The sequence below is a fragment of the Pezoporus flaviventris genome, unplaced genomic scaffold (genome assembly GCF_033815535.1).
Source record: "Pezoporus flaviventris isolate CSIRO_AGI_PZ_B2104156 unplaced genomic scaffold, CSIRO_AGI_Pfla_v1 ptg000002l, whole genome shotgun sequence".
Lineage (NCBI taxonomy): Eukaryota > Metazoa > Chordata > Aves > Psittaciformes > Psittacidae > Pezoporus > Pezoporus flaviventris.
Genome location: NW_026892550.1, coordinates 74,726,365 through 74,868,136, shown reverse-complemented (window position 1 = coordinate 74,868,136; position 141,772 = coordinate 74,726,365). Strand labels below are relative to the sequence as shown.

General features: G+C 44.8%; 5 protein-coding genes across 13 annotated transcripts in view; all 5 read left to right on the top strand.

Annotated features, from left to right (window-relative positions):
- Window positions 1-14,778: 14,778 nt before the first annotated feature.
- Window positions 14,779-17,950, top strand: LOC133274508 (interleukin-8-like). The gene is made up of 4 exons (XM_061463810.1): window positions 14,779-15,304; window positions 15,646-15,781; window positions 16,570-16,653; window positions 17,222-17,950. Exons 1-4 carry the CDS (start codon window positions 15,241-15,243, stop codon window positions 17,250-17,252), a joined length of 315 nt encoding a protein of 104 aa, XP_061319794.1. The 5' UTR covers window positions 14,779-15,240; the 3' UTR covers window positions 17,253-17,950.
- A 21,723-nt stretch (window positions 17,951-39,673) lies between these two features.
- Window positions 39,674-105,426, top strand: MTHFD2L (methylenetetrahydrofolate dehydrogenase (NADP+ dependent) 2 like). 8 transcript variants are annotated; one of them, XM_061463531.1, is made up of 9 exons: window positions 39,674-39,884; window positions 47,684-47,868; window positions 49,126-49,248; window positions 53,521-53,673; window positions 54,595-54,702; window positions 58,382-58,474; window positions 63,806-63,931; window positions 103,811-103,901; window positions 105,393-105,426. In XM_061463531.1, exons 1-9 carry the CDS (start codon window positions 39,745-39,747, stop codon window positions 105,409-105,411), a joined length of 1,038 nt encoding a protein of 345 aa, XP_061319515.1. In that variant the 5' UTR covers window positions 39,674-39,744; the 3' UTR covers window positions 105,412-105,426. The 8 variants fall into 8 exon arrangements, 7 of the variants coding, with proteins under 7 accessions (XP_061319515.1, XP_061319500.1, XP_061319534.1 ...); XM_061463516.1 differs by lacking the exon at window positions 105,393-105,426 and adding an exon at window positions 104,564-105,137; XR_009745136.1 differs by lacking the exons at window positions 103,811-103,901; window positions 105,393-105,426 and adding exons at window positions 65,967-66,047; window positions 71,627-73,083 and having other exon boundaries at window positions 39,676-39,884.
- Window positions 74,279-84,233, top strand: EPGN (epithelial mitogen). 2 transcript variants are annotated; one of them, XM_061463775.1, is made up of 5 exons: window positions 74,279-75,554; window positions 76,017-76,130; window positions 81,286-81,406; window positions 82,148-82,300; window positions 82,600-84,233. In XM_061463775.1, the coding sequence occupies exons 1-5, from the start codon at window positions 75,518-75,520 to the stop codon at window positions 82,652-82,654; spliced, it is 480 nt and encodes a 159-aa protein (XP_061319759.1). In that variant the 5' UTR covers window positions 74,279-75,517; the 3' UTR covers window positions 82,655-84,233. The 2 variants fall into 2 exon arrangements, with proteins under 2 accessions (XP_061319759.1, XP_061319766.1); XM_061463782.1 differs by having other exon boundaries at window positions 75,167-75,554; window positions 76,041-76,130.
- A 1,516-nt stretch (window positions 105,427-106,942) lies between the features above and the next one.
- EREG (epiregulin) lies at window positions 106,943-116,209 on the top strand. Its single transcript, XM_061463796.1, has 5 exons — window positions 106,943-107,209; window positions 113,462-113,545; window positions 113,983-114,106; window positions 114,689-114,835; window positions 115,800-116,209. Exons 1-5 carry the CDS (start codon window positions 107,164-107,166, stop codon window positions 115,858-115,860), a joined length of 462 nt encoding a protein of 153 aa, XP_061319780.1. The 5' UTR covers window positions 106,943-107,163; the 3' UTR covers window positions 115,861-116,209.
- An 18,146-nt stretch (window positions 116,210-134,355) lies between these two features.
- AREG (amphiregulin) overlaps window positions 134,356-141,772 on the top strand; it is a 7,856-nt gene continuing 439 nt past the window's right edge. Inside the window, 7 exon segments of the mRNA XM_061443959.1 lie at window positions 134,356-134,470; window positions 134,473-134,529; window positions 134,660-134,842; window positions 137,374-137,557; window positions 138,008-138,166; window positions 139,946-140,048; window positions 140,970-141,772. The exon segment at window positions 140,970-141,772 is cut by the window's right edge and continues 439 nt beyond it. Of these exon segments, the coding sequence (XP_061299943.1) occupies window positions 134,371-134,470; window positions 134,473-134,529; window positions 134,660-134,842; window positions 137,374-137,557; window positions 138,008-138,166; window positions 139,946-140,033 (771 nt within the window). The 5' untranslated portion in view covers window positions 134,356-134,370 and the 3' untranslated portion in view covers window positions 140,034-140,048; window positions 140,970-141,772.

Here is a 141,772-nt window from a genome sequence, read left to right as displayed (position 1 = left end):
GAATCCTTAGTTGGACTGAAATTGGCTTAAACCAGTTTGGGGTGGAGGTGTTGGTTTTGGGGGTTGGAGTTTTTAATTGGAGGAGTAGTTCATTTTGTAATAGACTCATATTTGCTTTATTTCCATCTATTTGAAAATGTAAGATATCTATGTCTTATTTTGAAACAATTCCTACTTGAAGAAAATCTTTTTATTAGGCTTAAAGTCCAGCCAGCTCTAAACAGTGACTATAACGTGCTTGGTTTCAAGTTATTCTAATAATGATTCATGAGCAGATCTCTTCACAGACCAGAAATACTTCACTGAAATCTGTCTGGGTTTTATCTGATTTTGCTTAAAGTTTCAGATGTATAGTCTATAGCAATGAAATACGTAAGTGAATAGGGATTAGAAAGTTGCAGGGAGAGACAGAAGTAGGCACGCACTTGCAAATCTTAAATTCCTGAGTATTTCTAAACATGTCACAAACCAAAGAAATGTGGTACAAATCCTAAAACTTGACCTAGAGGCTTTTAGGGATACAGAAGGCAGTGGAGTTTTGGGGGCAGGACACACGGCAGCAATAGAACTTGATGAACTCTACTCATGTTCACAAATACCTGTGGAAGAGAGAAACAGTACTGGCTGCAAAAAAAAAATGAAGTGCAAAAGGACTTTTCATACCAAAACTCATTACAAATCATAGAATCACAGAATGGTTTGGGTAGGAAAGGACCTTAAGATCATCCAGTTTCAACCCCTGCCATGGGCAGGGACACCTCCCACTAGACCATGCTGCCCAAGGCTCTGTCCAGCCTGGCCTTGAACACTGCCAGGGATGGAGCATTCACCACTTCTTTGGGCAACCTGTGCCAGTGCCTCCCTGCCCTTACAGTAAAGAACTTCTTCCCTGTATCTAGCCTGAACTTCCCCTGTTTCAGTTTAAACCCATCACCCCTTGTCCTATCACTGCAATCCCTAATGAAGAGCCCCTCTCCAGCATCTCAAGAATAGCATTTCAACAATGAAAGTGCGTTGACCATAGTTGAACTAAGTTTAGGTGTAAATCAAGCTCAGAAATATGGCATCTGATTTTCTTTAAGAGTGCCCAGACAATGTCTTTTTTTTTCTGCTTTAGAACGAAAAGTAGCAAAATGCCTCCACAGTCACGATGAGGAAAAGGGTGAGTTGTCTCTGCAGAGGCGTGGAACAGGAGACTGGTGTTATGGGCTTCACCTACGGAAATTTGAGTGTCTCCTTCTTACAGGAAAATCAGGAATGGGGTGCTTGGGGGAGCAACCCCCGGTGGATGAGAACGTGGAGTCCCATGGAGCTAGCTAGTAAAGCAAGCTCCAGGACCCAAACCTCCTGCATGAGAACGGAACGACTGTCCTCGGCGTCCCACGCAGACGCCGAGCGATCCTGGGGACTGTGCAGTGCCATGGTTCTCCCTACCCCGGGCATAAAGGAGCCGCTGCTGTTTAGCAGCCCTCTTCTCTCCCTGCGCCTTCCTTCCGCACCCAGAACCGGCTCTGGAATGGGGCAACGCGTCTCCCGGGATGGTCAGCGCAACCGAGCGCAGCCCCTGCTCCGCTCTGCTCCGATAAATTCCCTGTCAGCCTCCGGTGGGGGCATAAAAGCACGGGCGAGCGATAGGGCAGCACAGCCAGCTCCCATAGCGCCTCCGCCGCCAGCACCGACCACGGACCCGCTACTCCGCCTCCTCCTCCTTCCTTCCCCTTGCCGCCGCTCCCTGCTGGGGTAAGCCGCAGCGGTGAACGGGGGGCTAGGGACAGGCGGGGGCTCGGGCTCGGGGCAGGAGGAGGTTGGTCCTGAGGCAGGGGCTGAGTAGCGCTCTCCCGCCGCCGGAGCGCCGCTGGCAGAAGAGCTGCGCTGCTGCTGTTCTCGTTCCGTGACCCGCGTGATCCCGCCACTGCGCCTGGCCCGCCTGGGGCGCACAGCGGAAGGGCCTCACGGCGCTGTGCCCGAGGTCATGTGAATGCCCGGACCCGGTTCTCCACCCAGTCTCGATGCCGGTCCCGATCCCGGCCGCGGCCTCGTGGCTTCCTCGCCCGACGGAGCCAAGACGAACCGGAGACAGACGGTGTGCCTGAGCCCCGCCGCCGCATGGGTAACGCGCATACTCGCTGGGATCCTCGCCCCGCAGGTATCGGGCAGCGCCGACCCCGCTGGGGAGGTTGGTCCCAGGAAGGAGCCCCCCTTAAAGCGGAGAGAGCGTTTTCCTGCTGCCGAGCCGGGGCCAGGCCCCGCTCACCTACGGCTCCTTGGCTTTTTGCTTTCAGCTCAGCACGGGAATTTTATTTAATGTGATGATGTCTGATTGTATTTACTGAAGTATGTCAAGTACTAGGAAAGATGCATCTTTAATTTGGACCCCGTCTGAAAAGCACAACTTCTAAGTGATGTTCTAATTCACTGCCTTTAAAATCTTGCTTTTGAGGTGTTCTGCAGGAGAGAAAATACAGGGACTATCCTGAATTCTTTCACAAGAAAAACATCTGCCTGGGCTGCAGCATTAGCAACCCACTGATGAGGCTTTAGTATCAACATGGAGTCCGATTCCGTTCTACACGCCTTTTTAAAGGCTTGAGTAACTCACAAAGAAACATTCTACATAGCAGCTCAGAGCAGAGAAGGGAGCTGGTGCTTCCTAAAACATGTCTTTGCACATGATACAGCTGGGTGCCTGGAGAAGCTTTCCCAGGGGCTCTGCTGAGTCAACACAAGTCGACCCACTGACACCTTCTAGTTGCCCTCTCCAGCCAGAGCATCTGGTACACTACCAGCACCTGCCTTCTAAGGGAGCTGCTGGGTTTGCTCCTTGCAGCATTAGACATGCGGTGTCTCTTCATGTATGGCACAGTGCCGTAACTTATGTAAAATTATATTTGAGTAGACATGCTCTTGTGCAGGTTCACTCACATTATTTATTCATTCCACTCCAAACTTCTTTTGGAATTGTGTACATGCAGTTTCCTCTGCTCTGCATACTTCTGTCCAGGAGAAAATGGAAAGAATAGGGACCTCAAGCACTTTTAAATAACAGAATTGTAGAATCACAGAATCATTTAGGTTGGAAAAGCAACCTTTAAAATCATTGTCTCCAACTGTAAACCTAACACTGCCAAGTTCACCACCAAACCGTGTCTGTAGGTGCCATCTTAATGTACTTCGAATAGGCAAACAGGGTAAGAATTAAATGTAGTGGATGTAAATGTCATTGTGGTGAGATCAGATTATTTCTGTTCATTTTCCAAGCTGCTGAAGAAACCTTCATAGTTACATATTGTGTAGAGGCATCCTGCATCTGGAATAACTGTACTAAGTTCCTGTAAATGAAAGAGAAGACATTTTTTTCGTAATGTTTTTATTGCTACATAAGTTTCCTCATCAAGAAATTTTCCCTTGTTACTTAAAGAGTTTTGCGTTTTAAAGAGTAAAACATTTGGATACACTTGCCTGTTGTCTGCTTCCATGCATTAACATAAAAGTCAGATCCTACACCATCAAACCTTGCCATTCTAGTGAACAGCTTCTATACATCACTACAGTTTCACCGTTCCAAAACCCCAATCATCAGCATTTCTTTGCCTTAATAAGAGTTCTGGACTGAAAGCAGCAGGACTAAGCCTCATTTATTTGGTCCCATTTGCAGAGAAAGGGAATTATTTTGGAAGCTGAATTGATAATTCCACTGCAGTCACCTCGGAGCTGTACTTGAGAGGGTTTGGAGCAATGAAACAACCTTTTCTCGTCAGACATCCCTCTAAATATTTATGCCTGTTTCTGGTTCCTTTTGAAATGAGGAAAAGGAGAGGTTTCATATGGCCAGACATCTTAGGCCTTTTTCTAGCAAGGTTAGGAGAGAACATTTTCCCTTGCAGCATCTTGCTAGGCTTGGAAGGATCTGTGCTGCCACTTGAGAGACTGAGATGAACCCCTGACCTTTTGCAGACCCCTGGGCACACACCTGAGCTGGTTTAGCTTGAATGTGGCCAGCGAAGTGCAGTTTGGGTGGCACGAGGTCAGACAGACTGATATTAGTTGAAAGATGAACCTATGTGATTGCCTTGGGTCTCTCAAGCCTAAGAGGCTCTTCTTTCTGCCTTGCTGACATGTTTCTCTCATTCCACCTCCTGCAAAGGAGCAACACTACTTTCACAGTGCCTTTTTCTAGCACCTTCTCCATAAAAATGCAGGAGGAGGCTGTGGGTAAAGCAAGGGCAGTTTCAGTCCTGCTGCCAATCTGTGCCTCCAGCAAACCCTCCCCTAAGTAAATACTGGTCATGGCAACATTTGTGATGACTTCTTCAAGTGAGTTCCCAGCCTTTGTGAAAAGCATGACCAGGCTGGATGTTCTCCTCAGTACCAGGGAAATTGTTAGGAAGGTGGCATTCAGAGTGTCTGTAAAACCTGCTTTGCAAACTGCCTGGCTGTTCCAGTAACAAACCCACCCTGTGCATGTGCAAGCAGGGTCATGATGATTCGCTGCAGTATCTGCTGTCTGCAACACCTGACATGACCTTTCCCAGTTCACGTGATGTTTGTGACTCAGCTGTGAAAGCCATATTTGGGGAAGAATGATCCCCTTGGTCCACACTTGCAGCATGCTTAGGACTGAGGCTCCTGGCCTTACTGGGGACACACGTACACTGCCTTAACACAAATGTGGTGGCAAGGCCATTGCTCCAAGCAAATTGTGCTGCCACAACGGGGAAGGAAAGCCCTGTCCTCCCTTCCTCGTACTTATCTTGGTCAAAGAAGGCTGGAGATAAGAAAGTTCACAACACCAAAGCAAAGGGGGGTGATTTGCAAAGCTGTTCAGTGGAGAAAAGAGATGTGGCTGCCTCAGCATCCCCTTTGGAATCCCCTGGTAACTGGGCACCTCTAGGTGGCCAAGGGAGACTGTGAAGGACAAACTGAGGAGAGCACAAGGCTGACAGTCATCCTCAACTCACTTTGAGAGTGGTACCAGGTTAGCAGCACTTTTGTCCTTATCTGTGTATCTTTCCTTCCACATCCATGCCCCTCCACCTCCTCAGTTCATGCATGAATAGGTCTGGAATGGCTGGATGTCCATATCACACTGCTCCTGCTACATGTCTGTAGCTGCTACAGAAAACACAGGGATTTTTTGTCTGTGCAGCTACTTTGCAAGGATGATATCTTTATTTGGATGACCACCTGGGAGTGGAACAGTACTGAAACCCAGTTCCACATCTTTTTGGCAGCATCTAACCCAGTTTCCTTTGCAGATAATATCTATCATGAGGTGAAGCTGCCTTGATTGTTCTGATTCCTCCTTCCCTGGATGATTTTGAATGATGGCTATTTTTTAAAGTATTAGGACCAAAGATACTCGCTTCTAGATGTTTTCTGACAGTCTATAGGTAGCTGTAGAAATTGGCATTGTGCTCACACTGAGGACAAGGCTGCAGCATAAGCACATAACACGCTTTCATAACATATTAGAGAATCCAGAGAAGATGGAGAAAGTGAAGCTAGAAGTGCTTTAATCAGGGGAAGTTCCTTGGTTGAACTGTGCACATAATTAGACATCAGAGAATCCAATTGCAAAACTCAAGTCCATGGAAAATCAGTTTCATCAGTTCGGCTACTTCTTTGCTCATAGCACCTTAATCATCCACTGCACTAATCCTCACCTGGTGTGAGCAAGGTCAGGTCTACCATGTCAGTGTCAAGGAGAGGTTACTGTGACCCACTGTCCCTGCAGAGCAGTGGGATGAGCTGTGAACGTTGCGTATTTTCCTTATGTTACAACACATTCTTGTTCTCCTTGTGTCATCTTCTAGACCTTTTGGCACACTAACCTCGTCACACATAGATGCTTTTAAAGTTACTCTTTCTTCTTGGGATTCCTGATTCATACTCAATGGCATGAGAAGTTTCTCTGATCAGCCTCCCTTTCTTAGCCCAACATCCAGGAGGCACCAATGCAAGAGGAGAGCATACCTAGGGTCTTCTATCACGCTAACTGGCAGTGGATCACTCAGTCTCTCCTACCTCTCACCAGTAACTAATGACCAAGTGTGACCGACTGGCTGTGTCACTTACAAAAGGCATTTCCCCATAACTGGAAAAGTCTCTCCAGGAGGCTGGGCTCCCTCCATTGGCACAACTCAGCTAATTGCCCCGGGCATAATCCTTGAGGGAGTTCATTCCTTTGGGATGATCCTGAATTATTTGCCTCTCTGTTGAGAGGCAAATATCTATCTAATAGTGACAGTGTGGATCACACACTTCATTTCAGCTGTCTCCAACTCAGCCTTGAGTAAAGATTATCACCCTGGCTCCCGCACAAAGGAATCGTGCTGGAATACTCTGAGCACCAGTGCAAAGAGCACACGTGTTCTTCTTTCACAGGGACAGACAGAACAAATGATGCTTATCTGTCTTTTGCTTGTCTTTTTTGCTGAACCATGGTGCTGGTAATACTGCTGGCGAAACCAGACGTGTAGGGTTGGCCAAGCAGAGCTTAAAGGGAAGTGACTGAGCAATGCCTCTGGGCACAGAAGGCATTTTTTGGTGTCTTTGCACATCTTGAGTCTCTTCTTGCCCTGTTGGTCTGGTGGGTGTTTGCACAAGCCTTTACAAAATTCCAGCCCAGGGTAAAGGTCAGGCCAACTCCTGAGGAGTTTTACATGTCAGAGAATGAAGACATTCTAGGCCATCAACAAATGTTCTTGTGAACGTTAAACAAAATGGTTAATTACCTCACAGGGAAATGACTGGGCAAATAAAGCTTCTTCACAAGCACTGCAGATGTTACACAGCTGTCAACAAGCCACATTTGCCGACTGAAGAGCATTTCCTTTTTGGCATGTGAAGCAATCTCAAAGCTTCTTCACCTCTTTCTGCAGTGAGTTTCTGCTTGCCTGACACATCCTTCTTTCACTGTTGTGAGGCACTCTGTGCTCAGATCCTTCTTTAAAAGCAATGTACCTTAGCAGCTTATCATCTGCTGCATTAATGCTGAATCACATTGTACATCACAGCAAGGCCAGTCAGAGGCAAAGGAATGCATGGGGATGAATTTGTCCTAGTTGGAGACGCATGAGAAAGACAGCTTTGAAAAGCTGTATCAGCATGGAAGAACACATGATTTTATGAGCCCTGCACAGAATACTTTCCAAATCCCACACACCCGTCCTTCAGATTTTTGCCGTGCCTGTTCTACCCGAAAGATGGAATTTCCAGTTCACAAGAGGTACAGCTTTACTTGAAGGTAGCTTGTTGGTTTTTTTAAGGCACTCTCAATTATTTGTTGTGAAATCTCCCACAGGAGAAAAGAAGATTACAAAGTGGCTTTCCAGATGTCAGAGAAGGCAGAGGAAAGCAATGCAATGTAAGATCCTGCTGCTAGAGCTGATAGTTTGAAACCCACAAGACAGAAATGCCACTAGGGAGTTTCTCACTGAATGGGGCTTTTGCCACTGCTGTTTATCACTTGCAGGTTAAACTTCCAATCTAAGATACTCATTGCTATTGGTAGCTGTTTCATTCACCTCAGCCTATTGCTGCACGTAAGGTAAGAGATTTGGAGAATGCTGCAGGAGTTCCCTCTAGTGAAATATGCTCTGTTAATGCAGATTTCTCTGTGAACAAAGCATTTGCCACTCTCTAACAGAGAAAGCCTTTTTCTCCATGAGAGAGGCCCTTGATGTCCCATCTGCAGCAATTTTCTAAGAGCTCAACCACTGGTGCCCTTCATGAATTGCCCAGAAAAGGGGCAAAATGCAGGTCAGCCCCAAGTGTCCTTCTATACCTGTTCTACTTATAGTGACAGCTGAAGTCAGCAGTGAAAAGCTGGCTTTACCTAAGCTGCTATTGATGTTGGAGCGATCAGGACTTCATGTAGCAAGACTTCACCCTGAAATCCAAGGCAATTGTGTTCAGTGAGCTGGCACTTTCCAAAACAGAAAGCCTGTTTGCACAAAAAATTGCCACAAAAAGAAACACAAACTGAGAGCAAGACAAGATTTTCCCAAATAAACAAATGCCAGAACACAATGGCATAGCTTATAAACAGCCACAAGCCAGGAAATGTTAGTTTATGCAGGGGCAAGGAAGCGGAGGGAAAATACGGGAAGAAAAAAGTCAGCAAACAGTTCACGGAAACTATTTCCTTACATTTTAAAGCTAGTCTATGTCTTTATAATCCCTTTGCCTCTGGCACACATAGCATATCACTTTAGGTTGTACTTTGAATATTTCTGTGTTGGTGAAACAGGAAATGTAATTTCTCCATGGCACCTTATAAGGAAATTTCACAGTAATAGGCATTTCAGAGTTGTGCAGCAAGTACTAAAAGCTAACTCAGCGATTAATAGCTTGTGTTTACCTATTGAATTAGAGCCTGGAGTTCTTTGAGACAACTCATGAGCAAGGCAGAAAGCATTACAGACAGGTAGGAAATGGGTATTTGATCCCTACTCTTTGACAGACTGAACACGATGAGAGGCGAGCACTTTGGAGAGCAATACAAACCTCAGCTGCTTTGAGATCTTCCCCTCCTGGTTACTTTAGAGATTCTGTAACTTCCTGTAGGGTGGCAAAAATGAGCATTACTCAAGTGCCTCAACACATCTGATGGACATAGAGCCACTGGCAATGCAGTGAGTTCACTCCCAGCTATAAGAGGAGAAAAGTCAGCTCCCAACGGGAAGCTTAAGCTCAGGATGGGTGTGCGGAACCCAAGTAAGCCCCCTGCAGTCTACAGGAGCCTGTATTCTGCTTTAACTTCAAGTGGGCTGTGCTTAAAGGGAAACATGTTTGGCTGGGTGGAAAGAAGCACAGCATCTGCTGCAGTACGAAACCAGTACATTTTATAACAACACATTTGTCTCCAGATGAATTTGCCTCATCCTTATAACCTAGCCTTGTTTTCTATGATAGGAATAGTAGGAAAGCGAATCAATGTGAACAAGGATTGTCCTTGCTCTTTATTGCTTCCTCTTTACCTGTCAAGTAATTGAATGCAACAATATGACAACTAAATATGTATGGATGTACACACACACCTCCTTAGGTCAATGGCATAATATGAAGTCACAGAGTGATGCAAACAACCAATATTCTTTTCCCAACTGGCTATTCCCCCACGTCATCACATGAAGGTATTTAAATGACTGCTGTTACTGGTTCAGGCATAGGGGGAAATCAGGCCATAAGGAAAACCAGCAGCTTCCAAATGACTGTGGTACTGTTTGTCAGACAGAAATATTCAGAGTTCCCTCCCCTCCCCCACCCCGTTGCTAAGTGCGGTCTCCACGGTTTAGCATGACCAGAAGGTCAAAGGAGGTGATCCTGCCCCTCTGCTCTTGTAAGACCCCACTTGGAGCACTGTGTAGAGTTCTGGTGTCAGCATAAGAAGGACTTGGAACTGTTGGAGCAAGTCCAGAGGAGGCCACGAGGACGATCAGGGTCTGGAGCACCTTCTGTTGGAAGACAGGCTGAGAACACTGGGGCGTTCAGTCTGCATGACTCACAACTTCTGTATATGTAAGTGCTTGCCCCATGGATGAATTCACTGGTATTTACTATGAGCAGCTCACTGGACTATGGAAAATACAGTTCTCTCTACTTCTGTGCCATAGAAATTTTTCATTTCAGGATTTTTCCAAAGACGCATCCTATTGCCTGGTCATTATCTCTTAACTATTAGCAATATTTTCCTATCATAGCACATGAATAACAGTACACAGCAATGGTAGGAAAGGCATCATATACTTTAAACTCACTACTGGGTAGTAACTGTGCAGCATGTTATGACCAAGCTTGACTGTCACCTCTCCTTAGATTCTCCTTTTCTGTGTGAGTGCTCTTAGAGAAATCACTTTTGAGATTAAATTGTCCCCGTGCTTATTCTGGAAGATTTTTGTTTCTGGAAAGTTTTAGTCACCTCTTTTCAAAGAGGGATGAGTTGCTTCAGGCGAGAGAACGAGTACAGTACATATCCCTTGGTAATGCTGTGGTTAGATGAAAAATGAGAAGGATTGAAATGAGCAATATTATTGATGACACATCTTAGAAATGTGTTAAGAAAAAAAACCAACCTAGTGAGGAGCTGGATTCAGGAATGAGGAGGAAAAATAATGGTGATTATTAATGGTGATAAAAGGTTCCAAATATTCTCAGACATTTCCTAGAGTAAAAGTCATGTTCAGAAGCATGTAAATGCATTAGCCGAACTCAAAGCCAGTAGAATGTTCATAAGAGAGTTCATAGGTTATGAATTAAAGATGAATAGTATTTGAAGGTAAAACTTGCTGAGGGCACTTATTCTGAAACATGAATGATCTGTTCCAGTTCATTCTTACCACTTTGCAAGTAAGCAAAGACCAGTGTTCTCATCTAATGTGATACCAATACAAATATTAATCTTACAGATGTACCATTCATGTTTGGCTTCACGTTTCCCCATTCAGACCATTCAGGCAAGCCAAGCATCACTTGAAAAAAGTCATGTTTTTACAACAATATTAGATGCAGACATTAAAGCTTAGCATCTTTTTGGGAACTTAAGGAGATTTACTAACTACACCATGAAAATCCTAGGCTGGCTCAGCATTGGAGAGTGCTGCTGTTAGAAGCTTTAAATGATACTCTTGAAGGGTAACAATTCAAAGAGGACAAGAGTCATTCAAATTCTGCATGACGGCTAACAGGACAGAAGAGGAGTTATCATCTTCTGCCTGACCACCTACAAGAATATTGAAAACCTGTAATTATATTTTTAGAACTCAAGTTTAAACAGTAAATGAAAATAATATTTTTTTTTATTCCCTCCCAGAGGTGACCAGGGCACCACATGCACTAAAGACAGGGCCAGGAACAACACTAGGGAGATGACCCGGTCTAGTGAAACGTGTCCCTGCCCATGGCAGGGGGGTGGAACTGTATCAGCTTAAGGTCCTTTCCAACACAAACCAGTCTGTGATCCTATGATTCTCTGATATATGAGAAGGAGGTGATCCTGCCCCTCCACTCTGCTCTCATGAGACCCAATTTGGAGCACTGTGTGCAATTCTGGTGTCCTCAACAGAAGGACATGGAGTTGTTGGAACAAGTCCAGAGGAGGCCATGAGGATGATCAGGGGCTGGTTCACCTGCCATATGAATACAGGCTGAGAAAACTGGGGCTGTGCAGCTTACAGAAGAGAAGCTGCATGGAGACCTCATAGCAGCCTTCCAGTATCTGAAGGGGGCCTACAAGGATGCTGGAGAGGGACTCTTGACATCAGGGACTGTAGTGATAGGACAAGGGGTGATGGGTTCAAACTGAGACAGGGAAGTTCAGGTTAGGCATAAGGAAGAAGTTCTTTACTGTGAGGGTGGTGAGGCACTGGCACAGGATGCCCAAAGAAGTGGTGAATGCTCCATCCCTGTCATTGTTCATGGCCAGGCAGGACACAGCCTTGGGCAATATGGTCTAGTGTGAGGTGTCCCTGCCCATGGCAGGGGTTGGAACTGGATGATCTTAAGGTCCTTTCCAACCCAAACCATTCTGTGATTCTATGATTCTATGATGCCCAAGCCTGCTGTATAGACACAGCACATATGCTTCAAATTCAGGAAGAAAATACAATGTTGTAAATATCTCATGCTTCAGACACTAAAAGGTATTTCCTTTCTGACAAAGTTCATATAGAGCAGAAGTATTCTTATCTTTACAGCTGCCTAAACCCCTTTGCCTGCCAACTGCAGACATAATAAAGCAGAACAGGTCCCATTACTTTACCTGAACTGAGCCAGCTGCATCGTTACTAAATCCACTGAATCCCGATGTGTTCATGTATGGTGTTATGTGGTTATGACAAATACAGCAATACAAAACCAATTATGACATAAAATATATGCTCCTACTCTCTGTGTATCCTGCTATTCACTTCTCATTTGGTTCGCCTTTGAGCAGTTTTCTTGAAAGTATGTTTGGGGTGTAATACAGCTAGATTTACTGCTGTAGGGACTCCACAGAGCATACCAGAGGGTTGAAAATACTCTTGGTTTATTTTCTAAGGTGCAGAAAGGCCTAAATCCAGCACTTGAGATTAGAGTGACAGGTAAGGCTCTCCTGGAAAAGTATCATGACACTCCTGAGACTGGAAAAGTGCTTCCAACCTATTTAGAGGAATGCTACATGAAGATACTTATACTTGCTTCAGATACAAGTTAATCTACTAAAACCACAATGGAAATACCATCTTGTGCAACTCTGGATTTTTGCCTCCCACCCCATTTTCAGCGTGGAAGTACATTGCCCAACAAGTAATGCTACTAAAACAAAACACATCAAAAGCCTCTTTTTGTTTTAAAGCCCTCATGGGACTAAGGACTTTTTGTCATTAGTCCTTTCAAATTCACAAATCCTAGGCATGAATAATGTTAAACTTGACAGTCCCCTAAGAGCTTCAGATAAATCCCTATAGATAGCCCAATGTACAGAGCCATATTAAGCCTATTGCTGCAACTTAAAACTGGATGTAACCCTTGCAGCTATTTTTCTTGGGGTCAAAAGTGGAACAGAAAAGGTTTCCATGTAAAGTTCCAGCTTTGAATGATAAGCATAATAGCCTTTGTGCTGTATTGTAAATAAACCTGATGAACTGAAAACATACATAAGATACTTAGAGGAATGGCTTAGGAAATTGCTTTGTCTCCCCAGCTGCAGACTGTGGAAGCAGAATGCTTTCATGGAGAGGTTAGAAATTGCTTACTCTGCAAGGGTGCTCAGAGATGATATCACCATCTGAATAACATGTCAGTTGTTTGCAATAACCTTCGTGGGAAGCCAGGAAAATATCTTGAAAATTATACTTCCTTCAGCATTAAAAAAGAGGAACACTTACTTCAGCAAAGACATAGCCAAGCATCTTTCTTGGCTGGATACAAGTCCACTACCTTTTCCATGCAGAAAGCACACTGAGAAACTCCCTTGCTAAGCTAGCAACAAGCATTATAGGGGTTGGGGCTTTTTTTGCCAGTACTGTTTGCCAGCTACTGAACAAAGCAGCTGAAGACATTGTCAGTGAAGGTACTGTATTTCAAGGTGTTTCCACAGTCAGCCTACGTAAAAAGCAGGTTCTTATGCCCTGTGCAGAAATGACTTTGCAAAGGAACAGCATACAGGTTTTTGATATGAAACATCTGGTATCATAAATAAAGCTCACCTACTGACTTAACAGAATTATCCTAAATTTGTCCCTCTCATTAATGACTTGTCAGCACGAATGTGACTTCTCACCTCAGCCAAGAATCTCCTTCCTAATCTTAGCTGCCAGCAGCATAGCTTCACTTCTGATACACACACCAAATACATGATCTCAGTTAAGATGCCATACTTGCTAAACTGATGCTTCTTTTCAGTGGATCCTTGATATTTCCAATACCTATTTTTTTGATGTGTTGCATATATACTTCCTTTATTTTTATGATATTAGTGACCTCTCAATAAAGTGCTGATTTCCTGTCTAAGCCTTCCTATTTCCCAAGTGATTTTTACAAAAAATCTCCTCAGGCATAGCAGTGCATACTTCCCTATTGTCCTTGTTCACAGGCCAGAAGGCATTTCCATTGATAGGCTAGTTTGCATTTCTGTGAACAGTTGGCTGTACATGGAAATAGTGTGCCAAGGGGAAAGAAAAGTCCGGAGACAGGAATGAACAACCTGGCTACGTTCAGGCAACATGACATTCTGTAAAATGATATCAGCCTGGAGATGCGATGAAGGTCTACAGAATTCTGAAGGAGGTGGAACTCAGTGATAAGGATCGATATCTGCTTCTTGATTACCTGTAAAAGAATCAGGAGGCATCAAATGAAACCAGGCTTGGAGTGGGACACTATGGGTAAGTCTCAAAGACACTTGATCTTTCCCCATACATCTGCTGGTGGTCATGACTGAAGAGAAGATACTCAGTGGTCAGACCTCTGCCTTGACACAGGAGGACTGTAATTAAGGGCTTATCTGCTCACATTTGCTGCTCCAGCTGTGTTTACCGCAAGTCCTCCAAGACTATTTATAAACCTAATTGTGTAAAACTCCAGACACTCATCTGTACGGTAACGTTGTGGGGGATTCAGCCTGGCACACAGAGCCCCCTGTGCCCTTCATGATAAACCTACATTCATTTTTTTTGTTCCTTTGGCTGTCTCCATTACCGGGTGGAATGACAGTAATGGATTGCCTTGTGTTTTAGTTTCATTTTCTGTTGTTAATAAAAATGGCTGTACATCTCTGACTTGATGCGAATAAACCTTCTTCATGATCCCATCTTCACTTTGCCTTTAATTTGATCAAAATCAGAAGAAATCTCTTTAGAGGATCAAATTTCAATTTGTAAACGTGCCCCAATTTATTGCAGAAGCAGAAACCTCCAGCAGCTTTTACAATTTCCCTCTGCCCAAATTGAAAGCAGCAAACAGCCAAGAAGCTTTGGCTTCAGAAGAAGCAGTCATCCTCAAAAAACCTCCATCTGATTAGGCAAAGCAATTTATCATACCATAATAATAGTTCTCAATATGTGTCAGTCTGGATTCTGTGGCTTGTTTCAGTGATGCTAGGTTTAATGTATCCAAAAATACTGTTTCTGCAGAAGTTATCTTAGCATATAAGAAAGGGTTGAGTTTTTTTTTTTTGAATGTAATTGCATATAAGGACAAGGAGAGGCCATTAAAATCCAGTTCTAGTACCTATCATTTCCACAAAGTGCTAGCTCCTACTTCTGTCGTGTCTTAAAATGAAATCAAAGCCCAAGGACACAGATGGAAAGTCACAGAATGAATGCCTTCTACTAGAAGTGGAAGGTCACAAGGAATAAGGTAATAATAACATCAAAAGGACAAAGATACAGAAGAAAATAATGACAAGAAATAAGGGTATTACAGACCCCCCTATAGATTCCAGAGAGCTAAGTCCAGGGCAACTGTGTACAGAGTCTGTGTTTTTCTATTTATTTCATTGATTAAGGAAGTGTTTTCCGTTAACGAAAAGCAGTTTCATGGTCATCTGGGGCAAGGGGCTTGCCCACTCACCCGTGACTCATGGCACAGCAGCATGTTACAGGTTTGGAGTTTCCATTGGCACGACCCATGTGTGCCAGGGAGGCCGAGGCAGTATAAAACCCAGCAGGTCCCAAGACACCAGCACTGGCCACCTTTGGGGCTCACCTCATCACAGCACCAGGCCTGTGGAACACGAGGGAGAAACACTCTTGCATCATGACAGGCAAGGCTGTGGCTGTGGTCCTGATCCTTCTCTTCATGTCAGCAGTGGGAACAGAAGGTACAGAAATCCTTTCTAAAGCTCTCCTCATTGCAAGCGCAAATGCTGATGGCAGAGGTACTGTGCTGTGCAGCAAGAAACTCCTCGAATACTGCAAGCAAAAGAACACGCCCTGACAGAGGCTGCCCAAAGAAGTGGTGAACGTTCCCTGGCAGTGTTCAAGGCCAGGTTGGACAGAGCCTTGGGTGACATGGTCTAATGTGAGGCGTCCCTGCCCATGGCGGGGGTTGGAACTGGGTGATCTTAAGGTCCCTTCCAACCCAAACCATTCTGTGATTCCAGGTTTCTCTGCTGTGGAAAGAGGAAAAGAGTGCACCTTATTTTTCCTTCTTGTTTTGCAGGTAAGGCCCTGCCACGCTCAGCAATGGAGCTCCGGTGCCAGTGCATAGGCACTCATTCCAAGTTCATCCATCCCAAGTTCATTCACAACGTGAACCTCATCCCCAGCGGACCTCACTGCAAGAACGTCGAAGTCATGTAAGTGCTTTTGCAATATCCTCCCAGTTACTTAACAAGAAGGAAACCGATTTTGCACTCAGGGTGATGTAAGAGTTCACTGACAGATGGAGTGAGCCTGCGGCAGCTGCTCAGAATGCAGACCAGCAACGCTGTTGCTGTGACAGACAGCACGCTATGTGATAGAAAGCCTGTCTTGTCTTGACTGCTCCACTTTTCAAGCACCCCATGCAAACATTGCAACCCAAGCTCATATCAGACAGCAAAGAACCTTCTAAAACTCTGAATTCCACCAGCAGATGAGAAATTAATTTCATGCATGAGCCGTGCTGACTGATCAAAACATGAATGTGATGGCCAGCTCAAATCAAGTGATCACAGTTCTACTCGTCAGTGAAAAAACTCCCTTAGCACACAGATCATATTATCCAGTCACAATTCCAGAAATTGTGTTGTAGCAAAATTCCTGTGGACTGGGCAGTGCAGTTTGTGAATGAGGATGGAAAGATTTCACCCTTGTAGTTTAGTACCATCACAAGCCGGAGAAAGGGGACAGGGGGAAAGAATCGGTTTTGGAAAGCATGAGAGTCCTGAAATGGTTTAATGCATTCAAAGAGGTACGAGAAGATATGAAACCTTTAAAAAAAAACCCCAAAACCTTTATGTTAGGCTACAGCCTCAGCTGATGCAGCTTGAAGTAAAGAAAATGTCAGTGTACACCTAGAATGATGTCGGGAGGGAAAAGGGAAATTGCCTTGGACTTCCCTAAACAGACCTGACCTTTTCCCTTCCTCCTTTCTCTGTTGCAGAGCTACCCTGACGGATGGCCGGGAAGTCTGCCTGGAGCCCACCGCTCCCTGGGTGAAGCTCATCGTCAAGGCAATCCTAGACAAGTGAGTTGCCTGTTCTCAGTGAGCGTGGCTTATCCAAAAGCTGAGTTTTAGTTGAGCCAGCGAACGTGCAGTGTAAAGTTCTCACAGACTCAGTCTCCTCAGGCAGCTACTGATGTTTCCGTTCGCTAATGGGATAAACTCGGATTGTTTCGCTCTTTAATCATCAGCAGGAGGTTGGATCCCTTATACCACCCCCATGTGAATGGTAGCTACACCTCTTGTAAGGCGCAAGCGCGTTGAAAATCTGCAGCTTGAGTGCTCAGGAAAACCAGGCATTAACTGAGGGGTTTTCTCTTGCTTGCTATGGTAGAAAGCAAGGAACAGCGTTTAGATGAGTGGGGGAAGGTGGGCCCACAAGGTCCCGAGAGAAGCCGTGGAAGCCCCCAGTCACTGAGGACTTGTGGAAAGGTCACAACGTACCAGCAGCCGTTAGGTTCAGTTACAGCTTTTAAGGGGCTTGGACACAGAAGCACAAACCCTTAGTGGTGGATCTCATCTTACTCCAGGGGGTGATACCTGTTCCACAGGCAAGTTCTAATTGTCTCCTTTTCCATTTTCTTTCTTCTAGGGCAAACGCCAAACCTGAGACAGTGTCCTAAGACAAAGAAGACAAAACGTCCTAACTCACTCCTGCAGCAAGGCAAACAAGAGATGGAGATGCCCATCCAGCTTCTGGCAGCTCACCTCCTCCTGCTGCCTGTATTCACACTTCTAACAGCACCAAGAGCATTTGGATTCCCTGGATTTAGAATCACAAAATCACAGAATGGTTTGGGTTGGAAGGGACCTTCAAAGGTCGTCTAGTTCCAACCCCTCTGCAATAAGCAGGGACCTCTTGAACTAGGCCAGGTTTCGCAGTTAGTTCACAACAGTACTTTAAGTATATTACAGAGGTCACATTATGTAGGAGAGGAATCACTGACACCGGAAAAAGCAGGCAGAAGAAATGGCTTGTGAAAGGATATGGAGAGATCCTGGAATAAGTTTTGGTAAATACAGCTGGATCAGCGCAGAGCTTTCGCTAAATGACACCTTCCCTTTCTGCTGTTTAGGAAAAGAACAGCACCTAACTCCTTCTCTCCAGGAAAGCATCGATAGGGGAGCGTCAAGTTTAGGTCACTGCTACTCAGCCTTTTTGCTCAGAGCAGACTAGTGACCGAAAAGGGGAGCCTGCAGAGTTAGGACATCAAAATTCTGAGACACTGGGGCTTGTGTCACCATAGTCAAGATACTGTTTATTGTGAATTACTGTTGTGAAGGTCTAAAGATACATTTTAATGCCATCTTTTGGTTAGAAGGAGGCACATTATTTATTTATTTATATATTTATTTTTACTTTTGCATAAGGATGTTATTATTTATGCATGCAGAACATATTTGATATGCGCCCAATAAATGTTTGTGGAGATGTTTTCACTTCAGTATTGTGTGTTACTAGTTTCTGTATTAAAATACAGAACGGAAAAAAAGGATGTATTTTTTTTCATCCACCATGGGATGGGTTCACCAAAGGGCAAGGGGTGGTTTATTGCAACAGTAAATTACGGCCTCTGGTGTATTCAGATGGTTTCCAGTAGGAGGAATTATAAAAATTATCTACTTTCTTCCTCTTTTCTTGTCAGACTTGGTGTTTTCAGGGCTCCGGGTGATCAAATTCACAGATAGAAAGTAATGAATGACTAATGGTTAGTCACAGAAGCTCCAAGGCCATAGAGGTGGAGGTGCTCCGACAGCTCATCAGCTGAGAACCTGGCACTGAACAAGGTTTTTCCTTCACCTGAATAAGCACGGAAATCTGATAACATGATGGAGGTCACTGAGCATCCTCCTGAATTGCAGTGAGGAGGGAGGACTGCATCAGGAGGAAGCCTGATTGTATGGACACACATTTGCCTGTGACACAGAGACTTCCAAGGGACAGACTGGAGCAGAAGCAGTGAACACTTGAGAAAATGGGAAAGTTGAGCAAATGTTTTGATAGTTGTTTTGCTTCAGCCTTTTCCACTAAGGATCCACTCCATGTTCTGCACAAACAGCTCATGTTTGCTAACAGTGCAAGGTAAAAAGGGAGGCTCTGGTTTTTGTTTGAGCAAGACCTTGTGCAGGATGGTAACTGATAACTCTTCAAACCCCACTTTGACCCCTGTCCCTATCGCTGCCACTGTCCCACAGAACTGCTCTACAGCCTGATAGACCTCATCCTCAGCATGGAAAGGAGAGAAAGGTTCTCAGGGGGAGAGGGTTTGTCCAGACTTGTCTTACCTGTCTAAGCCTTCCTATTTTCCAAGTGATTTTTACAAGCTGGCGTCTTTCAGAAACTTAGTTTGGAGGCAAGCATGTCAGAAATATCAGCCAGGAATGGGGAGAGGTGGGAAGATGTGTGCCAATAAAAGTATATGTGCATCCTAAGGGACTGGCACCTACTTTACTGCTGTACAGGCACGGTAAGCGTATTGCCTTTATCACCAGCAAAATCTCAGTGAAGAGGTGGGAGCTGAATCATGGCTACAGGAGGGCTCTTCTCCCATAGGTGAGACATGATTCAGAGGCTGGCTAGAAATGATGAAGTATCGCGTTTTGGTCCTGTGTGCCCTCACAGCATGCCTTTCTTAGGAACACAAGAACCCTCATGCTCCCAAGCCCTGCTTTGGTGCTCTCAGAGACTGCTGAGAGAAGCACTGCAGCTCTTTGGACGATGACTACCTGATCTTCCATGCTGTTTCTGCTTTGCTGATACTCTCCCTTCGAAGCTGAAGTCAGACTCCATGAAATTCCCAGTTCTTCTGGAAAACTATTTTTACACTGAACAATGAAAGCAGATCTAGTTAATTCCGTGTGCCAACGTACCCAAAACATTGTCCCACTCCCTGCCGAGCAAAAGCCAGACACTGTTTATGGCCACCATCTCCTCTCCATACAATACCAAGGCTCTCCTTTGGCAGGCTCCTTCTTTTCAAAACCCAATTGCTTTCTTAATTTTAGTACTGAAATTCATATGGGCAACATACTTTAGCGGCTCACAATCTGGGCCAGTTTCTTTCCTTGAGATCACCTTTTTCCACCTCACAAAAATCAGACTATCCAGTATCCCAATGAGTGAACAATACAAATGATTTCACTTAGGACATGTGTTTATCTTCTGTCACAAACACCTGTGATTACTCTGAACGCATATGATTAGAAAACAGTAAGTTCCCAAGTGCTTATTTTAACCAGGTGCTATTGCAACTCCTGTTGTCAGACACTTCCCAGATAAAACCTACTGTGAAAGCAAGCAGAGCCGGACGCTGGTCAACCAGACTTCTGTACAGCAACGGATGGCAGATCTGCTGCTGCTGCTTTGGTTCGCTACTTGGTCTTCATGGTGGGGTCAGGAGGTAAGAAAATGATTACTTAGCACTCACATAGCCAACGGATACATATACCCAAGAGGGCTTGTGCTGTGTTAATGGTGACTTTTTGCCAGAGATGGGCATCTTCAATATCCTGTCATTCAGAAGTTACAAGTATCATTCGTATTTGCATCTGTTAGGATGCCGTGGCTGCTTCCAAGGGTAAAATATGTTTCCATCAGAAAATTACTTTAGTCCTATGCCGTAATAGATGTCTCAGCCTAGATTTTAAGGAACGTTTGAATTCAAAGAGGACCTTTTTTCTCAACGTGTTCATACAACTCCTCTTTTCCAAATGACAACTTTCTCCTCATTGTACTTCTACTCCTGGTAAGCCGGTTGATGATAGCACTTCCTCAAAGGAAGGGCCATGGAATTTGCAGAAAAGAATAAAGACTATGAGCAGACGATCATGGCAGAAACTTGTCAACAATACGTGGACATGTGATGTTAGGCTATTTTAGTCAAGGGATGCAGTTTAGGTGTAAAATTTGGCCAGCCACAAATGCACTGTGAAAACATCTGAGTATTCTCACTTAGGAATAAGTTTAATTTCACATGCTTTTGCACGCCAACAGCGAAAATGTAACTTAATTTTATCTCGAAGTTCTCAGCACATCATAGGAGCTGAGTAACAAGAATAACGCTGACAGAAGGGAACAAATACTCTTTACTTCACAGGAGCAAGAGATGATGTTCATTTTCCTCCCATAACTTGCTTTTTTTCTACAGGTAAGGCCCTGGCAATGACAGAGGGGAAAAGCTTCCAGTGCCTGTGTGACAGCACTCATTCCAAGTTCATCCCCCTCAAGGCTATCCGGAATGTGAGATTAAACCAAAGAGGACCTCGCTGCCAAAACGTGGAAATCATGTGAGCACTCTTGCAAAACACAGTCTTGCTCTCAACTGGAGGAAGCCACTTGGTGCTTCCCAACCTGGGTACTTATTTACTTTGGGTGGAATAATAATTCTTTTTAGTGGATCATTGATATCTTCAATACCTAAATTTAGGATGTTTTGCATATATACTTCCTTTATTTTTATGATATTGCTGACCTTCCAATAAAATGCTAATTTCCTGTCAGTTTTCAGAATGACACTGCTTCTGAAATATACAGACAATAAATATAATACACCCCATAGCAATTATTTTTATTTCAACAAGCTTGCTAGCCCTCTCTTTCTCATTCAATATTAGTGTTAAATTCCATCTATAGTTAAATCCAAATTAAAGTCTCAAAGCATCCAGTTTGCCCAGCGAAGAAAATAGAATTATGTTAACAAAGTGTTTTAAGACTACAGGGAAAGCATACAAATTCAGATCCAGAGAAATGCATTGAGTATGGGCTTACTTTTAAAAGTCCTATTCTATTCTTTTTCAAACTGTGTTCATGTAACATACCAGATTTTTCCAAATCGTATTTGCACTTTCATTTTGGCCTGCATCTTTTGCTTTCCAGGAATGCTACATTACACATTGTAAGGGTATTAACCTATGTTTTTACCACTACACCAGCATGGAAAATGGACCCTTTTTCTTTCTACACTTGAAACAAACTAGAACATTTTGAGACATTTCTTAAGTTTTCTCCCATGGCCTCCTCTCCAAGAGACAACACCTAAGATCAACTACACATTTTCATAGATTCATTTAAGATTTGACAGATTCAGAGAGCTACCAGTACACAGGCTCTCCAATAGTGCTACACCCAACTCCCTTACACCCTTGATACCCTCATCAGCACCTAAAGATGTCTTCCAAAAAGAAAAGTGCTCAGAGCAACCTAACACAAGCCTGCCTCTGTCCTTCCCCAGTTCCAGACCACCATGGCATTTGTAGCTTTTCCCAGGTAATTTTCAGCCCTTTACAGCCCTGTTCATAATGTTCAACCAGCTGCTCACCTCAGGATGCCAACGTACAATCATTCACTCTGAAGGAAACAGCTCTTCAGTACCCAGCATGAAAACGTGGGTAGGAACCATCCGTCCTTGTGTGAAAGAAAAAACTCAGAACATAAAGTCAGAGGTGGAAAGGTAGAGAATTTCAGCTCCTGATCGGACAGAAACTTTGTGCCATGAAAAAAGGGAAACCAGAAAAGAAGAGATGGGACCTTTGCACCAGTGGCACATTATTGCTGCTATGTCTCTAATTCCTGCAAGGAAGGATGGTGAAATTTTGAAGATACAGAAGGGAATAGGAACTCTAACATGTAGATGACAGCTATTTTGGAGTTTACATAACCTTTGGGAGAATTTGGGACAGTACACATGTTTTCAATAAAGAAAACACCATGAGCTTATAGTCTCATACAGATAACAATAGTAGCACATCTTTTTGAATCTTTAACATGAAGACCGTATTGAAAATTGTGACCTGATTTCATGTAATTTCCAGGTTTTTTCTTAGTTAAGTGAATGAACTAGAAAAGTTACATGCTGGGATTGCTTGCAAATGAGTCTGTCACCAACGATTTTAGTGAGCAGATCTTTCACAAGCAGACACCTGAAGAATGGTTTGGGACGTGACAAGAATCTAAATTACTAGTATGAGTTTGATGGGAACTTCTATGTGGATTTACTTTCACTCAGCCTCATAAAGACTGACATCTGCTTCTGGCTTCAGTAGTACTGCTAAATGTACCTACTTATCAAAGTAACAGCAACATAAAGTGCTGGCCTTATATCTTGCTGATGTATGTTATCAGAAAAATCATTTTCATTTGTGGGGTTTTTTTTTAATAGCGTAAACTTTAGCACAAGATTATCAGACGTGTATTGTGTGATTAAAATACATGTTAGAAGTTTTAGCAATATTTAGAATTATCAATGATTATTTTAAAATAACCTAAGACATAATATAAATGCAGTTAAGATATGTCAAGAAAGCTTAAGAGAAGCTGAAATAAACATGCTTCCTGCCATTTTACTCACAGGGAGGTGCTCAAGCTCCAACTAGGTACATCATTTTCCTCCTGCAGAGTTCTATAACGAGTCACAGTGTTCCAAAAGCATCATAGTAAAGCAAATGTACCTGACTATTACAAATTCAGCTGATTGAAACTCGACTGGGAAGTGATGCTGTTTGAATGGAATCTGTTTTAACTGACAGCATGTTTTACATCCCTTGCAATACCAATAGACTACTTGGTCCGTTTGCCTAATAATGAAAAGCAACAGAAAACTAAAAATACTACATCCTTAGGAAAATATAATACAGAATTTGGCACCTGTTACTATTTAGGAATAGCTGTTACTATTAATAATAGCAATAGTCAGTACTGTCTAACAATGATTTTGTAATAACACATAGTGCTATTTCATTTAAAAACAAATCTAAACAATTTCCTTTTTTCTCCATGAAAACATGCATTTAAATGATCCAATAATACTTGTGAAAGGCTTTATAAATGTTTATCACTGGGGCTAATGATTCCTATTTTATTTATTTTTTAAAAGTAATACCAGAACTTTTGCTCCAAATTCCATCACACACCAAATGCTAGCTTTTCACTTTTCACATGAAAAGGTACTTTCTGTTGTTTCCACTGTAAGGTTCTTTAGAGTTTAACAGTAAGGCAAGGTGCAGAGCAAAAGAAAACCTTGATTTGTTTTAATTGTGGCGGAGAAAGCTGAGGAAAAAACACATTCACTATTTAGGATCTCTGTAGCAATACAGTGTGCTCTCACCTAACCTGCACCAGCACTTCCAGCGCTGCACTCACTTCAGAAGTATTTTCAGAGTCAGACCATGCCAGACAATAAGTGTTAGTGATTAATCCAAAAGGCATCCAAATCCATCTAGCATTCTGAAATAATTTACTGCTTTTACATCTTTAGAAAGGGATGCCAAAATAACTCAGATTAAAAGCTCTTACTAAAACAAGCTTGGCTGGGTGTTTATTTCTCCAGCTTGTGCCTTAAAACTGTGTTATTTCTGCCAAGATTTTTCTCAACATACAGCCTGAGGACTCCTAATAGCAGCATGAAAAGCATAGGAATGCATTTTTTAAAGGACTGCCTGTGCTTTGATGTTGGTATTTCTCTCCAAGATCCTAAATGTTAATTTGCATCTTGAATCTAGATCTGTTCCATTTCCTACAGAACAACTCCATATGTGTTTTCCATTTCTATTTCAGCTGACAGCTACGTTGAACAGAACTTGTGCTCCTGTTTGTTTCCTTACCACCCCCACCTGGGAGTAGGCCCTAAGGGAAAATAAAAGACAAAAATAAATGAGGTGACAGGAGGCTCTTATTTTACGTTTCAGAATAATGACTACACAGTGATAGGTGTAGTTTTGGCCATCACGATCGCCACGACATCTAAAGCGGCCTCCGCTACCCAAGCTGCGTAGTTCAGTGCGGCAGGAGGAATGGATGAGGGATGAGTGCCTCCCGGTGGCTGGCTTCCCAAAAGGCCCCACAAGCCAGGGAGGTCAAATGCTTCTCTTCCGGATGACTCCAGCAGGGTCACAGACTATAAACATAAGGTAAAAGCATAGTCCGGCTTACTGATGCGCACATTAAGTCAGTATTTTCTTACAGTGCTTCACAAGGGTAACAAGTTTTGGTTTTTTTTTTAAACTATATTTTTATTAAACTTTTTTTTTTTTTAATTTCGTAAACTATGATTCATTTTTCCCTTAAACGAAGACTGCATAATACAAGGCAGTCTAGCTCCCTTCTCAGCCTCTTCAATGTACACCTTCCAGCAGCTGTTAAGGCAAAACAGAGCAGAAAAAAAAAGGGAGAAGTGGACAGAAAGGCAGAATATTCTCTCAGGATGTAAAAAAGAAATTACTCACACAATTTTTTGTAAAGCAGCATTTCCTGATAGAGGTTTTCATCTGATGAGAGAGTTTCTTACCAAACCAGCATGTTTGGCTTCCTTTTCACACACAAATGATTATTAAGTGAGAATTTTAAGATGATGGGATTGGTAATGCCCAAACCAGTATTTTATAACTATAACCCTTTATCACATACACATAAAAATATTCCAAGTATAGGGGACTCTGAAACAACCTTTGAGAACATTCACCTTCTTCACAGCTGTCAGCATCTAACTCTGCTTTAACTGTTGGAAAACAAATTGCCTATTTTCAGCTTTACACCTTGGACCAATTTCATCAGTGTATTTTTGTGCATCATATGCATACTGTTATTTATTTAAGTTCTCTATACATTTTTTTCAGCAGATCTTGAGTAAAAGTAATGTCACGTTTTTTATGCTGTGCTCTGCAAACAATTATAAATATTGTTATTTCAGCAGTGGTGAGCTTCCAGATTATTGTTTTTTTTTTCAGGAATGATCTGAAAAGACATTACTCTGGTGTGACTGACTGCTACCGGTAGCATTTCTTTATACACGCATTACCACATGCTGCTTCAAGGGCAAACCTGAGGTTGCCAGTATGGTGCAACTGGATTGGTGTGCAAGTTAATTTAAAATGTTGTGGTGTTTCACTTTCTTTAAAGTTGTGATATTTAAATTCCAAACTCTAAATGTGATCTAAAACCTAAGCAGTTAACTAAGGTCAAGAACAAAGGCTGCATCCTTGTATCACTGTAACACTTTATTTGTCTGTAAGGGTCAGTATGAACAGCAGGAATCCAACTGGTACAAAAGGTAAGGGGTAACTTTGTTGTGTTCAGCATCACTGTAAGGATATGTCATTTGTCAAACATTTTGTAACTAACCGATGTACTTTGGAAGTAAAGCAATTCTTCAAGTCACAGTTTGCACAGCAAATTTTCTCAAAAGCATTTATACTACAACCGCCTTTTCCTAGAGTGCTAATTTGGTAGAAAAAAAAATCTGTGGTGGATGTTCTGTTTGTGGCAAATTTTAACAGCAGCAAATCCAGGTTCTGTAGCCAAATTATACAAACCTTGCATAAAAGAAATGAAAGGACAACCTTTTTCATCCTACAGAAAAAGAAACTCTTGACAGAATTCTCTTCTCTGTAATACCAATTTTTAGGATTACTGGTATTGCTTTCATTTCCCATCATGTTTTCTGTTATCCTCTTCTACTTTTCTTTAATACCTTGACTGTTCTTTGAGATATATATACACATGCACACACCTCCTTCAAGTAACATTAATACTTTTTTAGGATTACTTGTAATTCCTTTTCCCAGCACTCAGTCTGTCAGTATTTAAACATCTCTTTTTATGGAACCATCCATTTAACAGTCCTAAAAAAAAAAAAAAAACTAGCCCTCAAAGTGGGGAGATTTTGTGTAAGTACTAAGTATTAAATATTTAAGTATTAAATACTAAGTTCACATTCATAATCTTCAGTACTTTAGAAACTGGATAGGATCAAATAGCATCTGAAGATCTTTATCTATCTCGAACCACTACTGTGTGTGACCATATTTTTTTACAGGGCTTCCCATATCTTCACGTTCATTTTTATCCAAAAAGGATAGTAAAAAGGAATAAATATGGGAGTAAGGGACAATGTCTATAACTGTGTCAATGAATGAATCTCAGGTAAGTGTCCTTTTATAAAACAATCTTTATAATTTATTCCGTACATACAAGTTAGTTGGTGAGCAAAGTCTGGTATTGCTACTATATCAGACAACACTAAGAAGTTATTCCCTGTGCGGCTGGTGAGGCACTGGTTGCCCAGAGAAGCTGTGGCTGCCCCATCCCTGGCAGAGTTCAAGGCCAGGCTGGACAGAGTAAAAAGCATTGAAGTCTTGTTTTTGCAGTCAGCCACAAGATGGCGGCGGAGGCGGGAAAACGGGGGCAGGAGCAGGGTTAGCGGTGACCATGTCCAGAGGCCGCGCCGCCGAAGGAGGTTGGCAGGTGGCGGGAGCGAGCTCTGCAGCGGGGTAACGCGCTCTGTGAGCAGGGCCGGCCTTGGCGCCGAAACTGAGGCGCTTCGGGTAGGCTGCAAACCTGGGAGTTCCGAGCCGACAGGGAAATGAGGGAGCGGCTTTGCCGTCGGAGCTCGGTGGTAACGGGGAGAAGCCTCGTAGCCAGGGCGTGCTGACTTACTAGGGCAGCTGCTGTGGCGAAGGCGTTCCATAAATCACTGCTTCATTGTTTTGTCTAACCTGAGCCCTTACAGGAAAAGCCTTCAAGTTTCTAACATTGTCTCATCAGGAAAGTGTTACTCTTGGCTACAGAAATTCTCATTTTGTTAAGTGTGGACAGTCTTACGACAGGACAGTTAAAAAAAGCTCAGCTCTGTGGTTTAACGCATAGTCAGGATTGCTGCAGAACAAGACATCAGTCTTTTTCTGAGCTGCCCTGCTCTTAGACTTGGGCTGCCCCAAGGATGAGTGCACACCCAAGTAACTCTTAAAAAAGTGCATTTTTGAAAGTTTCTCTTTCCCAGCCTAGGGACACAGCTGTAATACAGCAGGATACAACCCCTGATGCAGAGAAAAAAAGGACAGTGCTGACCCCCAAGGAAAGGCTCAGCATTCCCTAGGATCCTATGGGAGAGCTGTGCCTGTCTGGAGGCAGTGCGCAAGCCCAGCAGGACGGGCAGAGCAGTCAGCCAGGAAACTGAAGAGGAGATGTTCTAGAGACAGCTCCTTGCGCAGCAGAGCACGGCCAGCAGACACCTCCAGTGAGAGGCCACAAGAGAGCTGCCTGAAAGCACCCACCGCTCTGCCTGGTTTGCAGTTTACCCCCACTCACTCCCTGCCCGTGTCTTTGCTGCCTGGAGCTGTCCCTGCCAGGAGCTGTTTCTCCGTGCCCAGGTCTCCTCCCTGTCAGTGCTCCTAGAGCCCATCCCGTGGCCTGTGTGCTCAGCTCTGCCCTGCAGACCCCTGCCAGCAGCCGGGACTGCTCAGGGGCACCTCTGGCTGTGCAGGGACTCAGGAACCCCAAAGGACTCGGGAACCAGTGTTAACGAGCACCAGGCTCTCAGTGCCTTCCCCAAAGCAGAAAAAGAAATTCCCAGCTCTTGCTCTCCACCCAGCCAACCAAAAGTGAAAAAAAAGCAAAGCCCTGAATCCTCCCTTCTGAAGGTGAATACTGCCTCAGTATCTTTCATAAGGACCCTCTGCAAACATTGACAGAATGATGTGGAGCTCTGCACAGCCCTGACACATGCATTACCCTCAGCCCTGTATTTGGCATGAAATAGAAAAATTGCCCTCGTCTTGGTTAGGTAATGGGGGCATGTTCCTGACACCGTTAGAGTCAATGGAGCTCTACTCAACCTAGCCAATAGAAAAGGCAGGAACTTGGTTCTCCCTTTGGTACCTGACTCCATTTAATCAGAGGAATCCACTCATGGGCTGCCCAGAACATAACAGAGACAGGTTCTGTCATCTTCATGAACACTCATCTGATTTCCATTGGCCTGAGAGAGTCTTCACCTGCCCCCAAGAAAATCCCCCAGATGCTGCCATCGCAGAGCTCTCTTCACGCCACTGTGACACCCTCGGGTGTCTCCCTCTTTGTCCCACTACTTCTAGGGACTGTGGTTTCCCTGCCTGGAACATCTCCACTCTTGACACAACTTGTGCTGGGGCTCAGCACTCAGTGGAGTTTCCTTCCCTCTGATGGGGAGGGCGTAGGTGGCAGAAGGGGGGTGGAGAAAAGCAGCCCCCAAGTGTGAGAAAAATACAGGATTTTTGTTACGAGCGAGCTATAGGAGGAGCAGAAAGTCTGTAAGGCATGGGGTTCCAAGGTGTGGGCCCCAGCCAAGGGAGTCTGTGGTCGGTGATAGGAACATCTGTATACAGATAAGAAATTTATGTAACTGCAAGGTGATAGGAACATCTGTATACAGATAAGGAGTTTTATGTAACTGCAAAGCTTGAACGCATGTGCCAGAAGCAAAGTTCAGAAGTTCATTCATGAGGAAGACTCAGAGCCTTCCTCCCCACGACCACCAGAGACCCTCCGAGAGCCGTCAGAGGGGAGTGGTTTGGGTTCACGGAAAATGTTTCTCAGAGGAAGGCTGGCACAGTCAGGAGGCGAAATCTAGAAAGGTATATAAACTGTAAATATCTGCTGAGCAGGGGTGCTCATCTGCCTGTGAATAGTGCAGCCAGCATGCTGCTATTAAAGGGCTCTTTGCTTCACAATTTCCATCTATAAAATTTTGATTGCTGAGCAGGTTTCTCATACAAGCCTCTGAAGTTGGGCAGAGAAGGGCTTCCAGTGCTTTGCCCCATAGGGGAGAAGCAGCAGTCTGTGCCACCATCTTTGCTCAATGGTTGCAGTGCTGGAAGAGGGACAATGGATAATGCTGAACCTGCCTTCTGCATGATGGGCCGTCTGCTCCCTGTAGAATGGGGCAGGGGGATACCACAGCTTCTCCAGCTCAGAGCAGTCCAACTTGGTGGCTTTCAAGTGAGCTACCTTCTTCTTTAGAACATAAAAGAGGCTGTGAAGAATCTCGGACTCAGCCTCCTGTGAATCCATGGAGGAGCTGGAAGAACTGCTGGAGCTTGAGGATTCCAAGGACCTGTACAGCTCTTGCAGCTGGTTGATAGCCTTGGAATCAATGCTGAAGCTCGGAGCTAGTAGTTGAGTCCCTGCTCTCTGGAAGTCCGCCCAGACAACCTTTTTTCTTGGCTGCATCCCTGGGCTGGTGGTCTGGGTGCCAGCAGCTCTGGGTGACAGACAGACAGACATCTGGGGGTCTGGTGGGAGGTGGGGACACACACATCTGCAGGATGGGGAATGGGGATACTCAGCACCCAGCACTGTGGTATGCCAGGGTGGGGGACAGGGTGTCTGTGAGAGCCACCTAAGCCCACCCACGGAAGAGCTCTCCCGGGCCGGGGCAGGGCCACCCTGCACCCCAGGGATGGAATGGGTCCCACATTCCCTGCCTCTTGCTTTCTCCTATTCTTGAGGACACAATGGGTGTTCTCAGTGTCATGGGGGGTCGGTGGCAGCAGTGGTGGGATGGGCCTGATGACCCTGGGGAGGCCAAGAGCCATTGATGGGATACAGGGGACAAACGATCTGTGAGAAATGGTATCTAGATAAAAACTTATGCTCAGGGTAGACACAGCAGTGAAGCAGCTTTTTAACATCTTTGCAAAAATGGGTGTCCTAGCAAGTAGGCACACGTAGCAAAGGCAGAACTTTGATTTATATTTCCTATTCCATCTGCAAATTCCCTCCCTTGTTTTCCCATTGGTTGGGTACTCCAAGGTTTACAGCCTATCCGATGCGTAAAATCTACATGCTAACTGTCCTGCCTCTGTTTACACCTCCCCTTACTCAATTTCATACACACACACCCCCCCCCTTAGTTACTTATCTTAGTTACTTAGTAACTTAGTTACTTTCTTTTATGTTTTTATTTCATAACTCTTTGGCCCTGTCTAACTGTCCTGCCTCTGTTTACACCTCCCCTTACTCAATTTCGTACCCCCCCCCCCCCCTTATTTACTTATCTTCTTTTATGTTTTGATTTCATAACTCTTTGGCAGACTTGTGGTACCCCAACTTACTTGTTGGGGTAACACAACTAACTTGTGTTACCCCAACTTGTTTAATCAGCCTGCCCCTGCTTAGTTTCATAGCTTGTACAAAGATAGTATTCTTTTTAACTTCAGAGTGTGTCTTTTGTCCAAAACATGATACTGTCTTTAAGCATAGAGTCTTTCTAAGTTATGGTATCTCAAACCCTTTATTTCATTCCCTTAGCAACTTAACCCCAGCCCCAGTATTGCAAAATCTTAATATTGCAAAGACTTGATATTGATCTTAAAACTCTAATATTGTAAAGCCCTAATATTACAAAGCCCCATCCCCAATTATGCAAAAACAACACTGTTTCTCTCACAATTCCATCTTTCTCTTATTTATACTATTGTTGTTTTTCGCACTTATTTAAAGAATTGTCCCATATGTCACTTCTAGTCTGGATAACATAATTTCACATTTTTGTCCTGAAGGTATGTCATCTGAATAATCTTCATCTTTCTTTTCTTTTATCTAAAGCATTTTATCAGAGTAGGGTGGTGGTTCCATGAGCATTTGTTTTGACAAAGTTGTTTCAATAAGACATTGTACAAGCCTTCCTATGCACAGAATTATGCAGCATCCTATAGCTATTAATATTACTGCTACTATAATTAGAGAAGTAAAAATTTATATCACTATTCCTCTCCATTTTCCAAACCAGGATTCTAACCATCCTGTTAATGAACTATCCTCACATTTTCAGCCAATTCTTCTACCAAGATAGTGAGGCCTTGTAAGACTCTGGTTATGGTTCTATTTGGTGCTGTAGTATTTGGAATAAATGTGTAACACCTATTCCCTAGCATTATGCATACTCCTCCTTTTTCAGCTAATATATCTAAAACTATTCTATTTTTCCATGCCATCCTGCTGGTAGCATCTAATTGTTTTGCAATTCTTCTTATTGCATCCTTGGCATAGTTTATAAACTTCTGTTTATTATAATAAATATAATTTATCCAATAACACACACACACAAAAAGATTGAAACCCTGTTGCTACTTGGTTCCTAGCTTTGTGTTCAGTCAGGAATTCCTCAAAGGACTCCAACTGAATCAATATAGATTCTTTCATCAAAGGCTGTTCCTAAAACATTTCTCTTTACTCTATGCCCCGAGGAGTTCGTTTCCCTCTCAAATTCCAGGGTAAATGGAATTGCCAATTGAACAATTGCTCAGGATCCCTTCCAGTTTGGAGGAACTGTAGATCTTAGGATTTTTTTTTCCCACAGTACCACCATAAGTCTGCTCTGGGAATTTTTATAGCTGAGTAGTTTCCTGCATTGTCCTCAGTCACATTTAGTAGATCTGCATGTGTTTTTAATTCTCCTAGATACCTGGTAGCATTCACATCCTGTCGTGAGAGACAAACTGTATTGGTTACCAGATGCTGCAGAGAAAGTAGCAGGCATCCTAATGTCCTTGTCCTGCAGAGCAGGGAATAAGAGTGAGATGGATTTACAAGTTCTGTTTCCCCAGTTAAATTTTACAGTGCAGTTATGCACTATGAGACCCTATCGGTCTAGAGTCCATCCTAATGGAAAAAGGATTACCTGTGCTGTAGGTTGACCTGAAGCACATGCATAAGAATTGCTTCTCTTTAAACTTTTCACTGTATATTTGACTCATTCTACCAAGGCATTTGTATTTCTATATCCTGTTTCTATTTCAAACAGCTACCTCAAATCTTTAATTTCAATTACATTTACTATCTCAGGATTATTTGGTGGAGTCCATGTCCCCACCGATGGAGGAAGAGTAGTGTCCACAGGCTGGCTACATTCATTCTTCTTTGGCTCCCAAACCACCATTCTAAATCTAGCAATTAGATCCCCTCTTGTCACATCTGTCCCCAGGCCATGAACTTGCCTTATTTCCCCACCAGCACTTGCAATAGCAAGTGCTATGGGGCTACTCTCTAAATCTCCACAGACAGGTTCTGCGTGCCCTTTAAACATCATAATTTTACTTTTTAGAGATTTTCTCTAAGCATTGGGTGAGATCCACCCATTAAAGGCAGTTGTAAACCAAACATCACTCCACCCAGGGCAAGGTGATTCCCAGTATGGTTGGAGATAATACTCCAGGCATAAGTATTTATCTTTAACTGCTTAACTTTCTTTGCTCTTTTAACTCTTCACACTCAAGTACTTGACAGGTGTCAAATTGGATAGCTTGTGAATTTTGTTCCTTAGTAATATTTATCCACAATTTAACTGGGTATCCTAGCATTCCTCTCATTTGGTAAAAATGGACTTCCTGTACCAAATTTTTCCCTTGAATTCCTAATAGATAAGAGTGCAGTATCACTATTATTTTCCATATTTTCCCCAATACCTATGTTTTCACCACAGTAAATACAACAAATACAAAATAATCTTATAAAGGTTCTCACAAAGTTTCAGAAGTAGGCATGTATGCTTATTGTCTCTTTATTTTAATACATATGGGGTTCTTAGTTGATTGTACATGCCACTGTCTGTCTTCAGATGAGAGTTCCACTGGTCCTTTTATCCTAGTATAGTGTTGTCGTGGTTTAAACAAGTGTGTCCAACCTTTTTCGGCAGTCCTCACAGCAGTTTCAGTGACAGTACTTGAAATGGACCCTCCCAGTCTGGTTGTAATTTTGAGTCCTTCCAGGTCTTGATCAGGACCCACTCTCTGGTTGGATAGTATGAACCGTGAATTCCAGTGGTGGAGCTGGGGCATGCAGTCTTTAGTTTCTGATAAAAGACAAGGAAGATGACAACCCCTGTATACAGTTCTTAAGAAAAACATCCTTGGTTTCAAACTGTGGAACTTCATCAACCTCACCCATGTAAGGTAGTCCAAATGACATTTCATAAGAGGATATCCCTAGGTCTTTTCTAGGAGAGGTTTGAATTCCCTCTTTTATCCAAACAACTGGGTCTCTCTTTTCCTCCTCCTGTCCTGTTAATAGAGCCATTGAAACCAAAATTTGATTCCTGTAAGTTTTCATTTCCAACCCTAGTTGTGTAATTAAATCTCTCCCTAGCAAATTGATTCCTGCTTCAGGATTTGTATTATTGCCCTTGATTTTTTTTTTGCTATTTAATTCAAGGTAGTGTCTTCAAAAATGGGAACTGAAAAATCTCTCTCCTTTTACTCCTGAAATAGTTATCCTTTCCTTTAATAATTTCAGTGTGCCTGATTGGTGAGTACACGTGCACATATGTGTGATTAAGTGTGTGGCTCCATAGACACATGTATGCGTATGATTATGTGTGCAAAGTGTGCTGTGCCTGCACAGAGCTGCTGGTCAGCAGCATTTTTGGAACTGTGGCTGGGGTACAGCCATCTGATCAACTTGACTGCACAAACAGCAAGTTGTGCAGCAGGCTTTTCTACTGCAGGGCCAAACAATTTTCCTGAAATACCAGAAGTCATTGATAGGTTCCCCCCACTCCCCTCTTCTTTTATCATGAGATCAGTGGGAGAATTTACTATTTCTGAAACTGAGGGATCCAGGCTGCTGGTTCGGCCCGGCTGCAGCAGAGGGAGGCACCTTGTGAGCCTCATGCAGTCAGCCCTGCCAAAGCAGCTTGGATCTGACCTGGCATATGCACCCATCCCGTGCCAGCCCTGGACATCTTACCCTGGCACTCCTGTGCCAGTAGGGTGCTGGTAGTGGTACAGAGCTAGCCTCTTTCCAGAGAGTCTGTGTCAACCGCCCTTGTCATCATCTCATGACTGTACGCACACAGCAGTGCTCTGAGCATGGGCAGGCTTCTCTGAGCACAGTGTCACTGCACCCACCACGGCTGCAGATGCTGCGCCTCCTGCTCATCAGGATTTTCAGGGGGTGGGTTATAAACTATTTAGGGGAAATCATATGGAGGGGGTAAACTCTTTCGAGGATCCCATGCCTTAGGTTCCTCAATATTTCCCTCAATTTTCTTGTTTGTTGTTTTTAAGAGGAACAAGTGAACTGCAGGGAGGGATAGAATTTCTCCTTCCTGCTTCACTGTTGATCCCTACCCAAGTCTCCCGGGAGACCTTTTACAATTCTCAAACTCCCAGCATACAGCATAATCAGACTCTTCTTGTGAGAAAGAGTTCCTTAACACAGAATCATAGAATCATAGAATAGTTAGGGTTGGAAAGGACCTTAAGATCATCTAGTTCCAACCCCACTGCCATGGGCAGGAGCACCACACACTAAACTGTGTCACCCAAGACTTCATCCAACCTGGCCTTGAACACTGCCAAGAATGGGTAACCTGTTCCAATGCCTCACCACCCTCACAGTAAAATGCTTCTTTCTTATACCTAACCTAAACTCCCCCTGTTTAACTTTGAATCTGTTACCCCTTGACATTTACTTAAAGATTTAAAACCTGATAAACTTGTATTTCCTCAGCCCCATACTTTGGCCAAAAAGCGGACAGTGGCTGAATACTTTCCTTTCTCCATATAAAACAACAGTACTGTATCATCTTTTTCCTATCTTTTCCCTTTGTATATTTTTCAGCATCATCCCTAAGAGACTTTCTGGAGGAATGTTATTCCCAGGATGATTCCTCTCATCCCTTCTCTTTTCCTTAGGCCTATAGGCTGTACAAAGATAGTATTCTTTTTAACCACAGAGTGTATCTTTCTTCCAGAGATGATACTGTCTTTAACTACAGAATGTGTCTTTCCTCCAAAAGATGATATTGTCTTTAAGCACAGGGTGTGTCTTTCTAAGTTATGGTATCTCAAACCCTTTTTTTCTTTCCCTTAGTAACTTAACCCCAGCCCCAATATTAAAAATCTTAATATTGCAAAGACTTGATATTGATCTTAAAGCTCTAATATTGTAAAGCCCTAATATTACAAAGCCCCATCCCCAATTATGCAAAAACAATACTGTTTCTCTCACATGCTCCACCCCGGCTCAGGGCAGCACCCCAAAATCCATGGGCTTGTACCCCATGGCTTTCCTGAGGGAGCAGAGAAGGGGTTCTGGTGCTTTGCCCCAGAGGGGAGAAGCAGCGGGATCGGTGCTGCCTTCTTTCCAGCAATGGTGGCAGTGCTGGAAGAGGAACAGTGGGGTAATGAAGGGGGTTTTCCCATGAGGAGAGAAGGAAAGCAGCCAGGTGGTGCTCACCCCTCTGCAGAAGTGAGAGCAAAGCAGTGGGCTTGGGCTGGGAATTGCTTCTGGCATGAAGCTGTGTGCTGCTGCTGCCGTTGCCCTCCCCACCCAGATGCCCATTTACCACCATCTTCAGCAGCAACTGAACATCCTCCTGTGGCTGCTGCACTGCCCATCTTCCCCAGCCCCACTTTCGGGCCACAGGCTCTCCCAGACTGGGGCAGAGCAACTCTTCACCCCAGTGATGGGATGGGTCTCATGTCACCTACCTCTTGCTTTGGTCTGGCAGGAGGACACCTGGCCCTGGAAGTCATCCAGCATGGTGGTGATGCTCTCCTGGCCTACAAGAACATGGTCCAAGGGTACACAATGTCAGTGATGGGGTCTTACCCCCAGGGCCAGGCTCTGAGGACGACAAGCCCCTGACCTGGGTGTCAAACTGCCTACCAGCCCCCCAGAGCTCCCACCTCCCTCCTGGAGGAGCAGGCACAGTTTCTCCAGATCAGTATGGTACAATTTCATGGCTTGCAGCTGGACCACCTGCTTCTTCAGGATATCATAGATGTTGTAAAGAAGCTCGATCTTGATCTCCAGCAAATCCATGGAGCAGTTGGAGTTACTGTTGGACGCTGATAATCCTGAGGAGCTGTCCAGCTGTTGTATCTGGCACATAGCTCTGGGATCACTTCAAAGGGCATCTTGAACTCCAGGCCTGTTGGCAGAGTACCTGCTGCCAGGACGCATGCCTGGGCATGGTGTTTTCTGAGCTGCACCTTTGGGGTGGTGGTTCAGGCTCCAGGGAATCCTGGCTGCATGCCTGGGCTGGTGGCCTGGGTGTCAGGGTCTCCAGCCCCTTTCTGTGGGCTGGTGGCCTCGGTGACAGTGGCTTGAGTCATTCTCCATGGGGTCCTGGCCTGGGTGACAGTGGCTCCAGACTTTCTCCATGGGCTGGTGGCCTGAGTGCCAGGGGATCCGTGCTGTGTCTCTCGGTTGGCCATCTGGGTGCCAGGACCACCACACTGTGTCTCTGGTTCCTTGAGCTTCAGCACTGAGCTTACCCCATGCAGGGTGTCCATGTCTGAAGTGGGGGGCTTGGTGGGGGCAGACTGGCCCTTGCTGCCCTCCAGGGAAGAGGAGGCAAAGGGGAGCAGGTTTATGGACAGAATTGCAGCAGCAAGGGCAGAGCCAGGGCTTCCCTCTTTGTCCCCAGCTGCCCTGGGCTGAGGTCCTACACTGTCCTCTTGGGACACCCTTCCCACTCTTTCCTCACTGGGTGACACCTGGGACCACAGGGTTATGCAGGGTGATTCAGGGAGGGGATTGAAGGCCCCAGGGACACTGGCAGCAGCTCACCAAACCAAACACCTAAATCTTCCAGATTTCCTCTTTCATGCTGCTGATCTCCTCGAGCAGATGCTGGGAGAGAAAAAGGTGGTGGGGGTTGTTCTGCCCGTAGGGTACACCACAAAGTGACCACACACTAGGTGTATAATATGCAGAATTTATTAAAAAAGCACACTAAAGCAAATAAGCACACTAATGTGAATTAGGTAAATATCTCTCATTCACTTATATAGTGAATAAGTATTCTCTTATTCACTTATATAGTGAATAAGTACAATAAAGCAAATCAGAGATATAGGTATATAAGTAAACTATCGAAGAAAGTTAGCAATGTATTAAATCATTAGTGTATAGAGAGAACAGATATTAAGAAGAAATACATCACTAATTACCACTGAATCATAATCCAGGCTCACACTTCCAGCTGGGAAGCTCTGCTGCAGCTGATGTCAGGAGTCTCATGTAATTGGGAAGATTCCTATGCAGTGCATCCATCCATAGGTGAGGTTTCTCTCATGGCCACAAGAGGGTCCTGCTTTTATACCCTTATCAAACAACTGGCTTTATGCCAGATCTCTAATCGGTTACTCATGGGACCATGCAGTTTCTCATGATCTCACTGTTGTCCACTCAGAGAGTGTTGGCCAGTATGAAGTGAGGCCAAGTATGAAGGTCACAGAACAGCTGCAAACGGATGTTTTCCTGTCTCTGACAGTCACAATGAACATAAACATGTATACTCTGCTGGATACACTGTGTCAAACAACATCCTTTGTTACAGTTCTCAGTCATGAGAGGGAATCAACTCCCAGCTAGGTTCCCGCCCATTACAGGAGTGAGCCCCAGGGGAAGGTCCCTGCAGATCAGGACCTTGGTCCCCACCCCTGCCCCAAGGGAGCTGGATCCAGCTGTGCCACTTGGGATACTCAGGAAAAGCACGTGCCTGAGCAGCTCAGTGCTGTGCAGGGTGAGGCCCCTCTCCAGTCCCCATTGCCGGGTTTAGCCGAGGAGCCCCAGCACAGCCTGCAGTAGGCTGTGCAGCAGGCTGTGCAGAGCTCTGAAGTTCACATGTCCAACCTCTGCTGTACTGATGGCAACATCCAGCAGCTGAGACAGGCTGAGTGGTGCCATTGCTGCTGCTATGTCCAACAACAGGAGTCTGACCTGTGGGTAAGAGAGACAGCAGGTAGCCAGCAGCCCGCCTCCCGCTCCACTGGGCATGTGGCGACTCCTTTCCCACTGCCCCTCCTGCCCAGCTGCCGGCCCTTCTGCCCCCCAAAGAAATCTCTCCATGCTGAAGGGTCCCACAGTTTGTTGAGGTGTGCATCAGCAACCCTGGGGACACTGTAAGGAACATATTCTGACCCAATGAAGTGCACAGATCCACTCTGGGGAGCTCCCCTTGAGCGTATTTCCTTTGGGTGAATCCAGAGGAGGCCACCGAGATGCTGTGAGGGCTGGCTGGAGCACTTCTGCTATGGAGACAGGCTGAGAGAGATGAGCTTGTTCAGCCTGGAGAAGAGAAAGTTCCAGGGAGACCTTAGAGCCACCTCCAGTGCCTAAAGGGGCTGCAAGAAACCTGGAGAGGAGCTTCAGAAAAGTGCCTGTAGGGACAGGAGAAGGGGGAATGGTTTTAAACTGACAGAGGGGAGATTGAGATGTTAGAAGGACGTTCTTTACTGTGAGGGTGCTGAGGCACTGGCACAGGTTGCTCAGAGAAGCTGTGGCTGCCCCATCCCTGGCAGTGTTCAAGGCCAGGCTGAACAGGACTTGGAGCAACCTGGACTAGTGAAAAGTGTCCCTGCCCGTGGCAGGGGGTTGGAGCTGGATGAGCTTTAAGGTCCCTTCCAACCCAAACCACTCTGTGGTGATTCTATGTTTCTACTATTTATAAGAGATGACAAACTAAACAGGAAAAATTATGTAAGATATACAATACTGGAGGACAGTAGATTGTAGGAGGAGAAGCCATTATGCACGTTTTCTGTGGAAGCACCTGAGCCACCTACTTTATGCAAACACATAAATGATGAAAAAAGCTAGCCCATACCATATCAGAAACCACAGCCTCGGTCTTCTATTGCATGTTTTCAAAGCTTTTGCAAGCTTCAGAAAGGAAGTTGCCTGCTGTAAGTAGGCTCAGTACTGCAGGTAAGGTTGCCAGTATTATTTTGGTATGTCTTGTATACACTATCTCAGATCTCAATTTGTTCTCTTCTTCTCCTCTGCATAGAGGATTTTTTCCACATTTTTCGTGAAAAAAAAAATAACAGAACACGATGGAAAGCAGCAATATGCAAGTTGCAAGGAAGCCCAAGCAACTTCCCCTGGGACATGAGCGTGCAGCTCAGAATTCTGAAGGACATCGGCTCTTTCCTGTGCTACCGAAAGTCGGCTTCGGCTTTGCCCTCACCAAATTTTGGCTGGAGTTCATATGAATCGAATGAGACAAAGATCGCCTTTTTCATCACCATCTGCAGAAGCTCCTGGCGCAGCCCACCAAGCAGTGCAGGGTGGTGTGGGCTGGGGAGGTGGGTAGGGGCTGTGCCACCCTTCCTCTCAGCACATAAACCCGCGGGTTACCAGTCCCCGTCCACACCACGGGTGACGGCCAGTCCGCAGATGGGGCTCTAACCCTAACCTTCCCCTTCGCCGGGAAAGTTCCCTCGTGTCCCCTTCGGCCCGTGCTTCCCGTCACAGGGACCAGCAGGTCCGCCTTCCGCAACGCCCTCAGTTCTTGCAGTGGCTCCTCCTTTCGTCGCTTGGTTGCGGAGGCGCTCCCGTCCGTCGGGACCGACATGGCGGCGGCGACCGCCTTCACTTCTTCTTCCTCCGCGTTGCGCCCGGGCTTGGCGCCGCTGAGGAGGTGGCGAGCGCTCTCCTGCCCGGCGCCCCTGGCCGCCTACAGCACCAGCAGCTCCCCTCGCCGCGCCGCCAGGTACGCCGCACCGCTCGGGGCATCTTCTTCCTCACGCCTTCCTCTTTTCTTTCTTCCTTCCTTCCTTCTTTCTCCCGGTATGGCGGGGGCGCTCTGGGTAATGGCGGGCTGCACGCGCCGCCGCCGTTTAACGGTCGCGCTGGGAGCTTGCGACGGGTGCCAAGCGCCTGTGGGGAGTTTTGTCTCTTGTGGGCCGCTTCCGGGCCGAGTTGTGTTTTTTCCCGGGAAAACGGGGCTCTGCGGGGTCAGTGCAAGAGGGAAGAGGTAGCTGGAGCGACGGAGGGAAGGAGGAAGGGCTGCGGCACCGGCGTCGTGGTTCCAGCGGCGGGTTAAACGGTGCCCTGTCATGGAGGAGGGCTTGCGGTGTGGTCTCCTGCCTCCTCTTTGATGGGAATCTGGCTGTTAAACGTGTTCGCTCCTGATAGAAAACTGTTTCTGCGCAGTGGGTCTCTACTTCTGTTCTTTGCTGCTTGTAACTGGTTTTTTTGTTTGTTTTTGTTTGTTTGTTTTTTTTTGTTGTTGTTTGTGTTTTGTTGTGGGTTGTTTTTTTTTCCCAGTTCTGTGAAACGTAGATGTTCCTGTAATGATTTTACAAAGGTTTTCATGTCATACGTACAGTACTGAGAGCATCCCATTGTGATGCCCCCTATGATGTTGGGCTGTTAAGTGTATAAGATGGTCTAAAACAGCAGCTGAGGTCTTTGTTTCTGTAATATCTTGCAAGTTGCTGGATGCACGGATGAAAAAGGTTCAGTACCAAAATTGTTCTGTTATAAACACAGGGTTCAAAATAATATCATCCATATGCAGGAGGTTGCTGGAATTGAAAGGTGAGCTGAATTCAGGCATATTTAGTCTAGCAGGTGTGTAAGCGTATGCTGCCCTGATAAACTCTCAGGATCTTAAGTATTACATAGGGAGAAATGCATAAAGCTTTAATACTTGTTAAGTAAATCCAGAGATTTGAAAAATGTGGTTATGAATAGATTGTGACCTTGTAGCAGACAGTGGGTTCTTGATGACGTTATATAAAAAGTTGAATTAGTGCAACTGTTCTCTTACTTTGGGGAAGTAATTTCTGGAGTCAAGAAGGATAGAGAATAATCTTGAAAGGAGTAAGAGAAACGTTTTGGAATGGTAAATGACAACACATTACCACCTTGTTTGTTTCCTTTTTGGTATTGGTATCTAACCCCAGAATGGTTTCTGCTTTTTAGCCACTGGTATTTAAACAAGTTTCTTTGAGTAGCTTGGTAAGCAGTAGGGGGAAGCCTGTCTCTGGAGTTATTTTTAAGAAATGGATGATGCCCTTGGCAGTTTGTTTGTTCTCCTAGAATTATGTTTTTTTCCCCCATCTTAAATGTTAGCGGAGGAAAGAAGTTGTTTCAGAACAACTTCTTATGCTGTTAGGATAATATTTAAAATCCACAATGTTCTACCATCCATGTGTCTAAAAAGTTTAAACAAGTGTCTGTGACTAAATACGGTATCTACTGGCTGTTATATAATTTCCCCATGTGTTGAATTGTTAAGCATTTCTCATGTTTGAGTGTGCTGATAAACAACAATGCATCATAGTAATATAACAAAACTTTAATCAGATGTTGGTTTACTCTGGTTAAGTACTTTATTCTAGTAGAGACAAAGTGCACATTTTGTTTTAGACTGTCTCAGAAAGCATGGTGGGGGTTTTTTTCCTCAGTTTTGTTCTAGGTATAGACTTGCTTGTCCCCCAAAATATGATATAGAAAAAACACAACTGATCAGACTGACAGGACTGTGAAAACCAATCCAATTTGAACACAAAGCCAGAATGCTTTATTATTGGGTTTACTAATGACTTGGAACTACTTTCATCATGACAAGCTAATTCAACATTTATTAAACATCTGTTTAATCTGTTAAATTTGTTTGTGCACGAATATACATTAAAGTTTCAAGTATATATTTCCAGAGAGTGTTAAAATGTTTTAGTTTTGGGTGTAGTCAGGCAGGTAGTCAGGAGGTAGTCAGGCAAAGAAAAAGATTATTGCTGAAGGATGTCAAGCTGTTATTTTCTAAATACCTAATGAAACATTTTGCTAATAGAATCATAGAATCGTTAGGGTTGGAAAGGACCTTAAGATCATCTAGTTCCAATCCCCCTGCCCTGGGCAGGGACACCTTACACTAAATCATATCACCCAAGGCCTCGTCCAACCTGGTCTTGAGGAGTGCCAGGGATGGAGCATTCACAACCTCCCTGGGCAACCCATTCCAGTGCCTCACCACCCTTACAGGAAAGAATTTCCTCCTTGTATCCAATCTAAACTTCCCTGTTTAAGTTTTAACCCGTTACCCCTTGTTCTGTCACTACAGTCCCTAATGAAGAGTCCCTCCCCAGCATCCCTGTAGACCCCCTTCAGATACTGGAAGGCTGCTATGAAGTCTCCACGCAGCCTTCTCTTCTCCAGGCTGAACAGCCCCAACTTCTTCAGCCTGTCTTCATATGGGAGGTGCTCCAGCCCCTGATCATCCTCATGGCCCTTCTCTGGACTTGTTCCAACAGTTCCATGTCCTTTTTATGTTGAGGACACCAGAATTGCACACAATACTCCAAGTGAGGTCTCACAAGAGCAGAGTAGAGGGGCAGGATCACCTCCTTTGACCTGCTGGTCACACTCCTTTTGATGCAGCCCAGGATACAGTTGGCTTTCTGGGCTGCAAGTGCACACTGCCGGCCCATGTTCATTTTCTCATCAACCAACACCCCCAAGTCCTTCTCCACAGGGCTGCTGTGAATCTCTTCTCTGCCCAACCTGTAGCTGTGCCTGGGATTGCTCTGACCCAGGTGTAGGACCTTGCACTTGGCATGGTTAAACTTCATGAGGTTGGCATCAGCCCACCTCACAAGTGTGTTAAGGTCTCTCTGGATGCCATTCCTTCCCTCCAGGGTATCAACCGAACCACACAGCTTGGTGTCATCGGCAAACTTGCTGAGAGCACACTCAATCCCACTGTCCATGTCAGCAACAAAGATGTTAAACAAGACCAGTCCCAACACCGATCCCTGAGGGACACCACTCGTTACTGGTCTCCAGGTGGACATTGAGCCATTGACCACAACTCTTTGCGTGCGGCCATCCAGCCAGTTCTTTATCCACCGAGTGGTCCATCCATCAAATTGATGTCACTCCAATTTAGAGACAAGGATCTCGTGTGGGACAGTGTCGAACGCTTTGCACAAGTCCAGGTTGATGACATCAACTGCTCTACCCTTGTCCATCAGTTCTGTAGCCCCATCATAGAAGGCCACCAAATTGGTCAGGCCGGATTTCCCCTTAGTGAAGCCATGCTGGGTGTCACCAAGCACCTTGTTGATTTTCATGTGCCTTAGCATGCCTTCCAGGAGAATCTGCTCCAAGATTTTGCCAGGCACAGAGGTGAGACTGACTGCTCTGTAATTCCCCAGGTCATCCATTTTCCTCTTCTTGAAAATGGGGGTTATATTTCCCTTTTTCCAGTTGTCGGGAACTTCACCTGACTGCCATGATTTCTCAAATATGATGGCCAGTGGCTTCGCAACTTCATTTGCCAGCTCCTTCAGGACCCACGGATGGATCTCATCAGGACCCATGGACTTGTGCCCGTTCAGATCTTTAAGATGGTCTCGAACCAGTTCCTCTCCTACAGTGGTCGCAAGGTCTTCGTTGTCACAGTCCCTGCATCTGCCTTCCAAGACTTGGGTGGTGTGGTCAGAGCCTTTGCCAGTGAAGACCGAGGCAAAGAAGTCATTCAGAACCTCAGCCTTCTCCAAATCCTGTGTAGCCAGTTCTCCCGAGAGCTTCCTGAGAGGGCCTACGTTCTCCCTAGTCTGTTTTTTATTTGCTACATACCTGTAGAATCCCTTCCTGTTATCTTTAATACCTCTAGCTAAGTTTAATTCTTAATCTACTAGAGCTTTTCCTTTTTTTTTTTTTATCTTCTTCCCAGGAAGGGTTTTTATTGGAACTAAACCCACACTTCTGTTATACAACAGGCTATGCATGTTTCCATGGTATACTGAGTTTGTACCCTTGTCTTAAAAATCGGGACAAAATTGTGAATCCACTGGAATGATCAAGAGAGGTAATGAATACTGCTGTATTCCTAGGAAATAGTGGTAAAATACCGTCACACATTTTGCTTATTTTATCTGTCAAGGAAAATTCAAGCAGCAAAAGTCAAAATAGTCAAACACTTGGTGTAAGAGTCAAGTAAATAATTATGGTGATTACATTCAATTTATTAAAATCTTTCAGGAAGAACAGTGTGTCTTGCTGTAGTGATGATAATATGAGATAAATTCTCAAGACTGAAATAATTAATGGTAGGAGTATTATTTTTTTCAGAATATCCTTAACTTGAAACATTTCTGATTTTGGGCAAGTTTTTGCCCTGAGGTTTTTGCTAAAGCCTGTAGAACTTGCTGTTGTCTTCAGAAAGATGCAGATGTTGACGATCCCATTGTAGCACTTTCTGGATAGGGTGTAATATGTATGTTCTGTCCAAGCTTAGAATGTGTGTGTGTGGCAGTGTGCTTTTGGCACTGTTTTTTGTTTGTTTGATTTGGTTTTGGTCCTTGGATGACTGAGAGGGTTGAACATGACAGGGTGAGAACAGTCAGTTTTGAGGACAGATCTTGGAAATTTAACAAGTCTGTGTCTAGTTTTTTAAGGAAGAGGCATGCACTTAAAGGTTATTTGCTTAAAGATTAGGAAGACTTCTCCTTTGGCGACACATTTAGAGTAAAAGTAGCATATAAATGCAAAACATGTTCATGTGGATTTAGACTATCTTTTGTAACCCAAATATTGTGAACTCCTTGTATTCTTAAATATGTATGGCATTTCTACATAGGCAAGCATTAGTTATTTATTTGGCATAATGAGTACATGGAAAGAAGTGTCTGATGCCAAAGGCACATATAGGTGAAACGTAAATAATGAAGATGAGAGACATCTATGAAAATGAGTGCATACAGAGCAGGTCATATAGGAAAAGAATAAAACCACATCTGTTGGCTTAATTATTTTATAGATATATATGTACTTAAGTTAAACACTACAGAAACTTGTGTTTGGGAAGTAGCTGTGGATGGTGTAAAATTGAAGGAAGCAAGGTATTCATGGCTTTTTGTGTGCTAAGTGTGTTTGCAATACTTCGCTTTCCTCACAGTGGGGGAAATTGTTATCAGCAAATGTGTTAATTTCTATTTCTCTCCTTTTTTTTTTTTTAACATAAATTCTAGGTACTTTGGGTTGTTTTTTTTTATTTTGGTTTGTTTGGTTTTTTGTTTAAATTATCATGGCACCTTGTTGGTGTCATTATAAAACTCACCTGGAGTCTGTGCCGCACTATGTCAGTTACAAGTGGTAGTCATGTTGAATTAATTTATTCAATTCACAGGGGTTCAACCTGTGAATGTATGCATACATCTAAAGTTCTTCCTCTCAAAGAAGGAAGTGAAGGATGTTTGCGGCAGGGAAACTGTCTCCTGTTCAGGCTTACTTTGTAGTAATGAGTTGATGGTCTCTGATTAGTAGCTGATGAGCCAGGAAGGTATGGTTTTCTTACAGTGCCTCACAGCTCTGCTCAATAGGAGTTAACTTGTCCACTAGTAACTTCAACTTTGCTTCAGTGTGGTAGCTCTGCTTCTGTGGAGTTTGTTATTTTACTGTGTTTTTACAGATAGAATAGTATTTACTTGTTACTCTTATCAGATGATTGTACCAAGAAACATGTATGTATCATGTTTGGATTCTTGATGTTTCTGTGAAGAGAGGTTCAGTTAGTGTAGGTGCAAGCTTGAATTGTTGTGGTATATGTCCTGTAGACATGTACAAGGTGAGGAGTGGCTGTGCTTGCTTACAGTGGGCAGACAGGCAGGAAGGTGGAGAAGACTTTGGCGACCAGGAGAAGAACCAAGGTAAGATAAAGCTGACACTTGGAAGATCTGAACAAAATAATACTTGAGGAAGTCCTGTTCAGTCAAGATGTACTTGATCTTTAAGCAGTTACCTGGTGAGGGCAGCATGGGAAGTTGATAAAAGACATTTAGAGCTTTAATAAAGGGTATCTCTTAATATTATTGTCACCAAAGAGTCATTCAGGGGTGAGGGTGGAGCTTGTAAGATTGAGTAGGGAATTCAACTTCCATTCTGTTCTGGGGTGCCTTTGGAGCACTGTTAAGGTTTACCTCTCTTGTGGTTTAAGCCCAGCCAGCAATTCAGAACCATGCAGCTGCTTGCTTACTCCTTACCTTCTTTCCTGCCCCCACTCCCATAGGGATGTGGAAGCGAATCGAAAGAATGTAACTCCCACGGATTGAGATAAGAACAGTCCAGTAAATAAGGTATAGCACAAAGCCACTGCTGCTACTGCCAATAATAATAATGATAAGGGAAATAACAAGAAGAGAGAATACAGTTGCTCACCACCTGCCAACAGATACCCAGCCCGACCCGAGCAGCGATCTGGGCCTTCCAGGTGACTCCCCCCAGTTTATATACTGGGGGCATGGCATGCTGTGGTATGGAATACCCCTTTGGCTAGTTTGGGTCAGGTGTCCTGTCTCTGCTTCCTCCCAGCTTCCCCTTCTCCCTGGCAGAGCTGAGGATGAGAAAGTCCTTGGTCAGAGTAAACATTACTTAGTAAGAACTAAAAACATTGGTGTTATCAGCATTGTTCCCAGGCTGAAAGTCAGAAACACAGCACTGCATCAGCTACTAAAGAGAAAAGTGACTGCTACTGCTGAACCAGGACAACCTCAGATGCCATTGGAAGTAAATTTTATTTTAAAATACATTTTGGGGTTGTCATGTTACTGCTTATAAGTTGTTAATTTATTTAAAGGGATTAAGCAGTAGCGGAAGTTAGCAAGATACTACTTTTTCCAATCCAGAGAAAATTACTTGTGGGTATCTTGCTCTTTCCTATGTAGCAGAGTCCTCCAAGAACCATTCCTAAATAACATAAAATGTAGGCTGGCTTTCTCTGTCTCTCAGTCAGATAGAGGCTGAGTTTGGATGACTTCTTTCTATAAGGCAATAGAAAGTCTGTGATTTTGGGTGGTCTTGTGGTTGCCAGGTCCTGTGTGGGCTCATTGTTGCTGCTGCTGTTCCCTCTCTACCTTTCTCCTTCCACACTTGTGCATTTAGCTTCTTTGATCATGAAAATTTACTAGGGATGATTGAAACAGCAGAAATTTCTGAAAGAAGTTAGCTGCAGCTTACTCCTTTTGGCTACTTGAAGTTGTGGGGTTTGGATCTTGCAGAATGCAACATTTTAAAGCAGATCAGTGGTACAATTTCTTGCTCTTGCCATTTCTTCCTGCTTTCTCCCCTCTAAGCACCACCACCACCAAGCAATAAAGCTAGTTTTTAAAGGCTGCTTATCTGTTACAAAATAAATGAACATTTAGCGTCTGAAAGTTATATATGCTGGAGGTTTCTTGTTTGCTGTGGGTTGGTGAGGTGTGTGAGGGGGTCCACATCCTTGGCTGGGGTGATGATCACGCCATGATAGAGGGAGAGAGGGGGACTAAGTAGTACCAGGCCAGGTTGAAGGCACAATACTTTCATTCTTCCTCTGCTTTTCTGCATGGGTAGGGCAATGGTTGTGGGCCTTTCACCTAAGGACATTTATCTGCTGTAGTGCTGGCTGAGGGGCCAAGAGTGGTTACAGGAATTTAACTGCATATTTGATGGTAGATTGCACACTTAATTGTCTTGTTTATGAAATCTTAGAGCTAAATGTTGTATATGTTTTCATCTTTCTAGTGATGAAGCAACCATTATCTCAGGGACAAGGCTCGCTCAACAAGTCTTGAAAGAAGTTCAAAGGGATGTAGAATTGTGGATATCCTTTGGAAACAAGAGACCTCATCTCACTGTCATATTAGTAGGAGACAATCCGGCCAGTCATATCTATGTCAGAAACAAGATAAGAGCAGCTACAGCAGTAGGTATGTGTTATGTGATATAAATGATCCTGGTAAGCATAAGATGCTGTTAGTTAACAGTAAGAGAAAGTGGGGGGAGGAGCACTCTTTGTATCTCAGTTTAATTTTGTGCTGGTTTTCTCCTCTTCTTCCCTGATGAACTTGAAGAAAAAGGAGTTAAAGTAATTTTAATGGCCCATTAATGGTAGCTTAAATTCAATTCTGTATTTAGGAACATTAGGGAGCAGTTTGCACCTTTACTGCTGGAAACTGGAAACTGAAGAAGAACACTAGGGTTGGGTTTTTTTTTTGATAGTTCAGTGTCTTAACTGGGGCTTGGTGAATGAAGATAAATAGAGTGGAATTATGTTAGGTTTTAATTCTTTCTTCATGACAGTTTTTTTGCGTTTTTTTTCTAAATATGAAATACTTGCTTAAGAGCTTGAAGTGCCTGTTAGATTCCTTCTTTTTTGTATGTGCATTTTTCAGCCTAACTCCACTGTGGTAGCAGTCCATCCTACCCTAGAATTGTTGGGAACAGTGATTAAATAGATATTGAGAATAGCCTTTTTCTTCTCAATGTCACTAAATTCTTCATAATATCAGTCTTCATGTGCATCTGCTGTATCTCATGGAATTTCTGTCCCTTGGAATGCTCTAAGTTCACAGTCGAGCCAGGCAAACCAATACAAAAGCAAGGCTGTGCAGCTCTGAATAAGGAGGGCAAAATTTCAGCTATAATGAAAGCAAACAGTGAAGTGACTGATAACACCTCATCTTCAGATGAAAGTGTAATAGCCTAAATGGGAAATATGAGTGTAGTCGCTCTCAGCGAAATGGCAGTCTTTTGAAGTAACTTGAAAAACTTTATTTTCTAATACTGAGTTTTGTGGTAGAAAAGCTGTCAGATAACATGCCAGTAATGCTAGTGGTAGCTTTATCTGTTCAGTTGTAGTTGTAATTGTCAAAAGCATGTTTGTAGAAAAGTTAGATTGTTCATTTTCCAAATACTTTGAAGCTATTGTTTAGTTTTGGAGCTGCTGGGTCCAACTGTAGGGTGTTGGTGGTCATATATTTCTGTATGTTTTGTTGTAAGATGATACTTGACATCCAGAAATACAGCATTAAAGACCAGAAAATGAAAACAGACTTTCTAGTAAGTCATCTGTGTTTATTTAAGACAGTTGTTAAGTATCACACACATTTTCACACAAAATGAGTAAGCTGTTTGTAGATAAATTTCCTGGTACTAACATGTCTTCTGCTTTTGTTTTATATCAGGCATTTCTAGTGAGATCATACTGAGGCCTAAAGACATATCGCAGGAAGAACTCTTAGATATGACTGTAAAACTCAACAAGAATTCAAGAGTTAGTGCTTTGTTAGTTCAGTTACCTCTCCCAGGTAGGTGACATCTTTTGCCCCACTCCTTCTATACAGTCAATGTCAAATGAAAGAGTTTGACAGTTTTGAGTTACAAGACTATCTTGGTGACAGAAAAAACTCTTGAGAAAGGACATGCCTAGTGATTAGTTGAGATGTTTTTGTTGTATACTAGCCTGTACTTAATTTTAAACAGAAAAGCTAATTAATTCATGAGAATCACTTCGTATTTTCAACCTTGCCTTTTTTGTAAGTTCAGTCAAATGCTGTGTCAAGGAATTTCCCTCCACAGACACACTTTACTCAGTTTAGTTTTATATATATATATATATATATGTATTTATATTTTTTGTCATGTTGCACTGTTTAGCCCTGAACTCCAAGACCTTTGCTGTATTTTCCTCCCCTATGTCATGCCAAGTTGTACTGTCTTGCAGTGATTCCAGGTCTTGCCTTAGATATTTGATCATGCTTTCTATGCTATTCCTAATGTTCCTAGTGAGCTTTGTGCTAAGGTCCTAAAAGCTTCTACTGTCCTCTTGGTTTTTATTTCACTTCTCCTAATTTGCAATAAAATCTCTCTAAAATACACTTGCCAGTAGCTGTCAAAATGGGATTTTGGCAGTGATAAAACTTTTCATCTAAATCTACGTAAGTCAAACTGGTAAAACCATCGCATGCTTCCTGATGGAGAGGAACCCAAATTACTGGAGTCATGTTAATAAATAGACTGGCATGTTGGGTTGCCCCATCTCTGTGTTTCTAAGTGTTGTCTTTGATTGTATGTTTATGCCGTGTTCTGTGAGAGGCAGGAGCTGCCTTTTTGGCATGATTTCTAGCAGTAGCTGGGGCTCCAGGGGCTGCTGTTTTTACGTATCTCTTATAATAATGAGGCTGAAATGTTGTTTTGAGGTGAGCTTTTCATTTCCACTCTTACTCCTAGTACTGGTCTTCACCTTCAGGGAATTCTCGCTGCCTTTATTTCGTGTAAGCAGAAATGGGGTCAGGTGCTGAGTGTTGAAGAGATGCTTGCTTTGTATTTGTAATAAACACCAGTGTTTGTGGTTAGGAAGTTTGGCGTTTCCTATTACGCTAAAGCGAACTGAAATCGGCCACTTGTTGAAGTAAGTTGACCACAAGGTGGGAGTATAACACAGATAAGGAGACCTTGGAATCTTCCCCACCAAGAGAGGAACTCTGGGAGCCAATGGAATGTGATCGGTTTACTTGGAACAAACATCTTTCCCACTAAGAACAGATTAGGGGAAATAGGAAATGGAAGAATTTTCATTTCAGTAGTAAGAACTCATGCCAAAGATGGAGCATTGCCAGCCTGTAGATGGAAATCCTTCTGTCTGAAGGACAGAGAAAGAAATGGGCTCATCCAGTCTTAAACTGCCTGCCCTTGTTGGTATGTGGTTCAGAAACAGACTTAAGTCTCGAAACTGTGAATTTAAACCTGAATTTTAACACTGAAAAGAAAAAAAAAACCCACACCACAAACCCTGAGGATAATTCTAGTTGTGTAATTCAAATGTCTGATGCTAGTCCATTGTTTAAGCCCTGAAGTAAGTGGTTGAGTATCCCTTGCAAGAACATTATGTCTGTCCTGGTAACTACATAAAGACTAGTTAGCCTTCCTCAAACCTATGAAACTTGCTGGTTTGGGGCTTGGCTGTTACCTGCCTTAATAAAAATCTTAGAGTAATTTAATCAATAGCAGGACTTCTTCAGCATTGTCTTTAGAGGAAACTTAAATATGCAAGTTATCATGAATAGCAAATGTTCAGGAGGGTCTTTCCAGAATAGATGTCAGCTATAGCTCTTATTGTTAGATTTTTTATTAATTTTTTTTTTCACTCCCAAAGGAGCTTCGTAAGCAAAAGGGCAGAAAGCTAACTTAGCTCATTTTCCAAAATTCTTCTTATTTGCCTTGTAATGGAAGGAGACAAAGCCTTCAAGTTGTGATAACTTGATCAGTAGGGGCTGCTTATTCCAGAATTGAGGTGGTTGTGTGGGGTTTGGGGTTTTTGCAGTAAACCACACACAGGTGTGGCTTTCGATCAACATGGGGATAAAAATACAAGCAGAAAAAAGCCTTGTTCTCTTCCACTGTTGTGAGCTGGAGCAACTTAACTTTGAGGATTGTCATCTTTGCCTGAGGAAAACTTCCTTTCTGTGCACCTTCAGAGTGTGTTACTTCTGATGTGGTAATGGTTTTGTGGAGGGTTTCCTGTATCTTTTTTAGCTGCCTGGAAGATGGCTATGGAATGTTAGATATTTATTTGAGATTGAAGATGGAAAACTCAATTTTTTAGTTATAAGCGGCAAGTATGAGGCAGGGGACCGTATGTCCATCTGCTGTGCAGGACTGCCAGCTGAAGCGTGGCTGATTTAGTGGAACTGGCTGCTAAAGTCATAGCAGTGTCACAGTAGAGCTGCTCAAAATTATTTCTAGGGAGCTTGTTGCTCCTGCTGAGCAGCTTTCTCCTTGCTTTGATCCACATGGTAAGTTTTCAGATCCTTTTTGTGCTAGGTTTTTATTTTCATCAGCTTCCCATTCCAGAACTAGTCTTTATTTTTTGAATGTCAACAGTAGAGACACATTTTGTTTGCTGTGTAAGAGTTTCTCTATGTGCATGTCAGAGGATCCGGGCAAGAGATGCTTGGTGTAGTCTTGTAAGTTTGGTTAAAAGGAGAAGGGTGAGTGCAGATAGGAACTTGGCATGCAGAATAGCTCAGAATGACAGTAAAAGAGTTTGACTGTCAGTTGAGAGGAGACTAAGCATGTTCTGTGAGACTGACAGCAACATCCATCAGAAATAGTCTTGTTCCTCTGGGAATAAATGAGGCTACCTGCAGTCAGGTGGGAACAAATCAGGAAAATAAATTTCTTGAGGCAAATAAAATGTAGTCATTGAATAACATAGTAACTGTCTATACAGTTGGTATTGAATTGGTTTCCTTGTTTATGGATGGCTTGCTCCACATGGTGTTGTAGAAGTGTCTGTTTTGAGGAGGGAAAGATGCCCATATCTTCTTTTCTCCCTGTAAAGTATGATTTCTTTCCCTTACACATAAATGTATCTGTGATCTGTCTCTATCTGAGAAGCTGAAGACAGCAGTCAGGAGGTATTTGTAAGAGCAGTGAAGTTTCAGTTTGATGAACAACTGACTTCCCTAAGGTTAACAAATTTTCTGTTGCAAAAGCTGTTTAATAGATTACTCAAAATTTCTTATTTATTTATTTATTTCCCAAGTTGACGTAAAAACAAGACTATGGTTGCCCTCAGTGTGAATGAGGCTAGTCTGACCTGTAGGGCTCTTTCATCCATGTACTTAGCATCTCAATTTCCTCAGATCCTTCTTATTAGGAATCAGAACAAATCTTCCTTAAACTGAAAAATGGCGTGTATCTTAACAGTCTGGTTTAAATCTAGGGTTTGCTTTCTGGGTCATTTATGAGTATGGTTTATAGAGCTGCTCCTCTGGAGTGTCTATGTATGTATGGGGTTTGTAACTTTGCAGAAGTAGGACTTGGTAATGCTTTTTTTTTTTTTTCTTTATCAGTTTGTGTGTTTATGCAGTGTAAACTTTAAGCATCTGCAGACCTATTCCATATCAATAGCACATGATAAATGCACATGAAAAATGTTCATTGCAACTACATGAGTAATAAATTATGTGCAGGTATAGTCATTTAAGCTAAGTGTAGTGTTTTGGACTCATCGGTATCAAACAACTTTGTTTTCTAACAGCTCTCTGGAAAAGTAGAATACATTTTGGTTTTGCTGATTAGAAGATTACTACTTACATTTTTCAAAAAGGGGAAATGAAAGGCAGACCTGCAAAGTTATTTCAGCTTAGGTTATCTTTGGTGATCTTAGAGACGGGTAATAGGCACAGTAACTTTTCTCTTTAGATTATTTCTTTTGAGCCACTTGACAAGTAACACTTTCAGAATGCAGGAGCAACTCTGAAGTGTCTTGCTTGAACGTGTATTTTCATAGTTACAAAGTCATCATTCTCAGTTGAGTATCAGCCTCTCATATTTTGACTGAATCTGTTGTCAAAACAGTGTCAAACTGAAGCATTTCATTTTCAGTAGATGACTTGAAAAGGTGAATTTGTAACTGCTGCCTTTAAGAGGGGGGAGTATAGTGTATTCATAATGAATAGTAATAATAATTACCTAGCTAGAAACAACTTGTGTTTCTCAGTGTAATGATTCAGGTAGTATTGGCATCACCTGACAAGTGAAAGAATTGTAATGTGAAAAATTGTATTTCCTAGATCACATCGAGGAGAGAGCTGTTTGTAATGCTATTGCTCCTGAAAAGGATGTGGATGGATTTCACATTATGAACATTGGACGCCTGTGTCTTGACCAGCCTTCTATAATACCTGCCACTGCTGCTGCCGTTTGGGAGATCATCAAACGGACAGGTAAGGAAATGAACGGTATTGAAACTCTTTTTATCTTGGAAGGATTGAATCAGGTGTGAGTTACAAGGTGCAGTTAGTCTAAAGATACTGGGCCGATGGAAGAACAAAAATTTAGAGCATTAATCTAAATAATGAGGTGCCAAATAGATGAGATTTTTTTTTGCCAGTAGCATAACTATTAGTTATGTATAGGCAGTAGTCTGCCTAGAATACTTGGTGAAACACTTCAAATTACTTTCTGTATTCTATAATCATAGAATCAACCAGATTGGAAAAGACCTTTAAGATCATTAAATCCAACCATTGCCCCAGCACTGCCAAGTCTCCCACTAAACCATGTCACTGAGGGCCTCAAACTTTCCATGCTGATCTGATGGACCAACCCTTCCCATCCTCTGTCAGGACCCATGTAACATCCCTTCAGATGCCTTTTTAACCTCACTCAGCATCAAAAGAGCCAGCAGATGTTGTAAGGAACTTTTTGTGCTATTGCTGATGTCCTGATTTGAATGTGTAAGTTCTTCTTAGGGGAAGGACCAACAGCAAAAGTTGGAGCATTTAATTCAGTATTAGGGAAAAATATGCCTGTGGATTTAATGGTTATCATTTCATAAGTATAATATACATGTTCTTATTGGTGGATGTAAGAGTTTCCATTGCCCTTTGTGGTCAGAGAAGAGAAATGAGGTCACTCCAAAGGGTGATTCAGATAGCTGGCGACTCAATCAGGTTCTGTTTCTCTAAGGTGAAAGTTGAAAGTTGTTTTGCGGATTCCTCCCTCAAATTCAGCCTTGGAGATTTTCAAGTTGTGTAGTTGTCAGCAGTCAACAAGAGCACGTAACGTTATCTTGGTGACTAAGAATGAAGGGTTTAGGTGTATCAAAATAGCAGAATATAATTTTTTTTTTTTTTTCCTATAAGGAATACAGACATTTGGGAAAAATGTTGTAGTAGCGGGAAGATCTAAGAATGTTGGAATGCCTATTTCAATGCTTTTACATACTGATGGAGAGCACGAAAGGCCTGGAGGTAAGTCCGTGAGTGTTGTTTAAAAGCTTCCATTCATGAAATTATGAAAATCAAGCTGACCAGAGGATTTGGACAAAAAGTGGAAGCTTTTGTATCTTGTGCAATATTTACAACTACAGCAAGAAAGCGAATTTGCTAATTTATTATGTATTTCCTGACATCTTCTCAGAAGAGCAGTTTCTGGACTCGACTTTTTCTGGTATTACATCATTGTTTTGTGCTCCATGGGAAACAGCTACTGTTTAAACATGGTTAGTGTTGAACATTGAGGGTAATACCTGGCAGCATGGCCTTATTGAGCTGCAGAGGTTCATGTGATATTTATACACAGTAATACAGCTGCATGCCTTATCCTTGGGTTTAGTAATATTAATTTCAAGGTTTTCATATGCAAGTTGTCACACGCATGTGTATATACACACATACATAGATGAATATGACACAATTCCTGTATTGTGCTATGTTTGTTAGGTGGTGATTATGAAAATACCCAAATGACAAACACTTTTCTGTGTGAGCTCTATGATACTACACATTGACGTGGGGGATTTTTCTGTAGTGCACTATATCCCTCTGGAAATTGGGGTTGTAAGGGAAATATTTTTAAGTAATTCTAATTGGAGAAGCATGCATGTGCCACTATAATTGTGCTGCAGAAAGAAAAACAAATAGAATTTAAATAAAATAGTGTTCTCTTGCAATTTCATTTTGATGTTGGAAACTGCCATGGTGGTGTGCACAAATGAGGTAAAAACGAATGATTAATCCCAGCAATGTTTAATAGGAGTGCAGTGAAATCTGTTATTAATATAATAAAACACAAAAAGCTTCTCACTAATCATAGAGTTGGCTTTTCCATTCAGGCTCTGTGGGAAAGTTGCTGTTTGAAACTTCTCTTAGTGTTTGAATTGTAATTACCGTCAGTGCATACTTCTGGTCTCATCCCCATTCCCATGAAAATGAGTAGCATTTTTGCCATTTGATGCTAATATTGCCTTGTGTATATTACTGGCAGTGTGGGTTGATGTTTGAATGAAGCTTTATACAATATTATGTTATGTTAGTTATGTTGCCAACTACTTGCATGTTTCTCAGCTGGAGATGGGGAGCCCTAGTGACCTGTGATTCCTTAGCAGTTTGTTACAAAATCCATAGTAGTTGCATGGGTGGGTTTTAGCTGTAACTAAATACTGGTTTATAGCTTTCAGCTTTTGAGGTAGTTGGATCTGTGGCTCAGTTTTATTCACTTGTATCCTGGTTTGTAGTTCTTGTTTGACTGCCTACTAGTAGTACAATTTGGTTTGGAGGGCTAGTCCATGAATTAACTTTGTCAAGTATTCTGTGCAGGGACAGGAAAACGTTTGGATATTCCCTTACTGGCACTGGAAGCTAAGTGTACAGTTAACTTACTGAAGTTATCTTTGCTTATTCTGAAGACATGAATTTATTTTTAGGGTGGTTTGTTGGTTTTTTTTCCAGCTTGCCGAGTATTAGTACACAGCATAAATCAGCTGTCATTGAGAAAACAAAGGAATTTTTATTCTTAGTTCCCAGTAAATTAGCATTAAGTATGTATTTGTGGTGATAAACTTTTGTGGTTGGTGTATAGTCTTCACTCCTGATTCACAGATTGGGCTGTCCTTGAAAATCTGGTTAGTGTTCTGCACTTATCTTCTTTGCTATTTTGTTTTATTATTATTTTGTTTATTTTCTTTCTCTTTGTAGGTTTTAGTTGTGGTTATTTTTACAGATTATGAACAAAACTGAGAAGCTGGGGTCTGTCTTCATGAGTGATTTGTTGTGTGTAGAAACCATCATATCCTGCAGATGGCGATACCTGGTTAGATGAGAAAGCAATCTGAACCTTTACAAAGCAAACGGTGTTTGGTGGGGGCAGGTCGAGGGGCTCTCTCTATTTTATAAGCTGGTGACTTAACTCAGCAGTATCATGCAGAATCTTAATGGCTAAATGTATTTGTCTTCTTACAGTGGAAATAGCTGTATGAAGTAGTTGTTTATTTTCTGTTTTGGCATGAGCACAAGTAAATGGATAACCTACCCTTTCTGAGGTGTCTGTAAGCTTCTGGACTGCTATTCTGAAGGTAGGGGCTTCCCCCCTTGGTTTTTGGATTTGGGGTGGTTTTTTTTGTTGGTTTTTTTTTTTTAATCTCATTTCCTTTTTGGTAATGAGAGCAGTTACTTGGTTTCAGGAGCTACCTACCTGCACATTCCTCACTAAAATCTTGATGAGGAGAATACCGCTGACTTTCTCAAAGATGTGACTGTTTGTAACTTCGGATTTTATCCATTAGTTTTTCTCAGCCTTTCTGCTGAGTACAGGGTAAGAGGTCAAAAGAATCCCATTATGTGTATATTTTTTAGAAGTAACAATTTGTGATTTTGTGTTCATGCACATCTGTACTTTTTTGTTCTCATGATTTGAAAATGCCTTTATCTGCTTCTCTTCAATGAAAAGGTATACATTACAGAGACTGGAGGAGAAGAGGGATCAAAGATGAGGGGGAAGAGCAGAAAAGTCAGAGTGCAGACAGGTTGAAGATGAGATGCTTGAGGAGAAGAGTTAATGAGATAAGAGGCACAGATTAAAGCAGTCAGACACATTCCAGAGGAAGCAGATCTGGTGGCAACACCTGAGATAGTGAAAACTTTTAGCTTAATGGTTCATCATGTGTCTTAGTAGTCAATGATGAGTGGAAGGTGGAGAAGAGGGGATGTAATACCTGAACACTGAGCAGTACAAATAATTGACAGGGAGAGTGTTGGGAGGAGTCTGATAGCTGTTATCTTTGCTGTTTTCTTGGGCATTCCTGAGGGGATCACGAGTGGTGGCTGTAGGATGCAGTGAGTCTTCAGTCCCTATCCCCATGACAGTCTGTTTTGTGTGTTGTAGTTTCTCCTCAGTATCTTCATCAAACAGCACAAGGTTTTTAATCTCTTACTAAGGAGGGTTTATTTGTAGTTTCTTGCCAAGAAATGTGGATACATGCAGGAGCAGGCCTCAGATCTTTTGAGTCTGACCAAAACGATGCATACTTTTGTATATGATAATGTCAAACACTTCATACTCTGGGATGAAGTAAGGGTTCAACTGGTTGTGTTTTATCAGGGCATGCAAGAGATGGTAGGGTCAAAGACTAAACTCTGACTCCAGGGAAACACTATTATGAAGTTGGGTCACAAGTACAGGGAAGACTGTGATCATCAAGGGAAGTATCTAGGGCTCTTCAGGACAGATGAATGACAAATGTGGTTGAGGACAGAGATTCAAACGTGGTGAGCTTGTGTTTGAAACTTTAGTTGGTGACAAACAACTGAGTCTTATGGCACACAGTACAAATTGTGCCTAGACACTGGATTTCATGTTGGGTTTGCTCTGTGTGATTCCTCTAAATGTAAGGAAGCTGATGAAGGACTGAGTTAGTCCATGATGTATAAATGAATTCATCCTGTGAGAATTATTAAGTTTAAATGTATTTTTCATGTGTGAGCAGCAAGTGTTGTGAGCGTTGTGCCTATGATAATGGCACAACTTGGGGTGCATATATGATGCATCCCAAGACAAATCTGATGATCATCTGTACTGTTGTTAATGTCCCCAAGTAAATGTTGTACAAGCATTGTATATGTGACAATTAATTGATAATCTGTTACATTTCAGGTGATGCTACAGTGACCATCACTCACAGATACACACCAAAAGAGCAGCTTAAGATCCATACGCAACTTGCTGACATTGTAATTGTAGCTGCAGGTAATACTAGTTATTGTTAATACTCCAATTGCAATGTTCAAAACCTAAAAGGTAGACTTTGGTGTCTGTGTTGGTGGCACTGCTGGCTATTTCATGTTTTACCAAACAGTAGGTGCTCATGTTTGTTGAGGGTGTGCAGTAAGTAGGATTTCTTGTAAGAAGGGCAAGTGACTTGGCTCTTTATTCTTGCCCTTCACATCTGCAGACTCATAAACTGTTTCTGGTCACATGTGACACCTTTCCCTTAGGGAGACTTTAGAGTGAACTCAAGATTGGGAACCAGTCAGTGCATAGTTTATACAGGTATAATTATGTAAATTAAAACATTCTCTGTGCTGTGCAAAAATCATGAGTCATTGAAATTTTGACAGGAGGGTTTCTTGAAATCAGCTGGAGGCTGTGTTCATAAAACAATGGTAGCATTCCCTCACTGTTAGGATTAAAGGCAACCTTGCCAAATTAACTGATAGTTTTGGTAACCTAACGTATGGCTGAATTTATTTTTTTTCTTTTACAATTATCGTGTGAAGAGAATAGTAATTGCGTGGAGGAAGGGGTGCAAGAGATCAGCGTCTTTATTCTCAAAGCAGTGTAGGATGAAACACTTAGTTTGACTAGTCTGGAATAAAGAAACAAGCAGAACTGTTTCTCAGCAACCTCTGTTTTTTTTTGTTTATGGACATCCTACATAGAAATATAAATTAACTTAAAGAAAACAAACCCGAACAATGCAACTTAATAAAAACCTTGGTAAAATTTCATGTCCTGTCACAGCTCAGGATAGCTTCCTTGACTCATACCAGTTTGAAGGACTACAAGAGGATTGCATCTTTCCTCTTTTCTCCTCCCTTCCTCTTTCTTCATCATCTTCAAGACCAAAGTCTTGCCTACTTAATTTCTAGATGAAGACAGATAGGTACCTGTCTAAAGCTCAGCGCTTCCTGTTGCATTGAGATGGCCTTTGCTTCAGGGCTTAACTGTACTATCTCTTTCTCATGCCAGGTCAGGAACAAGAGATGGCTCAGTTGGTTCCACATAGGATTACCCAACTGTGGGCATGACCAGAATTCATGCGCTGTGAAGGAATGATGATGATAATGTATGTGCTGAGTGGAAGTAAACTAGTGTCCTGGGTTCAGTAGCAGTCATTTTTCTCCTTATTAGTAGCTGATGCAGTGCTGTGTTTTTTGACTTTCAGCCTGAGACCAGCACTGCTAACACCGATGTTTTTAGTTGTTGTTAAATAATGTTTACCATGGCCAAGGACTTTCTGAGTCTCACGTCCTGCCAGGCAGGAGGGGAATCTGGGAGGAAGCAAAGACAGGACACCTGACCCAAACTAGCCAAAGGGGTATTCCATACCACAGCACGTCATGCCCGGTGTAGAAATTGGGGCAGTTACCCAGAAGGGCTAGATCACTGCTTGGGTCGGGCTGGGTTTTGGTCCGTGGGTGGTGAGCAGTTGTATTTTCTTCCCTTGTTATTTCCCTTATCATTGTTATTATTGGTGGCAGCAGTAGTGGTTTGTGTTATACCTTAGTTACTGGGCTGTTTTTATCAAGAGTTACATTCTTTCAATTCTCCTCCCCATCCCTCCGGGAGGGGGGTGAGGGGTGGTGGGGGGATGGGGAGTGAGTGAGCGGCTGCGTGGTTCTGGGTTGCCGACTGGGCTTAAACCACGACAACTAGTAACTGTTCATCCAAAGTCACTGCTTCCAATTTTATCATCACTTCTGATTTTTATGCTGAACAGTTTGCCATCAGTTACGTTTGCAGTTAAAGGGTTCAGTACCGTGTGTGTTTTGTGTTTTCCTTGTGTCACTTGTAACAGGAGCATGATATAACAGTTGTTACACAATCTGAGATACACTTGGAATGATGCAAAAGCATACAGCTGAATTGTGCAAACAGCATGCAGCCCTGTCCAAGTGGCTGTGCTGGGGAAGTTTATGCTTTAGAAAGTTGGAATCCTTCCAGGCTTCCTCTTGTTACTTGAGAATTCTGCACATTATAGCTTCAGGATCACGCATTGCCTGGAAACGTGTGACCTGTTCAGTGAGTGTTGCAAAAAAGCTAGCTTGTACCCTGCCAGATAGGAACAGCTGCTGTCATAGGCCATTGTGCAAGGTGTGCACATGGAAAACAGTCTTTTATGCATGTCTGCATGTAGGCGCAAGATTTGTATTCTTTTTCTCCTCTTCCTACGGAGTAATTTCAGCAGAGTCATCTGCATTCTGGCTCCTGGTTGGTGACTTGTTGCAGGGAGTCTCTTCATTCTGATGTTGTACTCTCTGTGAGGAGTTTTCTGTTCACTTGCATTTCATGGCTTTCCTAACACTTCAAGTCAGGGGCTTCTTTTATTGCCTTGGAGTTTGAGAATATCCATCTTCATGTATTTTCTCCCATATGTCCCTAGGAAAACCGGAACCCCACTTTTCCTGCCTGCTTTGATTGTAACTATCCATGTAGATTATTCCTTCCCAGCTTTGTTTCTCTTCTGTTTAAAATGTGATTGATAATTTTCTACAGAAGGCACCAATGAGAGATTTTCCCACATTCTTCAGTCAGTGCATTTTAGGAATAGCTGCACTAATGCTTATCTCTTCCTACTTGGTATGTAAAGTAGGCTTAAATAAATAGATCTGCTCATTTGGTTTGGAGGTTAGTTCATTTGTTGCTATTAAGTATTTGGCCTATTATCAAACCATTTACAAAGGGTGTAACTGTGCAGCTGTTAATGTGCTTCTATCCCTATCATGCATAGATCATTTACCCCCATAAGGCTGAGGCATTATCCAATTAACAGCCAGCTTGCAATGGATTGCATAAGAGCATGATGAAGTAGACATAGCCAGATGTTATCAGGTGGCATAGGAAAGAATTTGAGGTCTTGGCTTGCCCAACATTAGAAGGAGAGTTTCAAGCTTGTGTCCTATGGGGGAGTGAGAAATCGAGAGCAGAGAAGGTTCTTGTATTGCCTGTATGCCAATGACTAACTGGCTGTCATCCAGCGCTTCAGATGAAGCCAAAGCTCTCGTACACCAGTGCTTGCCTCTGATAAAACTAGTCTCAAACCAGATGGATTTGCTGTTTTCCTTTTATTTCTCTCCGTCTGAGAGAAGGCTGCTTTGGTGGAGAGAGGGGAGCTTAGATTCCCCCTTTGGAGATACCCTATTACTAGGATGAACGTTCCTCACAAAACATAGAACTGATGGAATTGCTCAAGAAGCAAAGTGCTTTGTAATTTCAAAGTTGGAGTTTCCCATCACTTCAAGTTGGAGGTTGCATGGTAGGAAAGAAATTCCAGATTTTATTTAAAGTGAGTACAGAGGAAAGAGTACCACTGATGCAATTAAGGTACATAGGCTAATGCAAATGATGTGTAAGGAGTTGATGTTCTTGGCTCTCTGATAGCATGCAGTGACTTCGGTCTCAGATGCTGCTTTGCCTGAATGTTCCAGAAGAGGCTTCATTTGTTGTGACTGTCCAGGAAGAAACTTTCAGGTGTGTAATCACATGATGCTACTGTTGATAAAGCAGCGCTACTACATTAGTTGCAAGATAGACTTTTTTGTAGTTAAAATGGCTCTGAACTACTTTGAGCCTACTGAACTACTATTTTTGAAAGGGAGGTCTTTTCTGTGCATCAGGAGGAGCTGTTGGCATGCCATGGAAGTTTTGCCTCTAGAAAGCTGGATGAGATTGATCTCCTCAAAGTAAATGTGTGATGCTACCTGCAGTTTTAAATCCAGTACGGCAGTGTTCTTCACAATATGGAAGGCATTTATTTTCCAGGACTACTGCCTTACAAAATGGTGGTTTGCCACCCTGTTTGGTAAGGAGCTATGTTAGATTTTGTGTGTAATAGATGTCGCCTGAGAGGTGAAGAAGGGGTGTAGGGCTGAGGCCAGGCTGTATTTTTCTTTCTAGCTTATGAGAGGATCAGGTGAAGAAAGTGTTGCTTGGAAGGCAGTTGCTTCTCTCCTACAGACTGAGCTGATGCTGTTTATTTTGGGTAAATCTGAAATGGCCATTTTATTTTTTCCTGTTTGCTGTTGTGGTTTAAGCCCAGATGGTAACTCAGAACCATGCAGCCACTTGCTCACTCCCCCCCTGCCTCCTTCCTGCTCCTGGAGGGGTGGGGAAGAAAATGGAAAGAATGTAAATCCCATGGGCTGAGATAAGAACAGTCCAGTAACTAAGGTATAATACAAAACTACAGCTGCTACCACCAATAATAATGATGATAAGGGAAATATCAAGGGGAGAGAATATAAAACTAAAAGGGGAAAAGGAAAACAATAAACAGAAGTGATGCACAATACAGTTGCTCACCACGCACCAACCGATACCTAGCCTGAACCGAGCAGTGACCTGGGCCTTCTGGGTGACTTCCCCCAGTTTCTATACTGGATGTGACTGTGATACAGAATATCCCTTTGGCTAGTTTGGGTCAGGTGTCCTGTCTCTGCTTCCTCCTGACTTCCCGTGTCCTTTGTCACTGGCAGAGCATGAGAGTGAAAAGTCCTTGATCAGAGTAAGCATTACCTAGCAACAACTAAAAACATTGGCATGTTATCAGCCTTGTTCTCAGACTAAAGTAAAAAATGCATCACTGCACCAGCTACTAGGAAACAGAAAAAACAACTGCTACAGCTGAACCCAGGATACCTGTCTATTGTTTCTAGGTGATGGGAGTCAAAAATAAGATGGCAGGGTAGATCAGAGTGTCTTGTCACGCTAGCATTTATTTTGGTTTTTGTAGTAGTGTATTTTCATGTAGTTCATGTTCACTAATTAAGTGAGTGGTTGAAATGTTGTGGAAGTAACAAGTATATGAGAAATTGGAGAAATGTATATCCAATGCAGATAATACAAAAAGCCACGGAAGTAACGTACAGGGCTTGCTTCAGCAGTTGGCAACACTTTGGATCAGCAGGCCTCTGACATTTTTATATTAAAGACTTCTTGTGGCTCACAGAGCATCTTCATGGCCCAGCTTTTCTTTGGAAATGCTATGAAAGGGACTTACTACCACAAACCAGGAATTAACTGCTTCATTGAGATCATGTCGATTATGTTTGTGACTGCAGGCTTAGCTGAAAATGTTTAGTAAAAATGAAGAAATATCGCCTTTCATTCTCATAATTACAAACTGTGTGAAACTGAGGGATTATTGTTTTCTGTGTGTGATGTATCAAGAAACATTCAAGTAAAAAAATAACCTTTTTTGTGCACACATACATAAGCATGCACAGCCCTTGATATAATTTAAACTGATGACCTAAAGCTGCCCAGCCATGTTAATCAAATTCATCTTGATGATTCCAGGTATCCCAAAGTTGATTACAGCTGACATGGTCAAAGAAGGTGCGGCTGTGATTGATGTAGGCATCAACCATATCCATGACCCTCTTACAGGAAAGACCAAGCTAGTTGGGGACGTGGACTTTGAAGGTCAGTGAAACACTCTTTGTAAAAACCAGTTGGATAAATAGATTGAAGTTTGTGAGATTCATTCTCAATAAATACTTGGAATAGCCAGTGTCTCAAATGAGATGACACTTGCAGGAGTTTTTCCAATTTATTTACTTAGATAAGAGAACTAACTGTGTTCATCTGCTCTTAAGAGATGCTATTATTGAACAGAAGAAGTGTTACTTTTAATTACACATACTAGCAACCTTCAAGAGATGCAGATGAGCTCTTACCGTAGTGTGGTGACAGATGCTTATCACCAGGCTTCTTCAATTCTTTGTGAGTCTGAAATGTTTCAAGAGTAAGCAATAAAAACAGTTTCTGCTTTTTCACCAGCAATGGGTCTCCCACTGTTCATAGCAAATATTATTATACTACGGCTTTTCAAGCCTCCTCTTATGCTCTCACTCTACACTTGTTTATGAAAACATTAACTTCTGCTTTAGAAGCGTCCTTTATGCTAAGGTTTAATGTGGGTTCATGTGAAGCTGTTGAAAATATTTGTCCAAGCAAGCCTAACAGATAAAAAATGGTGATGGTGTTACATATTGATCTTTTTGTTTCATGTGTGGCCGAGCAAGTTCACAGTGTAATGCAGTTAAGTATCTCTGCTCTGGAGGAGCTCCAGACTGGAATAGCAGGACTGTTGCAGTTGAAAATTAAAGCTTACTGGCAGAGTTGAGTGTGGGAAGCTTAGACAGCATTTACCCACGTTATTAATGGTTCTCAACAGTTCCTTATTTTGATAAGTATGAAAATCACCCACAGGGTTTTTTTTTTATGGTTATTAACATCTTGGCTGGCATAATGTCTCAAAGCTTAATTATATTCAAAATGTTTCTAGCCAGCTGTATGTGTTTGTAATTACCTCATTCCCTCGGTTCCTGCTTTTTTTTTTTTTACTCATCACACATGATACTTGTCTGTTAAAGTCAGTGGAATTAACTGCACAAGTGTAGCTAAGGGATTGTCTTGGCGTGCATTTGGAAGTGTGCAACTTGTCTCTACAGTAGTTACAGTAGGAAAATACTTTCGCAGTACAATTTGAAATTATTGTTTTGTTTTGTAATCCTGGTTGTACTATCACAAGTAAAAAGCTGTATCTTCTATTTTCAGAACTGAAGTATAGAGAACTTTCAGGATTTTTTTTGTTTGCTTAGTAGGTATGGGAGGAAAAATGCTCTAACCTTTGAGAAACATGTAGTTTTATCCTTTTTGTTTGTCTTTCTTTAATCATGAGACCTTCTCAATGCAATATAGGTGTAGATTCAGTGACAAGGCTGTGATTCAGAGTTTCAGCAATGCACTGTATATGTCTCATCATGTCTGCTGTGGGTTGTTCTCAGGATTTTACTTGGGGGGAGGGAAGATCCAACAAGGAGGGAGGAACTTCAGCTTGGATTATGCCACTACAGTTGCAAGTAGCATTTCACTGTGCATTGCCAAAGGGAAATTGTTGTTGGTTCGTTGGTATCGGTGAAAGTTTCAGTAAATCTCTTAACAACAACAACAACAAAAAAATCACAGTGTATGCAGTTCTACATACTAACAAGTAAATCGCCCTCACCAAGCATTTGATTTGGCAATGAGGAAATGGAACAAGCTAATATATTAATGTAGCAAATTGTTTCATCCTTTTCCTTTGTCTTGTCACTTGAGTGAATTTGCATTTAAGCCCCAGTGGAAGTGGTTTTTGCAGGTTAAGGCCAGGTACATAACTGGCTGGCATGCTATGCAGCACCGGATTGTGTAGCCCACCAGTATCTGTTGTCTCATCATCCCCTTCTTTAAGTAGGGAAATGTTATGGGGTGAGCAGAGATTTAACTGGGTACCTCTGTGCTTGTCAGACTTAATGGTGTATGTGAGGCAAAAATGACAGGATGTATTATAGAATATCTTTAAACTGTATCTGTGATTTCCTCCATCCCCATATGTCCTCTTTTTGCTTGGCAGTCCAAACTGTGTCTGCACAAAGAAAGGCTTTTTTTTTTTTTTTTTTTTTCTTCACAGTAGTTCACTGAGCAGTTCCCAGGTATCAGAAAGAACAAGGCAGGAAAACGCTGTACATGTGGAGGTCAGCTGCAGAGTGCTGAGGTACCTACCCCAATATTGCTGGCCTTTCTTCACCTGTATGTGCATCTATCTGTATATAACCAGCACAGCACATTGTGTACCCCTCTTTATGTTAAGAATTTGCCAAAATCTGTGCCCAAGGGAGGGGGACTTCTGTAGCTTTTGGGAGCCACGGGAGGGGGGGTGAACTGACAGGGAAGAGAAGAAGCAGTATCATCCTTAGGTGATTGCCAGTACTGTTGTAGTTACTTTGGAACAGCAAGTTTCAGTCTCAGGAAGGGAGACATGTTTCTGGGAACAGGGTAGCATGTGTGTGGGAGTACTTGGCCCTTGTTTATAGGGCCTTTGTTGCCACAGCAGTAATGCTGAGGGGGGAGGGCTGCAAGGACCAGAAACATGAAATAAAGCAACAGCTTACACAGAGCATTTAACTGGAATGGCTTTTTTGGGTGGAGCACCATTTCCAGGAGTAACTGGTAGAGCAGGGTAATAGCATGCCAGTGTAGTAGCTAACCTTTGAGACTGGAACTGGAAATGACCCTGAAACCAAAGTGTCCAGAACTCACGTGGGGTTTGCTTTAAGTGCTTCCTGTATTTCTTTATGATTCCTCCCATATCTATGACAAGCAGTCAGTAATGCTGGGGTTTGAGTCTTTATTGGATGTCTATATGGAAAAGAAATCCTTTATGCAAGACCTTTGAAGGAAATTCTTTCCTGTTAGGGTGGTGAGGCACTGGAATAGGTTGCCCAGGGATGTTGTGAATGCTCCATCCCTGGCAGTGTTCAAGACCAGGTTGGACGAGGCCTTGGGTGATATGGTTTAGCGTAAGGTGTCCCTGCCCACAGCAGGGGGGGTGGAACTAGATGATCTTAAGGTCCTTTCCAACCCTAATTATTCTATGATTCTATGTATCAGTGGAGGGGTGTATAAATGAGGATGGATCTCCTAGCTCATCTGTTTTGCACAGCCCAGGCCATGTAAAATTGATGCTGGGAAAGGAGTGCCACCAGGAACAGGAGGTACTCAAATACTCACTACTGAATGGCAAAGTGCCTCAATAAATGATTGATATGGTATGGGCTGATGGGTACATGTTAAGAATTTTCTTTCAGTGACTGCAGGGAAACCAGGGAAATGAATACTATGAACGTGGGGAATGGACCACATTAACATATTGCTCCTGGATAGACCAAGTGTACGAGAAAGAAACAGTGGAATGAGAAACAGGGAAATGTATCCTGTCCTCATCAGCAACAGGACTAATGACCACAAAATCATCAGACAAGTTGCTTGCAACTTGTTCATGCAGTTTAAGGGATTGACCATAATAATTTTGGAGTCCAGTTCCTCCATGGAAGTGGTGGTCCTGTAGTTGGAACTTGGCTACAGTGCGTGGGGAGCTCCAGCTGAGTGACAGGAGTCGCTCCTGACAGTTGTTTGCTGCCGCTTTGCGTTCACTGTGTTACCTTCCAGGCTGTAGGCTTCTGTTAAGATTATTGAATCCTTTCCAGATTCTGTCTCTGTGCAACTTTTCCAAATAGTGGTTTTGAAAGTAAAGCCTGGATGTTCCAGCTGCTTTTGCTGTAGCTTCTGTTAATTTCTCAGTTGATTTTGAAGACCTGTTATTATTCATTTTGTAATTAATAAAAGGCCAGGTTATGTAATCTTGTCACCACATTACTGCTCTGCAAAAATCAGGGTGAGCTTTGCCTTTTGTTTTGCTCCACTAGTGCAATAAATTAATCAGAAAGTTAGCGTAAGGCTGGTACCTCCAGAAGGACAGACTGGGTGGTGCTGGTAAACTGCTGGATGGCCAAGTGTAGATGCTTTTCCACAGAAAGGTACGTCATGCAGGGGTTTAAGTAATCAACCTTGGATCTCTTGCATTTCTGCTGCCACTGCTTGTTGTCCCAAGACTTCGGCAATGTTCCATCCACCTGCTAATAACCTGATTGTAAAGAAGCTGTTGTGCATAATTTTGTGCTGGGTTTTGCTGCCGAAGATGCCTCTGCTGCTTGGCTTTTAGAGGTACTGGAGAAGTGAAGGTGTACGTGCTCTTAGAATTACAGTACCGCACCAGGATTTCTTGATTTTCCTTTCTATTGCTGTTAAAATAGCTGCAGTAAGGGGAACAGGGATAACATGAAAAAGAACACACTGATGTGAAGTGTAGATCCAGCCATTTGGCATCCCATGGTGTGCAGTGAGAAGAATCCGAGAATGTGAAGAGCAGAACATGGGGTATCTACTGTGATTGCTGAGCACATGATTTTGCACTTATGCAGGGGTGCAGGGATGCAGCAATCCAGAGTAGCTTTACAGGGGCTAATAAAGCTGTGTGGAAACAGTGCTTAGGCAGGAATTGCTCTGCATCACTTAATGCAGATGCACAAGACCCAGAACTGCCTTCAGGTTGAGACTTGCCCTTGGTTTGTGTGATTAACCCTGTTAGGTGTCTGATGTCCTTAGCTTTAAAGGAACCTAGGAATGAAGGGCTGTTTCCAAAGCAGTGGATCCTGTTTTTCAAGGAAACAATCTACATTTCATTTCTTGTGAAGAATCAAAGGAAGATTTTAAGGTTCTACAGAAGCTGCAAAACAGCAGCTCCGCCCCCAGAGGCACCAAATTTGCATGCCAACATTTTCCACATGGGCAGAGAAATGCCTGGGACAAGGACAGGCAGCTCCAGAAAGCAGAGTTAAACCTGGGGATAAAGTTCGACCATTGCTGAGAAGCAGGAACATGACCTTCTGAATGAACTGACAGGAGATCTGTCACGCCTGGGAACTGTGCTACGCTTGATGAGGAAAACAAAATCTAGTCACATTTTTGAGGGCCAAGTTATTTTTCCCTCTTGATCGCTGGCATTCAGCTTGGAAAATTGCACTCACCGTATCTATATTTGCTCTTACCAATGGCAGCTTATCAGATGGTCGTTTCCCCAACACAAGACACCTCTTTGTGTATTGAAATACCTGAATCAGCTTTGGGGAATAAGCTGTCCAGGTGGTTTTCTGCTAACTGATACAAAACATGTCTTCTGCCACACTGACCCACAGGGATTTTCATAATGAGAGAGTGTGGGCAGAGAGATTCCCCGGCAACTTGTGACCATAGCACCGTGTGTTTACCACGGAGTACGGTTACTAACACTAGAGGCGATGAATGTTGTACAAGATACTCATTAGAAGGCACCGTCGGGTTGTGGATTGTTCCACTTTGTAAGTCAGATAGGAGTAGTTTGGATAACACCACAAAAAGCAGTAACATTGCCATAGAAACAAACATTTCAATTTGAAATGCCCCAGATTTTTTTTGTTAATTACTGTGTTTACTTCAGATGTGGGTAAATTTCAATAATTAGGACCTGAATCTGGGGATTTGGAGTAACTGTGCTAACCAAAACCAGCAGGCTCATATGGAAGGTAGTACAAAATAATGTAACTATTAAAAAGACAAATTATTGGTTTCAGAGAATAGTAAGGATGACTCATAGGAGAGCTGAATTCATTTGTTACAGTTTACATGTGAAAAGAACCACATAACAACAATTTGTTGACCGAAATTTCCAAGTATTTTCACGCTATATCTGGTGGTATCAGTCAGCTCCATAATTAAAACCCTTCTAGGTGTAATTACCATTTGTCCTCAATGAGGTTTAATCTTTTTGTGCCCAAGTTCAGTGAGATAATCACTGTTAACTTCCCTAAAACTTTTCTGTCCAAAAAAAATTATATCCAGCTTTTCAAATTCTCTTGTAATACTCATTTTTTGAGATGTTGTTATATTATTGACAGGCTGAGAAAATTGAGGCTGTTCAGCCTGGACAAGCGTGAGACGTCCCTGTCCATGGCAGGGGGTTGGAACTGAATGATGTTAAGGTCCTTTCCAAACCAAACCATTCTGTGATTCTATGATTCTCTACAGTAAAGTGCCACATACAATTCAGAATGAATGCACTTAAAGCAGGAGCAAATTATTGTCTTAGTTCCAAAACCCAGGTGCCTAGTTTTCCATCCGTGGAGCTCTTCTCATGGCCAGGTGTAGTAGGTTCTGCTTTGTAGTGACTTCAGTGGAAGTGTATGTGCTTGTGTCAGAGTTGTGCTTGCTCAGTGTTCTCATGGGTGGGTGGGTGTGTGCCTTTTCAAATACAGTGTTTTTTAAAAGTGGTTTGTGTGTTGCCATGAAATTATTCATAAGCAAGGGGGGAAAAAAAAAAAGCTAACAAGCAGAAAAAACCTCTCACAGTGGCACTTGAGAAAAACCCTCTGTAGTAACCAGGTTAATAATATTCTATTTGGAGTAACCATTATTAGCAAATAAGTGCTCATTAGTTATGTGCTGAATTCCCAGCCAGTTGCATCTAATTTCTATGCAAGTAACCTGCAATTCCACCTGATTGCGTTTTGTGCAGTAGATAAGAATATCAAGTCAGGATTGTTTGCTGCATTATATTAATTCCTCATCCAAAGAAGTTAACTTCACAGGTGCTAAGTAAATAATCTGCATGGATTTACCTCTTAACACAAGCATTCAAGGTGTTTACTGACTTTGGATAGTCTGACATAATTGTTATTAGAGCAAATTCAGCTCTTGAGTTTCTTTCTGTTGGAGACTTGGGGGAGATCTGCATTTCTGAATCCCAGTTCAGTATAGGCACCCTAGTAACACTGGTTAAAAACCCCAAGTCTTCTCTGGAGGAGCTGAGCGTTTGTGCCTGAAGTCACAGTGGGAGTTTTGCCATTAGGATCTGTATTTCTCTTGCAGACAACTCTTGATTTTGTTCTCTGTCCATAGTATGAAACAGACAAGCAAATGAACCAGGAAACTACATTCTTCCTCTGTGGTTTAAGTTCCCTTTTGTGATCATAGAATGTCTTTGATAGAAGGTGCAAGCAAGAGGAGGCAAAAGGGGCTGTTAGGTGACTTAACTGGTGCTGGTGCTCTGCTGTTGGCTCTGATAGAGCAGACTCCTGCTCTGCATGCTGCTCCTCAGCAGCACACACAGTGTGGGGAGGCACCTCTTTACCTACAGAATCAGGTCCCTACCTTCCATAGCTCTCCTGGATATTGAAGGTGCAGTATCCCAGCTGGCATATGAAGGTTGTACAAGTCCTTGCTGCCTTCCTGGGGTTGTCCTGTCTTGTGTCACCCAGCCTTCTTGGGCCAGCTGGTCAGTCTGGTCAAACAGTAGTCACAAACTGCCCCTTACCAAAAAATTGGGTGGGGTTTATTTTCTATCTGTCTTGGCACAGGCTCTCAGGAGGAAAGGGCAGCCTGCTGCAGATAGATCAGCTCAAATGGGTTGTGAAAGCATTACCCAGAACTAGCCCTGGGTAATAATGTTCAGATGAAGAAGACGACCTTGCAGCCCAGTTCTGATAGTGTCCTGTCACTACCCTGGCTGTAAGAACTCAGTGATTAAAACTTGTCTGTTTTACACTTGTCCCATATTCTTGTACACTTGTCCCATATTCTCCAACATTTTCCAAGTCACAGTCCTTGGTGCTTGTTGCCAGTTAAGTGCTTGTGGACAACTGAAGGAACAAAAGAGTTTAGAAACTCTTTTAGTTAATATCTGTTTCTCTTTTCTCTTAGAAGTGAAGAAGAAGGCTGCCTTTATCACTCCAGTGCCGGGAGGGGTAGGACCTATGACTGTTGCAATGCTCCTGAAGAACACACTCATAGTTGCCAAAAAGCTCATTTACTAGAGCAAGTGGGCTCCTTTGGAAGAAGAATCCAAGTTGTTCTATTTATTGATACACAAAATGTTTATTTTTTACTACAAAGATATTTATTTCTACATTGTATTTATTTTTTCATGTAAAGCATGCTAAACCAAATGGTTTACAAGATGTTCAAATACTTTGTGTAACCTCCTACTGACTAAAAGCTAAAAGGGAGAATGCAGCCTATGCAGATCTGGTGGTGGTGGTCTATTACCTGTGTGAAAATAAAGCAGCAGCATGAATTACAAACGTACCTGTGTGTTTGGGGGTGGGGTGCAAGTACCAAAGTCTTGTAAGCACCTGGAACCGCAGTCTTAATCAAACAACATGAAAACTTACTTTCGACATGCTAGATAGGTTTTAAAAATATGATTTGGGTTCTGAGGGCATGACGCATACTGGGTGTAGTTTGTACTCTTAAAATTCTTTTTTTTTTTAAACACTTAAGAGATAGCAGCAGAAATCTTGAATCTGAAAGGAGTGAAAGGCTGAACTTTTCAGCTGCTTAGCGGTAACATTGACATGACTGCAAAACTTCAATACCTGTTTTAAAACAGTCAGGTGGACCTGAACGCTGGTGAAATTGTGCTCTTGAATGTTTGCATGAGGTATGCATGAATGAGGAGCTAGAATGGAGGCCAGCATTATTTTCTTTCCATATCTGAATTTGTTTAACTAAATGTTTTGGTGCATAACACCCTCACTCTTCACAAGAAACTGAATAGTTGGCTGGGCTGGATCAGACTTCAGTTAGGCAAATCATAGTTTAAACCACCATGTATGTATATTATATATGTAACGGGGTGGGGAAGAAGAAGAAGAAAAAAGCAAGAGTTTATCCCTAATGCAATATTTGTGTTGGAATTTTAAGCCACTTAATTGTTCTCTTGGTTTCTGAAACTGCGTGAAGGGCTGGTTTTAGTCCATGGTATAAGGCTCAGCTCTGTGAATCTTTGACTACAGTGTTTTACTGCTTAGAGAAGGCTAGATGGGATACTAAGATCAGTACTTTTCTGTTGCCAGAAATTTTAGTTCCAAGATGGCTCTAGACTAGTCTCATGCAATGTGGAAGTTGGAATGGAGTGGCTGTGAAGGTGTCGCTTGAACTGTGTGAAGAGCCTACCCCAGTTCTCATTGGAGCCACTTTGGACTTTTATCTTGGTGTTTTTATCTCAGTTGGGATGGCTTTGATTTATTTTTATCAAGAGCTTTAGGTGTTTGCCAGTAGACTCTAGACAACTTGAAAAGGGAGGGTGTGGCAAAATACTCCTGCTTTAAACAAAATAAATGCTCTTATTGTAATAAAAGAATGAAGATGGAACATCACTTCTGTGCTGATGATTTTTGTGATGAACTTCCCAAGAGTTCTGTTGCATGCAGCATTTATCAAAGAGGCTGCCAGAATCACTGCTAAAGGTGTAGTGCCAAGAGTGCAGGAGCTTGCTTATCCGTTTAAATTTGAGCAGTAGTTACAGCTCAGGAGGATCAAGGTGCTTGTGGGGATAAGACTCAGACTGATCAACCCAACGTTGGTTGAGATGGAATAAAATTTGTTTACTCTTACATTAGTCTTGGTGAGAAATTTTGATGTGTTTTTCGGGTTGACTGTGGGTTTTTTTTCCCTTGTATCAGTGAGTTAGGAGTGGAGCTAATGGATGTGTTCTGCATGTTCAGTCATGAGATTTTTCATCTGTTTATCTTGCTGTTCTAGATCAGTGTTTCTTTTCTTGGATTAAACTCTAATCATCTCTGCTTTTTTTTTGGCAGAATAACAATTTATGGCATTTTGTTTATCTCAGTTGGGCAAGTCTGCTTCTTTCATGCTTTGCAAGCAGTTTATTGTGCATCTAAAGCTTTTTATTTTCTCACCTCTGTGGATGGGTTAGCATTACACAAAAGCTAGTGAGACTGAGGTGTTGATCTGCAGCATGCTATGTTCAGAGCAGCCAGAAACATCTGTGAGAGCATTCTCCACTGGGAGAACATCGAGAAGGAGCAACCACCCTGAAAAGCATGCTCATGTGCCAGGCTGGGTCAAGCCTGGTCCAAGCCTGAATGCCCTGTGGTGGACAGAGACCCAGCCTTATCCACTGGAGCCTTCTTATGGGCCTACCGCACCCAGGTCTATTGCCTAATGCCAAAGCCACCTCATGGATTCACATCGGATTAAGCTCCTGTTGTGTAGATGTGTGTTGAAAGCAGGACTTGTGAGCCTTATTCCTGCTTGGGAATGATAGCAGAGGTTATCCAGGTAGGCAGAAACACTCCTGTGTGCAGGCTGTACTCCATCAGTGTGCAGGCATGCAGCAATTCAGGATAGCAAAGGAGGGGAAAAGCCTTGTGGAATGCAGTCCATGAGCAGGAGAAGGTATAATTAAAATGTGCAGAACTGGCTTGTGTTTTTTCCCTTAACATGTAAAGTGGTTAGGTTGAATCCTGCAGATCCCTCGGGAGTGGAGCATAGAGGGAGAATTTGAGCGGGCTAGAGTTACTGGAGTTTGTCAGGAGATTTTTGGCTGTAAAATACAAAAACTATGAAATGGTTTTGTTGTTTGGAGCTCATAGTTGCAGAAGCTGTTGCTGGTGTGAAGTGTGTAGCTCTGCTTCAATCAGAGTCAGGATGTTGCTGTGTCTGTGCCTTATTGAACCAGGCACTGCTTCTGGTTCTAGTATGTTTGGCTCTGCCTCTGGAGATCCAACTAGTCCTACTAGTTCCCAGCTGCCTGTGCCCAAGGAAGCTGAACAGCATTTGGACCTGTGGAGTGACATTTAGTGTGAGAAATGAGTGTGACAGATATGTCTTAGAAACCTGCAAACACTTCATGTAAAAAGTATGATAGTTCCCATTATGCATACCTACTTCTTTGAAAAGATGGAGGTGGGCATTTATAGCAGTGTAGTGGCAGGAGTAATGAAGGGTTCTCCTGTTACAGGAGACCACAGCTTACTTGCCCTTTCTGCCTGTCTTCTCTATGCCTGTGCTTCATCAGCTTTGTTTCTGCTCCACGTAACTGCACGGAGCTTCAGCCAGTGTCACATGCCTGGTGCAGGGCTGGTGGCTTTCCCTGCTTCAGAAGGTTGTGTACAGGGAAGGCTGGCTGAGGAGCCGTCAGCATGCCCCATAGACTCCCCAGAGCCTGTCAGCAAAGGCTTCTCGCTGCAGTCACCAGTGGAGAACATCATCCATTATCTCTGTGTCTTATCACTTTATAACATCGGCAGTAGCTGTCTCATGGTTCCTCTTCTGGATGCAGTGCACAGAGGACCAACGAAGGAACACAAGCAAAACAGGGGATGGTCCTCAGACCCTGAGCCCTGGAGTAGCATCCTGAATGCTGACTGTCCTCCTGGAAGTAACACAAGATTGCATTTCTATGGGAAAGAAAGATCACGTCTTCCACAATACGTCATTCTTCATTTTACTCACCTGTTTTGCTGTATTTCATTGATCTGCTCTGACAGATACCGCATCTGTCTTGAAAACTGTACCTTTGCATGCACAATGATGCCCATGGGTAATAGGAAACCAGGGTTTCAAAAGAAAACCTGATTCCATTGCTAGATAATAGCAGTTTCCTAAATAAATGTGTGGTTGCCCCAGGGGCTGTGGTTGTTGCCAGATGCACTTTTTCTTGATTGGTGAGAGCAGCAGATGACGCTTCGTGGCATATAAGCGTGAGAGAAAACACGGGAGCCCAGATAAGCCGAGTGAGTTGCCTGGACTGAGGAACTGAGAAGGTGCTTCAAGCAGCTGTGTGCCATGGCATTTGGAATGCTCATCTATATTTTGCTGAAAGGTATGTTCTTGTGTGTAATAAAGTGCACAGCTTTGTTGAACAACACTTGGCTCCTTCTGAAATAAGCGGCAGGGGTGGGAAGCATGCTAAGGCATTGCAAAGCAGAATTACTTAAGTGGCTTTAAACTTGAATGAAACTTAAACTCATAGGGTATAATGCAGACCTCATGAAAAGCTCCTGGTAAATAGGTGTAACATTGTAGTATATTGCATTTATCTGTGTTCTAAATTGCATAAGGTAATAGAGTGGAGAACAGAATGGATGTGTGTTTTGGAAATTCACAAACAATAGTTAGTTTCCCCCCAATCATAATTTCTCTGTGGCAAAGGGCAGTTTGAGGCAAGAATGTTTGAAATGAATGGTTGTTGCATCACTGCATGGTATCAGAAGTGTAGTAAGTGGGTACATGTTTTGTGGATAATGTGAGCCTTGAATAAATATACTGAGTTTTTCTGTTACAGTAAGCATCTATTTGCATTACACAGCAATGGGGGCACTGAGTGAAGAGTCAGCTCTTACTGTTTCATCCCTTAGCACGGACTTATGGAATAACTGGACAAAAAACAATGCTGAAGGTACTCCTTTCTTGTTTTGATTGTCTTTATTAACCTGTCATTTTAAAAAACTGTCACTTGGACACTGTTGAAATTTTTGTGTGCTTTATTTGTGAGATGAGCTGCTGTTCGTGGAGCCTTAAAACCGTCTCTCAGGTAAGAGGTGCTCCTCAGCTGGGGTAGGCTTAGCGTTGCCCAGCTGAAGGATTCTTTATCCACAGCCAGTTACAATTTGAAGCAGAAATTTTAAGGCAAATTGGGATAGATGATCTGCATTTCTGATGGCTGTTTCTGTTACTTGTGTAACCAGGGCTTGGTTTCTAGCTGTCTTCAATGTGAACCTTCATACACACAGTGAGAATGCAGCAAGCGTCACTTCCAGTCATGCCTCTCATTACTGTTACTCAGTAGTTTCTTTCTCTGCTGCAGTTTTGCTGCTGGCTGTTGCAGCTTCTCCAGCCCTTTTCAGAGTGTTAGCTCTCTCTTTTTCTTTTCTGACTGAAATGTGAACTCCAGCTGTTTCCTTGCCAGCACCTGAGACCAGAGCACTGTGTTCATCCTGCGAGCTGCTTTCTGAATGTGATTTGAGGTAGTAGGGATGTCATTTCTTTGGGAGAACTGTGCAATCTGGAAGTGAGGTTTTGGCAGGTTAGTAAAGGAGGAAAGGATTTGAACTGTGAGACATAATGTCTTTGTTCTTTAAAAAGAACATAAACTTGCATACAAATCATCATCTGTTAATTGTAAGTCAGCACAGGATGTCTTGCAAGCTTCTTTTAGTAGATCCTTAAGCTGCTTATTTTTCTCATAACAAGTCAAACTGTTGCGGGGGGTTTGTCTAATTAGTTATAGTGCAGCAATATACATTCATACATACACTCTATGTGTGGGTTTCATCTATATGTATGTAAAATGTGTCTAATATATACTCATACATATGTGAAGTAATGTAGATTTTTGACTGCAGTAGTCTCATTTATCAGACCTGTGATCTGCATTTGTCTATGCCATGATAACTTCCAGAGCTGCATACAGCAAACAGGAATTTAATGAAGTAGAAATATGTTGTGACTTGTGCAGTGCAGTACCCTGTTTGTATTATTTCTAGAGAGCAGGAGTCAAGGATCATGTTTTAACAAAGTAAGAGGCTTTTTACTGGTAGACAGCCATGTCTGTAGTAGTCCCATGTACCCTTGGGCTAGTTGTGGCGGTGCAAGTCCACTAGATAACAGGGCTTTTAGCTGAGAGTGTGTTCCCCTCAAAGCAGAACCAAACTCCCAAGCATGCAAATACATGTTTACACAGATAGTTAAAAATATATTTTGGTGGAGGTTGTACGAAGCCACTGAAAAGTTAGAAAATACCATCTCCGAAAAGAAGGTTGAAAAGAAATGCTTCAAGACTCACCAGAGAAACTGGCTGTATCTCTCTGAAGTTTTCTTGTATCTCCTGTGCAAGTTAAGTTTTTAGTAAGGTTTATCTCCAAGGTTCAGTAATACTAGATCCTATGAAAATGAATTCACTGGAGGAACTGGCAGTTTGTTGTGGATTGCAAGTCCTCTGGGGCCTGAGGTGTAGTTTGGGCAAAACCATTAATTTCCGCTCAATCCACTTGCCTCCTACTTACAAGCTCATGTCCTATTTCTTTATTTTATATTACACAGTCTTTAGTTTCACTAGTGCTGGGGCTAGAAAATGTCAGGCTTGGTGATCAGTCAGGGAAGAAAAGGTAGTGGAAAGAATGCCTGGCTGGGAGCTGAGATGGCAGGGATAAAAACTTGGGATGCTGTTTGGGCTGGAGGGGAGCCTTCATAGCAAAATGGGCAACTAGGAGTAGGGAAGGGCTTGCTTTTACTTGGGGAAAAACAAGATTCCTTCATTGCTGTGATCTGGGTCTCCCATACAGGCTGTGAGGGAGGCCCTGCACATGGGACTGACCCTTTCCCTCTCTCCATCTCCATTCTGGTTCTTCCATTACTCCCTGATGCACCATAGTTGAAGGCTGAGCTCTCGTGGTCTTAGTGGCTTGGCTTGTCTTGTTGCAGGTCTGTCAGTTTTGGCATGCCCAGCCTTCCAAGTACCTGTAGTACTGATTTCATGTCACATCTTGCCAAGTGTATCTGTTTGAATGACTCAGTTGTCAAGTGCTTACACAGCATGCTTTACTTTCCTCATGTGACATGAAAGGCCACATGGATGTGTTTATTCAACAGCTTATTCAGTATCCAGGTGGATAACATGATATGAGTTAGCATAATGATCTGGGATGGGTTAGAAAAATTATTCTTTTTCTTCTCAAGACTCATCATTATTTCAGAGGTAATTTGTACTTCTGCAATATCAAAATAATTAGCACTTACAATTTGTGAGTGTGTGCATTTAAGATCTGATTTTGCAGCCCACAAGGGTCAAAGCTCCTGCCTCTCACAACAAGCAACAAGGGAGGAATGTACTGTTTGTTTGTCACCTGCACAGCAAGATGTTTGTCTCCAGCGCTTTCTAGGCAGGATTCTGCTCTAAGCTGACCTTTATTTCAAATGACAGCACAAACTTTAAAGGCACTCAGGAGAGAGGCTTTATGTACCTGTACAGAGCAAGGTTTCTTCCAGGCGTTGGCAGGTTGGAGGCTGCCACCTTTCGGCAGCCATGGGGTAGATGAGGAGTGATGTTCTGGTAGTGTGAATCCAACTGATAGAAGTTAGAGTGGAGGTGGCTGAGGATTTCTTGCCTCTGGCATGTAGGTTGGTACCTTCCTCATTTTGTTTCGGGTTTTTTTTCCCCCATACGGCAGAGGTGCAAGTGAAATACTAAACTTGTACGGAAGACATGTTCTCAGGACTCAGAAGAAGAGTAGTACCTTTGGTGGCAGGAAATATTGAGGGGTCCTGCTGATGAGTGGTCATGGTTACTGGTTTTATAATGCGCTGTTCAGCCCTTTTTGTCCTGAAATGGTGATTCACAGCAGTTCGTACTGAAGCATTTCAGGAGTCGCGGGGGGAGCATGAATGTGCTGTTGCTGTTTTCTGAAGCTCTTCCCTGCAGAGCTTTGGTAGTTTGTCTGCAGGTATATTAGGCCTAAGTGAAAATGGGCTTTTGCAGGTCTCCTGCATCCTAGATCTCCTTGTGGCAGGATGAGCTCTGCAGTTGTGTTAACCATGTGCTTTGTTTTCCATTGTGCTTTCCCTGGCAGTGAGCATCGTACAGTCCTCCTGGGCAGAATCTAGTGTCGTCCATCTCTTGTCACAAAAGCTGTCTTCTCTTGCTGAAATCTGTCCCTCCAAGGCCTAGTCCTGTGCTGACTGTGCTCTGGGCCAACAAGCCCACCCCCAGAGCTTGTCAACAGCATTCCAGAGGCAGCAGAGAAGAGCCAGATCTTGATAGCAGACCTTGTGGGTAGCCAGCGCCAACTTCTTCCCTTGCAGGGTGTGTGGTTCAAGGCTATGGGTGTGCCTGCCCTGCACAGGGCTTTCTGGAGCAGACACGCTATTCTGCTTTCATTAAATGGGGACAGTGTGGCTGTGGTAGCACAGATCTCACTGCTGAATGATAGAGATGGAGCCTCAGGCTCAGCATACCCTTCAGTGCATATGTATTGTCACTTGATTGCTAGAAAAGTGGAGTAAACCAACGTGTCCTTTCTCAAGCAGACTTGAGTTATTGTTCTCTCAGCAGGAAGCGGGATGATTCTGTCAGGTTTCACAGGGCACTATTTTGAAAGTAGAGTTGTTGATTTGAGGAACAGTGATAACATCATGCCCCCTGTGAATCCTGTTTTGGGCACCTGCCTGAAGTTGTGAATCAATCCAACATGCAGGCAAAGAGCTGAGTAGCTCTTTCCTATTGCTTCTCAGCTCTGTGATGAAGCTGCAGAAGGGATGAAGAGACAAATTGCTTAGTTGAGGGCATGGGGGGATTCCTGCCGTTAAGTAATTTAAACTGGAATCCAATGGGGAATTTTGGGGGTTACTCCAAAAAAATGTGTTGCGGGATCTTGAGTTGCCCATAGGATGGCTAGAGGCTTAGATGTATAGAAGTAGTTCCGTCAGTGCACTATCTCCAGACTTTGATTTAGCATTTAGTCAGAAAGGAAGGTTTCTGCTTGATGTAGCATTGCCTAGTCACTTGGAGCAGACCTTGTCAATTTCCTGCATGATGTTATTTTTCTTGTGGTCAGAATGGAAAGCTTGTATTGACATCACTCTGTTAGGAAATCACCTTCAGCCATCACTAAAACAGTCCCCTGAAACAGTAAGACATTGCTTGGACACCCCACCCCACCACGGATTCCAATAACTGGGTGGAGAAACCAGTTCAAACAGCTGCTTGCTTAGATGGTGAAGCTTTAGTGCTTTCTCTTCACGTGCTGCACCCCTGTTACAGCCTCATGCCAAGCCCCTGTGCTCCTGGGCTCAAGTGTTCTTCTCTTGGTATGAAACATGGGCATAAGATGTCCAAGAACAGTTTTGACTTCACCTTTATTCCCATTTGAGCTGCCATCGGTGGGAATAAGGTACTAATTTTTTGTGCTTTCAAAGCAGAAGTGTGCTTACTGACCTGGACACAGATTATTTCTTGTAAATTCAGAACTTAACAGTTGTGGACCATGCTTTTGCATGGGAAGACCATCTGGGCAGTCTTGTGCGCCTGCAGGCATAATGGGTCACTCTAGGAACATCAGAGCATGGAGAATGGAGTGAGGGAGTAATCCCGCCAGTCATCACTTGCTCAGTTGCAGGGTGGGCTGGCAGAAGGGTTAGAAATGCAATAATTTGTCTTACAATGGGGAAAACAGCTAACCATTTGAATTCAGACTGAGAAGTGTACTAATTCCCTACTGTTATTTTGTCCTAATCTCCTGATATTCCTGGGATGGTTTTTCTGATGGATTCCAGGTTGGATAGTGCTGGTGTCACCCTGGAGGAGTTTCCCAGAATCATTTTTATACTTTCTTCTCAAAAGGAAGCAGTTTATGTACAGTTTGCTCTTTCTCTAAAGCTATGCTGTAATGTCTTAGAGGCTTGTTCTGCTTAGCAGTGCTTGAATCTGCCCATGAGACATACCACAGCAAATCTATGCACTGTTTTCTGCAGGCCGTATCTGTTCAATTTGAGTTGTGAAAATGAATTAAAATTATTTTTTTCCTAAGTATAACATGATTTTTTTTTCCCTTTCACAGCAGACTACACTGAGCAACCAAAGCTCATGAAGCTTATGCAGACTTGTCTTGAGGAACACCACAGCTATTGTATAAATGGGCTCTGTGCTTTCCACAGCGAGTTGAGGAAACCCATATGCAAGTAAAGAATAAGTATCTTCTAAGTATCCTTCATAGAAAACGACAACAGTAGCATTGTTTCTTTGTCTGATACATGTTCCTAATGTAAGGTGACTGAATTTCAGCAGTTTCAAGTGCCAGTCAAGTATTTGCAGGCTTAGTTTGGCACATGATTGAGTGCTCTGGTAGCCCAGGACTGTTGACAAGGTAGTAGTGCTGTGCTGGTGTGATACTAAGGAAGGAAGAGGGAAAACTGACAGCTTTGTTGGTCACTGCTGTGATGGCAACTCAAACCACAACTGGTGCTAGAGTAAACAGTAAAGAAATAAGTAGATGTTCACAGTGGGCACAGCGAAGGGGGCAGGATCTTTCAAGATGTCAGCTGCATCTCCCTTTAACTGCTTACACACTGATAAGGATTGTGATGTCCTTAAAAGTTTCTGGGCAGCTTTGGCCTTTGGAGATCTTCTAGTAGCTAAGGATCAGCAGAGCACAGTGCTCTTCATCCACACCCTCTGCGATGAGGGTATGTTTAGACTGTGTTTGCTGCTGTGACTGCAGTCCTTGAGCTTGCTTTAAACTAGACAGACTGGGGCAACTGGTAGTCTTGATGCAATGAAGACGTGACAGAGCACCGGATTCAACCCATCCTCTTTCAGGCTTGTTCTAAATAGTTTAAGACTGATGAAAACTAACGTGTTTCTGCAATACAAAGCATGAGAAGTCCTGAATAATGTTTGCATGGTGTATATTTATTTTGTAGGTGCCTCGCAGGTTATAATGGTGAGAGGTGCGAACATTTAACACTAAATTCGTATGCACACAATTCTTACGAACGCTATATTGCTGTGGGAATTGGTGTGGGAATACTGACGAGTGGGATACTTGCTATCATCTACTGCTACGTAAGAAAGAGGTATGGGAGATATGCAATCTTCTCATCACATTCATCTGAGTTGTACTGGGCAGGAAGAAATGGCATGTGGAATTTTGAGGGCATGGGTAGTGTGTTCTTGCCTGTTGCTGATCTGTGGTGTGATCTTCAAGGAACTGACAGCCTACCTCTGTTTTCCATCTCCCAGTTGGGTCTAAAGTCATTTTCATTGGGGCTGCCTAAATGAGTTGGGTGACTGTGTCAGACACCTGATTCAGGTTCTCTTCACACTGCTGTGGTTTTAGGTTGGTCTGATTAACATCATGTGATGTTTGTTTTAGATGCAGAAAATTGAAATCCCCTTACAGTGTCTGCATGGGCGAGACAGCATTGTGAAGACATAGCATTGGGACACTTCCCAATTTGCCTGTAAAGGAGAGGAAGTCCTGCTGGGAAGGCCGCCATCTGCCATCTGGCAGATACCACAGCCTTGCTGATGGGAGGGCATGAAGGGAATGACAGGACAAGTACATGAAAGGAACTCCTGCAGGACTGATGGGCGCCATTCACATGTGAAGAAAGACTTCCTCCTTCGTAGAGGTTGCTAGATGACCAGGTCCAAAAAGCTAAGGATACTCACAGCCCTCAACGATCTCCTGTGGGTGGTATTTACTGAGGCGAGGACTTCCTGGTTTTAGCTGTTTTCAGTCATTTCAAGCTCTGGTACAGTGTTCTGCTCTTGCCTTTTCTGTTTGTTTGGTTTCTTGTTTGTTGGTGTTTTTTTTTTAGTCCCCTTCTTTTCTCCTCCTGTGGAGGAAAAGCACAATCCTTCTCACAGTGGAGATGGATTCTGAACCTCATATGCTGACAAGACACCGTTTGGGTTCTGATTTCAGTGTCTGCTGCCTATGTGTGTGGATAAACAGGCCCTTTTCCAACACAGCAGATACCTTTAGTGGGCTGAACAAAATTTAGGCTTCTGTTGCCACCAAGGACAGAACCATAAAATGCTTCGGACTGAGCAAAATGGATGGTTCTCAAAAGCTTACTTCAATTTAGGAATAAAGATTAAGCACTTTTGAGAAAATCGTGTCATGACACCTCTGGGCATGGCAAGTTCTTACTGTTTTCACAAGCAGAGGATTTGGGCATCCTTGTCAAAATGGATTATTGAGGGTGCTCATAGCAAAGAACTTTACTGTTTCCTAACATCATATAGCAGTTCATCACATCTTCAGGCAGAATATAACTTTGCTGCACGCTGATTTCAGCACAAGACTTCAGCTGGTAGAGAAGCTTTAATTTTGTTGTTTAATTTCAGTATGGCTTTGCCCAGGAAACAGACTCTCTTTCTTCTGTTCTCACACTATGGGCACAATGTGACCACTCAAATAAGAAACAAACGGGGATTTTCTTCAACCCTGGACAAAGATATTACCCATAAGATGCTTAATTTTCTGAGTCTTGTCTACGAAGAATTGCAAAGGTAACGAGATTTTTTTTTTGAGGACAAAGGAAGAAAATTGGTTCTGAGACTGGGACTGTTTGTGTCTTCTCACTGAGAGCTGGAGTTTTTGCCAAGTGCTGATGAAACTGGGAGATGGGTCTAAGAGATGTTCGTTTCAGCTGTTGCATATTGTAGATGCATCTGCTGTGCTTAGTCATCTGTTAGAAAAAGACAGGTACTTTGTGATTGTATGGGATGATACAGGCTCCTAAATTGAGATGCCCTGCTGGAATGCTCAATCTCTTTGTAACGTGAGTTAATTTTCACAACAGGATGCATGTCGCGTGTTAAAAAAACCCTGTGTATTTGTGAGACTACAATGATAATGCTGAAATGTGTATGAAAGGCTGGGGTTTGAAAAGCACTTGAGTGGCCTGAAGTTCAGTGGGCTGCTTATGAGGGGGATCTGGTCAGTAGCTGAGTCATCTTGGTTCTCCATTTGATACCAATAAATAAAACAACACATCACATGCTGCTTGATTGGAATCCCCATGCAATGGAGTGGAGCTAGTGCCATGTGCGTACACAAAAAGGATTGGTGAGGAACTGGATGGAGAGAGGCACCAGTCCTTTCCTGTATGCATTGACATGAGCCTTTTATAAGAGGCACTGAGCTGATTTTCCAGCTCTCGGCCTTTGCTTTCTTCATCTCCAGTTAAATCTTCAAATCTCTGTATTGTTTGCTCCTTTCCATTCTTCTGACCTTTTCTTAGTATCCAGTGAGACAACTTCTCTTGATTTGCAAGTCAGCTTTCAGTAGTTGCGCTAATGTTTTCTGTCATGTGTGGAGTGAGAGTGCAATTACAATCTGTGTATTCACACGCAGACATACGAAAAATCTCCTTCACCCCTTGCACACACTGGACAGAAATACCAACTAGACACATGCATGTCATCAGGAAAACACAGGCAATAGATGCTTTCTCATTATTCTTGGAGAAAATTTTAGAGCTAGATAGACCAAAGGATGAAAAGCCTCAAAGCTTTTGTCATGTGAGTGAATCTTTCTCCAGAGTGAGTTGTCTCTTCCTGCACGTTTGCAAGTGTTGCATATCGCTTCTAGAGGACGAACCCTTCTGCAGCACAGAGGCTGTGTCTTGGAGCAGGCACACACAATAACACAGCATGCTCAGGGTGTACATACGGTTGTTAAAGGAGTTTTAAAGGAAGGAGTTTGAGCTACTGGATTTTAACTTGTCCAGAGAAAGCTGCTGGGGAGAAATGGGTCTTAAAATCAGAGAGTAGTTTGGGTTGGAAGGGACCTTCAAAGGTCATCTAGTCCAATCCCCCTGGAAAGAGCAGGGATATCTTTAATTAGGTCAGGTTGCCCAGAACCAACTCCATCCTGGCCTTGAATGTATCCAGGGATTGTGCATCCACCACCTCTCTGGGCAACCTGGGCCAGTGTTTTATCACCCTCATTGTAAAGAAGTCTTGTGTGGTTGTAACCATTTGTGTGTTTTCTGACTGACTTTTTTAACACCTTTTACGTACCAGTGGCCAAGCAGGTGCCCTGTGTAGTATGCAAGTATTTCTTCAGAAGTATTTACCTATTGCAGTAAGACTACCTATAGAAACGCACACTGACTCAGTGGGTTTTAATGCCTGGTTAAATGTAACTGGAAAGGAAGGTGTATGCCAATGCAACAGTTTAGCAGGAGACTAAATAGTGAAATACTGGTTTTCTCTCTAGTTTGCTTTCTGGTCCAAGGCAGCTTTGGAAGGGCAGCCAGGGAAAGATTGCTGAGGTTTTTCTGCTAGTGGAAGCCAGAGAGGGACTTTTCATCAGGAAATATAGCAATAGGACAAGGGGTGATGGGTTTAAACTGAAACAGAGGAAGTGCAAGTTAGATATAAGGAAGAAGTTCTTTACTGTAAGGGTGGTGAGGCACTGGAACCAGATGGCCAAAGAACTGATAAAAGCTCCATCCCTGGCAGTGTTCATGGCCAGGTTGGACAGAGCCTTGGGTGACATGGTCTAGTGTGAGGTGTCCCTGCCCATGGCAGGGGGTTGGAACTTGATGATCTTAAGATAATTTCCAACCCTGACTATTCTGCAATTCCATGAAAAGCTCAGGAATGAAATACCAGATGAGCCTGTGCCATGGAAAATGAGATAAGGGCAGAATGAGAATGCAACAGAATGACAAAGATAGGAAGAAAAAAGGAGGTCTTTGCTTTATTTTAGTTTTCTTTTTCCAAGTGGCATTGAGGCTTCCAGAAAAGGGTTCCTCAGCACCACGGCTTCTTAGACAGCTGAGGCTGATGGCACTGACAGAGACAGCAGCTTTCTCCATCAGTTTGCAGTGTTCACAGGCTGCAGCCCATGTTGAGAAGAGTGTTGTCATTGCAGTTTTAAGGCATTTCTTCAGGCCCAAGCTGTGTTTGAGGCATCACTACAGGAATGAATCACACTGCTGCTAGGGGCAGTGACCTGGCTGAGGAAGTCTGCGTTGCCTCAGATCACTTTGTGGAGTCAGCCACTGCACCCTGCCTTGATAAGTGACAGATGCTACTGGGCTAGGATGGTGTGCTGCTGCTTACAGGGCTGAATTTCCTGCAGAACTGGCCTGTCAGAGGATCAGGATCATCTTTCCTGGCTCATTTATCAGGCTCAGACTCCTTCTGTAATGGCATAATTAACAGAGTCGTAAGCTTCTGCTTCCTGTTAGCTGCATGTGTCAAAAACTTGTCATTTCAAGAGGAGACCCTCTGTGTGACTTTTAGGCATTAGCTTGGTTGGGGCACCAGCTTGGCAGGGTGAAGGGAGAGAGATGTTCAAGACTGGAACCTGCCTTTCTGAAGGACAGAGTGCTTGCCCTGTGTATGATCCTGGCCAGTGGAACCACACTGCAGCTGCAGCCACCATGCAAGTGTACCTGGTTGCTAATGCTTGGCTGGGACTTGAATACCTCCCCTGGATTCAGCGCCCATTTTGGATTGAAGTGTGTGGGTGGCCTGCACTTTACCTGGTATCAGCAAGGTCTGTTTAAAAGGGCGACATGCAAGCCCGTGGAAGAGAATACTGTCCTTCCAAAACACTGCTTTTAATGTTGGAAGGAAGTGCAAGGAAGTGTGTTGATGGCTAATATTTGAATTACATGGTGTCCTTGTCCTGCCTGTCTTGACAGGGTGCACAGTTGGTTAACAGTGCCCATGGTCACAAATGGCTGATTCAGCAACCTGAGTTGCAAGGGCATGGGACCAGCTAGTCTGATAGCCAACCAGCCACTGCAGAAGTGTCAGAGACTCTCGGAGAAGGTCTTAGAGGCCTGGTGGCAGGCAGGTAGGTAGGAGAGGGTTTTCCTTCAGAGCTTTTCTCTTATTCTTTACAACCAAGAGTATGTTTTGCATAAGAATGCAGCAGGGTTTCTGGTCCTTCCCGTGTGCTGTGGCAGCCCACCTTAATTTGGTGCACAGTAAAAAGAAAAGAACTGATTGGTACCTGAGTGCCTTGCATATGGTCTGAGTGGAAGTACTGGGTTGTGTCCAAAGAAACGGTTGTGAAACTGGTTATGTGCAAGTGCGTCTGGGCTTTAAGCAAAAAAACACCAACCAACCCACCAAAACAACAGAAAAAGCAGACACACACACCCCTGCCCAAAACATATGGCCTGCAGCAAAATTGTATGGCTTTGACAGCATTTACACCTATTAAATAAGACAATTTGCTGTTGCAGATAAGTAACTTGAATCATAGAGTCGTAGAATGATTTGGGTTGGAGAGGACCTTAAGATCATCCAGTTCCACCCCCCTGCCATGGCCAGGGACACCTCACACTAGACCATGTCACCCAAGGCTCTGTCCAACCTGGCCTTGAACACTGCCAGGGATGGAGCATGTACTAGTTCTTTGGACAACCTGTTCCAGTGCGTCACCACCCTCACAGTAAGGAACTTCTTCCTTAGATCTAACCTGAAGGCTACATTCAATCCCCTCCAGCCTGTTACAGGTAGGGACTTTGATAGCCCTGCTTGTTTCGGTAGCTCCTGGCATGGAATGAAACAGCTTCATGGCAGTGTAGCAACTGAATCCAGCCTCCAGAAACAGGAGCATAAAAAATGAAAAGGGGAAACGCTCTGGTTATTGCTTGTGTTTCAGGGTGTCACTTTGGTGGCCCAAAGGTAACGGCGAGTAACTTGACCTGCCGACAGCTTGCACAGCTCAGTGCTCTGATGGCATCAGCAGTGATGTGTGGCTGCTCGTACATCTTCTATCATTAGCCTTGCTCCAAAGAGGGAAATGCCTGTAGAGGTCCCTGTTGTTCTATAAATGCAGGAAACCATCTGGGACTCTGTCTTTATGACCCAGTTAACAAACAACCGGAAAAAAAAGTGCAGGTACTCATTAAAAGCTCAGTGTAAGTAGTCGTTAATTATCATGACAGCAATAAAATCTTGTACTATGACTTAACTTTGGGCTGCTCTGACTCTCGCTGAATGGAGCGAGAGCAGGCTGTGTCAGAAGCAGCTCTTGGTGAACTGCAGGAGGTGTCACAGCACAGCTGTCACCAGTGCCTTGTGCAGAAGAGGGAGATGTTTGTTGTGCTGTGGCTGGGAGCCCTGTTAGGGCAGGGCCCTTGCGCTGGTTGCTGGGCAGAGGAAGTTCAGGCTAGATCTAAGGAAGAAGTTCAGTACTGTGAGGGTGGAGAGGCCCTGACACAGGTTGCGCAAAGAAGTGGTGAATGCTTCATCCCTGTCAGTGTTCAGGTTGGACAGAGCCTTGGGTGACATGGTCTAGTGTGAGGCGTCCCTGCCCATGGCAGGGGGTTGGAGCTGGATGATCTTAAGGTCCTTTCCAACCCAAACCATTTGGTGATTCTAAGAGCACACTCTCATGTGGCTGCTAGGGTTAAAACCTGAGGCTGTTGTCTCAGTTGTGGCTGAGACTCTGTATGTTATCCCACTACCAGGCTGACCCTAAATGGGAGCTTAGGTAACTGCAGGAAACAAGGTGGATGCCTGTCTCCTGAGAGGCCAGTTGAAATGGTACAAGAGGAAATAGAGGCATAGCAAAGGTCAAGTTGCTTTGTCTAAGTTGAGTGAAGCTAAGCATTAGTGGAGCCCCCCCAGCTTTTAGTCTACCCATCTGGGATCTGGGTGAGTGCTTCTGTCCTGTTTGCAGACCAACTTTTGCCTTTAAGGGAAGCAGAAGAGGGCTAAGGCCTGGGAAGAGCCAAGGTGCTGTTTGATGGGTTTAGAGGGCATCTTGTTGTTGAGGATAGAATTGGTAGCACCAAAGTCTAAATCTTTTTATCCACCTTGCTGGGGCTTCAAACTGATAAATGTTTACATGGAAAAGGAAGACAAAATGTAAGCAGTAAATGACACACAAAAATAAGTGCAATGTTCGGAAGACTTCTGTCAGGGAGATTTCCCTGTAACTGATTTTTAAGGATTAGTCATGGTCCATGTCCTGCTGTCAAGTCCACGTGGAAGCAGCAGTTCACGTCACATGGCTGTTGTATTGCTGGTCTGAACCAGTAGTTAGGTTGTTGAGTCCAATTAAAATTCTATTAAAAAAAAAAAAAGAACAAAAATAAACAGAAAATTTCACAGACAAATTAGGGTAAAAACTAGTTTAAATGCTCATTCTCTGGAGCAATTCAAGATGAACTAAATCTGGGAGTCAAGGCATGTCTTGCATAGCCTTTTCAGGGGAGTTTCCCATATGATAGTTTGGGATTTTTTTGCTTTATTGGGGAATCAAGGCCTCTTGTGAAATTGAGCTGTAGCTCTGGGCTTAGTTTTCCACCTCAGAAAGGTCAGAGGTATTAAAATACAAGGTTTTGATTCCACGTCTGACATTGAGTCACTTAAACACTAATTTTTAATGAAAACTTCATGTTGAATTTCTCTGGTGAATGCTGACAAACAACTTTCCTTGCAAAGATTCCCTAGTGACGTTTCCTTTAGCAGTATTTTGTTCTTTAATAAGCAAAAGTACAGTTGTGATTTGAATGCATGACGCTCAAACATCAAGCTGGTTTTCTGGTCATGACTGACCTCCATGCAGTGTGGTGTCATTGCCGTTGGCTGATCAGAGGGGGGCTGATGGAGAGCCAGCCTGAGGTGGCCAATATGGGCTAGGGAGGACATGTATGTGAGCGCAGACGTGAGTGCCCAGACCTACTGCCTTAGAATTAAACTGCTTCTGGAAGCCCGGGCTTTGGAATAGCTGTTGCTAGTGGCATCACTGATCTGCCATCTCTTTCAGCTTCTCAAGGCAAGGAGCCACTTTGTGACCAGGGGTGGTGTCGTTAGAGCTTTGTCACTGTTACTCTGTTATATGGGTTATGCTCTTTGCTTTTTTTCAGGTGGTTGTTCAGGGGGTTTTGTTTGTTTGAGGGGTTGGGAATGCAAGAATCCTTCCTCTGTCTTCCACGCTCAAGGCAGGTGTGCAAAGATATTTGTCTGACAAAAGCATAACCAGCATTGAGACACAAGAGTACAGGGCCATGCTTTGCAAGAGCGTCTGACTAACTCGGGCAAAGCTAATTTGTTTGACATCATTTCTGTACATAAGCCTGTGTCTGTTTGTATCCCATTGTTATGGCAAATCCCATGATGAACCACGTTTTATTGACTCCGGCTGGCTGTTTGAGAGAGCCCGGCAGCAGATTTGACTGAGCAGTGTTCCAGGAAGCTGGCTTAATAGATGCTAACACAGAATTGAAAGGCTGCGGGGCAACATACAGGCTTCAAAGGTCGCTGTGACAGCTTTATGTAACAGGGAGGACATGAGCACCTTGCTGCATCTCTGCTTTGCCAGCCATGGGGGTGTGCAAGGCAGGTCAAGATGCATCACAGCAGGCAGGGACAGTGAGGGGGCACCTGGAGTCATAGGCGATGCCTGTAGCTAGAACATACAGTATTTGGCTAATAGTTTTGTGCCTTTTCCCCTCTTTTCTAGGCTACAGCATCACCTGTTCACATGTGTTTAGTGGAGGCACACTGCTGAGGAAGAGAAACGCAAGGAGGGCCCCCAAGTGGACCTCTCACTACAAGACAGACATTGAGGTGCTGGAGCAAGTCCAGAGAAGGGCAATGGAGCTGGTGAAGTCTGAAGCACAAGTCTGATGAGGAACAGCTGAGCGACCTGGAGGAATTTAGTTTGGAGAAGAGAAGGCTCAGGGAGACCTTATCACTCTCTACAACTACCTGAAAGGAGGTTGTAGTGAGGGGGGGTCAGCCTCTTCTCCCAAGTAACAAGTGATGGGACAAGAGGTAATGGCCTCAAGCTGTGCCAGGGGAGGTTCAGATTGGATATTAGGAACAATTTCTTCACTGAGAGGGTGGTCAGGTGTTGGAACAGGCTGCCCCGGGAATGGTGGAATCACCGTCCCTGGAAGCGTTCACAAACTGTGTAGACAAGGTCCTTAGTGACATGGTTTAGTGGTGGTCTTGGCAGTGCTGGGGGAATGGTTGGACTCAATGATCTTAAAGGTCTTTTCCAACCTGATTGATTCTATGGTACAGTGATTCTAAGTGGCCTCATCTGTGTTTGTGTCTTTTGGAAACTCTTGGCATCTAAAGTGTAAGTATGTTGGTACAAGTCTTTGTAGGTTTGGCACAACGTTTGGTGGATATTGGCAGCTTAATCTAAGTTTGACAAGCTGGGATTTATCGTTGTACATGTGGGAAGGGGAGGGAAAGGAGCTGTTGGTGAGGGTGAGAAGGCAGATGCGCAGCTTCACTTTGGAGTCGGACACTGTGGCTACCCTGGTCAAGTGAAGAGGATTTAGGTATGTGTTACTCCCATCCTTGGCTGCTTTCAATGACTACAGCCTTATTGAGGTTAGTAGCGTTGGTCTGAGTGCTGAGGATTTCCTTAGCAATGGATAGTGCAGGCCTAGAAGAATAGCCACCCTGGTTTTATACTGTTACTTTTGTTATCCAGCAAGGGAAATAACTGAATGCACAATTCCCGTGGGATTAGGCTGTTGAGGCCTAATCTTTCTGTTCAACTTGAGATCAGACTTGTAGGAGTCCTTTGCTACCTGATGGCTGTAACAGAGTGTGGCTGTGAAACCTTCAAATAGGAGTTTCTGCTAATTTCTCTTGCTGCCTTATTCTCAGAGGTGCAGAACTGTGAATTTCAGGATGCTTGTGAACAAGAAGGTGGAGACTAGTTGAGTCTGGCAAAGGGCACTGTGCTTAATGAACCTGTAAAATCAGTCACTCAGAACCTGACCCTATAAAACAACTCAAAAGAAAAAAGATTATTTAAAAGCAAAACAAAGTTCAAGACCCTAAACTAGGTTTGGAGACAGTTGACTAGTTCCATAAATGGCACAGTGAGTCCTGTCGAAAGTCACAAAAGATGCGTATCTCCCTGCAGCGGCCTCTTTTTCAGCTGTGAGCTGGTTTCCTGTGTATGCTTTTACAGTGGAACAGCTCGTTGTACCCCCTGTGTGACTATGTCTTGGTTAATATACCCAAAACAACAGCTCCTAACTTGCCTTGCTGTATTGTGGACCCCCTTCACGTGAACACATGTGCCAGCAGTGGAACTGGCTTTGGTCCTTGTGGTGCAAACTGTTGTTTCAGTAGTTGAAAGTAAGTGGAAGGAGGTGATTCTGCCCCTCTGCTCTGCTCTCGTGAGACCCCATTTGGAGCACTGTATACAGTTCTGGTGTCCTCTACATAAAAAGGACATGGAGCTGTTGGAGCAAGTCCAGAGGAGGCCACAAGGATGATCAGGGCCTGGAGCACCTCCCATACCAAGGCTGAGAAAGCTGGGGCTGTTCAGCCTGGAGAAGGCTGCGTGGAGACCTCATAGCAGCCTTCCAGTATCTGAAGGGGGCCTACAGGGATGCTGGGGAGGGACTCTTCATTAGGGACTGTAGAGATAGGACAAGGGGTAATGGGTTCAAACTGAAACGGGAAGGTCAGGTTACATATAAGGAAGAAGTTCTTTACTGATGGTGAGGCACTGGAATGGGTTGCCCAAAGAAGTGGTGAATGCTCCATCCCTGTCAGTGTTCAAGGCCAGGTTGGATAGAGCCTTGGGTGACATGGTCTTGTGTGACCATGGCAGGGGGCTGGAACTAGATGGTCTCTAGGTCCTTTCCAACCCAAATCATTCTATGATGGGCTGATGCTGTAAAGGATGTGGTTGAACAAGGACACATCTGACTTCACTGTGGTGGCCAAGAAGGCAGATAGTGAGCCCTGTCCCAGCTGTGTGCTCTCCTAATAGGGTATCACTTGCACGAGCGCCTGTGTGGGTCCAACAACCGGAGGTTAAAGCATGGGGGTTTTCCTGTTTTCCAGCTAAAAGTAAATTTATAGCTCTCACTGCCCATTGATGACTTCTATAGTGTCTGGGTTCACTGGAGTGAACAGGCTCCATGAAATCCCAGCAGGACTCCCAAGAGGCTGAAAGACAGGATATTCTCTTGCCTTTCCCCTTGCCTTGGTAATACTTCTCTTGACCTTTTTGGTGGCATGTTTACAACTTCTCATGTTCAAATACATCTGCAGATTCTTCCTCGAGCACTTTTCAGCCATGTCCTGAATTCCTTCCTCCATCACTAACTACTTTTTTCATCAAGATTACAGCAGCAAAAAAATGTTCTCTATGGGCTAGGTGCTCCCCTGTGCATGAAAAATGTGTGCATGAGCCAAGAGACACCAGGAGTTTCTTCCTGATTGTTCCCAAGAAGAATGAGGAGTGACACAGGTGAAGAACATGACCTTACTGCAACACACATGCTCTGAGGCCTGCACAGAAATGGCCATGATGTCAAAGCAACAGTAAGGAGTTTTGGGGTAGGTGGGCAGAGTTTTGTGGCCCTTCACATTCCTCTCTGACCCTTTCCTCTGGTCAAGGATGGTTCCTTTCAGGTTCAGCTCTCCTGGCCTACCTAAAGTGGGTGTCCTGTCTTCCCACCAAGAATGAGTAGCTTGATGCAGAAAGAAACCATGTAGGTTTACTCTTATGTAGAGGCTTTTCCCCTGAACGAGGCATAGGGGAGAGCTGCAGAGTAGCATTTTAACCCCATTTCTGAGTTTTCCCAAAGGCTGAGTTGCACCCTGCCGAGAAAAAAACTGCAAGAGGTCTCACAGAATTGGGAGGAAACATGGAGCCTTCTGTCCTTGTTTTCCTGTCCTGTTAAGGTATGTTTGCACTGGTTTGACCACCTCAGTTCACTTAGGCAGAGGGAAGATGCCCCTGTATGGAGTATCCTATAACCTTGCCCAATGTGTTATTGTAATTCAGGTGCTGCATTAAAACTGCAGCCTGGAAGGACTTTAAAGGGGGGTTGAAAATCGTTCCGAGGAGGGTTCATTTGATTGTGCTTTAAACTATTTAGTATTTGTGAGATGTTGGAATTGAATGCCTCCACTGTAGGCTTTTCAGAATTAATCATAAAACAGGGACTTGGGATTTTCTCAATTAACTCTGGCCTAACTCCAGCCCTGCTGCAGGCTACAGTGAAACATCTGTTGAGTTCAGCAGATGCAGACTTAGGCTTCTTGCACCAGCTGAGTCCTTGGGCATTTAGATGTTTGCCTTGTGAGTGCTGTGGGTTTCTTAAAGGTTCCCATTTGTTTATGGTGTTTTCTTTAGCAAGATGTACCCTGGTATGTAAGAAGAGTAAGGTAAGAGATATAAGCCAATGTGCTATTCAGTAACAGAAGCTCATAATTATAAGTGTACTTTGTATATCACTAGAAGGGGGGGGAAAAAAACACCCTCGGTGGAGAAGAAAACTTGGTGGCACTTGACTATATATGGGCACAGTTTAGTTAAAGCCTGTTGAAATCCCAGGTGTTTTTTCATCAACTTTGTTAGGCTTTGAAGCAGCCCGAATTAACGTTGTCCACTTTAAGCAGTGACTTCTAAAGTGACACCTGACAGTGGTGAGAATTTGACTTTGTGTGTTTTCACAAGGTTTTGGTATCAGCTATCCATCAGTCCTTCATGTCCACCTCTTGAGGACTGATTTTCCGTAAGTGAAACGAATTAAAGTTAGAGTGCTCCTCTCCTTCAGTACACCTAGTTGTATCTGTTTGGATTGAAAGGAAACATGACACAGATACAAGCCAAATCCCCTTGTCTTCAAAACCTTTGAATACATTTAAGAATGAGCAAATAACAAAGCAATGTTCATACTTCCTTCAGCATTTCAGGTGCACATTCACATGCAGAATTCCTGCTATGCAAAATGTATTTTCTGTGATCAGTGTCTAGTTGACGTAGAAGTAGATAATCAAATGTTGACAGAGGTACCCTGTGTGTATGACAGAACATCACTGACTTTAATGTGCATACCATACCTTGTACTGATGCAGAGCTGAGGCTCTAACTTCGATTTCAGGGTGTTTGAGCAGCAAGTTTCTCACAAAAATAATCTTTGTTATCATAGAATTGGGGTTGATGCAGATCAGGACATGTACAGAAAGCCCTGCAGAAAACATGCCATTTCATAGAATCATAGTATAGTTACAGCTGGAAAGGACCTTAAGATCATCCAGTTCCAACACCCCTGCCATGGGCAGCGACACCTCACACTAGACCATGTCACCCAAGGCTCTGTCCAGCCTGGCCTTGAACACTGCCAGGGATGGAGCATTCACAGCTTCCCTGGGCAACCCATTCCAGTGCCTCACCACCCTCACAGTAAAGAACTTCTTCCTTAGATCTAACCTGAACTTCCCCTTGGATGAACTCAGAGGAAAACTAAAATCAAACGGGCAAACCCCAACTCCAGCTGTGTGGGGAGAGTTGGATCCATGTGCCCATATAGCCCTGTATGAGTGTTTGGAGAGGGACCTCTGCCACGGCACAGTGGCAGGTCTCTGTGCATAAAGATACAGATCGGGGCCTGCACAGTCTTCCGTAGTCTGGTCCTTTCCACAGGTTAAATTGACCCCAGGTATATGGCCCTGTGCAGAATGCCAAAATGATAATAGAAATAATACAAAATTACAGTTCAATATGATATAATGCAAGTCACTGCCAAAGAAATCCCAGCAAAGCTTTCCATATATCATGAGGAATTTGGTGATACAAAATAAACTTGCATTGCTTCAGGAGGGCTGCTAGTTCAGGAGCTTGAGCTCAAATAGGGTCTGAAACTGCAGGCACAAGACATGACTAAAAGTTGATTTGCCCTGTGCCAGTGAAGCAGCAAAGGGAGAAAAGTGTGGGTTGATCTGCCAAGACCCCCATGCACAGGATCTAACATGTCCCAGCTTGTAGAGTGGTCCCTTGTTTGAGTCTAATGACCTGACACTTTTGTCACTCTTAAATCTCTTACCTTGCTCAGCTTTAAATTTCCATTCTCCCACAGTGTAGATTGGAGCTCGAGTATCAGGGTAAGGAGTCAGGGAGGCAGCTGGCACTACTCTGACTCACCAGCCACAGAGGAAGCCATGTGTGAAAAGGCTCCATGATCTGGATCATGGGAGATGCTGGTCCAAGCCTTTATGTCTGCTCGCGCATTTGGTGAGTTGCAGACACTGCATGTGCCTTGGTGCTACCACCAGGGAAGTATCGGAATAACCACAGGGATGCCATGGGGATTAAGGTGTTTAGTAGGTGCAGAGGGTGGTAAACCAATACATAGTCCTTAACACTTTGCATCTGTAGATGGAAAACCAGTATCACCCTCAGCATGTGTTGTGGGAGAAGCAGGCAGTTGAAATCATACAGAGACTCCCCTGGCCCAGCACACTGCAGAGAAAGCGAAGGCTTTTCTCTGCTTTTGCTTTTACTGCTTGCTTCCTTGCCATCCATAAACAACTTGGGGGAAGGAGGGAGTTTCAGGTGTTACTGATTTTAATAAAGTGGTTTTAGGAATGTTCTGCCTCTCTGGAGCTTTTATAACAGACACTAGTAGAGGCTTTTGGCAAGAGCACTAAAGCAAACTGCTCCCACCCTCCTTTAGCATGCTGTAAGCAGTGTCTATCCCAGCAGCCATGTGACTGAGAGTCTGAATACACTGTGGTGCCTGGTGAGCTGGGAATGCCCTTGTGAAACACCCCAGCCTCTGTGTCCAGCATGAATCCACCAGCCTCTGCCCTCCCATCCTCCTTTTGCCCATGATCTTTGTCAGTTCTCACAGTTCTCCTTAGCTGCTGCTATTTGAGCAGCTGGGGGATGTTCTGTTGCTGGGGTTGCACTTCCTTGCACCATGGTTGCCTCTAAGCTTTCATTTCCTTTGCTTTTGAGGGTTTGCATCAGACTTTCAGGCACTATTGAACAAAGATATTTGTGTTTATCTGCCTACCTAGTAAGGGAAAGGTAAGCAATTTTTTTTTGCTTTAAATGCCTCTCATATCTCCCCAAGGGCATTTAGTTATCTCATTCCTTAGCTGTAGACACACTAGTAGTGGTGTAAGTTACAGTTTCCTCCTGCGTTATCTGCAGAGCAATCTGAAGCCCAGCTGAGTTCATAGTGCAGTACAGTCATTTACTTTAGAATAAGTAGCGTCAGGACTTCACACCACTGCCTTTTCCTCATGGTTTTGAATTAAAGTTTATGAGGATTTCATTCACAGGGAACACATTTCACAAATGCAGTTGTCTGTGTTCAGGTGTGGTAATGATGGGTTTGGGGTGTGAACAACAGGCCCAACATTTTCCACTTGTGGTGGCAGCAGGAATGACACCAGAGCAGTGTGTACCCCAACATGGGTACAGCCAGGGCAGCTCTTGCAGCCAGAGTAAAGGCTGCTCAGAGTGTGTCAGGAGCAGCATTTCCTGCCCCCTCCTTTCCCCCAAGAGACTGGCATAGGAGGAGAGGAAAAGAAAATGGGGTCCTGCCTGTGAAGGTTTTGGTGACACTGGCCCCACTGAGAATATCATGAGAATGAGGCCGAAATGAGACATGTTCCAGGTTTTTCTTGCTTGTGACACAGCATATGACTCATGTCCTTTCTACCAAAGTCTGGGAGTGTGTGTGCAGGGGGAGGAGATGTGGAATGGGAAGGTCACAAAGCGTAGGAAGGCTTATCTCAGTCTCCCAGGAGTAATTTGGAACTAGATGATCTTTAAGTCCCTTCCAACACAAACTATTCTATGATTCTAAGTCCAGTGCCTTGTTCTGATGTGTCCTGAGGACTCTTGGGAAGAGAAATCATTACAAGGCCACTGCGTACCAGTGTGTGTTTTGTGCCATGTAGTCTTGGCTTTATGCACTGCCATTCTGCCCAGTTGCTGTTCAGGATGGTGATCAGACAAAGCAGCAAATGAGCGTGATGGCTGTAGGGGACTGGATCTAGGAGATGGGAAGAGATGGAAATGTGCTAGTGACAGGAAGGCATTGCTGGGAGATGAGCAGCATCCACCTGGGGGCAAGGGGAAGAGAAAGTTTTAGAGTGGGCCCAAGTGACTAGCCAACAAGGATTGCTACCTGTCACACATGCCACTAGAGGAATGGGCTGGGGAAATACAATACAGCCACAATTCAGGGATGGAGGCATAGCTGTCATGGCCCTTCTAAAGAGGCCAGGATAGTAAGCTGTTCCCTCTTTACTTTCGGAACCATCTTCCGTGAGGACAGTAAGCTGGACTGGCTCAGACAGATAGCTTTTACTGTAGTGCACAGCTTGACTGAGTATCTGTATGGGAGATAGCACCTTAGATAGAAGGCTGTGTATGTTTTCTGGGGGAAAAGAGCTGGACTCAGAGAAGCATTAATGTCCATGGGACAGTGTTACAATCTGTGTAATGTGCAGACCCCAGTTGGTGAGAAACAGCTCTAAACTTCAAAGGGCACCAGGTAGGTGCGACAAGGTGTCTTTTAGTTGTAACGTGTTTGGAGACAGCAACAACATGTGAGGACTCCTTCACCTACCCAAACAGTATTTAAGGTTGGGTTAGCTATTTTTTCTTGAATGCTTTACTGTCATCTGACCTGATGTTAGTACAGTTGTAGCCTGTAGGAGTTACAGTTCCTTGAGCCACCTGTTTTGAAGCTAAGGATGTACTATCACTCTGCTTTGCACCAGTAGTGGGTTATTCTCATGTGGATTAGGAGTGACACATCTTGGTGCTTCTACTTCTCCTATACCAAGTGTTCTTCCTTTTGGTCTTCTTTTTGCTTCCAGGCTGGAGCTTCCCTCTGTGTGAAGTCCACCCCTCCAGCCCACAGAGCTAGCTCTCTCTAGTCAGCTGAATATGGGCCAGCCAGGGTAGGTGTGCATTGCTTTTAATACAGTGTTTACCTTAGAGGGAAGTATTGGCTTATCTGTAACTCTGCTAAGGTATGTCGTGAGGTGGACTGCTCAAATGTGAGACTTTAGTTTTAAGACTTCTTTTTGAAAGGTATTTTTAGATTTGTAGCAGGAAATTTGCTAATTATTGATTGTCAAAACACCCAATTTCACCACACCAAAGGAATACCCAAGAAAATCTTTTATTTTCCATGTCTGTGTGTACACATGCATGTCACTGCCTTCAGTCAGCTGCAGTGGAAGTTTATATGAAAGGGGAAAAAAACCCAAACCCTACCTCTAGGTGAGATGTAGGAACAAGAATTGAGAGCAGTGTAATTCACTTTCTCTGCCTGAACGAGAATTACACAGCTAAGTTCTTGGCTTACAGAAAGTGCTGACAACAATAATGTTTTATTTCTTTGATTTACAGTTCCCCTACAAACAATCTGTAGAAGCCATGAAGCAGAAGCTTTGGTACGTACAATTAGAGGTAACTGTTGTGATCAGTGACAGTTGTGCAATGTTTCCAGTGAAGTTGGAGTAGAGGGATTTACTGCAGATGGGCATGCATCAAACTGGTTGTGAGCCTGCAAGTACAGCTGAGGAACTTCCAACAGGATATTTGCAAGTTGTTAATATCCTGTTTATGGAAACCCAAGTAAACAATTGAAGGCCATTGCCCAAAGGATGTTACTTGGATCTACGTAAAAGAATTCCAACATTTGCAATGCAGTGGGCCAGCAGCTCTGATGAGATGTGATGTGGTCATCAAAGCTGCCACAAGTTGTCAAATGCACGCAGGACCACGTTGCATAAGAATGCTCTAGGAGAGAGGGGAGAGAAACTTGAATTGAGACCTCTTTTTTAGTTTAGTTAACCCATGTGCCCTATAAAGTAGTTGATTTGGAAAGATGGAAATTTGCTTTATACACAGTTGCCCTTCCTGGAAATTCGACTCTGGTTCACGAAGGGGAATGTTACAATAACAAAATGGGAGGGAAGGATTTGAGGAGCTGGGACGGACAGACAAGAGCAGGGCCATGTTCTGCACAGATTCTGGCATGTTTCACCTCAGACAGGCCATGTCCTGTGTGGACATAATGTTTTTTTGGTTGATGTCAGACTGCCTGTGTGCTTGGTATGGGCAGGGTAGATTAATCTGGGTGTGGAGCTGGAACACCAGTGTGTTAGGTGTGAAGGGGTGACCTCTGCTGTAGGCATGCTGCAGCTCAGTGGCCAAAAGTGTCTCATCCTGAGTATCTAATGGGCAGCCTCTCTTTGGGCTCTCAAAAAAAGGTAGTTTTCAGGGATTCCTATTCTTTTTGAAAGTCCTCTGGAGGGACTGTTGTTACTGAGGAGTTTAGCTAGACTCAGAGACCTAACTTGTGGTTGGCAGCTTTGGCTACCTGACCTTATCCCCAGCTCTTTTTGTCATGTAGGAAGGATAGATTCTGGCTGCAGGAGCATTGATCAAGAACTGCCTGCCCTAGCTTGGTACTGTGTTCTTAATTTAATAGCTGACGCCAATCTAATTAAACCCAGCCCTGGCCTTTGTCCTGTCCCACTTGATTTATACGCATGCGCTCTGAGTGTCATGAAGGAAATCTGCATCTCTTAAATAACATCAAGCTGCAGGAACAGGGATAGGGGGGTGGATGTGGAGATAACATGTGGAGGAGTTATCTGTGGAAGTGTCTCAGCTGCTGGCACCTCTCCCCCAGGACATCCAGATGGTGTCCACCTGTGCTGGAGATATCTCTGCCCTTCTTGGCCCCACAGAGGCCCATGTCTTTCCCTGGGGATCTCTTTTGGTACCTGTTGTGTGGATAAGATGGCTAATCCATTTCTTGAGTCCTTGACCTAGGAACCTAGGTGTCTGGGGAGGCTTGGATACCTGAGGTGATGTTCAGACCATGGCTGGGAGGAGAAGGTGACTAGAAGGTGATTTCACATAGTATTGGTCATTCCCAAATGAAACCCCAGAAGTTTCCGCATACCATGTGATTCATGGTTGGCTCTCGAGATGTGATGGTACTGAATTCACTGGAGATCAAAGAATATAGAGTTTTATAGCAGGATGGGCCTGGACAGGGAAAACACAAAATGGGAACATCATGCTGAGTGTTGCAACCCCAAAACATTCCTGGTCAGCCTCTTTTCTTTCTAGCTGCACCTTGACAGAAAGGGAGCATGGTATGAAGAGCCTGGCTCCGAGCTGATGTGAGCCAAGGGAGTGCCACAGCTTTTCCCTGCTGGAGTTGCAGGGGAGCTTCACTGTGGACCACAGTGTCCTATTTAGAAATACAAGTGTGGTGATGAATTGTCAGCCACGTTTATAGGTCCCCTGGGGCAGGCTGGCTCATCACCTTTGCGTGACAACAGCCAACACAATAAAGGCCTGATCATGACAGCCTTTTTATTTTTTTTTGGTCACTTCAGTAATAGTAATGATTAACAGTAATTATCAGAACAGTAATGGGAGTGTCCCATAATGCTAGTGGATGGGGGAATTCCACTACGCGCATCTGCTCCTGTGCCTAGTGCTAGTTACCAGGCCAAACAAATACACTGTGGACCCATGCCTCTTTCCTAGACTTGGTTTCTGGAACGGGTGCTGGCCAAGCTGGTTTCAGGTGGATTGCTGTTTACTCCATCATCTCTAATGACACACTGCTGGTGTAGAGGGTGCCCCAGCTCCTCATGCAGGTGACAGGCACCGCTGAGTTGCAGCCAAAATGTGGAGTCTAGGGCTGGCTACAACGCCTGGAGCACAGGGTGAGTCACAGCTCTGTGCTGCTTCTCCCTTTCAGCAGGCCAAGCACAGCAATAGTGAGACTGGGAAATAGCCTGCAAGTCAGTCTTTCCTCTGCTCCTGCCCTGCACTTATCCCCTCGCCCCCTGCAGCAATGAAAGGGGCAAAATAGCTTGCAAAGGATTGAACCCACCATAGGTGATGCCTGTGTAACCATGCTGCTGATGCCAAAGTTCACAAATGGAGCAGGTAGGAAGGCTCAGCTGATCATGTGCGAGCATACATATTGTCTAGGCTTTAGCGCACACCTTAGTACTGGCCCTGTTCTTGCCCAGGGAAGGTCTTCCCTTACCGCTGACTGTGGCACTCGTATACAGCATCTCTTCTCCTTTTCTTCCCCATCCTAGCACCAACTCTCCAGAGGGAAGATACAGGAGAGGGGTGGAAGGTAGCGGTGGAGAGCCTGTAGCCAGGACTGACCACTGTGGTGAATGCCTAACAGGAGCCGGTGAGTGCCTCCTGAGTCATACCAGTCCTCACAGTGGGGGTTGTGTTTGTCATTTCACTGTCCTGTGATGGATGTTGCTCTCTGGGCAGAGCTGTTGAGTCGATGGGCTACATGGTCAGCCACCCAATCATACTTTCAGTTATACTGGCCACCAGGCAGGGGTCTGAGTGCTGCATCCATGTATACACACGGTGAACCATCAGAGAGGGCACTCTTTACATTTGCACATGTTTGGTCTCTCAGTGGTTAACTCTGGTCTTCCTGGAGAATGCAAACCCTGTTGAAGAGCTGATTTTATGAACTCAAAGGAAGTGCTGATGTACAGAACAGCACACAGGACTGATGGGTAAAGGGATGGTGGTCTCGCAGCTTGCTTGCAGCCTGCTATGTGCTGTGGGGTAAACCACATATCTTCTACCTTGCTCTTTCCCATATTCTTAATAAATTACATGGAGTAAGGAAAAACAATTCCTAGATACATGGGCAGTAATAAGGGAAGGACTTGGTTTGATAACATCCTTTACAAGGGTGCAGTTAAAATGCTTGCACAGGTTTATGTAGCAGCAAGTGAAGGCAGAAGCCATGAAAAGACTCCACAAATGAAAAAAGCTCCAAACCCCTTGGAGGCTAAGAAATCACTTAGCATGGAGCACTGAGCTGTAATTAGGAAAGGGAAAACACTGGTTGAGCATTATGAAGCTCTTCCTGCCAGTGAGATGTGTTGAGCCATTCAGGAGTTGCCCAGGGGAGAGTAGTGGAATTGTTATACCAGGCAGAAGAACGAAGCTTTAAAAACTGCCCTGCAGGTAGCAGTGCAGCGTGAACGGGCAGATCTGTCCACCTTGTCATCTTCATCTTCTGAGACATCCCATCAAAATGGACAGGAATTAGCTGTTTGGGTTTTGGGGTGTTGTTTTTTTTTTCTTTTTTAATTTGCTAGTTAATGCTGACCCAAGAAGTTGGCTAAGAAATGGTTGAATTTGGTGTCATCCAGTAGCTCTGACCTCCCGCTGCGTTTACTGGAAGAGGCATCAGCTGCTTTCAGCCTTGGGGTCAGTGTTCTGACCTCTGATAGTTTACAGGAGAGCCTGGTTGTTTAAGAACATCTGACCTAATTCAGCCCTCACATACATGGCAGATCTGAAACCAAGTTTTGCTCAAGGTGTTTTTTCTTACTCCCTTTCCTCCAGACTACCTTATCTGTGTAGGTCAGTTAAATGTATTCCCTTCTTAGGGCATTTGTGCTACGTGTGAGCCTCATGGGTTTTGCCACATAGGATTTTCGTTTTTCTGTAGCTCAAATGTAAATGCTGTTAAGTGAGCTGTGCTCCAGCTAGCTTTCTGTTCTTTTGAGAGTACTTCTTGAGGATCTGTCATGCTGTGCAATGAAATCTCACTAGATATAAAAATTTCTTACGCACACTGATGTATGCACTTGTGCTGGTCTCAAAAAATGCTGGCAGATTTTCCCAGGGATGCATGAAAATGCAAATGCTGCTTTTTGTTACTTTGAGTATGTATGACAGTGCCAAGTGCCTCAGTCCTAGGCTAAGAATGATTTTCTTCCAGTTTCAAAAATGCTTTCTAACAAAAACATGTTGATTTTGAAAATAGGTCTTATTCTTGACAGACAAAACCAATGCAGATCCATCCCCATGATGATACTGCATGAAACTGGGTGCGAGGCCTACAGAAAGCAGATAAAGTAAGTAGTATTGTTATGTACACCTTTAGTTATGTACAAACACATACATAAAGTGGCTATGAACCCGTGTATTCTTCTACAGCACATCACCGTGAGGAAAAGCATTTTCAAGCCCAGAAAAATGTATGTTTGAGCTGTATTTTCCCCTCTCGAAGTTGAAAAGGGTATGTTGTTCATAGAAAACCCTCTGTCATGAGTGATAGCTAAACTGATAGGCAAAGCTCAGTCCATACCCTTGAAATAATCACTGCTGCTCTGTCCAAAATGGAGAGATGAATGCTTGTGACAGTGAAAGAGGATTAAAAGCATAACATGGACTTCAGTTGAGCCTGTGTGCTTTGTAAATAAAAGTTTTCCTTCAAGACGGTCATTAAACCATTGCAAGGTAATAAAAGCAAGGAAGTCTTTTGCACAAGACATATTTCCTCATGTTCTTGTTACGCTTTGTAAAGAGAAAGATTCTGAAATGTCAAAGCATTCTGGGGGCTCCTTGCCTCCACTGGTGTGATGCCAAGTGGCATAAAGCTATCCTTGGCTTGACTTGGGTGTGCCAGTTCACCCCAGCTGCAATTGAGGCCACTAGCTGGAGTGCACCCATCATGCTCTGTTGCCCAACCAGTGCTAACTCTTGGCACTGTACAGACATGTCCCTCCATTCTCAGATCTGTGGGATGCAATAAACATACCTCACAATGAACCCGTTGGGTGCAAGAAGGCACTACTTACTGTGAAGAGTCTCTTGGAAAACTGGCTCTGAAGGTGTGTACCAACCGTATCCAAAGAGGTGGCCTCCACATGAAGGAGAGGATGGTGAAAGCCGCAAGCAGGGATGCCAAATGCAGAACCACATACCATGAGGTAAAGAACATTGCAGAAAGATAAAGATGTGTCTATGATGCTTGTTTTTCATATATTCAAATCTGAAAGAGGAAATTCCAATGAATTGCTCCAGTTGTGTCAGCATTACTTGGTATCTGGATACCGGTACAAGACTATAATTAAGTGCTGTCTTTCAGAAGATAAATCATGCAGCAATTTAAGGGTGAAATTAATTATAAAGTGGAAGTTCTACAGTGATGCTGCTTTTTAAGACATCTGCATGCCCACACACAGAAATGCTTTACTAATAATTGCAATTCCTTCCTTTACTCATTCTGATCCCTGAAAGGGCAGACAATAAAATCCTTAATGAGGGGGATCAGCACAAATTAAGGAAGCAACAAAACCAGTCATGTGGCATCAGAAAACCTTAAAGCAGTATGCTGATTGTGTGGATAAGCCATGAGCCTAATGTTAGGGGGGGGGGGGGAAGAGGACTCAGAAAAAGATTCCAACTATGTCATGTCCCACTTTATTGTGGGGGATGAACTTCTGTATCCTGCTTTCACACTGATCTTGATTCTATCTTGCCAACTCTTATACTGTTTAGCTAATGTGTAAGTGGTGCTGACATACAGTTCTCTAGTGACATGTTGCCTTATTTCATTTCAGCATCTCCACACTTATGTAGACCTAAGAAAAGACTCCCAAAGTAAGAAGGAATATGATTTTTAAGTGCCAGATCTATTCCAGCTCCCTGAATTAACCTGTTTATTACTTGTAATTACATTCTGAACATGGAGTTGTAGTATATCATGTTCTGCAGTATTTTCTACAATTAACTTATATCTTGTATGAATAACTACCGATAAAATGGAGAAACTATGGGTGCTTGACTAGCCAGCTATTAAACTGCACCTTGCTATCAATACTCAGATTCCTTGCTGTGAGACAGGCTTATCAATTCTGCAGTAAATTGGGTGTCACCTTGCCTTTTTGACGATGGAAAGTGATAAGGCACAGGAAGGTTTTCCTTTAAAAGGAAAAGAAATAACCACCATTGAGCGGGTTGGTTAGACAAAACACACTTGATATTTCAGGCAGATGCATACAGTAGGGATTTGGGGGTAGAGTATCCCTCAGCTATCCAGTGGTGGCACGTAAGTGCTGAACAAGGCCTTGCCTAACATAGTGACAGTGTGTGGGCTTCAACAAGATAACTTAAAAGAAGTTGTTTAAAAAAATAGCCATAATTAGTCAACTGCTGTCAAGGTAACTAAAGATCTGTTGCTACCCGTGCTGTGACAAGGCCAAGGGCTGGAGGGGCAATGCAGCTTAAGCACCCACTGGCCTTAGGACCATCACAGATGGTCCAGGTATTGACATCCCTGTCAACTGCTGCGACCCTGGCAGCAGCTCATATGTGGCGAGGGTCACTTCAGATGTCAGGAGATGCGAGATGGGGAAGGGCAGCAAGTTGCTAGCTGCTCACCCTGAGGTGTTTCCCAGCCTTGGGTTTATGGTGGCCAGTGTGGCAGTGCAGTGGCCCACCCAGGCCGCCGTTGGCTCCAGATACACACTGCACTGGCAAAGTCTCACACCCTTATGCATCGCCCTGATGCCAGAGAGGGACTCTTCATCGGAGACTGTGGTGATACAACGAGGGGTGATGGGTTTAAGCTGAAACAGGGGAAGTTCAGGTTAGATATAAGGAAGAAGTTCTTTACTGTGAGGGTGGTGAGGCACTGGCACAGGTTGCCTAAAAAAGTTGTGAATGCTCCATCCCTAGCAGGGTTCAAAGCCAGTTTGGAGAGAGCCTTGGGTGACCTAGTCTAGCGTGAGGCATCCCTGCCCCATGGCAGGGGGGTTGGAACTGGATGATCTTCAGGTCCTTTCCAGTCCAAATCATTCTATGATTCTATGATGAGCTGAAGGCAAGTAGTGCTGAGGCTGTGCATCCAGCCGGGGACATCCGCTGCCCCAGGAGATCCCAGGCATCAGCGCCTTGGCCAGATGGCTCAGAGGGGATGGGTAAATTTACAACCCCATGTATAATTTGCCATAACGCTTGCTAAAATAAGGAAATCAAATGTGCATGGCCAGCAAGCGAGGGCCAGAGGGATCAGGCAGGCGTGCTCCTACCCTACCCTCCCCACTGGGTGCACCTCCTGCCTGCCGGGGGTGGAACGGCCCGGCTTGGTTTGGTTCGGCCCGGCCCGGCCCGGCCGGGGGCGGCGGGGCAGGATACGAGGAGGCCGGGGACCTGCCCCCGGCCGAGCCGGGGTTTCATCACCGGAGCCGAGCCCCGCCTCTCCCGCTGGCCCATAAAGGTCCGGCGCGGCGAGGCCCACACCCATACGGCTCCCGCCGGTCCGCTGCGAACGGCTGCCGCCTCTTCCTCTCTTGCTTCCTCCTTCTCTTCTCTCCCCGGGACGAGAGGGCGATGGACGCCAGATGCCTGCGGGTCCGCAGCCTGCTGCTCTTCCTCGGTGAGTGCCGCCCGGCGTTGTGGGACTCTGCTCTGAAGGGCAGGGACTGGGAAGGCATCAGGCGCTGAGTCTAGGGGCCGGGGTGTTCCAGCTGCTGGAAAACGTCTGGCAAAGCATAAAGCCCGGCTTGCCTTCAGGTGAAGGCGATGTGTTTTTTCTTCGAGATGAAATCATGGGCAGGGATGGGTATACCTGTGTGGTTGTGTTCGACGGAGAGCAAAGAACACAGGTACTCCCCGGTGTGCTGTTTATGGGACGTTTCTTTGCTTGCATGATGCCCAAGTGATGGAGTGAAGGTGAACGTTCACTCCCCTTTTCCCCAGCTCTGCTCGCAGTGCAGTGTGCTCAAGGCAGTGCTGTCTGTTCTCCTTCACCTTGTCCTGTCCTGTTCGTAGTCTGGTCCTATTGCCTTTACCCCTGCCACACTCTGGGTGAGCCCAGCCGGTGAATCCCCACAGCAGCAGAGACTTCCTTATGGTAACAAAACAAGTTGCGGCATCCCTCTGCTTGACACTTCTCCACCTCCTCACTGGCAGCGTGTTACTCTGTTGCATGACATAACCTACCTGAAAGTCCAAAATGAACATATGTATCCTCAGAGCATCGAGAATCCTGGAGCCTGGATGTCATGTAAAGCAAGAGCTGATCTTTGCCCCACACTGTGGCTGGGCACTGGCAGGGAGTGCTGAGAGCTTACCCCATGGGGAGACTTGAGCTGCGTGGCAGCAAACGTTTGAGGCGGGACCCAGACCTGGCATACTCATATGCTGCTTTAATGACAAAGCATCTTCTCACACTCATGATGCCGGGCTCAGGGTCGCAGACAGTGGGAATCCTCAGTTCCCAAGACTTCTTTTTGGGGGCAGATGTTCCTTTAGCAGCATGGGTTTGTGTCTTTCATCTTGGCCAAGTACTTCCACTTTTGGATCAGCTGCTGCACAGCATCTCACTTGCCAGGACAGCGGGCTGAACACCTTTTCCTGGTGTCTTGGAAGGAGCTAGTATGTCTTTCATGAGCCTGTATATGGATTTATTAATTTTCGGGGCGGGTGCAAAATCCAGTAGTAAGGGCATAGTCATAGCTGAATGGCATCATAAGGAGTGGTATGAGCTTTTTACTGCCTTCTCCTCCCAGGTCAGTAGTATAAGCAGAACTTGGTGCCACTGTCAGAAGTTGGGAAGACTGTAGCTGGTGTTAGATCAGACTTTAAGATGAAGCTGAATGGCTGAAACCTGACTGAAGTGATGGTCATTGTCAGCTTGGTATCCTGGTTGTTGTGGGCTTGGCGTGGTAGAAGAGAGCTGTCATTCACCCTGAGGAGCCACACAGTGATGTGGTGGTGACGGAGCCAAGCCCAGGCCCTGCCTTTTCCGTGAATTACTACAGCAGCCTTGGCACTGGTCTCGTTGCAGTCACTGTAATGCCCGCTCAGTGGCCATCCTCAGATCTCCAGAATCACTGGACAGTTTCAGCAGTTGCTGACCTTCTGTTTTCCCATGTCACATTTGTCTGGTCATCAGCAAGTGGGCTAAACATTAAGGCCGCTGAGTGGATGTGGAAAATGATGTGGAAAATGTCAGTGACTGATGTGTCTGGCTGGAAGCAATAATGGATTACTGCTGCTTCTGTGGCATAGGGACCTCTTTCCACCATGTATGGTGGAAAGCAGAGTGGCACAGGGGTAGCATGTGAGTAAGGTCAGTGATGTGCAAGTCTCCACAAAGGTGGAAGCAGTACTGAGATGACTGGGTGCACATAATATGTAATTATCTGCATTATCTCTGCTTAAGGGTAAGTCCTGACACCGTGTTGAAGATGATCATGTGGGCCTGTAGCAATTTTAGAGCGATAGTCTTCCGATAACGGGCTGGTGTTTCCAGGGCTGATTCAGAGCTGCTGTGGTCTGGCCCTGGGCATCCATGACTTGAGTTGGCACTTCTGAAGGCATGGATACAAAATGTGAAATGGGGAAATCTGGACACGACTGCCAGAAACAAACATGCGTAGCCGTTCCTGTCTGCTTGTCCTAAGGGTAGTTGATTTGAGCCTGTCTCTCTCAGAAACATCACATCTGGCCCTGCATTTAGACAACAGGCAAACCATCCATAGACTGCAGGGGCACGAGGGGTGGAAAGAGCTGACAGCATCTCCTTTCACATGATGAGAAGAGCAACCTGTACATCTTGTACGTCTTGTCTAAGGAAGAGGAGTGTTGGGCATGGTGCCTTGATGGGCATGGTCAGGCAATTAGGCACCACGTACATCATATCCAAACATCAAGCAGCAAACAAACAGCTTGTCCAGAGTGCAAAGATGGGGAAGCGTGCTTTGTCTAAGGTGTTTAGCTTGAATGACCACTTCCCCTTTCCCAGGAAAATAAAATGCTCAGCCTGTGTGGATAACCTCTACTTTAGAGATGCTGTGTTTGATTTGAGCGGTGTGGTTGCACAGCCAAATCTTAAATAAGAACAGACTGTTTGCAAGGCTTTCCTGGCTAAATCTAAGTTTCTATGATCTTCATCTAAACCACAGCCACCCACCTAGCCTTTGTTGCCAGAAGTGCTCGCTTTGTCTGAGGTGGCCTGTGAGCTGCTGTGGCTAGCTAGGGAGGTTACCAGCAGAGAGGGATGGAAGGCAATGCTCTGGAGTTAAACGGTATTAATAGCAGTGCTCAGAAAGCCAATAGGACTGGCTAACTTCCATGATTCCTGCCTAGTCTACACCAAGAAGGCCTTAGACAGATGTGCTCTGGGTGTCCAAAATCAGGTAAGGGGTACTCACCTTGACCTGTCTCCAGAGTTAAAATAGGCTGAGATCCTGTAGGTGTGTGTCACATGGACACCTCTGTGTTTGGCATTGCAACCCATGTGAAAGGTGTAGGTGCTACTGCTGTGGCAGAGAGATCACAGGGATGTCAGATGTGAAGCAGCATTGCAGGGTCTTCTTCAGATTAACTAGTGAGCTCAATGACAATCAAAGCCAACTGAAATGGTGATTGACCTCTCAGAAGCCTGAGACTATTACTGTTCCAGTAACAGCCACTGCTGTTGGTGTCAACCTGACAGGAACACCTCCAGGACCAGATAGTGTTGCATGTGCGTGCTACTGGAGCATCAGCATAGCATTCGCATTCCTGCAAGGCACACGTGAATACCCACCATCTCGTTACTGCTATCTTCTATGCTGTGTTTGCTTAGTGATCAGTGAAGGTGTAAGAACATAATGACCTCTCCCAGGTGCTATGCTTGGTATCCATCACCCAGTAATCCTGGGAAAGGCTCTCCTTCGCCATTCCTGTGTGTGGATCCCTTATCCTCCTTCAGGATACCCCTCCCATTGATGTCAGAGGGGAAATATGTGCATGGGGGAAAGGGCAAAATATAACAGTGCAGAGCAGGAGGAACTTTGCCCCGATGTGACAAATACTGCTGGGTGTCAACACATACCCACACCTGCTCCAGCCCTTCCGGCTATGTGGCTGCAGCCAGGCAGAGCAGGCTGTCAGTTGTGGCTGCAATGGGGCAAGCCATGTGTGGTTCAGTGTTGGAGGAGGAGGTTATTTTTAATATGCCTCATAGATGTTGAGTTTTGGCCTTTTTTCTAGCTGGAAAGCGGTGTCTCCTCCTGGAGCCAGGAGAAGAGCTGACCCATCTCTTTCATGTGCCTGGGTTTGAGTTTCTTGAATGCAAAAACTGGGTTCTGGAAACTCTCTAAGAGCTTGAGATTAAAAAGCAATTGCTCAGGTTATGCTCAGATCAAGGAAGTATGTAAACTGGAACAAAAATATGTAGGTTAATAGAGAGTGCCAGATGGCTTAATCCATCTATTTAACCAAGTACAACACAAGTGAGTATCCCAGGTACCTCTAGCATCTTTTTGCCTTGATTTATGCTCATTACTGTCATGTGGCCCCCAGACTAAATCCTGCCATAAAACCTGCCACAGCCCAGGGATGATAGCAGCTGTACATGGGGAGCAGGAGGAAGCCTCAGTCACTAACTCTGGCTACTCTCAGGATTTCAGCATCCCTTTTTGCAACCACATGTTGTAACCTTAGTGGGACAGAGCTGATCTGTGCCACAGCTGCTCCCTGCTGAATGAGCAGCTTAGTCCATGGAGCACTTCTGAAATGTCTCTCTGGTACCTGGGAAGGAGGACTGACTCAGCAGATCTCCTTTGGGAGAGATTTAGCATCATTTGGAACATGGGTCCCTCAAGGAAGCTCAAAGCTGCTGTTCTGGCAGTAACTGAACTTCCCCCATCTATCAGTGGATGGCTTCAGCCTTCAAACACTTCACGTTTCTGTTATAGCCTTGCAGAAGTGTTCAGTTGCTTCTCCTCATGAAGTCTATAGTGAGTACAGTAGTGTTAATAATAAAAAAGTCGCACCGTGAAAGTAAACTTGCTTGTCCTGCCCGTGGAGTGAAAGGCAGGTGCTGCTGACTCATGCTAGCAGGCACAGATGGCTCCAGCTTACTCCTGTACAAGTCAGGGTGCTGGCATCATTGCTGTGTTACTGTGGCTCTCCCTTTGGTGGCCCTAGTCTTTGTTCTTTCTGTTAAAGCTTGGTTTATTAGCTTTGCAAGGAATGCAGTGGAGAGGGAGGTAAAGACATGGAGTGTTTTTTTTAAAGCTACACAAGCATACAACCCTCCTTGTCCCTCCAGGATGGATATTCCTGCTGTTCTTGTATCTAGAATCATAGATCATAGAATGGTTTGGATTAGCAGAGACCTTAAAGATCATTCAGTTCCGCCCACACTGCCTTGGGCAGGGACACCTTCCACTAGACCTGTTTTAACTAGAATAAAGCTTGAAGGAAACCTGCTAATCACTCAGAAACAGAGGAGCTGCAGGAAGTCCATAAATCACTCCTAGATTTAACTCCGAGATGTAATGAAACTTTCTAATAACTGGACTTGAATTAGAGTGATCAAGAAATTATGAAGGCACACTCCCTCCATTAGACATACATGACCTGACAAGTTAATAGAGGCAAACAGCCCAAAGACACAAATTACCAACTGGTGTGGCATGGTGCTGATGACTAAGCAGTTCACCAGCAGGTTAGTTTGTGACCACAATAGCAAGTGTTAGCCAACTGCATTTCATGGCCAGCTGGGACAAACACTGACTGTTCCTCTGGGGCCAGCCGTGAGGCTATGAGCACTTGTGTTGGCCTTCAGATCATATTCAGTAATGTTCATTTAACTAGGAGAATACCTGAAAGCTCTGCCTGTGCAGCACTCTACAGCCTCAAAGATGTCCAGATGCTTTAGAAGCTGAATCTCTGGGAGAAGGGGAGGAAGGTCCTTGCTCCCTGAGGAAATGCAGCCGCAGCTCTAGTAGCGGAACTCCTCAGCCTCTCATTATGTCTGGTAGCCACATCAAACCTACTGAGCTGCAGTTTTCCTCAGTGTGGATGGTGAAGGGAAGACAGAAATGTACCCTTTTTCTCCTGGGGTTCTGCTGAGATGAGGAACACAGGCCCAAGACCCCTGAAGTGGCCAGTAACTGCTGATGAAGAGGGTCTGTGTGGGAGCAGGTGGCAGTGCAGGAACTGTCCAACCTTTCAGGCTGCTACACCACCTCAGCAGCTGAGGAACCTCTTTGCTGCTAAAGAGTAGCTTTGGTGTTAAGCCTTCCTCAAGCCGGATGTGCTCTCTGAAGTCGGGGGTCACTGAGCCTGGCTCAGCACTGACCTGCTGCACTGCATCATCAGCTGCACGGGCTTGCTGAGTCCTAGGAAATGCTCTGCCCCTGCACTGCTGTGACTCAGGGATGTCATGATTTGGATCACCAGAAGAACTCCTCCTGCCATGAATGCTGGATTGTCATGCCTAATTGCAGAAATCTGGCAGGGTCCCTTGTGCAGGTGTCATGCCAGACCAGTCAGAAAGGGAACATAATCAGTGTTGGCCTAATTTCTGCCTCTCCTGTGTAATCTCTCCAAGCCTGTTCCTGCACAGTTTCACTCTGAGTGTGGGTGAGAGGTGGTCACAGGCATTATATTTCTGTTTGATCTCTGATCTACATTAAAGTTTGTATTTCAGAGATGTTTGTTTGGGCTGCCTTATATGATACAGGCAGCAGATCTCTCAGACCTGTGTTTTTTCAGCTTACAACACTCGGGTTTTCCTAACGTAAAAGTTTCTGTTGTTCTTGTATTAACTTGATGAATACACAACCTGAAATACTTAAGTACACTTGAAAAGCAGCTAGTTTTGACTCTTCTTTTTATTCTTTTGTAGGCTACCTATTGCAAGCAGTCCTGGGCACAACAGTGATCCCATTATGTGGGCCTGGTGAAATGGAGAACTGCACGACAGCACTAAGTAAGTGTACTGCTCAGCTCTCTCTGTAGTGAACAAGTCTTGGGTTCCCATCTTCTTTTCCTAGTGGCCTCACCGAGGTGCTCTTGGAATAATTTTTCTGTTGAACAACACGGCCAACATCCTGCAGAGTGTTCAGCGTTGTTGAACAAGGGCTGGGTTTTAGCCTACATTTCCTTTAATATTGCTTCTGTAGCTGAAGAGTTCTTCCTGAAGTGTGAACTCTGCTGTGAAAGCAGAAATAGCTTATGTGGAACTCCCAAAAGTCAATATAACTCTGGCCTGGGAAAATCCTCTCCCTGTTCAGAAGGGTCACCTCCTGCTGCTTTGTAGGTCTCCTGGTAGTGACACTATTAGCTGTACTTGTACAGCTTATACATTGTTTGGGAAATACAAAGCGGAAATAAGGCTGATGAGATGCTAACAAAATCTCTTTGTAGTCCAGACAGAGAACAGTCCACGTGTGGCTCAAGTTGGGATAACTAGATGCAAGCCTGAAATGAAGGACTACTGCTTCCATGGGCAGTGCGTGTACATAGTGGACTTGGATGAACACTACTGCAGGTATGAAGTGGGCATGATGCGTTCTGCAGACCTCCCTGAGGTGGGCTTGGAGGTGAACTGCATGGGGCCTTTCATCTTACTGCTCTTGGCACTTAGCTGGAACACCCATCCAGCAAAGTATTCAAATGATTACAAGACATTAAAGAGGAGCAATATATCTATAAAACACCTCAGCTGCATTTAAGCAAGTGTTAAGCATATGTGCTGGCTCCAGTGAAACCTAGGTGAGAGTTTTAGGCACATGAAATTAATCAGCAGCCAAACTTAAACTTGGGACACTCATTCTGATGCTCTTCCCTGCCATCTATGTTTATAGTAGTGTGAGATCCAGACCTCAGGCAAAGCAACCAGGTTTCTCCTTGGATTCAGCCTGCAAAATAAAGACCCTCTAGGTATTTTAAAGGGTACTCCTCATTTATTTGAAGAGTTTGCAACCATTTCTAGGACCACGTTGGCTTGCAGTACATCGGTTCTAATTGCTTGTCCCTGAGGAAACAGCAGGCTAGCAGTACAGCATGCTTTGTGGACTGCTAAAGCGTAACCCCATGGCTGTGTCTCTAATTGTGCATCTCTGATCCTCAGGTGTGATGTAGGCTTCTCTGGTGTCCGATGTGTGCATTCAGAATTGGTTAGACAGCCCCTCAGTAAGGAGTATGTGGCACTGACAGTTATCGTCGTTCTGCTTTTCCTCATCGCCATCTCCATTGCAAGCTACTACATCTGCAGAAGGTAAGCAAGATATGCTTCGTGGCTCAGGAAGGCTAATCCCCTGTATTTGCAGCAAGATGTCCCCTGAGTACCTCCAGATAGAACAAGGTACCTATGTTCACTTGACTGAATGGAGCTGGTTTGATAGACAGACCTGCTAGCCTGCGCTTAGTAAAGTATGCTGAATGCATAGCATAACCCAAACTGCAGGCTAGGCAGCAGTATCTTCTGATGCCTTCTAACCCTGATAGACAGATAGTTCATGTCTGTCTTGGAAGGTGTGTTGAGCTAAAGGAGAGAGCAGACAGGGAACAGGGAAATTTTAGTTCCTTTCTTTTCGTAATGCTATTTCCCCCATCATCCGGAACTGGAGGACAATTGGATCAGTGATTTTTATCAGTTGTGTTATTGTGGTGACTGTGATATCACAAGCAATGCCTTATCTGCTTTACCAAGGAGGATAGTAGTCTTCCCCATTAACAGACCCACAAGCAGCAGGGGTCATTCTTCAGACTAAAAACTAACAATAAGCAGCTGTCAGAGAGATCTGAGAAGGTGGAACAGCCCTCAGAGAAGAGAGCTCAGCTTCACACATCTGGCAGCTAGGTGGTGATCGCTGTAATTCCTCTTCCCTGCATGAAGACTCGATGGCACATCATTTCAAACACAAGGTGGCCAAGTTGGTTAGGATGCTCAGCCCTATTGCAGGCAAGGATCCAGCAGGATTTCTCCAAGACAAAGCTAGTATCAATAGGAAGACTTTAATGCAGATGGGACAACCTTAGTGAAGAGATGAGACATGAGACTGCCTGAAAGTTATCTCAGACATGGAAGTGATCACAGACAGAGCTTAGCTACTAGAGGTTTAAAACAAATGTGAGGAGGTCATGCAGCATTTCCTTTTTCTTCCTTGCAACCCCCTTCACCCCACAAAAAGTCTTTTGGAACAACTGGCTTTCCAGAACTCACACTTCTCTACTTCCAGGTACCAAAACAAGAAGAGACAAATGAATGCCAGTGAATACAAGGAAGTTGGTGCCGTGTAGAAGAAATGGTGGCTTCCTACAGTGTTCTGTTCATCTGGATGGACTCATTGACTTCTCATCTATTTAAATGTTATTTTTATTAACAATATTTACAATATTTATATCTTTGTAAAAATTTCAGTTGCTTGGTGATCCAATCAGTATAGGTCAAGCATTTTATTTTCAGTGTTTTATTTTTTTACTAAATATTATTTCCTCATGAGAACCCCACCTTGGTGGTTCTGTGGGATAGAGATATATTTTTATAAAAACTCATCTTCTTACTCTGAAGAGTAATTTTATATTTATTCTTGTGAATATGCTCAAAACAATTCTGCTCCTTGAAATAAAAGTTGTAGACCAAGTCAAAGTGTCTGCTGAGTCCAAAGACTGGTGGTGGATGGAGTTCAGCCCATGTGGCAGATGGTCACAACTGGTGTTCCCCAGGGCTCACTCCTAGGCCCAGTTCTGTTTAATGTCTCTATCAATGATATGGGTGAGGGGATTGAGGGCACCCTCAGTCACTTTGCAGAGGACACCAAGCTGGGTGGGAGCGTTGATCTGCTGGACAGCAGGAGGTTCTGCAGGGGGATCTGGACAGGCTGTGAAGGGTCTGGAGCACAAGTGTGATGGGGAACAGCTGAGGGACCTTGGGGGGGTTAGTCTGGAGAAGAGAAGGCTTAGGGGGGGACCTTATCACTCTCTACACCTACCTGAAAGAAATCTGCCTCTAAACTAGTGCTTGAGTCTTCCTCATAGTGTTTTTGCCTTAGTGTCTATCACACAGCTGGGAGCCGGGGAAAGGCAAGATTTGAGTTTGGGGTTAATGTAGATACCTTCTTGTCCTAAAATAATAACCGAGTAGCCCACTGGTTTAGCTACACCCCAAGTGTGGTTCCCTATGAACAGGAATGATTCTTGCAGCACCTCAGTCACCCCTTTTAACCCATCACTTGTTGCATTTTTCAGAAAGCACAATCTTTAGGTCATTCCTGGTCTTTGCTGGTGGTCCATGCGAGCTGTGTCAGCCTGTGTTGCTTGACTTTTATATGTTGAAACCTGTGCTTTCTTGATGTGTGCCACAGGGTCTTTCATAGGAAGAGCCCTGCCCATGGCAGGGGGTTGGAACTGGACGATCTTAAAGTCCTTTCCAACGCAAACCATTTTATGATTCTAATCATGGTGGGACCTGAGACACCACAGGTTGAGAATGCTAGTTCGGAAGCTCTCAGACAGAGGCCCTTAGGGAGAAACAAACTGGCTTTTTCCCTCTCTACTTAAACTGCTCTCCTGTACTAGATACTCTTGAGATCAAGCAAATGAAAGGGGGCATCTTATTCCCAAAAGCATCTTTCCCTGCTTTTCTGTTCTGCGTTGTCCAGTAATGATACTCAGCTGTGCTTGTGAGTAGCAGGGCTTAAATCTGCCTTGTAACATGCTGTAGAGTAAAAGCCTGTCTGTGACATGCCATGGAAGGGAACCATCCATGTAAGCTTGTCCATGCACAGCAATTGGGCAGAAGGAGACCAGCTGGGCCAGCAGTGGTCTTTGAGAACATAGTAGTTGGTCTCCTGTCTGGAGAACAGAGGGGTTGTGATGGGAACTGAAGAGGATCCCTGTAATTGGAGCTGCGGAGCAAGGGGGGAAACGCTTTCCCTGACTGTGTGGCCCATACCCCTGTCTTTGAAAAGATACAACTATCATAGAATCAGCCAGGTTGGAAAAGACCTTTAAGATCATAAAGTTCAAACCATTACCGCAGCACTGCCTAGGCCACCACTAAGGGCCTTGTCTACACAGTTTGTCAATACTTCCAGGGACGGTGATTCCACCATTCCCGGGGCAGCCTGTTCCAATGCCTTATCACCCTCTCTGTGAAGAAATTGTTCCTAATATCCAATCTGAACCTCCCCTGGCACAGCCTGAGGCTGTTTCTTCTTGTCCTATCGCTTGTTCCTTGGGAAAAGAGACCGACCCTCACCTCACTGCAACCCCCTTTCAGGTAGTTGCAACCGAATTTGCATGCCTCACCTCGCTGCAACCCTAACCCTAATCCTAAGCCTTCTCTTCTCCAGACTAACCCCCCCCCAGGTCCCTCAGCTGTTCCCCATCACACTTGCGCTCCAGACCCTTCAACAGCAACCTTGGCCCTTCTCTGGACCTGCTCCAGCACCTCAGTGTCTCTCTCGTAGTGAGGGGCCCAGAACTGAACACAGGATTAGAGGTGCAGCCTCACCACTGCCCAGTACCAGGGGACAATCACTGCCCTGGCCCTGCTGGCCACACTACTGCTGATACAGGCCAGGATGCTGTTGGCCTTCTTGGCTGCCTGGGCACAAGCTGCTCACATTCAGCACCATCAGTCAGCACCCCCAGGTCCTTTCCCATGAGCAGCTTTCCAGCCGCTCTTCCCCAAGCCTGGAGCATCGCATGGGGTTGTGGTGACCAAAGTGCAGGACCTGACACTTTGCCTGGTTGAACCTCATACAGTTGGCCACAGCCCATGGATCCAGCCTGTCCAGATCCCCCTGCAGAACCTCCTGCTGTCCAGCAGATCAACGCTCCCACCCAGCTTGGTGTCCTCTGCAAAGTGACTGAGGGTGCATTTGATCCCCTCATCCTGATCATAGTAAAGATATTAAAGTAGATGTCAGGTGGAATGATAGCTCTGCCTCTGGGCCAGCTTGGTACTCCCTGGCTTGGGCTTACTCTCCCTGCTCTCTTTCCTGTGATGAGCACCAACCACAGCCAAGGTGTGGTGAGGCAGAGCTGTGGCGTGATGGCACAGCTCTGCCCAGAATCTGCCAGTAATCATTGTACTTCTCTCCCCAGCGGGGAGTGGATGAGGTGAGGAGGAGGAGGAGGAACATCTACTTAAGCAAAACAAAGGTGTGATCTGAGCTGACCGACATCACACATGACAGATTGCTCTGGGAGAGCCCAGATGCTCCAGGCTGCTGCACATGAGTTCTGGCAAGGCTCTGGTCTGGGATCACTCAGTGTTTAACATGCATCTGGGCAGTACAGATTTTTCCCTGATCTGCTGGTCCTTTGTGTCTCCTGCCTTCAGCATCGAGTTAGAAGGGGATCATTGGTCCTTCCCAGTTAACTAGGTTAACCCTGTTAAAGGGCCCTTATTGGCTGCTCCTCAGCTTTTCATTTCCTCTCTCCTTTTCCTGTAATGCAGTTGTCACACAGGAACCTGTTCTGCCAGGTAACTGGTGCCAGCTAATGGCAACCCCAGCCATGGCCTCATGGCTAGCACAGCCTTTCCTAGTTGGAAGTTGGGGCAAAAGTCAATTCTTGGAGTCTCCTTCCATTCTTGCTGTGACCCAGTTAAAATACCCGCTGACACATCCTCGTTTCACCCTCAGGCTGTCCATGAACTGCTCTGGCTCATCCCTGTTCATTCTCCAGAACTTGGACTCCCTGGAAGGCTCAGGCCAGAGGCTCGCATTGATTTCTTATTACTGGAGTGCCAGTGGCCGAAAGGCTTCAGACCCTCTACCTCTGCTCCTCTACCTGAGCATCCACACGAGCTTAGGACGCATCTTTCAGGTCCACAGGCCTGTTGCTGGACTTGCAGAAGTTTTAAATTGCAACAACTTGGCATTTATCATGCCTTTAGCTATTTGGCTCAGGCAAATCTAAGAGTAATAGTCCACTTTCCAGCCTGCACAGGATTTGTTTGGTTTTTCTTTCTGTCTTACCTTTTAGCTGACTGTCTTTATTTGGCTTGGGCTTTCTTCACCTAACTTATTGCTCATCTTACTCCCAGCCCATAGCAGCCCTTCCAGACCCGGTGTTTTCCTCCCTGCTGCACATGATTGAGCAACTGAAAAGCCTGGGGCCACATACCAGCCTGCCACCTCAACAGCTTGTGCTGGTTGTATGTAGATTGCCAGTCCAGCAACCATACAGCCAGGTCCCGATGACACACCCCAAAGAACTTGTCTCAAAGAGTGAACCTCCCTCATTCTTTCCATGGTTTCTGCTGCACCATGGTGCAGCCCTTCCTCCCCTGCACCACAGTCACCTTGGGGAGACCCATTTGATACCAGAGCCATGTACATGTCCTCGGGGCCACCAGCCCACTGGGGCCACCAACTGTGCAGGTTTTCTGCCTGGATTGTTTTGCTGGCAGCTGTTTGGAGGACTGAGCAACCATAGCTCCCATAAGCTGTAGTGATAGGATCACAGGCTGGTTTGGGTTGGAAAGGACCTTAAGATCATCCAGTTCCAACCCCCCTGCCATGAGCAGGGACACCTCACACTAAACCATGTTGCCCAAGGCTCTGTCCAACCTGGCCCTGAACACTGACAGGGATGGAGCATTCACCACTTCTTTGGGCAACCTGTGCCAGTGCCTCACCACCCTCACAGTAAAGAACTTCTTCGTTATATCTAACCTGAACTTCCCCTGTTTAAGTTTTAACCCGTTACCCCTTGTCCTGTCACTACATTCCCTAATGAAGAGTCCCTCCCCAGCATCCGTATAGGCCCCCTTCAGATACTGTAAGGCTGCTATGAGGTCTCCATGCAGCCTTCTCTTCTCCAGGCTGAACAGCCCCAACCTTCTCAGCCTGTCTTCATATGGGAGGTGCTCCAGCCCCTGATCATCCTCGTGGACTCCTCTGGACTTGTTCCAACAGCTCCATGTCCTTCTCTGTTGAGGACACCCAAATCTTAACCCTTTGTGAGTCATATGTCCCCCCAGTAGGTTTCCTCAGGGTGCCTGAACCTGTTCACCCACAGCTGGAGGAAGCTTCCGTGATGGTCTTTGGTTACATCATGGAGGCGGAGGATGTTTGGACAACTGGTCCAAGCCTGGGATTGCATGCTACATCTGGCACCTCATCTTGGGGCTGCTCGTGAGAAGGGCAGGTGTGGAGCACAGGGAGGAGAGAGGCAGAGGAGTCTCCATGGGCTGGAAAGACTTAGAAACCACACATTGCTTGTGAATCTGGGCTGGACCCGCAGCAGTCATCCTTTGTGTTTATGGTGAAGAAAGGATACATGGACAGATGTCTAGATGGATGCTTGAACGGAATGATGAGCACATGTAAGGAGGGAAGAAAATGATGGATGGAAGGAAGGACGGATGGAAGGTGCTTCATCAGTGAATGTGGAAGTTTGGTCTTGCACAAATAGTCGTCATTATTTTAATAAAGCTGGTGCCAAACCTAAGTGACTCCAACGCTCCCATTATAGAATTCCATCCTGTATGATTAAAAGCTTTCCCAGCAAACTGGGAGATTAAAACAGCTGGTCAAACAATATTGAGACATCTCCCTGGCCTACTCTGGTAGATGCCGGTGTGATCCTTCTGAGCCAGGCACCAGCGGGCATCAGCCTTTGGATAGGAAAGCCCAGGAGGAATTTAGAAGACACAATGCAGTAGTGAACAGGCACCAGCCTCAGCTAGGAAGCACCATTTGTGGAGGCTTGTCAGCAGTCCCCAGTGGCCCGATGATAATGGGTCACTCTGTTGGGGTTTCTTGGGGTGGCTGGTGATGCCCTTCAATATAACGGGGAGCTGAGGCAGTTGTACAGGCCCCACAAAGAGGAAGAGAAGCCAGTATATCTGCCTCTCCCAGAACTGTTGTCACTTAGACAGTAGAGGTGAGAAAATAATCGCTCATTTTAGGATAGGAGACTACCTGGTAGGAGGTAGACATACATCTTATAACAGTCTTCCAGTACAGGAAGGGGGCCTGCAAGAAAGCTGGACAGGGGCTTTTTACAAGGGCAGATAGTGACAGGATGAGGGGAAATGGCTTTAAACTGACAGAGGGGAGACTGAGATGAGATCTTGGGTTGTTCTTCCCTGTGAGGGTGGTGAGGCCCTGGCACAGGTTGCCCAGAGAAGCTGTGGTTGCCCCATCCCTGGCGGTGTTCAAGTCCAGGTTGGACAGAGCCTTGGGTGACATGGTCTAGTGTGAGGTGTCCCTGCCCATGGCAAGGGTTGGAACTGGATGATTTTAAAGTCCTTTTCAATCAAAACTAGGCTGTGATTCTATGAATCTATGATCCTATGACCTGGATTCACACAACAGCAAGGAATAAGCCTTCAGGTCACTGCTGAAAGTGGGGTGCTGAAAATCGAAAGGATTTTTCCTGGTGGAAAACACAGGTTCTGAAACAAACAAGTAATGTATTTGGGATTGTTTCTTCTCCTAATGTATCCACCTATTTATTTAGTTAGTTTTCCTTTCCACTGGGATAATTGAACTGGGATATTGCATTTTAGTCAGTTCATCAGTAGTCAAAAGTGGGTTCTTTTTTACAATTCACCAAGTTGTTTAGCTCTGATGAGCTCAAGTCAAGCAGAAAGCAAACTGTTCACCCGCCTCGTCAGTGTCCCCATGCCAGTTCTAGCACTGGCTTCATTCCCACCTAGTGGCCACCTCGGAGACTGCATCCTCACTTCCAGGGACCCATTTCTTTGTGTGGGGCATCACCAGTGTCTCCTTGCCGTGCCCTGCCATAGGGAGTTACCTGTGAAATCTCCCCTAGAAAAGTAGCATTTTGTTCTCGTCCTCAAATGCTAAGCTTATAAAAATGGATATTTTTGAATACATCAAAGATGAAGTGGAAATTAAGGCTTTCAACATTTCCTGAATGTAAAATTTGGAGCATTGCCAACCCCAATGTGATAAAAATACTGATGACATTCCAGATGTCCCTGGTTTTGAAGAGAACGGGAAGCTGCAAAGCCAGACTTCCCAAAGGGGCAGTCACATGTCTCTGGTCAGTTCTGAGCTGAAGTGCACAGCATCTCTAGAAGGTTCTCACCGTTTCTTGAGCTGTCCTCACGGGGATTAATCATTCCTGCAGGGCTCAGTTTCCTGGTATTTACCAGCAAAATCCTCTTTTCTTTTCAAACCAAAGACCAGCATCAGCTGTCCAAGAGCAGTGTGGCCACACACAGTGTTTTGTGCACCTTGTCCCCTCGCAGCTGCAGTTACCCTGAGCCTCGGTGGGGGCTGGAAGTGATGCCAAATGATACGCTGCATTTTCTTCACCCCACTGTCATCCTTTCTGCAAATTCATCAACTTCAGAACAAGCTGCTCAAGCTCATGGTCTGAGAATGCAAGAGTCACCATGTCCTCACAGGCATTTGGCAGTGACCTTAGCCCTAATGCATTTAGCTCACCAGTGGACACCCATGATGGTGAGATCCCGGGACTTTTCACAGGGGCTTGTAGGGACAGGATAAGGGGGAATGGCTTTAAAGTCACAGAGGGGAAGTTGAGATTAGGCATTAGGAAGGAGTTCTTCCCTGTGAGGGTGGTGAGGCCCCGGCACAGGTTGCCCAGAAAAACTGTGGCTGCCCCATCCCTGGCAGTGTTCAAGGCCAGGTTGGACAGGGCTTGGAGCAACCTGCTCTAGTGGAAGGTGTCCCTGCCTGTGGCAGGGGGTTGGAACTGGATGAGCTTTAAGGTGCCTTCAAACCCAAACCGCTCTGTGATTCTATGCAGCTCTCTGCCACAGCGATAATTTGGCTGTTACGGGTGGCAAGGAAATGGCACATGTGCAGTTTGTGGCTCTTCCAGCATGGGGTGTGAGCCTGTATCAGAGAAAGCTGTCCCTCAGACTCCATCTCCTGACCAGTGAAATGATGCTCTACCTGTCTCATGGTGATGCTTCAGGCAGGGGGCTGCCTTTCCCTCCCATGAAGGTCTGACTCCTGGGATCACCAGGAAGGGGCAGCCAGTTAGGCAGTGCCACGGAGCACAGGGGTGGCAAGATGGGTATGTGGTGCCTGGTGACTTGGTGACAGTCATAGTGTAGTAGTTGTGGTAGTTCAAGAGGGCCCTAAGTAGCCTTGTCTCCCCCCATTTCAGTTGTTTTTTTGCTTACCGTCTTGCCAATGTGTGATAACACCTACAAAGTGAATAATCTGGCATATGTAGGGGTGAAAAGAATTGAAATGTGCCTTTAAATGTTCTTTATTTGCCACCACTCTGCTAATGTGGGGTGAAAATGGCTTTCTGGCTGCAATGCTTATGACCTACATCATTCATGTTAAGACGATATGTCTTTAAATCCTAAAATAAGTGTAATCAAATGTCATTGAATTTTCTCTTTTTAATTTTTACATTGAAACACTTTAGTTCCAGCCAACTTGAGCAAGTTGGGAATAACTTTCTAGAATGAAGAATGAATGAGAGATTGTTTCTTATCAGCGAACCTGGTAAACCTTGATTAGAGGATTTCAGAAGCCATTGGGCAGTGGCAGAGGGGCGCAGAACCTTTTACCAAAAGTTTGTATGTTAAAGGATCCTTGTACTACAAGGATGCCAGAGAGGAACTTTCATCAGGGACTGCAGTGATAGGACAAGGGTGATGGGTTTAAACTGGAAGAGGGAAAGCTCAGGTTAGACCTAAGGAAGAAGTTCTTTACTGTGAGGGTGGTGAGGCATTGGCACAGGTTGCCCAAAGAAGTGGTGAAAGCTTCATCCCTGGCAGTGTTCAAGGACAGGTTGGACAGAGCCTTGGGCAACATGGTCTAGTGTGAGGCATCCCTGTCTTTGACAGGAGGTGGAACTGGGTGATCTGAAGGTCCTTTCCAATTCAAAGCATTCTATGGTTCTATGTGAGCAGGACACCTGAATGCAGCTTAAAGCAGAGGCTGGGTTTCGCTTCAGAAGGGCAGAGTGTGCCTCCATGCAGTCAGACCTGGGCGGACCCAAACACGCCAGGACGGTGTTGCAGCCTGCCAATGTAAACTGGTTGCTGTCCAAGGGCTTCAAGAATAGGGGTTTTCCTGCATGAGGGCAAACCTCCCTGCAGAATGAAATGAGACTGTGCCTAGGAAACCTCCTTTAGTGCAATCTTTATACAAACAAAACCTTACTCGTGCAGTGTGTCCCCTGGGAAAGCACTGGCCTCATGCTCCAGGACCCACATGAGGGCAAGGGGCACAACGTGCGTTGCCTGCACACTAACCAACGGACATGTGTGACACGCAAAGCTCAGTGACCTTACTTCAGCACACACGAAGGAATTCCTTAACTTCCAGGACTGACTTATCACAGTAGCACCTTTTTATTTTGCCAAATATCCTGCTTATTTGTTTGCAGCCTGGCACAATTAAAGGCAGCTGACGTCAGGAGGGCATAGCACTTGTAGCTAAAAGCAGGCACTACCAGCAAACAATGGGATTTCCAAGGAAGCATAACAAACATGCCTGTGAAATAGTGTGTTCTGATGAACTTCTCTGCTTGCTCATGGCCTATGAAAAAAATTCAAATCCAGAGTGCTCTACGTAATCATTGGTGTGCGTAGAAAGGCTTGCCTGGGCTTTGTCTTAAGGAAACAATCTCATTCTGGCAAAGGTGAGAGGAAAGGAGTTTCTAATTGCTAGAGGCTTCTCTTTGTGATTCATGGTTTCTTCACACACAAAATGATTTCAAATAGGTGAGGAAAATGCACCATCTGATGCACCACTGATGGGAAGGCACTAGGCAAGAACTCAGCTGTGGTAAGGCGGTACCAGATGCCTCTTCCTCATCCTGATGGAAGGGTGAATCAGAAGGAAAACCATTTGCATCAGGGGAAGTTCTCATGTCAGATGATGGGGCTTGAGCACCAGCAAGAGGAGAAATGGGCACGCAGTGACAAAGCAGCAGCCCCTCTCCCACACCATGAGCTGTATGTGTCTTTGTAAAGATGCTGAGACAAAAAGTGTTCAGTTTGAATGGGAGATGACTCTTCTTGGTCATGGGGATCTCTGTGCATTCCTAGAGGGGGTGGATCCAGGCAGCTCACAGCATTTTCCTGCTGAGATGAAATCCTTTCACACAGGAGAACATCCGCACTCTGTTCATCTGTATTTACCTGCTGAACTTGGGAACAGGGTTGAAAAAAAATATTGTGCAAGGAAGGTTTTAAAGTTAAAGGGCAAGAACTTTAGCTGCTCTTCCAGGAGAAAATTCCTAAACAACCCTAAAATGTTCTTTATTACTCTGCTATTCTTGACGCTGTTGGAAATAACACACGATCCAGAAGGAAAACATCAAGATATTTCTGTCCCATTCCCTGTGCTCATGTAAGGCTGCAATCTCTCCCAGTGTGCAGCACTATATAATTTCCTTACATGCTCTGTGCTTTCCAGTGAGCTGTGGTGCACATCTCTAAGGTGACTTCATACCCAAACCACTAAGGTGAGGAAAGGGATACGGAACAAACTCAGTCAAACTACCCAATGTTGGCAGCTTCTGTTGTGCCAATGTGCTTCAGGTCAGTCAATGTGCTTCATGGCTGAGATCCTCTTAGGAGATCCTTAAAGGCAACCCACATTGTTCCTGCTCCGTCTGTACAAGACCCACTCAAGGATGTTTGTCTTGCCTTGTGACTGTAAAAGATTGTTCCTCCACTGTTAAAACTAGTTGTTGTATTTGCCCTGACCGCAGTACACAGTGCTCCTTAAAAAAGAAGTCAGAATGTGATAATGTGCCTACAGAAGGGCACTTACATGCAGCAAGCAAAAAGTGATTGTCCAGAAGTTGCATGGATTGAAGAAAGCAGAAGATTGACTTTGGCTTCTTCAGGAACCTGCTTAGTAAGGTTCCGTGGGATATAGCCCTAGAGGGCAGGAGGGCCCAAGACTGTTGGTTGATAGTCAAGGATCACCTGCTACAAGCTCAGGAGTGTTGCATCCCAACCAGAAGGAAGTGCAGCAAGAGGGCCAGGAGACCTCCTTGGATGGATAAGGAGCTGCTGAGGAAAATTAGAAGGAAAAAAGAGGCTTATAAAAGGTGGAAGCAAAGACAGGCGGGCTAGGAAGAATACAGGGATGTTGTCCGGGAAGCTAGGGACCAGGTTAGGAAAGCTAAGGCCCAGTTAGAATTAAGCTTGGCTAGGGATGTTAAGGATAAAAGGAAGGGATTCTACAGGTACGTAGCAAATAAAAGACAGACAAGGGACAACATAGGCCCCCTACGGAAGCTATCAGGAGAACTGGCGACACAGGATTTGGGGAAGGCTGAGGTTCTTAATGACTTCTTTGCCTTGGTCTTCACTGGCAAAGGCTCTGACCAAACCACCCAAGTCTTGGAAGGCAGGCGCAGGGACTGTGAGAATGAAGACCTCGGGCCCACTGTAGGAGAGGATCTGGTTCGAGACCATCTTAAGAACCTGAACACGCACAAGTCCATGGGACCTGATGAGATCCATCTGCGGGTCCTGAAGGAGCTGGCAAATGAAGTTGCTAAGCCACTGTCCTTCATACTTGAAAAATCATGGCAGTCATCTGACTGGAAAAAGGGAAATATAACCCCCATTTTCAGGAAGGGGAAAATGGATGACCCAGGGAATTACAGACCAGTCAGTCTCACCTCTGTGCCTGGCAAAATCTTGGAGCAGATTCTCCTGGAAGGCATGCTAAGGCACATGAAAATCAACAAGGTGCTTGGTGACAGCCAGCATGGCTTCACTAAGGGGAAATCCTGCCTGACCAATTAGGTGGCCTTCTATGATTGGGCTACAGAACTGATGGACAGGGGTAGAGCAGTTGATGCCATCTACCTGGACTTGTGTAAAGCGTTCGACACTGTCCCACACAACATCCTTGTCTCTAAATTGGAGAGACATCAATTTGATGGGTGGACCACTCAGTGGATAAAGAACTGGCTGGATGGCCACATGCAAAGAGTTGTGGTCAATGGCTCAATGTCCGGCTGGAGACCAGTAACGAGTGGTGTCCCTCAGGGATCGGTGTTGGGACCGGTCTTGTTCAACATCTTTGTCGGTGACATGGACAGTGGGATTGAGTGTGCCCTCAGCAAGTTTGCCGATGACACCAAGCTGTGTGGTTCGGTTGATACGCTGGAGGGAAGGAATGCCATCCAGAGGGACTTTGACACACTTGTGAGGTGGGCTGATGCCAACCTTATGAAGTTCAACCAAGCCAAGTGCAAGGTCCTACACCTGGGTCGGAGCAATCCCAGGCACAGCTACAGGTTGGGCAAAGAAGAGATTCAGAGCAGACCTGCGGAGAAGGACTTGGGGGTGTTGGTTGATGAGAAAATGAAGATGAGCCAGCTTCAGTGTGCGCTCACAGCCCAGAAAGCCAACCGTATCCTGGGCTGCATCAAAAGGAGTGTGACCAGCAGGTGGAAGGAGGTGATCCTGCCCCTCTACTCCGCTCTTGTGAGACCTCACTTGGAGTATTGTGTGCAGTTCTGGTGTCCTCAGCATAAAAAGGACATGGAACTGTTGGAACAAGTCCAGAGGAGGGCCATGAGGATGATCAGGGGACTGGAGCACCTCCCGTATGAAGACAGGCTGAGGAAGTTGGGGCTGTTAAGCCTGGAGAAGAGAAGGCTGCATGGAGACCTCATAGCAGCCTTCCAGTATCTGAAGGGGGCCTATAGGGATGCTGGGGAGGGACTCTTCACTAGGGACTGTAGTGATAGGACAAGGGGTAACAGGTTAAAACTTAAACAGGGGAAGTTCAGATTGGATCTAAGGAAGAAGTTCTTTACTGTAAGGGTGGTGAGGCACTGGAATGGGCTGCCCAGGGAAGTTGTGAATGCTCCATCCCTGTCAGTGTTCAGGGCCAGGTTGGACAGAGCCTTGGGTGACACGGTTTAGCGTGAGGTGTCCCTGCCCATGGCAGGGGGGTTGGAACTGGATGATCTTAAGGTCCTTTCCAACCCTAACTATTCTATGATTCTGTGATTCCTAGATAACGTTCCAGGAGTTAGAGGTAACCATGCTTTAGCTTTTAAAACCACCATGCAGTAGCATTTTGGTTTGTGGAGGATTTTTCAGTATGAAGGGTTCTGCTCTGGCTCTTTTCCAGCTCAATTTCTAAGACAATAGAGGGGTAAAAGCCTATGTTTTCCCAAGTATAGGCATCATTTTTCTAACAGCCACACTGTGCACATAAATGACATTCACAAAGTTGAGTGTGTTCTGTGATTGAGCTCGGGAGCACCAAAACTTAACAGCAGTCATGCAGCTTTTGCTACCTTGGACACAGCTCCACATTTAAACAGTTTCTTCTCTTTTCAGAATGAGTATTTCTGGAGCACTTGGAGGATGATCGAGTAGCTGCACACACCTTTGGGAAGTAATGAGTTACTGTTCTCCTCTGCGCTGCAATCCTGGAAATGTGATAAAGGAACTGTTCTGATGATTTTGCCTATCTACCAATGATGTGGTACACTGAATAGATAAAATAATGTGCAGTGCAGGTGGAACACTATCATATTGTCTAGTGGAAAGTGTTCCTGCTCATGGCAGGGAGCTGGAACTGGGTGAGCTTTAATGTCCCTTCCAACCCAAAACATTCTGTGATTCTATATTGGTAAAGAAGGTAAAGGGCCCAGAGAAGCTATGGCTGCCACATCCCTGTCAGTGTTCAAGGCCAGTCTGGATGAGGCTTGGAGCAACATTGTCTAATGGAAGGTGTCCCTGCTTGTGGCAGCGGGCTGGAACTGGGTGAGCTGTAAGGTCCCTTCCAACCCAAACCATCCTGTGATTCTACATTGAAGGTAGAGGGCCACAGTACTGTTGCTGGATGTATCAGTGGCACTGACTACAACAGCTGAGCTTTGGCCTCAGTTTCTTTAGGGATTCCTAAGGCACTTACCCCTTCCTGCCTCATGGGACCAGGCAAGCATTGTCTGAAGAAACAGAAACAAGGGCAGGAATTCCCACTGCTCTCCAGCATGGCAGGATGTAGTAGTGGAGAAGGAGATTGTTAGCTAAGGGACAGTTCCCCATTCTAGTGTAAATCCAGCATTGTTTCACTCTGCTCTTGTCTACAGGCTCTTGCGATCGCTTCTGGGGTCAGGATCTGCCCTGAGCACTTGCAAATTGAGCCATTGCACGAAGGAGTGAGTGAGAGCTGGAGGATGTGTTTGGTCAAAAGAGAGCTGCTCAGTGCATGCTGTGGGGGAAACAGGAATTAAAGACCAGGGCAGCCTGTTAACAGTAGATAGCTTCTCAAAAAAACCTCCTAGCACATGGCACGACTGCTACCCTGGACAGGCTTGCAACACATCCCCACCACCAAAGCAAAAGTGAGCCTGGTATGTCCTGCTCAGCTGTACCTAGTGCCAAGGAGCAGGCAACAGCAGGAACATCAGCCCTTGTTCCCCATTGTCTGGCATCGAAAACCTGTGGAAAGCAAGTGTAAAATCCCACTGCTGCCATGTGGTAGCACTAAACTCCTTAGCACCACTGCATGTTTTAGCAGATTCAGCAGGGATGCTCACTGTTGCTGGAGTTTATTCTGGCTTATGCTAGATTTTGGGGGGGGGGGGGGGGGGGGGGGGGGGGGGGGGGGGTGGTGGTGGTGTCTATTTTTCATTTGTATTGGAATAAATGAAAGAAAAATCTAGATCTTGTCATCATAGGGGGCAGCAGATTCTGTCCTTTTGATTTTCTCTTTAGACATGCTCTGAAAGATGTTGCTGAGAGCTTTCCAGTAGGGATGCACAGCCTTCTGAATACCTGTGTACCTCGGAGGCCAGCAAAATCTGTGCAGATTTCCAGAAAGACACCATCCAGACCCTTCCTCTTCTCCTTGAGACCCCAGCCACGCATCTACATACTCTTTATTACAGCAATCTCGATTTACATCAGCAGGGCCCAGAGTCACACATGTCTTGCTTCAAAGCTGCCTCCCTGCCTGTAAATTTGCTGCTGACAGCAGAAGATCCTGGTGTCTGTAGATCACAAGTGAAGTGAAAGTCTGGTGAGCTCCCAGCCAGACATCACTCTGGTTTGAGTCACTGCCCTCTTCTCAGCTGGATGGATGAGAAAGTATAACTCATGTTCAAACACCCAGGTCAGCTGCATCCGCCCTGGCAAAACAAACAGTTGATGTCAGTGAAGAAAATGAATGGGCAGGTATTTCAGATGCTTCCTTTCTCTTCACACATTTCTCGAGGGGGTTATCAAAAGTAAAGAGAGTGAATAACAAGATAGCATTTGGCACTCGGACTCTTGTAGAAGGCACGATGCCCAAGCATGCTCTGCCATAGTTAGGCAGCTGTCAGCATGGATGTCACTTCACTGTTGTGAGTCCCTGCCCACTGCCAGGAAGAAACAGGCTGAGTGCTGGCCACCTCATCCACGTGACAGCTGGCTTTCACCCTGGTCCCCCAGGGTCAGAGCAGAAGGAAAAAAATTCAAATCCTCTGCCAATGCAGGGGCTCCTGGCACAATCCAGACCTGACAATGAGCAGTTTCACATCCTGGGCACACCTTTCCTATTTAGTTATCTTCAGGTGACAGGGCACAGGCAGTGAGGGGGACAGAAGGTCCCAGGAGCTGCCAAGAGATAGAAAGTGTATTAATGTCAAGTAAGAAAAGCTTGCTGGGATTCACCAGAGTGGGAGATGCTGAAGAGCTGCCTTAGGACATCAGGCCCTTCCCAGGGTGGCCGTGTGGCCTCAGGGCTGCAGTAGCCAGGTGATGGGCTTCTTCACAGCAGGAAACACAGCCGCAGTTGTCATCCCTGGGGTGTTTTCTGGAAGTCAGCTTGGGAGAAGAGAGGCAGACCAATAGAGAGAAACCTCCTCTCTGAAATGAATGACATTCTACAGACACGGACAGAGACCAGAGGGGAAGAAGTTGGCACCAATGCTACCTGTGTTGGGTGTCGGGTGCTCTTGGAGCCAGGCTACACTGAAGGCTTTCAGGGCTAGCAAAAAGACGGTCAAGGCACAGGATTAGCTCCTGAGGTGTTCATTTCCACCAGCAAGAACAGGGCAGTGTACCACCAGTTCATCTCTTCCCACTGCACCATTGGCCCATGGAAAACAAGGTCTGGCTCAGGGCAGGCACCTAAGAAAGACTCTCTCTTTGCTCCTGCATGCAGCTCCCTGCACAGTCCCTAAGGTGCACCCTAAGGGGCTCGCCAGCCTTTGGGGAAGCTCCCTGTCTCTGGGAGCCACATGATGGAACAGCCAGAGCAGCAGCCTGCTGGAAAACCCCAGAAGTGGTGGCTCAGTAGGTGGCACTCTGCATCCACAGGGAGCCAATACCTTCCCAAAGGTGAGCCCTGCCCTTGCCGGCCCAGCAACCTGCCCCACCGGCCCCAGTGAGTCCTGCAGCCCTCCTGGGGGCAGAGTCCAGGTGTACTTCCAGACCTGGAAGAAGGCCATGGCTCAGCTTAGTGCCCCCTCCCAGGAGCATGCAGCAGAGCTGGGACTTGCAGTGGGATCCCGCCCTGAATATCCCAAAACATGTGGCCTTGAGAGGGTGTCCTCTCAGAGAAGCAGCCAAGGAGGGCTTTGTCTGGATGCCACCATTTGGGAAGAGATCCCCTGATGTCCCTCTCGAATCTCTCCGCACACAACTGCTGGCCACCACCACCTTGCTGCATCTTCTGCATGTCGAGGAGCAGTGCTGGTTGATGCCAGGCTGCCCCTTCTTCAAGGAAGCAGGAGCAGCATGACAAAGTTGACGAGATGCACAACAAATATGAAGCATGGAGTCAAATTCCTCTGTGCTGCCGCAGAGCAGTGGGACAGGAGCCATCATCTGGAGACTGGAGGAGAGAGGGAATGTGGTGAGTCAGGCGCTGGATACACTGTGTTTGGTCTCCAAACAGTGCAGGTAACATGGGCAATTGCACTCCGGTCATTCAACCTTTCCCCTGCTAAGCTTCTCCTTCCAGTCGCTTAGCACTTTGCCAAGCAGGGCTGGAACTGTCAGTGTGCAGTATACTTCTTGGATCAGGCTTAAAACCCATCATTTAAAATGGGAGAAATACTTCATTTTAACAGCAGAAAAATAAAATCAGGAAGGAGGTGACAGTGCCTGGCTGAGGAAACAGATGGGGGGGAATGAAAGTTCCCATGTTACAATCCTCCTTTTGGCTGTTCTCACACAACCAACCCCACATTGCGGTAGAAGAGACCCCAGAGTCTCTGCCCTTGGAGACACTCTACCTACCCACAATCAGTCTCTGCTAAAGACAGGACTAGGGACTTATGGAGATCTCATGGGAAAGGAACACTGGTCTGAGGGAGAAGGAAGGATCATGTGGAATCCTGAGCTGTCCCCAAATGATGACCAAGCTGTAGACAGGAGCTACTCAGCACCTGCAGCTGGACTGAGGAGAATTTGTCTTCTCTCTGTTGTAGACACTACGAGGAAAGGGGTGGGAAATGAAGGGAAACACAGCGTTAAAAAAAAAACAAAATGACAGTAAATGACAACCAGTTTTAATAGCAGTCCACACAAAGGGGCTGATAGGGGTTGAGGGGCTGTCTGCCAGGATAATGTACCAGCTATTCATTCAGCAATTTCTTTTCAGAGCCCTTGGAGACCACTTCTTGGGCATGGTGTGACCTGGCAAAGACGACACCAGGAGCCGTGTCCTTTGGCATGTGTGGAAGAGTCAAGAAGGTTTAACGACAGGACAGCTTGGGCTTTCCTACAACCCACTGCCCCAGTGTTTCCCCCCTTAAAGCAGGTCTACTCCATGCTTTCCCGCACAAAGCCCAGGAGAGGCACCTGTGGTCAGGCACCCTTTGCACTGCTGCTGCAGCAACAGTGAGCCCAAGCGCCCCAGGGAGCAGGTTGAAAGGGATGATCCTGCCCCTCTGCTCTGCTCTTGTGAGACCCCATTTGGAGTATTGTGTGCAGTTCTGGTGTCCTCAACATAAGAGGGACATGGAACTGTTGGAGCAAGTCCACAGGAGGCCACGAGGATGATCAGGGGCTGGAGCACCTCCTGTGTAAAGGCAGGCTGAGAAAGCTGGGGCTGTTCAGCCTGGAGAAGAGAAGCTGCGTGGAGACCTCATAGCAGCCTTCCAGTATCTGAAGGGGGCCTGCAAGGATGCCAGAGAGGGACTCTTCATCAGGGTCTGGAGCAACAGGACAAGGGGTGATGGGTTTAAATTTAAACAGAGGAAGTTCAGGTTAGATCTAAGGAAGAATTTCTTAACTGTGAGGGTGGTGAGGCACTGGAATGGGTTGCCCAGAGAAGTGGTGAATGCTCCATCCTTGGCAGTGTTCAAGGCTGGGTTGGACAGAGTCTTGGACAACATGGGTCTAGTGTGAGGCATCCCTGCGCATGGCAGGCGGTTGGAACTGAGTTATCTTAAGGTCCTTTACAACCCAAACCAGTCTGTGATTCTGTGATTTCCCCCACCCAGCCGCCTGCCCACCCTTGTCTCCACTTGTTACTCAGCTGTTACTCATGTGCCGCTCAAGCAAAGCCAGATACCAAGATCCATCACCGGATTTATTACTGGGAACAATCTCTGCCCTTTCTCTCCCGTTCCTCCCGGATGAGCGGCGCACAGCAAAGAGCAACTCGACGACCTGGGTGTGCCAGGAGCTCTCCGCGCCATGACGGGACGGGACGGGACGGAACACAATGGGATGTGACGGGACAAACCATATCCCGCCGCGCTGCGAACGGCGCCAGGTGCGCATGCACCACCCTCACCTACCACTCCGCCCCGCCCCGCCCCGCCCCTGCTTACGTCTCTCCACGTCCCGGCGCGCGAGCGGCGGCCGCCTATAAAGCGGGCGGCGGCGGCGGGTGGCTCCTTATGGAGCGCTGTGCGCTGCTGTTGCCATTGAGCGGTCGGCCGCGACACCACCCGCCGCGACACCACCCGCCGCGACACCATCCGCCTCTCCGCCGCCGCCCGCCTGGGAATCGCCGATGCGTGCAGTGGCGCTGATCGTCGCGCTGGCCGTGCTGGCAGGTGCGTGATGGGAGGGAGGGGAGCGGCTGAGGGGTCGCGCGGCGGTTGGGGCCATTGAAGGTGGGATAAAGGAAGAGATGTCGCCTGCCACCTTGCACCCCCTGCCTACGGCTCTGTTTTCCCCTCACAGCCTGCCGGCCTGTCGCTGGATCCTCGCCCAACGCCACCGACCCGGAGCGGCTCGGGGGTCCCGGACAGAGAGAGCCCGAAACCCGCGAGGGTGAGGCCATGTCTAGTCCCGACTATGAGGAGGATGAGGAGTATGAAGAGGCGCTGCCCGTCCATCAGTACATCGTGGACGACTTGATCCGAGGTGAGGGGGACGCGGCCAGGGGCGAGGTGGGCTCGGCAGCGCCGGGCCGAGCCCACCTGTGACCGCCGGCTTTTTTCTGTCTTACCTGTCTTGTAAGGCTGCTGCTGCTGCTCTTAGCTTGTAGAGTACGGAGCAAAAGCGTGCTTCTGCTTGGAATTTGCATTCAGAATAGGCTGTCAGGGATGAAAACTTAGCGTGCCACAAGGGTGTGCGAAAGCTGCAGGTTAGCCGATTGCCAGCTGTGCTGCTGCTCTCTTGATAAACCTGGCAAGAGGGCTGAGATGGGGTAGCTACCACCTCCTTAGCATGGAAGCGTCAGTTCGGTTTATAAATGCTGTTTAGCCTTAAAAATGAAATTTATATCAGACTGTCTCTCTAGCTCTAAGGATATTTTTGTGTGTGTGTTGTCTCACGATAGAGTTGACTAAAATTTCCTGGGAAGCAAACACTTAAGCCTCTTAAGTGGCTGTAGGAAAGCTTGTTAAGCGCCTTTCAGGCAATACTTCATTGTTAATAGCTATTGTGTGAATTTATTGGGATTTTTCCACTTATTAAGCTCTGAGGAGATCTTAATAACCTGCCTGACTATGGGGATGAGAGAATTTTTTTTGTTGTTGTTCTGGCTGAACTGTGATTGTAATACAAGCTGGGTGCTTACAACTGATTTGAACCTCAATAGGGGTTAGTAGGCAGGTGCTTTTGCTCTCTAGGGTGGACCTGGCTAAAATGTTTCCATTGGAAGCACCCTGAGACTAGGTGAAGGGAGTCCATGCTCCAGGTGCTCAGTCTAGGGACTTAGTGGATCCTTGCTGAAGCTTAATGAGTTGAACACCTCCAGGGTAAACAGGAATGTCAGAGCTATTGAGCAGTTTGGCTTGTAAAACTACTGGCTTGGTGACTTAAGCATTGTATAACTGCCCAGAAACTAGACTTGTTACCAAAGGTGGTTGGTCTGTAGACCAGCTCTTCTACTTGGCATGAGGTTTATCTGTGGAGCCTTCCAGCTGTTATGATTCAACTGTGGGTGGCTTTCCTGCCTGTCCAGCTTGCAGACAGGGACATGGAGATCAAACTGACAAGCTGAACCTTGAAGAGGAAAGAATGGAAGCAGCCTCAATTATTGGAGTGGGAGCCTAAATATCAAGTTGAACTGGACAGAACAGGGGCCTCAGCCGTCAGGAGTAAGCTCACACTTCTGGGACAGGAAACCTTACTGCAGGAACAGTGTCCTTGTTTACATATTAATATAACTTATACCATTTGAATCAGACTTCTGGTTGCTGAAGGCATTTTTGCTTTTAAGTAACTTCAAGCCAGGCTTGTTCATCTAGAAGTTAAAATGATCAGATGTCTAGACAACAGTGAGCTACACCTCATTTCTTTGTGCAGGCTCTCTTCACTAGAAATACAGGGTTATGAACTAGTTGGATCTAGTTATATCCTATTGTGGTGATTGCCTGTATATGTAGTATATATACAGTATGCCTGTATATTTTTGTACTACAAAAAATTGTGTGCTTGCAGAGCACAGTAGAGCAAATTAAGGGTTATAAATGGTTCTTAAGACCTATTCAGTCTTACCTGGTTAACTGTTACTCCTCAATAGCATAGTGTTGCTTTATGGCTATCAGTGAAGGGATTGTTTCTCCAGAGAACCAGCGTTTTACCACCTTGCTCTGAGACAATGCTGTTGAGCTTTGACTGCTACATGGAGTAGCTACGCCTCTTAGTCAGTGTCTGGCTTTAGCCTGTCCTCTCCAGCAAAAGGAAAATGATTGCTCTTGCTTAAATCCAAAAGCTACCAAGTCACCCGCATTTTGAAACCACACTCTCATAGAGGTTTGTCTTAATTGAGATAATGAGGGGCAACAGTAAGCGGGAGAACAAATAGCCTGACTCTTGTGGACTATCCTGCCTTCACTCCTTCAGTGCATGCTGTATCTCTCAAACCAGGAGAACTGGAAATGAGCTGTCTTCTGCTGAAGACAGCACTGCAGGTTATTTGGGAGAAACAAGTATGCCAACTGGGATAGCAAGCTGTCTTGCCTCTGCAAATGCCCAGGATGATATAGTAATTTATAACTCCTTTCATCACTGATGCAAATGGAGGGTTTAGAGCGGTGGAGGCTGTTAACCTTGTATCTGGGTTGATACGAAACTAGTGGATGACTTGGCTCAGTGTGAACTTAGTGTTCTTTACAAGCCTTTGCTTGAACCTGTACAATTTCAGTCAAGTATTTTATGCCTTCAACTCTTCTGCTCTTCATCTTTGGTGGCTTTTGGCTGCTTTTGGTCTACATTGCACAGGACTTAATGGTGGCAGTGTTGTGCTTCATGAGCTAAGTTAGCTGCTTTTCTCCTGGATGTGAAATGCCCTGCTGCACACTCGCCTGCATCCTGATGACCTGCATCCTGCTTCCTGATGACAGGTTCTCCTGCAGCGACCATCTCTCTACCCCCCACCAAATTCTGTAATTCACTTTTCACATAATCTAGCATTCCCAGACTGAGTGATGTTGTCCTTTTTTCAGTTGAAGCAGTGGTTAAGCCCAAGCCAACAAAGAGGGGTGGTGAGAAGAATGCTGGCAAATCAAGAAGGAAGAAAAACAGAGGGAAAAACAAGAAGAAAGGGACTCCTTGTGAAATGGAATACAAAAACTTTTGCATCCATGGTGAATGCATTTACCTAGAACATCTGCAGATGGTTACTTGCAAGTAAGTTACTTGTACGTTGTGAGTTAGGTGTGATTGGCATGAGCTCATAGCGTATGAGGGCTCAGAGGCAAAATCACTGTCAACTTGGCATGGATCCATCTCCTGCCATATTTTGACTGAAAATCTTTCTGCCATGTAAATTAAATGATGATGGAATCTGAGATGCGTAACAAGCCACTGAACTCATCAGTTGGTCATAAACTCAAACTGAAAGAATGAAAAGGCGTGTCTTCCTGGAACATCACGCCCAGACTAATCTTAACTTGTTGAAATGCTAACAAACCTTGTGCTAGCCCAGTGACTGCATTTCATGAACATGCTCTGAAGCGAGCATCTTGAGATTCATGGGAAGCTCTGAAGATGGATAAGTCGGGTTTGAATGTGTGTGGGTGTCCTTGGCTCCAGGCAGCACTGGAGCTGATAAGAACTTGTATTAATGTTTGCTTGCAGGTGTCATCAGGATTTTTTTGGTGAGCGCTGTGGTGAACAGTTCATGAAGACTCAACGGAAGAATGATGTGGCAGACTACTCGAAGACTGTATTGGTAGTGGTAGCTGTCCTGCTCTCAAGCATCAGCTTCGTTACTGTACTTATCATTGTGATAGTGCAGTAAGTATATATATATCTGTATACACACACTGTTTGGTATCTGCCTAGCTTAAGTATGAGCAGGATTTGTGTCCAATAGCCTTGAAATGCGTATGGCTCATCTGAATTACCTGTGTGGAAAGCATCCAAAAGGGCTGAGTTCTTATCCTGACTTGGATGGGTGTTGAGGGTAGAAGCAAGGTTTGAGAAGCTACTAAGTGAATGTGTTCACTTACTCTCTTGCTGTTGCCTGTGGGCAGCTTGTGACCCTTGATTTTTTTCAGACCAGAGCCTTTCTGCTCCTGATACAACTGGAATAGCTACAGTGGTGCAGAACATAAGAAGAAAGTGGAGGGGAGGAGTGTTTATGCTGACACAACAGCACCTTCCCTAATCCTTGTGGAGAAGCCTGCAAGACAGCAGTGCTTTCCCTAATCCTGGTGGAAAAGTGAGCAAGCAGTAGTGTAACAGCCTCATGTATGGCTGCTATTCAGCAGCTGGGTGCACATCTGGGGGAAGGAAATGGTGTTCCAACTGTCTCTTTCTTTACAGAGGTTGCCAGGCTAAAATACTTAAACGGAGGGGAAGCGAGTGGGGAAACAAATGCTGATGGTCCCAAATACTGTACTGCTTGCTGTTAAGATGGAGGGAACAGCCATTTCAGCCTAAGCAACTGTTGACAGTTGTGTGGTGGTTAATGGGAATCTGGGGTCCTGTTGTGAATAAATTAAAAGGCTTCTCTGAGTGCATGTTTCAAGCCATACATTAAATTCTTCTTTGCACCTGCTAAAAAGCAGTACACAGCAGCTTGTGCCTGTCTGTGCCTTTGCTTCTTGCTGGTGTGTTCAGGAACTAGTGCTGAGGTTAGATAGCATAGGAAGCCTGACTCCAGTGTTTCCAGATGACTGGAGCAGTGCTCCAGTTCTAACACTGCAGCTCCACCATGGTAGAGTTTGGGTCACTGTAGGTGAAACTCGGAAGTTGAGCCTAATTTTAGATCTTGATGAAGTACACCAGCTGGATGAGGTATGTGCTGTGCCCTTTCTTTGCAGTTCAGCAAACAATGTGTGCATTTGTCATTTAGCTGTTGCTTTGTGTTTAGATCTGAACTTGAGGAATGCTGGGATGAGCGCTTGTTCTCTGAATGCTGCCCCATTCCTTGCTGCTAGGAGAGATAACCAGTTCTGTAGTGCTGTAAGAGCAAATCATCTTTGTTAGTTTCTGGAGTTCCATGGATTAGGATTGTATTTATTTTGTGCTCTGAACCCTCACAAGCCTGAGGCATGCAGATCATTAATCTGTACTTTTGCCCAGAGAAGCTAAATGGTCTATTTGGAGCAGTCACTACAAAAGACTGGAGAAACTAGGAGAAAATTACTAAGCAGCTGTACTTATGATGTGCTCAAGAGTCACATCAAGGGGATAGGGACTTGAGAAATTTGAAGTCCACAGTGCTCTGCTGTGGGGAGGAGGAAGGCAGTCTGGTCTCTGCAAGCATTTGCTAAAGCTACCAGGCAATCTGTCTCCCAGAAAGCTGCCTGGTCCCTTGCTCCATTGCAGCAATAAACCTTCTTCATCTTGCTGCCTGATTGGGCTGAAGCTGAGAAGCTCTGGCTCTGTGCAGCAAAACTACCAGTGCTGAACTTGGGCTCCTTGATTTTATGGTCAGGTATTGCTTGATGATGGATGTTTAAAAACTGGCTTGCTTGGAGTTGCTTGAGGATCCAAAGGACATGAATGTAAATGGTGCAAGTGTATATCAGTGTTCAAAATGACCTCTAACATGCCACAATTCCACAGGGTCCGGAAAAAGTGTCCTCAGTATGAAGAGAAAGAAGAAAGAAAAAAACTTCGACAGGAAAACAGAAATGGTCACGTTGGTGTGTAAATGAGGAAAGAACAGGTATGAAAGCTGACTTGAAACACTTTTCTGTCCTTCCAAGTTTGGAGTTCCCTGTGTGAGCATTGCTTGCATGCTTGGCAAAGCTCCTGCTAGCTTTTAATGCTTGAACTGCCTTGAAACATGTAGGTTACATGGGAATGACTGGCTCAATTTGCTGGTTTCCCAAAACTACCTGAGTTGTGCAAGTTCAACAGCTCTGTTAACTAACTGGCTGCTGTCTTAAAAAGTGAGGATAGGAAGCTGTACTGACATCAGTGGACTTGGAGAAGGAAAAAAAAAACCCCTAATATCTGAACAGACAGGCTTAGTGCAAGAAGCCATGGTAGACTGCCATCATAGAAGATAGTGCAGCAGCCAAGTGAATCATTCCTTCATGTAAGAGGAGTATTGAGCATTTTAACACCTTCTCTGCAAGGCATCAGGAGGTTTATGGAGCTTGGAGGCTACAGATCAAGACAAAGCTTCTAATTCTACAACCACCATAGATAGCCTCTCAGTCAAGTTTCATACTGTTTTTCAACTGAGTGCTAAAGCTCCTTGTCCCAGGTGGATCACTTCTGGGAGAGATCTGGTGGATTTCCATAAGCAAGCAAGTTGGTCTCCTCTGAGCAAAAATGTACCCAACAGCAGATTCCAGGACCCTTATTGAATAGGAGTTGTATTAGAAGTTGAAGGAAGAAGCTATAAAGAATAGCCCTGAGAAGTTCTGGCAGAACTCAGAAGTTTTGCTTTGCTGCATGTCAGCTACAAACCTCAACCAGCTTTGTCCAGTGGCAGTTGGAGGATTTTGCTCAAAGTTTGCTTGAAGCTGAAGAGTGTCACATCTTAACCTGCCTGCCTCAGATGTAGGTTTGACATGGTTCTAGCACAAAGTTCTCATGTTCTGGGTGGTGATTAACATGCCTGGTCTGCCCCTTACAGAGCAGTTCTGATGTGGCCACTGCAAAGCTGCAGGGTACCTCTGGCTACCTGACACATCCCCCTGGACACTGTGGGCTGGAGCTGTTGCCACTAAGCCCTGATTCATCCAGACAGAGGCTGCTGCAAGAAGATCTCAACACGCCACTTGCTGGTGATTCGCTTATTGGGGAGGACAGTTACTGCTACATCTAGTCACAATTATGTGGAAGGAGCTGCCACTACGTGGTAGAGGACCTGCTGGAGACTACTGCTGCTGAGCCCTCTCATTGGTGCTGGAGCTCTGGTCTCTGCTGTTATATGGATGGACTTTCTTCTGTTAGCAAGTCTCCTTTGGCAGCCCTAAATCAAAGGGAGAGAGCTCATTGTGGCCTTCAGGAATGGATGGAGGGGGGGAAAATTCCCTTCCCTCTCTCAAAGTGGAAAAGAGAAGAGCTCTGGATAGCTTCTCTCCCTAGACCTCAGCAAATTAAAAACATAATTCTGCTGTCACTGTGCTCCCTGTTGATACTGGCTTCAAAGAACTTCATCTCTAGTTCTGACTTGCAGGGTGTTGGTGACAGATCTGTGTCAGCCACACCTGAGTTGTGTTACTGTATGTGTAGAAAGTAATCCCTCTGAACTCGGTAGGACTTGTTGTGTGAGTGGAGCTATCCATTTTTGTGTGTGCTAACCCGAGTTAAAATTAGTCTACTTGGGATGCTGAGACCGTAGATGCAATGTCCAAAGCTCTGTATCTTAAGGAAAAGGTCCCTGCTCCAACAAGTTAAACCTGGACCCATCAGTTATAAACAGAAAGCTACTTA

What these genes read in the sequence shown, in the direction of transcription:
- LOC133274508 (XM_061463810.1), top strand. Translation starts at nt 15,241, where the DNA reads ATGACAGGCAAGGCTGTGGCTGTGGTCCTGATCCTTCTCTTCATGTCA. An exon ending in GTCAGCAGTGGGAACAGAAG is followed by an intron (nt 15,305 to 15,645) that starts GTACAGAAATCC and finishes CTTGTTTTGCAG; the next exon opens with GTAAGGCCCTGCCACGCTCA. An exon ending in TGCAAGAACGTCGAAGTCAT is followed by an intron (nt 15,782 to 16,569) that starts GTAAGTGCTTTT and finishes TCTCTGTTGCAG; the next exon opens with AGCTACCCTGACGGATGGCC.
- MTHFD2L (XM_061463516.1), top strand. Translation starts at nt 39,745, where the DNA reads ATGGCGGCGGCGACCGCCTTCACTTCTTCTTCCTCCGCGTTGCGCCCG. An exon ending in TCCCCTCGCCGCGCCGCCAG is followed by an intron (nt 39,885 to 47,683) that starts GTACGCCGCACC and finishes TCATCTTTCTAG; the next exon opens with TGATGAAGCAACCATTATCT. An exon ending in TGGGGACGTGGACTTTGAAG is followed by an intron (nt 63,932 to 103,810) that starts GTCAGTGAAACA and finishes TTTTGAAAATAG; the next exon opens with GTCTTATTCTTGACAGACAA.
- EPGN (XM_061463775.1), top strand. Translation starts at nt 75,518, where the DNA reads ATGGCATTTGGAATGCTCATCTATATTTTGCTGAAAG. An exon ending in CATCTATATTTTGCTGAAAG is followed by an intron (nt 75,555 to 76,016) that starts GTATGTTCTTGT and finishes TTTCTGTTACAG; the next exon opens with TAAGCATCTATTTGCATTAC. An exon ending in TTGAGGAAACCCATATGCAA is followed by an intron (nt 81,407 to 82,147) that starts GTAAAGAATAAG and finishes TTTATTTTGTAG; the next exon opens with GTGCCTCGCAGGTTATAATG.
- EREG (XM_061463796.1), top strand. Translation starts at nt 107,164, where the DNA reads ATGGACGCCAGATGCCTGCGGGTCCGCAGCCTGCTGCTCTTCCTCG. An exon ending in TTGGATGAACACTACTGCAG is followed by an intron (nt 114,107 to 114,688) that starts GTATGAAGTGGG and finishes TCTGATCCTCAG; the next exon opens with GTGTGATGTAGGCTTCTCTG. An exon ending in AGCTACTACATCTGCAGAAG is followed by an intron (nt 114,836 to 115,799) that starts GTAAGCAAGATA and finishes CTCTACTTCCAG; the next exon opens with GTACCAAAACAAGAAGAGAC.